We start from the raw sequence: 143,622 nt of genomic DNA on the forward strand, positions 1-143,622 counted from the left end.
TAAGGGGACAGTGTCCCTTTGCCACAGGTTGCAGTGTCCATGGTGCTTCCAAGTGTAAGTTTCTTGCAAGTCTAACACCTCCAGATCCCAGTCTGGAAGGGACAGTTCTCCCATTGCCTGTGTGACCTAAGGCAATGACAGGAGATTTTGACCCTGCTGCCTTTGCTGTGAGCAGGATCGCCAAGTTCATAGGACTTACTGAAGGCAAAGGAATCACAGCCGCATCACACCATGTAAAAGTCAACTCCAAATGGATCAAAGATTTGGATGTTTGGCCAGAAACTTTTATAGTAAATAATGAGAACAGACCAGGATGGGCAGAAAAGGTGATGTTTATCATACCGGTGGGCTGGAGCCAGAGAAAGTGTTCAGCCACAAACCTTGGGCTGAACTGCCTTTTATTGTCTATCCCGAGTCTATAAGCACAAGCAAGCAAGCAAGCCAGGAAGTACAAAAGCAAAATTTAAAGCAGTTAGCTCTTGCAGCTACAACTACAGGCTATTTTGCAACCCACCACCATAATTAACAACGCTATTACCTGCAGGGGGGGTTGCTTCCCAGGCGGTGAAGCAGGTCTGCAGGTGTCTGTCTTTCTCTTCCCATCTCTGTCTTCCCCTCCTCTCTGCATTTCTCTCTGTCCTACCCAACAACGACGACATCAATAACAACAACAATAATAATCACAACAATGATAAAAATACAAGGAAAACAAAATATTAAAAAAAACACGATGTCTTCAATTAGCAGGTACCTTGTTCAGGGGATGGAATATTCCAGATGACAGAGTAGTCTGACCTAGTTCTGACATAACTTGTTTTTATACATTCTGATTCTCTTTGTTCCTACTTCTTACCTACTTTCTAATCTATTTTTGGTTACAGCTCTACCGCAAAACTATCAAGCACTTACAGGAAATCATTGGTGAAACCTTTCTCAGGGCCCAGGTGGTGGCATACCTAGTTTAGTGCATATATCACAGTGTGTAAAGACCCAGGTTCAAGCCCCTGGCCCCCATCTGCAGAGGGGAAGCTTCACCAGTGGTGAAGCAAGGCTGCAGGAGTCTCTCTTTTCTCCCCATCCTTCTGAATTTCTCTGTCTCTATCCAGTAATAAATAAATTCAATAAATAAATAAACCTTTCTCCATGTTCGTTTTTAAAATATTTTTTAAATTTATTATTTATTTATTTATTTATTATTATTATTTTTTTCCTCCAGGGTTACTGCTGGGCTCGGTGCCTGCACCATGAATCCACCGCTCCTGGAGGCCATTTTTCCCCCTTTTTGTTGCCCTAGTTGTTGCAGCCTCGTTGCGGTTATTATTGCCATTGTTGACGTTGCTTTGTTGTTGGATAGGACAGAGAGAAATGGAGAGAGGAGGGGAAGACAGAGAGGGGGAGAGAAAGACAGACACCTGCAGACCTGCTTCACCGCCTGTGAAGCGACTCCCCTGCAGGTGGGGAGCCGGGGGCTCGAACCGGGATCCTTACGCCGGTCCCTGCGCTTTGCGCCACGTGCGCTTAACCCACTGCGCCACCGCCCGACCCCCTATATTTTGTTTTTTTATCTTTATTTTTTTTGATAGAAACAGCCAGAAATCAAGAAGGGAAGATAGAGAGGGAGAGAGACAGAGAGACACCTGCAGTCCTGCTTCACCACTCATGAAACTTTCCCCCTGCAGGTGGGGACAGGGGGCTCAAACCTGGGTCCTTGTGCACTGTAACATGTGTGCTCAACCAGGTGCGTAAAACATTTTTTAAACTTTTAAAAATCATTTATATATTTATTATTCCTTTTGTTGCCCTTATTGTTCTTTATTGTTGTAGTTATTATTGTTGTTGTTATTGATGTCGTTGTTGGATAGGACAGAGAGAAATGGAGAGAGGAGGGGAAGACAGAAGGGGAGAGAAAGACAGACACCTGCAGACCTGCTTCACTGCCTGGGAAGCGACTCCCCTGCAGGTGGGGAGCCGGGGGGCTCAAACTGGGATCCTTATGCCGGTCCCTGCGCTTTGCACCACTTGCGCTTAACCTGCTGTGCTACCGCCCAACTCCCACTCCCACGTGAAACATTTTTAATGGCTCAAGTTCACCTACAAGGAAAACAAATGCACAAAGAAGCCAGTGGGAGTACAGCATACTGAAAAGCTTCTGCACAGCAAAGGGGACTATCATCAAGACAGAGAGACTCCCTCCAGAAGGGGAAAAGGTCTACATGCAATATATCAGACAAAGGACTAGTAGCCAAAATGTATTAACTCACCAAACTAAGCAACAAAAAAGACAAGCCCATTAAAAAATAGGGAGAGGTGAGTCAATAAATGAAGCAAGTAGAAAGACCTAAAAAGACACCAAAAAGTTCCTAATGAAATAGTGTCTACTTAGACCTAGATACCCTCCTCACCTACCTCCTATCTCATGTCCCTCAGTCACTCCAAAGCTCACCTTATCAAAGCAAGGACTGCAAAAGCTGAATAAGGTCAACAGACTGACAGACTTTAATGACGACTCTGTATCACTATCAGGCCACCCCATCAAGCTGGGGCCCTAGTCGGGGAGTCCGGAGATTCCCACACAGACGTGATGGGACTAGACCTCGAATAAACCCCTCTCTCCATTGTCACCAGTCATCTCTATCAAGAACAACACAATAGACCCCTTTGTGGGCCCCCATAGGACCTTGCCCTCAACATGGATCAACCACTGTAGAGACTGTTCCATCCTCCAAAGGGATGGGGTGGACAACATACTAGGTGGGAGTTCTGGCTTCTGTAGCTGCTTCTCCGCTGAGCACAGGCGTTGACAGGTGCATCCACACCCCCAGCCTGTCCCCATCTCTCCCTAGTGGACCAGAGCTCTGGACACGCGAGGGTCCAGGACACACGGGTGAGGTCATCTGCCCAGAGAAGTCGGGGTGGAGTCATGGCAGCATCTGTAGCTTGGTGTCTGGAAGGCGGCATGCCCTAAGTTGAGACAAGATGGTTAATGAACAGGAACCAGAAAGTAGGATCAGGGCAGATGAGATTAGGGACTTGAGGGTAGAAGAAAGCTAGGAGAACCATTTCAGGCTTGTTCCTGGGGGCAGAGAACTATAGCAGTTTTTGCCAGGCTAGCATGGGAGAGAGGATCCAGGAACCTAGGTGGTGGCAGCAGCAACACAAATCTTTATTGATGTGGGAGCCCCAGAGTCAGGTGCGAGCACAGCAGGTTAAGCCCCGTGGTGCCAAACCGCAGTGGCCACCTCCAGCTCTGCACGCCAGCCCTTCTCTGGGTCCGCACTCAGGAGAGAAAAGAGAGGAGGAGGAGGAGAGAGCGAAACCGGGAACAGAAGTGGGCTTTAGAGGGTAAAGCCAGAAGTGGAGCGCGCGAGTCAGCCTGAGATGGCTGGGAAAGGGGGTGGATAAAAGAAAGAAAGAGCGGAAGGTGGAAAGCTGCCAGAGCAACGGCTGCTAGGGGTTTCACTGGCGGGATTAATGTGCCCCGCAGGCAGGGCGGGTCTCCAGGTAGAAAGAAGACAGCTCGGGAAACAATGATTCTGCAAATAGCCATAGTGTCAGCAATGGAGGACGGAGGCGGGGTTGGTAGCCAGCCTGAGGCTGGACGGGAACTGTGAGAGAATGGTGTGAGAGTGGAGAACTGGGCTAGAAAGCTGGATTAGGGCGGGGAGTGGCACGCATCTTACGGAGTTAGCTGTGTCCCTCCACCTGCTCCAGGCCCAGTGTAAATGCACGTTTATCGCCCTGGGTCCCTCTTGGTCCGGCTCACAGGCTGCTGGCGCGGAGGGAGGCGGAGCAGGACCCCGCCGCCGTGTCGCCCGCAGAGACTGGCGCTGCTCTCCGGCGGGCCGCGGCCCTGGGAGGCTGGCTGCCACAGCGACAGTGTCCCGGCGTCCGCGTCGCAGGCCGCTCGCGCGCCTGCTCCGGCCCTGCCCTCCGGGTCGCGGCGGCCCAGCCCCGCAGCTCGGCACCGCCGCCTCTGCCCGCAGCGCGCGCTCCCGCCTGACCGCGCGCGCACCCCGCCCCAGCACGTGGGCACCCTGACGTCCCCGCAGCGCGCGCACGCTCCCTCCTGAAGCCCCGCCCTCTCACCGCGCACGCGCGCCCTCCTGAAGCCCCGCCCACGGCGCGCCCCCTGCACCGCGCACGCGCTCCGCTCAGGCCCCGCCCACCGCCCCGCGCACGTGCGCCCTCCGAGCCCCGCCCCCTGGCGCCCGCCCTTTCCCGCCCGGAGCCCGCCCCGCCTTCCTCCCGCCTTCCTCCCGCCCCGCCCCTTTCCCGCCGCGCGGCTTCCCGCACCAGAGCCCGAGCCGGGCCGGGCCGCTGCAAAATGGCTGCTTTTGCGGCGGAGGTCTTCGGCCTCCCTGAGGACGAGGTGAGGGGGCGCGCGAATCCGAGGCGCGGCGGGCGGGGCGCGGGGCGGCGCGGGGGTCCTCGTGCGCCTGCGGCCTGCACCCGCCCACCCGGCACCCCGGCACCCGCCCACCCTGCACCCCGGCACCCGCCCGGCCCTGCACCCCGGCACCCACCCGGCCCTGCACCCCGGCACCCGCCCGGCCCGGCACCCCGGTAACCACTCGACCCGGCACCCACCCGACCCAGCACCCCGGCACCCACCCGACCCAGCACCCCGGTAACCACTCGACCCGGCACCCACCCGACCCTGCACCCCGGCACCCACCCGACCCTGCACCCCGGCACCCAACAGACCTGGCATCCCGGCACCCACCCGGCCCTGCACCCCGGCACCCACCGGACCCGGCACCCCGGCACCCACCCGACCCAGCACCCACCCGGCCCTGCACCCTGGCACCCACCTGGCCCTGCACCCCGGCACCCACCGGACCCGGCACCCCGGCACCCACCCGGCCCGGCACCCCGGCACCCACCCAGCACCCACACGACCCAGCACCCCGGCACCCACCAGGCCCTGCACCCCAGCACCCACCCGACCCTGCACCCCAGCACCCACCCGACCCTGTACCCCGGCACCCACCCAGCCCTGCACCCCAGCACCCACCCGACCCGGCACCCACCCGGCACCCACCCGACCCGGCACCCTGGCACCCACCCGACCCGGCACCCTGGCACCCACCCGGCGCTATACCCCGGCACCCACCTGGCACCCACCCGACCCGGCACCCCGGCACCCACCCAGCCTTGCACCCCGGCACCCACCCGGCCCTGCACCCCGGCACCCACCCAGCCTTGCACCCCGGCACCCACCCGACCCGGCACCCACCCAGCCTTGCAACCCGGCACCCACCCGACCCGGCACCCACCCGGCCCTGCACCCCGGCACCCACCCGACCCGGCACCCACCCAGCCTTGCACCCCGGCACCCACCCGACCCGGCACCCACCCGACCCGGCACCCACCCGGCCTTGCAACCCGGCACCCACCCGGCCCTGCACCCCGGCACCCACCCGGCCCTGCACCCCGGCACCCACCCGACCCGGCACCCACCCGACCCGGCACCCACCAGCACCTACCCGGCCCTGCACCCCGCCACCCGCCAACCCTGCACTCCGGCACCCACCCGGCCCTGCACCCCAGAACCCATCCAACCCGGCACCCACCCGACCCGGCACCCCGGCACCCACCCGGCCCTGCACCCCGACACCCGCCCGGCCCTGCACCCCGGCACCCGCCCGGCCCTGCACCCCGGCACCCACCCGGCCCTGCAGCCCGGCACCCACCCGACCCAGCACCCTTCCCCTGATTCTGCTTTGCGTTGGGGCTGGGCAAGCCGCACTCCCACCTCGGCCGGTGTGGCTGCCCATCCCCGTGGTGCCCTCCCAGCCCACTGGCAGGAATGGCCAAACGCCTCCCCTGAGCTGGTCTCCGTGCAGCCGATCCCGCCACCATCCTGCCACCATCCCGCCACCCGGAGGGAGCAGAGCCGCTCTGACTGGCGTGGGTGGGTGTCCCTGCCCCGTGCTGACCACACTGGCTGTGCCCCTCAGCAAGGCTGGACCCAGGAGCTTGCCAGCCTGATGGGGACGAGCTTGCGACTGTGCGAATAGTGCTGTGTCCCGGAATAGTGCTGTGTACCGGATAGTGCTGTGTCCCGGAATAGTGCTGTGTACGGGAATAGTGCTGTGTCCCGGAATAGTGCTGTGTACGGAAATAGTGCTGTGCACTGGAATAGTGCTGTGCACCGGAATAGTGCTGTGTCCCGGAATAGTGCTATGTCCCGGAATAGTGCTGTGTCCCGGAATAGTGCTGTGTACGGGAATAGTGCTGTGTCCCGGAATAGTGCTGTGTACCGGAATAGTGCTGTGTACCGGAATGTCGTTAAAATTCGGAGGCTCCAGCTGGCCGGGATAGCTTCACAGGCGGGTAACAGAGACTCGAGGACACACGGCTGGGCAGGGAAGCTGTATTTCTTTATTCAGAAACAACGATTCATAAACTAACCCAAACTAATCACCAAACAGAACTCTCTTGCATCTTTCTCACATGGCGTCGCCAAGAACTCTGGAACTCTGGAACTCTCTCTGGGTTCCTTGGGGCGGGGACATGCGGGCCTGTGAAACTAGCAGGACTGAACCAATTTTCTTGGCAGGGGGAGAGCTAGAACAACCCAATGTAAAGCATACAACAATTCCCCCTTTTCTTTTTAACTAAATGACCACAGTATCAGGGGTGTGGGGTGAACAGAAACCTATATCGTACAGGCATTTTTAAAAAAGAAACTGGAACAAACATGGAGAAACATGCAAGCAAGTAACAAGAACCAGTGTGCTGCCAAGGGAAGGCCTGAGGGGGCCATTTTTTTTGCCTCTGTGGGCAAAACTTTATCAGCTTAAAAAAAACATTTCTTGCCTCTGGGGGGCGTACTTGCCTGGACAGGCATTTGCATGGGGGTGGGGAACGGCCTAGAGTCCCAAAGGCAGCTGGCTGCAATTTACTTACTATGAAACAAAACTTGTCGTTAGCATAATCATAGCGCAGTCTAACGTTTCTAATAGAGAAGGAATTTGAGACTTTTACATATCAACAACGTCTTTTTAACCTTTTGTTACACCCATTTAAGATGGAGACACACCCTAGGTGTGCGCAGGAAAGAAAACCTCAGGCATGAGAATAATTAGCATAGCCATTGTGCGATCTACCATTTCTAATAGAGAAGGTAATCGAGAGTTTTACATATCAACAAGTCTATTTAACCTTTTGTTACACCCACTTAAGATGGAGACACACCTTAGGTGTGCGCAGGTTTTGTTTAGACCAACTTAGTTAAAATATATTGATTGTTAACTAATTTTTACCTCAGACTTTAAATGTAAGTTAATTTTATCTTTATGAGAATTACGTTGAAAACCTTTTTCATTTAACTTTGTCTAGTAAGAATTTAGCCTTAAAGTTACTGTTTACCAAACTTTAAACACACATATAAACATGGTCATTAATACACAAGGAGAGAAACCTTTGTTATGATGACATGTCATTTTAAACACTAATTTAGATATGTACTGTCTTAGTTGTTGGGGGGGATCACCATCCGGAGGTGGCCTCCCGCGCAGCTCCACTTCAAGGAATTGCATGTTGCGATCTCTGCACGAATCTCTGCGTACTCCAGCTTGTCTGTCTTCAGACTGGAGCTGAGGATCTCGGCCAGGGTGCCCAGTTTCGGCAGGGAGCCCGGGAGGTTCGGGATCTGTCCAGAATTCATAGCACGAGGGCGGGCGGGCCAGCCTTGCAGAAGGCGCGGGCCGAGGTGCCCAGGGGTGGTGGCCATGATAGGCCGCCGCGGCCCTGCCCCATGGCCCTGCCATGTCTGCTGTCCTGCTCGCAGTGACCGAGCAGCATGGAGCGATCACGCGTCCAGTGCCCTGCGCCACACGGTGGAGAGCCACTCCTGTGGGCTGGCCTTGGGCTCTTGCGTGTTGGCATCAGGCTCCTGCATGTTAGCATCGGACTCTAGCGTGTTGGCATCGGGCCCAACGTTGGGCGCCAGATGTTGTTGAACCAGATGTTGTGGTGCGCGGGCTGCGGAGAAGAGAGAGGGGGTCCGGAGCGAAGAGGAAACACAAATCTTTATTTGCGCTGGCACCTCAGAGTTGGGTGCTAGAGAAGCAGGTTGGGCCACGTGGAGGTAGAGAAAATGGCCGCCTCACGCAGTAACCTTTCCTGCGTCTGAACACCGGAGTGAAGCGATGGCAAGAGAGCGAGGTGCAGAATAAGAAAGGCTTTTATAGGAGCAGCTTTCGCGAGAATGGGAAGGGGGAGGAGTAACCATAGCACTCCAGGATAGGATGATAACTCTGTGAGAGTGGGAGGGGGGAGGAGTAACCAAAGCACTCTGGATATCGCGGGGATATAGACAATGCCCTGAGAGCACAACATGGCTGAACAGGCACTCCGAGAATGTCCCAACTCTCGCGGGAACTAGCAGTAGCCTGAGGAGACAACATGGCAGATGTGACTGCATTGGCATAATTTCCCAGCATCGTTGGGCGCCATTTGTTGTTAAAATTCGGAGGCTCTAGCTGGCCGGGATAGCTTCACGGGCGGGTAACAGAGACTCGAGGACACACGGCTGGGCAGGGAAGCTGTATTTCTTTATTCAGAAACAACGATTCATAAACTAACCCAAACTAATCACCAAACAGAACTCTCTTGCATCTTTCTCACATGGCGGCGCCAAGAACTCTCGAACTCTGGAACTCTGGAACTCTGGAACTCTCTCAGGGTTCCTTGGGGCGGGGACAAGCGGGCCCATGAAACTAGCAGGACTGAACCAATTTTCTTGGCAGGGGGAGAGCTAGAACAACCCAATGTAAAGCATACAACACCGGAATAGTGCTGTGTACCGGAATAGTACTGTGTACGGGAATAGTGCTGTGTACGGGAATAGTGCTGTGTACGGGAATAGTGCTGTGTACGGGAATAGTGCTGTGTACGGGAATAGTGCTGTGTACCGGAATAGTGCTGTGTCCCGGAATAGTGCTGTGTCCCAGAATAGTGCTGTGTACGGGAATAGTACTGTGTACCGGAATAGTGCTGTGTACGGGAATAGTGCTGTGTACAGGAATAGTGCTGTGTCCCGGAATAGTACTGTGTACCGGAATAGTGCTGTGTACGGGAATAGTGCTGTGTACCGGAATAGTGCTGTGCACCGGAATAGTGCTGTGTTCTGGAATAGTGCTGTGTCCCGGAATAGTACTGTGTACCGGAATAGTGCTGTGTACGGGAATAGTGCTGTGTACCGGAATAGTGCTGTGCACCGGAATAGTGCTGTGTACAGGAATAGTGCTGTGTCCCGGAATAGTACTGTGTACCGGAATAGTGCTGTGTACAGGAATAGTGCTGTGTACGGGAATAGTGCTGTGTCCCGGAATAGTGCTGTGTTCTGGAATAGTGCTGTGTCCCGGAATAGTGCTCTGTACCGGAATAGTACTGTGTCCCAGAATAGTGCTGTGTACGGGAATAGTACTATGTATGGGAATAGTGCTGTGTCCCGGAATAGTGCTGTGTCCCGGAATAGTGCTGTGTACGGGAATAGTGCTGTGTACGGGAATAGTGCTGTGTACGGTAATAGTACTGTGTACCGGAATAGTGCTGTGTACGGGAATAGTGCTGTGTACGGGAATAGTGCTGTGTACGGGAATAGTGCTGTGTACCGGAATAGTACTGTGTACCGGAATAGTGCTGTGTACGGGAATAGTGCTGTGTACCGGAATAGTGCTGTGCACCGGAATAGTGCTGTGCACCGGAATAGTGCTGTGTCCCAGAATAGTGCTGTGTACCGGAATAGTACTGTGTACCGGAATAGTGATGTTTACCGGAATAGTACTGTGTACAGGAATAGTGCTGTGTACGGGAATAGTGCTGTGTACCGGAATAATGCTGTGTACTGGAATAGTGCTGTGTACCGGATAGTGCTGTGTCCCGGAATAGTGCTGTGTTCTGGAATAGTGCTGTGTCCCGGAATAGTGCTCTGTACCGGAATAGTACTGTGTCCCAGAATAGTGCTGTGTACGGGAATAGTACTATGTATGGGAATAGTGCTGTGTCCCGGAATAGTGCTGTGTACTGAATAGTGCTGTGTCCCGGAATAGTGCTGTGTTCTGGAATAGTCCTGTGTACCTGAATAGTGCTGTGTACCGTGGACTTTGCCGTCACCAGGCTGGCACTGCTCCAGAGTGACTTTTTCCAGAGGGAGGTAGAGAGAAAGTGCTCACAGCAGTGATGCTCCTTTCAGTGCCATGGGTGCCGGGCTCAGCCTGAGTCTGCCTGTGGTGCCGGCCCAGCGCGCTAGCCTAGTGAGCTATTTTGTAGGCCTGTCTAGTGTCTTCTGACAGTGCTGTGTCAGTTGTGCCTCCTCTTCAGACTTGCTCTGTTTTCAGAGCTCTTTGATACGCCTTTTGAAGCTACTTTGTTTCTTTTTCTTTTCTTCCTTTCTTCTTTTTTTAGACTTACTTATTAGCCCAAGAGAGGAGAGATGCAGGGGATAGGGAGCGAGAACCACAGCTGAAGCCTCCGCAATACCTCCCAGGCCACTGAAGGGGCTCTGTTTATAAACTGGGGGCAACTAGTTGGTGTAGCCAAGTTATAAAAGTATTTTTTTCAGAATGTTTTAATGTTTTTATTAGTGATTTAAAGTTATTTTACAAAACTTAAAAAATTTTATTAGTGACTTAATATTGATTCACAAAATTTATGAGAGTAAGAATGGTAATGTATGTGATTGGAATTGAAATTCTTTTTTTTTAGCCTTCCTTTATGGAGGGGGGGGGTTTGAAATTCTTAACAACGGCTGCCAGAAAAGAGGTGATAGGGTGGGAGAGACAGCATAATTGTTCTACTTTTTATGTTTTTTTTAAAAAGTATTTATTTATTCCCTTCTGTTGCCTTTGTTGTTTTATTGTTGTAGTTATTACTGTTGTTATTGATGGTGTCATTGTAGGATAGGACAGAGAGAAATGGAGAGAGGAGGGGAAGACAGAGAGGGGGAGAGAAAGACAGACACCTGCAGACCTGCTTCACCGCCTGGGAAGCGACTCCCCTGCAGGTGGGGAGCCGGGGCCTCGAACCGGGATCCTTACGCCGGTCCTTGTGCTTTGTGCCACCTGCGCTTAACCCGCTGCGCCACTGCGTGACTTTTGTTCTACAAAAGACTTTCAATGAGCCTGAAGCTCCGAGATCCCAGGTTCAGTCCCGAGCACCACCATAAGCCAGAGCTGAGCAGTACTATGGTATTTCTCTGTGTCTTTCTCTCTGTCTTTCTCCTTCACTAAAATACAATAAATTAACTACTAATAATAATTAAAGAGTAAGAGGTGGTTGAGACCTGCTGCCAGCTTGGTGACCCCTCAGAAAGAGATGATAGTGTGTGAGGTGGATGCAAAGATTGCGGCTCGTGCCGCGTCAGCATTCCAGAGAAAGAGCGCTGATACTTTCCTCTTGTCACTCGTCTCCCGGCCTGTGGTTTGAACATGGCATCAGCATGGCGTCATGCACATCACTCCCCTCGGCCTGGCTGTCCTGCTGACCCTGCTCCTCAGAGTTAGACCCACTTAGCCGGCTTTCTCCTCTCATCTTGCGGAAGGACTGGCGAATTCGTGTGTCTGCTGGAAGTGAGCTTTTCGCTGAACTTGCTAAAGAATTTGTACTTCTGGGCAGTTCCGGGGCAGGGGTCCACTCTTGGCTTGTTGGGAGTCTGGTTTTCAGTCCCACGACAAGGCGTTCTCACCAGCTCCCTTTGTCCACTTTGTCTCTATGGAGTGCGGTGAGCTCGTAAGTTAAGAGGCTTGAAAGATGAGAGACTTGATGTTGATTTCTGTCTTCTCCACTGCAGTGTGAGCTATTCGTTCAACAGACACGTATTAGCTGCTTGGCTCAGTGCAGTACTTGAGGTGTAGAGAAAGGTGGAGACACGGGGGTCGGGTGGTAGCGCAGTGGCTTAAGCGCACGTGGCTAAGCGCAAGGACCGGTGCGAGGATCCCGGTTTGAGCCCCCGGCTCCCCACCTGCAGGGGGGTCGCTTCACGGGCGGTGAAGCAGGTCTGCAGGTGTCTGTCTTTCTCTCCCCCTCTCTGTCTTCCCCTCCTCTCTCCATTTCTCTCTGTCCTATCCAACAACGGCGACATCAATAACTACAACAATAATAACTACAACGAAACAAGGGCAACAAAAGGAAATAAATAAATAGAAAATGTAAAAAAAAAATTTCCAGGGACATGCACAGACCTCACAGGTCCAGTTTGGTGAACAATAGTCTTCACCATCATGTATAACCCACAGCCCGATTAGGTCCATGCTACCTCCATCACTCCAGAATGTCCCCTCCCCGTAGGCAGCCTCTTCTCACCATGGATTCACCTGTCTGTTCTAGAAGTCCACATGATGAAACCTTTTCTGTGTCCTATTTGTGTATGGCTTCTTTTGATGAACAGAATGTCTTTCAAGATGCCGTTGAGATTGAATTTGTAGTCCATTTCCTTCCTTCCTCCCTTCCTTCCTCCCTCCCTTCCTTTCTCTTTCTCTTTCTCTTTCTCTTTCTTTTTTTTTTTGCCTCCGGGGCTATTGTTGGGACTCGGTGCCTGCACTATGAATCCACTGCTCCTGGAGGCTATTTTCCCCCTTTTGTTGCCCTTGTTGTTTATTGTTGTTGTTGTCATCGTCGCTGTTGGAAAGGACAGAGAGAAATGGAGAGAGGAGGGAATGACAGGGGGGAAAGAAAGACAGACACCTGCAGGCCTGCTTCACTTTCGGGTGTCTCTCTCTCTCTCCAGCAGGGTGGTCTCCAGGGGAAAGGTAACGGCTGGTTCTTTCTCGCTCACGACAGGGGTGACACGAAGTAAAAGACACCAGGGGATTCTTAGCGTGCCTAGAATCTGAGTCCTAGAATCCCAGAATCCTAGAGTCCGTTTATTAGCAAAGTGGACATGAGTTAAATAGAAAGGCAATGGAGGTAATTATTGTTGAAATATGTCAGAAATTACAGTTCTCTTAACGGTCAGCATGCCCCTATGGTAGGGGGCTGGTATGACAGGAATTGATGAGATACAAGACAGTTATTCTCCATGACGCAAGCAACTTAATTATCCAAAGGTATTTGAGAGAAGCATAGGGGTTAAACCCGTAGGGTGAGACAGAGAGAAGATGGATATCAAAAGGCCATATAGTTTGGAATTTCTCTTGTCTGGGGTCTGAGGTGTGTGATGGAGTGTGTGATGAGGTGTGTTCTTCTGTGATCAGAAGGTGACTTTGAATAAGTGAATCTGCGGCCATGTGGCCTGCAGTTAATGGAGGGAAGTACTGGGGTATCTGTGGGCCTGAGAGTCAAGAAGGAAAGAACCAAGTCTGAGTTTCCCCCCTTATGCTCACCTCGGTTGAGAGAGACTCACCAAGAGGTTATCTTCTCAGACCTCCATCCAGGGACGGGGGTGGTTCTCCCTAAGCTCTACCAGGCTCACACATGTTCCCAACACTTCACTACCTGTGAAGCGACTCCCCTGCTGGTGGGGAGCTGGGGGCTCGAACCCAGATCCTTACCCCAGTCCTTGTGCTTTGCGCCACGTGCGCTTAACCCGCTGCGCCACCGCCTGACTGCTTGTAGTTCATTTTCTATTGCTAGTAGTAGTCCACTCTGAATATACCAAATGTTTGGATGGGCACTCTGGTTGTTTCCATCTTTGACTATTATGATTAAACGACCTGGGAATGTTCCCCTCCAAGTCTTTGATAAGTACAGATTATTAAATTTGATACGTATCCTTCCAGAAGTATTAGTTATGTAAGTATCGTATAGTCACATTTCTTTAAAAATTAAAAAAAACTATTTATTTACTTATTCCCTTCTGTTGCCCTTGTTGTTTTATTGCTGTAGTTATTGTTGTTGTTACTGATGTCGTTGTTGTTACATAGGACAGAGATAAATGGAGAGAGGAGGGGAAGACAGAGAGGGGGAGAGAAAGACAGACACCTGCAGACCTGCTTCACCGCCTGGGAAGTGACCCTTGTGCAGGTGGGAAGCCGGGGGCTCGAACCAGGATCCTTAACGCTGGTCCTTGCGCTTTGCGCCACATGCGCTTAACCTGCTGCGCTACCGCCCAACTCCCCTGGACCTACTTTTATTTAGAGCAACATAGACAGAGAAGGAGAGAGAGGGAGAGGTAGATGGAGAGAGAGAGAGGGAGAGCGAGCGAGCGAGCGAGAGAGGTGTCAAGATACCCAAAATACTGGAGCTTCCTCTGGCAGTGTGGCACTCCCACGTGGTTCCAGGACTCCAGCCTGGGCCTTATTCACGACAAGGCAAAAAGCCTCTACCCCCCACATTAAACAAACAAGCAGACGATCTGTTTTCATAGTGCAAAGTACAGGATTTGCTCATCTCTGAACTATTATGACGTGCTTTTCAATCGTCATTGCGCGTTGCTGTTTGCTCTGGTCTTCTGGACACCGACGGCGACAGGTTAAGCTACACAGCCACCACCTGCACATGCCTCTGTGCATTGTGAGAAGTGACTGGGCGTCTTTTTGTGCTTGTCGTCACTGTTGCCTTCATCTCTTTCCGCGCCCATCCCTCATTTGTTATTTATCCCCTATGGGGTGCCACAAGTCCTGACTGGAGCATTCCCAGCAGGCTTGTCTAAACCTAATTCCCTGCGGAGCTCTTGCACACCAGTACGAGGCTATTTGTTCCTTCCTCCAACACACACACGCACACACGCACACGCACACCCCTTGCTTCCCTAACACACACACACACTCACACAAACACACACACACACAAACCCACACACACACACTCACATACACACACTCACACACACACACACTCACACACACCACACACACTCACACACACACACTTAAATACACTCACACACACACATACCACACACACACACTCACACACACCACACACACACTCACACCACAAACACACACACACACTCACACACACCACAAACACACACACCACACCCACACATACACCACAAACACACACACTCACACACACACCACACACACACTCACACACACACACACCACACACACAAACACACACACACACTCACATACACCACAAACACACACACCACACCCACACATACACCACAAACACACACACCACACCCACACATACACCACAAACACACACACTCACACACACACACACCACACACACAAACACACACACACTCACACTCTCACACACACTCACACACACCACAAACACACACACAACACCCACACCACAAACACACACACACACACACACTCATACACACACACACACACTCACACACACACACACACACACACACACACACACACACACACACACACACACACACCCCTCCTTTGTTTCCTTAGCCGTAGCAATTAGTCTTTCAGCCTATCTGGGGGTGTAGGTCTGATGGCTACTGGTGGGCCCAAGTAGGGAAGCCAACAGAAATCTCACTACTTATGCAAGATGTTTGTTTTTTTGCTTTGGTTTTTGGTTTGTTCCTTTTCTGGCTTGTTTTTCTGTTCATGTTTTGGGTGGAGCCTAGAGCTCTTAGCCATGTGAACCTTGAGTTAAGCCCCACCTTTTCTTGCCTTTAATGGGGTGTCTTATGATTTCAGCTATCTCAGAAAAGCTTTGTTGATAATAAAGAATTTATCTAGCCCTGCTGTGCCATGTGCTCTGGATTCTGTAGAAAATGTGAGGTAACAGGGAGATAGGTTTCTTGGGGTCACAATCTTAGAATTCTAATAGTTGAGAAAGACCTCAGGTACAAGATAGTAGGAGTTACACTTCTAAACAGTGAGAAGGGAAGAGTCACAAATCATAAAGGCTTTCACAAAACATGACATTGGAACTTTGAGAGAAGGATAGAATTCTAAGGGAAAAAAGCATAATGTGAAATTTATAAAATCTTAAAGAAATAAAGCAAATACCTTTATCTTATTTTAATTGCTGTTTTCATATTTCCTTCTACTCTTTCTTAGCCTACATACATATGTCTGTAGCTAGCATAGAATAGATGCTCTGCAGTTTGGTTTTCCCTCTTGAGCTTTTAGTTAATTTCTGTCATTAAATAATAGTAATAATGCCACTAATAGGATATGTTATTGCCTTCAAAGGAATATACAGGATGATCTAGGACTTTAAAATGAAGAGGTAGGGTTGGTGAAGGCTATCCCAGATAGCAGGAACTGGCAGCAGTGACAAACTCATAGGACACTAATTAAATTTGGCTGTTGATTTTCTTGGAAGCAGCAATAACAATTTGATACTTTAGGCCTTTCTTTTTATCTAAACAAGTCATCTATAAATAACCATACAGTTTTCACTTTCATAAAAGCTTTTTAATCAACTTTATCCTTAAAAAATAAAATTCTTCCAATTCTATCTAGTGCCATGACTGTTAGGTGTACGTATGCAAATCTATGTGTCTCAGGTACAAAGTATATGGAAGTAAAATACACCTTTTTCCATTTTAGGAGAATTCCCGAGTTGTAAGAGTAAGAATTATAGCTGGAATCGGTCTTGCCAAAAAGGATATCTTGGGATCTAGGTAAGTGTAACATATTGAGTTGTAATTTGAAAACTTTGTACTACCAATTTATTTTCTAAACTTTGAGTAGATTAAAAATCAGATATTGGGGGTCGGGCGGTAGCGCAGTGGGTTAAGCGCATGTGTCGCAAAGCGCAAGGACCATCATAAGGATCCCGGTTCGAGCCCCCGGCTCCCCACCTGCAGGGGAGTCGCTTCCCAGGCGGTGAAGCAGGTCTGCAGGTGTCTGTCTTTCTCTCCCCCTCTCTGTCTTCCCCTCCTCTCTCCATTTCTCTCTGTCCTAGCCAACAACGATGACATCAGTAACAACAACAATAATGACTACAACAATAAAAAACAAGGGTAACCAAAAAAAGGGAAAATAAATAAGTAAAATAAATATTTTTAAAAAATCTGATATTATTGCATGTACAAACTATTGTATTTACTGTCAACTGTAAGAACATCAATCCCCCAATAAAGAAATTTTAAAAAGGAACTTCAGAAAATTGGATATTATTATTTATAAATTGGTGTGTGAGGTAGAATAATCTTTCCAACTGGCAGCTTACTGAAGTCCTTACCTCAAATCCGAAATTTGGGAATTCGACAAAGGTCCAAGTCAGAATAGTAGTTATCAGATACTTCACTGGGTTCTGTGTGTGGGACTTGGTGATATTCTAACGCACGAATCCTTTAGCAGCTAGCAACCATGAACTCCGTGTACCTAGGAAAGAAGAGGTGTGAAAGCAGGGGAGGGAGCCTCGCAGGACCTTCTGATAGAGGCTGCTCATGTGCGGAGGCGGGCGTACTGATTAATTTCTGCTTTTATGAAATAGTTTGAAGCTAGGTGGAATCTGAAAAAAAAATTCTAGTCTTCATGTCTTTGGAAACTTAGTGGCTGGATATGAAGGGACATGGCAGAAGTGGTGAGTCTAGAAAGGGAAGGAGTAGAGAAGAGAATGCCCAGTTCTGTTTACTGACACCTCTTCCTGATCCTGAATTACACATGGACACAGCAGATGTAGAACACCTCAGCCAAAGCAAAAGGTCTCATGAGTGATTAGAGTTAACTGCCCGAGAACCAGGATGTACAGTACGTGCACAACCAAGAAAATTAGTTGCATAATCCTGCAGAATACTTCCCAAGGAAAATTGCACTCTCCGCAACTTAATGTTTATAATGTTAAGACTATAATCCAAAGTTGCAGGATCTATAAAGAACTAGGAAAGTAGAACCCATTCTCAGTAGAGAAAAACTATCCTCACAATGTTACAGAAAAAGATTGGAACGCTCAGAAATAAAACAAAAGCAAGCACATGTCAAAATTCCAGGACTGAAAAAAATACAATAGTTAAAGTTTAAATTGCTGGATGCAATTAACAGCATTGTGAACACAAGAAGGAAACGAGCTAAGCAGATAGAGCAGTAGAAATTATGCCCCACTTGGAAGATGAGAGAGAAAAATATCTGAAAAATGAGCCAAGTCTTGAGGACTTGCTAGATAATGCAAAGCTGCCTCCCGTAACGTTTCTAGAGTCACAGAAATAGAGAGAGAGGGAGTTGGGCTGTAGCGCAGCGGGTTAAGTGCAGGTGGCGCAAAGCACAAGGACCAGGCTAAGGATCCTGGTTCGAGCCCCCGGCTCCCCACCTGCAGGGGAGTCGCTTCCCAGGCGGTGAAGCAGGTCTGCAGGTGTCTGTCTTTCTCTCCCCCTCTCTGTCTTTCCCTCCTCTCTCCATTTCTCTCTGTCCCATCCAACAACATCAATAACAACAGCAATAATAACTACAACAATAACACAAGGGCAACAAAAGGGAATAAATTAAAGAAATAAATATTAGAAAAAAAGAAATAGAATAAAGCACAACACTAATTTAAAAAAATATTTATTTTCCCTTTTGTTGCCCTTGTTGTTTTTCATTGGTGTTGTAGTTATTGATGTCGTCATTGTTGTTGGATAGGACAGAGAGAAATGGAGAGAGGAGGGGAAGACAGAGGGGGAGAGAAAGACAGACACCTGCAGACCTGCTTCACCGCCTGTGAAGCGACTCCCCTGCAGGTGGGGAGCCGGGGGCTCGAACCGGGATCCTTATGCTGGTCCCTGCGCTTTGCGCCACATGCGCTTAACCCGCTGCGCTACAGCCCGACTCCCACAACACTATTTTTTTTTTTAAGTTTTTTTTAATATTTATTTATTCATTTTCCCTTTGTTTTTGCCCTTGTTGTTTTATTGTTGTAGTTATTGTTGTTGTTATTGATGTCGTCGTTGTTGGATAGGACAGAGAGAAATGGAAAGAGGAGGGGAAGACAGAGGGGGAGAGAAAGACAGACACCTGCAGACCTGCTTCACCGCCTGGGAAGCGACTCCCCTGCAGGTGGGGAGCTGGGGGCTCGAACAGGGATCCTCTCAACGGTCATTGTGCTTTGCGCCACCTGCGCTTAACCCGCTGCGCTACCGCCCGACTCCCAACACTAATTTTTTAAAGGGCTAAAATATAGATCCAACATTTAATGTCCTCTCTCTCTCTCTCTCTCTTTTTTTTTTTGTCTCCCGGGTTATTGCTAGGACTCGGTGCCAGCACTGCGAATCCACTGCTCCTGGAGGCTATTCCCCCCCCCCATTTTTGTTGCCCTTGTTGTTATTATTATTGCTGTTGTTGTTGGATAGGACAGAGAGAAATGGAGAGAGGAGGGGAAGACAGAGGGGGAGAGAAAGACAGACACCTGCAGGCCTGCTTCACCGCCTGTGAAGCGACTCCCCTGCAGGTGGGGGGCCGGGGCCTCGAACTGGTATCCTTATGCCGGTCCTTGCGCTTTGCACACGTGTGCTTAACCTGCTACGCTACCTCCTGACTCCCCATTTAATGACTTCTGGGTTTTTTTCCTTGTTTTTTAAATTTTTTAAAAATTTATTCCCTTTTGTTGCCCTTGTTATTTCTTATTGTTCTAGTTATTGTTGTTGTTAGTTGTTGTTGTTGGATAGGACAGAGAGAAATGGAGAGAGGAGGGGAAGACAGAGAGGTGATACCCACCTCACCAGCCAATCAGCTGAATCAACCCTGGTGATCAGTGGGGTGATAGATGTCACAGTCAGATCACCCCTCACATCCTATCCTTAATGTTTGGGGCTCGTTCAAGCCCCAGTCCTCACCTGCGAGGGTGCGGGAAAGCTTCACAAGTGGTGAAACTGTGCTTAAGATACCTCTCTGTCTCTCTCCCCTTCTTCCCTCTTGATTTCTGGCTGTCTCTACCCAACAAATAAATCATTTTAAAAAAAGGGAGCTGGGAGGTAGCGCAGCGGGTTAAGTGCACATGGTTTAAAGCGCAAGGACCAGCGTAAGGATCCTGGTTCGAGCCCCCAGCTCCCCACCTGCAGGGGAGTCGCTTCCCAGGTGGTGAAGCAGGTCTGCAGGTGTCTGTCTTTCTCTCCCCCTCTGTCTTCCCCTCCTCTCTCCATTTCTCTCTGTCCTATCCAACAATGACGACATCAATAACAACAATAATAACTACAACAAGGGCAACAAAAGGGAAAATAAAAAAAGTTTTAAAAAGTTCAGAACTGGACAGCTTTACTGGGAAAGCCAAACAATTTTTCAGAGATTTAATACCTACCTACCTTTTTTTTTTTTTTAGCTCTTCCAAATATTGAAAGTGTGAGAAAGCTTACCCATATATTTTATAGAGCCAACATTACCTTCATACCCAAACCAGACTAATAGAATCACATGGCAATTTTGAACTAAAAGCACTTTTGCGATTATTTTGTAAAATATGTTTATTTCCTTGAGATAACTTGGAGTGATCTGAGGTCTTAAAAAACAAATCTTTAGGATCATTGGACTATCCATCTTAACTTGAAAGAGGAAAAATGGTACTATGCCTCAAACAAAATTCCAGATGTATAAAAAGACTGGAAGTCAATTGTGATGAAAAGGTCAGCTTTCTCGTTCTTCGCCTGATTCACTAATATATCTTTAGCTTTTTAACAAGATGCAGAAAGTATTCTAATTACATGTTCCTTCCAAAGAAATCATTACTTTTAACTTTTATAAAATTTGCTAACAAGACATATTCTATAACTTTTATAATTTGGATAATCTGAGTTTGTGATAAGCAGCAGTTAACATTTTTAAACATTTTGACAGTGACCCTTATGTGAGAGTGACGTTGTACGACCCAGTGAAGGGAATTTTCACCAGCGTGCACACGAAAACCATTAAAAAGGTTAGACTTAACTCTATTAATATAATTTTAAATACTTTTAATTTTAACTTTTAATTTTAAATTTTACTGCCATGTGACAAATAAAACAAAATGAGTTATACTATGTTTATTGTCTTTTAGACTTTGAACCCAAAATGGAATGAAGAAATTCTGTTTCGCGTAAGTATGCATTTTATTACATTAAAACAGTTAAAAAAAATTGTATAGGTTATTGATGATACATTCTCACTTTTGATAACTTAAAGTGTATCTTATAGGAATTTGCCTAAATTAAAAAATCTATTTAAAGTGGGGGGATGTTGTTTTCGACGGGTTATGTTGTTTTCGCCGGGCTGGCTTCACGGGCGGGTAACAGACGACCAGGGACTCATGGTTGAGCTGTAGGCAGTATCTCTTTATTCATGCAGGACGCAGCACAATCTAAGATGAGCTAAGCTAAACTCAAGGTAAAGTAAAATTCACAATGCTGTCTTTATATATACTTGCTAAGTAGGGTGGAAACAGGATGTGACATAGAGAGGGTGGAGAGAAAAGTGACTGGTGAAAATCAGAGTGTGACAAGGAGAGGATCAGGGTGTGACAAGGAGGGGGCGGAGCAGGCGAGAATCCTATCACTGAACCACCAATGCCCTGGAGGGAGGGTGGTACTTGTTAACAGTGGTTATGTAAATAGAATGAAGTGGTTATGTAAATAGAATAGTGTTAAGCAGGGGGGATTTAAACCAAATGAAACAGAAGGGGTCTCATGCATACCAACAGGGGGAGACAGCATAATGGTTATGTAAATAGACTCTCATGCCTGAGGCTCCTAAGTCCCAGGTTCAGTCCCCCCCCCCCCCATCATAAGCCAGAGCTGAGCAGTGTTCTGGGGTGTGTGTGTGTGTTCATCTCTCTCAAAAATAAAATTAATAAAAATTTTTTAAAAAATCTATTTAAAGTGTTAAGGTATTTCCAAATGGCATTATCCGGGGGTCATTTATCTTATTCTGGAAAACATAGAAGTAAGATAGTGAAGAGATGCAAGATAGGTGTCTTAATTGGAATTATTCCATTCTTAGAAGCAAAACTGTTTTAAAGTCTGTTACATGTAGCCTTAGGTTAGCCTAGCCGGCACGTGCCGCAAAATGCAAGGACCGGCAGAAGGATCCCTGTTCAAGCCCCCAGCTCCCCACCTGCAGGGGAGTCGCTTCACAGGCGGTGAAGCAGGTCTGCAGGTGTCTGTCTTTCTCGCCCCCTCTCTGTCTCCCCCTCCTCTCTCCATTCCTCTCTGTCCTATCCAACAACGAACAACATCAATAATAACTACAATAATAATAATAACAACAACAACAACAAAAATGGGAAAAATGGCCTCCAGGAGCAGAGACGACCCAAACTGCCCCTGCGGCTCCAGACAGACTATGACCCACATAGCCAACGACTGCCACCTCTCCAGATTCAAAGGAGGTCTCGAAACTTGACATCAGGCTCAACCTGACGCTGTTGTCTGGCTACGGAAGAAGGGCAAACGCTAGAAGAAGAAGAAGAAGAAGAAGAAGAAGAAGAAGAAGAAGAAGAAGAAGAAGAAGAAGAAGAAGAAGAGGTGCAGGCTGAGCCCCAGTGGTAACCCTTGAGGCAAAAACAAACAAACAAACAAACAAAATAAATACTTATCAGGGGGCTACATGGTAGTACCAGGTGAAACACAAACTTTACAGTGTGCAAGGACCCAGGTTCCAGCCCTTGGCCCCCACCTGCAGGAGAAAGCTTCACAAGTGGTAAAGCAGGCCCGCAGGTGTCTCTCTGTCTCCCTTCCTACCTCTCTCCCTCCCTTTGCAGTTTCTCTCTCTATCCAATAGTAAATAAAAATATTAAAATAAATTTCAGGAAAGATTCTTTTTCAAAGACAGTGGTAAAAAGTTTCAGTGCTGTGGGAGGCGGTTGAATGGCTGGGGGTAGGCGCTCAAGGATGCCGTTCTGAGCTCAGCCCCTGGCGTGGCATTTGCCAGATTCAAGTTGTGCTTCTAGCTCTTTGCCATAAATACACACGTAAGTATTAAGTTTTATTTTGCAGAACCATTACGCTGTCTCCTCAGCCCTTAAGTTTTATTATTTATTTATTTATTCCCTTTGGCTGCCCTTGTTGTTTTATTGTTGTAGTTCTTCTTGTTGTTGTTGTTATTGATGTCATCATTGTTGGCTAGGACAGAGAGAAATGGAGAGAGGAGGGGAAGACAGAGAGGGGGAGAGAAAGACAGACACCTGCAGACCTGCTTCACCGCCTGGGAAGCGACTTCCCTGCAGGTGGGGAGCCGGGGGCTCGAACCAGGATCCTGACTCTGGTCCTTGCGCTTTGTGCCACATGTGCTTAACCCGCTGCGCTTCCGCCTGACTCTCTTAAGTTTTATTTTTATGAAAGGGGAGGAGGGAGGAAAGAGAGATATGGGGGGCGGGGGGAGACGGGGAAGGAGGAGTCTGGATTATGGTGCTTTGAGAAGCTGAACTTGGTAAGCTAGTTCCCTATTCCCAAAAGAACTTTTCAAATTTAAATTAAAATAATTCAGTTTAATTTTGGAAAATTTAAATTCTTCAACAGATGACACTAGACTGACTAGAAAATCACACGGGAAGGAGTGAAGTTCAGTTTCTGGCTTAATTCTACTAAAATAAATTCCAGATTTGAACCTCTCTGGTTTTGATAGTTGCTTTGCCAAAAGTATTGCCTAATAGGGAATTTTAAAATCTCCAAAGTGATTTAGGTTTTTGCTAGTTTTTAAAATGATTTTATTGTTTTTACTTAACTGCTTTTTCTTCAGAAATAATGTAAAAAAATTTTAATAAACTTTTAATTTTATTTTTAAAATTTTATTTATTTATTATTGGATAGAGACAGAGAAATTGAGAGAGGTGGGGAAGACAGAAAGAGAGAGACAGAAACACCTGCAGCCCTGCTTCAGTACTCGTGAAGCTTTCCCCCTGCAGGTGGGGACCAGGAGCTTGAACCTGGGTCCTTGTGCACTGTAGTGTGTGCTCAACCAGGTGTGACACCTGGTCCTCAGAAATAATTATTTTCCCCAGTGTATCATAGTTTTTTTCTTTTTTCAGTGTTTTCTCTTCTTCTTCTAGCGTTTGCCAGTGTTTTCTCTAAATTTAGTCATTGACTTGTGGGTGTCTATCTTGTTCCCAATTTTGTTGGATATATATCTATCCTTTCTGCATTAAGCATACTTTTATTTTAAGATTTTATTTATTTATTTTTGTCTCCTGGGTTATCTCTGGGGCTCTGTGCTTGCACTATGAATCCACTGCTCCTGGAGGCTATTTTTTTCCTTTTGTTGCCCTTGTTTATTATTGCTGTTATTGTTGTTGGATAGGACAGAGAGAAATGGAGAGAGGAGGGGAAGACAGAGAGGGGGAGAGAAAGACAGACACCTGCAGACCTGCTTCACTGCCTGTGAAGTGACTCCCCTGCAGGTGGGGAGCCAGGGGCTCGAACCGGGGTCCTTATGCTGGTCCTTGTGCTTTTTTTTTAAATTTAATTTTTTATTTATAAAAAGGAAACATTGACTAAACCATAGGATAAGAGAAGCATGCAGGAAAGTGAGCCCCATCCTAGAGGTTCCAGGACTGGGGGAAATACAGGCTCTATAGTGGAAATGTGAGGTTCCTGCTGTCTTAGGGTTTAAGAAGACAATAGATAGTTATTGCTATAATCACATTATTTGGCAATTGGGTTAACTTTGAAATATCCCTTTGTTAGGATTTGCTGTATCATACACAACATCACCATAATTTATGTCCTTTGACATTATTTGTGTATAGCTGTGCCACCAGTTGCTTCTGTTCTCCCTGGTCTAAGCTTTTAAGAGAGTCAACATATCAAAGACTCAGCCTATGTATGAAAAAAGACTCAGTCTGTGCTTTAAAAAGTTTGAGACATTCAATCAATTTTTCCCCTCTCATATTAATTAAATAGTGATTTATATATCTACAAATTGATAGGAGTGTACATAATCACCATTCCTACCACCAAAAGACTGTGCCCCCCCCCCCCCTTTTAATCCTCTGGGAGCATGGACCCAAGGTCATTGTGGGATGCAGAAGGTGGAAGGTCTGGCTTCTGTCATTGCTTCCCCGCTGACCATGGGTGTTGACAGGTGGATCCATACTCCCAGCCTCTCTCTCTCTCCCTAGTGGGGCAGGGCTCTGGGGAAGCGGGGCTCCAGGACACATTGGTGGGGTCATCTGTCCAGGGAAGTCTGGTTGGCATCATGGTAGCATCTGGAAGTTGGTGGTTGACAAGAGAGTTAACATATAAAGCCAAACAAATTGTTGACCAATCATGGACGTAAAGGCTGGAATAGTGCAGAGGAAGAGTTGGGGGGGTGAGTTAAACAGTGATTTATATGACTACAAATAAATAGGAGTGTGCATACATAAACACTATTCCCACCACCAAAAGACTGTGTCACACCCCCCCACCCCCGCCTGTGAAGCTGAACATCCACCCTCACCCTCTCCCTCACCCTCTCCCTCACCCTCACCCTCTCCTTCCCTCTCCCTCACCCTCCCCCTCCCTCCCCCTCCCCCACCCTCACCCTCTCCCTCACCCTCCCTCACCCTCTCCCTCCCCCACCCCCTCCCTCTCCCTCACCCTCACCCTCTCCCTCTCCCTCACCCTCACCCTCACCCTCACCCCGGGGATTTTCCTTTTGTGCCCCACTCCAGGTCCTTGTGCTTTGTGCCATGTGTGCTTCACCCGCTGCACTACTGTACTGCCCGGTCCCCTTTTACATTTTTTTTTTCCCAGTTGAAATTTTTTTTTTTTTAACTGGAGCACTGCTCAGCTCTGGTTTGTGGTGGTGCAGAGGGTTGAACCTGAGACTTCAAAGCCTCAGGCATGAGAGTCTCTTTGCATAACCATTATGCTATCTTCCCTGCAGGTTTTATTTATTTATTAATGAAAAAGAACCAGACATCACTCTGGTTCATCTGCTGCTGGGGATTGAACTTGGGAACCTCATGCTTGAGAATCCAACTATTAAGTATAATTTTATAAAATAATGACATTAGAGAGTTTTTTTTAACTATAGTTATTTTTCTTAATAGTTAAAAAGAAAAGATAGTCCTAATTTTAGCCATGATACAGAACTTAACTTGGCACAATAAACAACTAGAAAATTGAAGCAAAAATGTTAAAGATTATAGCAGGGCTAAAACTCTCACAACTAATATTGAAAATGTATCTACAGTTATTTTAAATATGGTAAACTAAAAACCGCAAAATATTTTTACTTGAATATACTCACATAAAATATCTATTGAGATAATATATTGCAGTAAAAACTTGGTGATTTGGCAGTCAGCCAATTAGAAATTATGGTCAGAAGTTGAAGGGAACCTTTATATCTTTGAAAAACATTTTTAAAAAAACTTGAAAGAAAGTTTTTGTGTATAATTTTTACTGGCAGATAACATTAACAAACTAGAGACATTTTGACTTGAAGTTAGGGCCTAGTAGCAAATGAGAGTGACATTTCCACTTATTACTCAGATAAGACCAAGGGAGGCACATTACAGGAGGGAACAAAGTCTTGCTTATTACCTGAGCACCAGACAGAGACAGCCCCTTTGGGGTCCTGTTACGTGGTAGTGGAAAAGGACCTTGTTTGGTAGTGAGAGTGTTTTACAGACGCCTGTCATGGGGGGAAGAGAAACTGTGTCCATGTGTCTACAACTGTGCTGTAAACCATTCACCCTCCAGTACAATTATGTGTGTGTGAGTATGTGTGTGTATACGTGTGTGTATGTGTGTGTATATGTGTGTGAATGTGTGTATATGTGTGTATATGTGTGTGTGTATATGTGTGTATGTGTGTATGTGTATATGTGTGTGTGTATATATGTGTGTGTGTGTGTGTATTCAATATACTGTAAACTGTTAACTTTCCAAAATTACATATACATACATATTTTTCTTTTTAAAATTTTATTTATTTTCCCTTTTGTTGTCCTTGTATTTTTATTGTTGTAGTTATTGTTGTTGTTTTTATTTTAATTTTTTAAATTCTTTTATATTATTTATTTATTTATTTTCCCTTTTGTTACCCTTGTTTTTCATTGGTGGTGTAGTTATTGTAGTTATTATTGTTGTTGTTGGATAGGACAGAGAGAAATGGAGAGAGGAGGGGAAGACAGAGAGGGGGAGAGAAAGACAGACACCTGCAGACCTGCTTCACTGCTTGTAGAGCGACTCCCCTGCAGGTGGGGAGCCGGGGGCTTGAACTGGGATCCTTATGCAGGTTCTTGTGCTTTGTGCCACGTGTGCTTAACCCGCTGCACTACCGCCTGGGTCCCTATTTTAATTTTTTATTTATAAAAAGGAAACACTGGCAAAACCATAGTGTAAGAGGGGTACATTTCCCACCATCAGAACTCCATATCCCCTCCCCTCCCCTGATAGCTTTCCTATTCTTTTTAAAAAAATTTATTTATATAAAGGAAACACTGATAAAAACCATAGGATAGGAGGGGTACAACTCCACACAATCCCCACCACCAGAACTCCCATCCCCTCCCCTGATAGCTTTCCTATTCTTTAACCCTCTGGGAGCATGGACCCAAGGGTCACTGTGGGATGCAGAAGGTGGAAGGTCTGGCTTCTGTAACTGCTTCCCCGCTGAACATGGGCATTGACAGGTCAAGCCATACTCCCAGTCTCTCTCTTTCCCTAATGGGGCAGGGCTCTGGGGAAGCAGAGCTCCAGGACACATGGGTGGGGTTGTCTGTCCAGGGAAGTCTGGTCGGCATCCTGCTAGCATCTGGAACCCGGTGGCTGCAAAGAGAGTTAACATAGAAAGCCAAACCAACTGTTGGACAATTATGGACCTAAAGGCTGGAATAGTGCAGATGAAGAGTTGGGGGGAGGTCACTTAAATAGTGATTTACATGACTACAAATAAATAGGAGTGCACATACACAACATTCCCACCACCAAAAGACTGTCCCAGAGAGGCTGTGGGGTCAAAGGAACCCTCCTGCCCTGCTGGTAGGAATGTCAATTGGTCCAACCTCTGTGGAGAACAGTCTGGAGAACTCTCAGAAGGCTAGAAATGGACCTACCCTATGACCCTGCAATTCCTCTCCTGGGGATAGATCCTAAGGAACCCAACACACCCATCCATTGTGTATATATACCACAGCTTTCTCAGTCGCTCATCTTTTGTTGGGCACCTGGGTTGTTTCCAGGTTTTAGCTGTTACGGATTGTGCTGCTATGAACATAGGTGTACTATTGTTGTTAATTGATGTCGTCGTCGTTGGATAGCACAGAGAGAAATGGAGAGAGGTGGGGAAGACAGAGAGGGGGAGAGAAAGACAGACACCTGCTGACCTGCTTCACCACCTGTGAAGCGACTCCCCTGCAGGTGGGGAGCCAGGGGCTCAAACCAGGATCCTTATGCCGGTTCTTGTGCTTTGCATTACGTGAGCTTAACCCGCTGTGCCGCCGCCCGACCCCCAGTTTTTTTCTATAAAAAGATAGCCCCACTCCTTCTGCTGCCCTTCGAGCTCATTTGTATGTCCAGTATCCCTAGCCAGCATATTATAAATACATAATGCATAAATATATATTTGCATTATATCTATAAGCAGTATAACTTATGCATCCTAATTTTATAAAGAGAATAAAAGTAAGCCCTATTTTTTATTAGTGATTTAATAATGATATATAAGATTATAAAATTAGGGGCCCAGGTGGTGGCACATCTGGTTAAGCGTGACATTACAGTGTACAAGGTACCCAGTTCAAGCCCCTGGTCCCCACCTGCAGGGGGAAAGCTTCACGAGTGGTGAGGCAGGGCTGCAGGTGTCTCTCTGTTTCTCTTCCTCTCTATCTCCCCCTTCCCTTTTAATTTCTGTCTGTCTCTATTCAATAAGAAATTCAAAAAACCTCACTGGTATAATTCCACATTAAAGCCACCACCAAAGTTCTGTCCATCCCCTCCCACCCCCAAAATCCACTACCATAGTCCTCACAGAATCTTAAAGACAGTCTGGCTAATTTATTTTCCTATTCATTCTTTTATCTGACAAGTTAATGTTGTCCAGTTTTCTGTATTCTGTATAGGAGTGAACCCATTGAGTTGTTGAGAGTTGGCCATATTTAATCTCCACAAAACCACCGTCAATTATGTACTCTGATGTTTCTGGCATTTGTGCTTATAGATATTTATCCATATTTAAACCTTACCACCTGCATTCAAACAAGGGGTTGTGTGATATTTGTCTGCACTGTCCCCAGGCACTCTGCCAGTGCTTGTGAATGAGTGGCCTCCATGCTAGCTCTCAGCAAAGCTCACAGTGGACTGTGCACTGCTATAAACAGATAGTTGACCTGGAAAACACTGGATGCTACAGAGTGATGATGAAGAGGACCTGAGAGGAACCAGAAAATTCTTTGAATCTAAGGATTAGGGAAGTGTATTACCTGAGACGCTTTCTGCTTTATGGAATCATCTGGGAGTGACCTGTGACATTTCACAGTGTATCATCTGAGACGCTTTCTGCTTTATGGATCATCTGGGAGTGACCTGTGACATTGCACGAACACTGAGCATGCTGTTGTCTCCATGACAAGTAGCACAGGGGAGGCTGGTTCCTGCTGGAGCCATCTGCCGGCCCTCTGCCATCCTTTTGGCTCTCTGTCCACAAGTCACAGGATGCTAGCAGCACTTCCAAAGGGCAGAGCCTCACAGTGATATCTAGAGACAGAAAGGGAGCGTTTTGATCTAATGGTCTCTTAAAAAGTGAGAAGCTCCCTGTCAAGAGATTTCCCCAGAGGACTTGGCTTCACATTCTGAGCAGTCACTGGTAAGGAAGATGGGACTACAGTGAGTCTTCTAGGAAACAGAATACAGCCCCTTGTGGGTGGGGTGCCATCTGTCCCTGACAGCCCACTGTTACCCACAATGAGAAAAAAAAGAAAAGTCCTTAGCTGGGGAGAGAGAATTCCCCCCATTACTCAATCACTATAAAGCACAATTACGCACCCTACACAGTCATACAGTGACATGATCAATAGTTTGAAAGGAGACAGAGATGTAACTGTCTCTCAGACTCTGAGAACTGTGGTGATTGTTGTTGGGCGGAGCACAGGTCTTATGTAGTGGATGTAGTGTGGAGCTGTACCCTGTAATCTTATATTGTAAATCACAATTCACTCACTTATCAAAGTTAAAAACACATGTTTATGTACTGATAGAACATTCATTTCAAAATATAGTGAGTGGGGGCCAGACGTGGGCTCCCCCAGTAAAGTGTGCACTCCATCATTCACAAGGACCCGGACTCAAGCCTCAGACCCCAACTTCAGTGTGTGTGTGTGTGTGGGGGGGGGGCTTCCCGTCTGGTGGGAAAGTGCTGAGGAAGGAAAAGAGGGGAGGGAGCTAAGAAAATAACCACTGGGATTTGTGGTGGTGCTCAGGCGCCAAACCCAGAGGTAGCCCTAGTGGTAGTATGTATGAGAGAGAGAGGGAGAGAGAGAGAGGGGGAGAGAGGGAGAGAGAAAAGGGGGGAGGGGAGAGAGGGAGAGAAGAAAGGGGAGAGGAGAGAGGGAGGGAGGAAAGGGGGGAGGGGAGCGGGGAGAGGAGAGAGAGAGAGAGAGAAAACCACCAGGGTTATGACTGAAGCTTGGTACCAGCACAGTGAAGTCATCACTCCTCTCTTCTCTCTCTCTCTCTCCCTTCCTTCCTTCCTTCCTTCCTTTTTTATTAGATAGGAAAGAGAGAAATTGAGAGGGAGAAAGACAAGACACCTGCAGACCTGCTTCACTGCTGGTGAAGTGTCCTCTCCCCTGCAGGTGTTAACATGCTCACGCCTGGGTCTCTGCGCCTGGCAGTTTGCGCCCTCATCCCGGTGTGCCGCCATCTGAGCCCCCTCCAATTCACTCCCTCTTGTGTTTACTCCAGATGTCCATGGATGTATCTCCAAATATATCTTTGATGTGGAGATCCTGCAATGTTTGACCAGTGTTTTCTTTTTTTAAAAAATATTTATTTCTTTATTCCCTTTTTGTTGTCCTTATTGTTTTATTATTGTAGTTATCGTTGTTATTAATGTCGTCATTGTTGGACAGGACAGAGAGAAATGGAGAGAGGAGGGGAAGACAGAGAGGGGGAGAGAAAGACAGACACCTGCAGACCTGCTTCACCGCCTGGGAAGCGACTCCCCTGCAGGTGGGGAGCCGGGGGCTCGAACCGGGATCCTTATGCCGGTCCTTGCGCTTTGCGCCGCCTGCGCTTAACCCGCCGCGCCACCGCCCACCTCCCCAATGTTTTCTTTTATGTATTTAATATTCAAGTCTACTATTCAGGTTTTTGATTCATGGTGAGCTGATTTGGGCACATGTTACGTGGTGACCAGGCTCCGTTTCTCTACCTGTAACTGTCCCACTGGCCCAGCACTGTTTGTCGGCGACCTTCTGTCCCCACTCATATTTTTGCCTTGCTGAGGGTGGAGGCATGTTTGGAAGAGGGAAAAAAATGGTATTTCTTTATTTTTTTATGTTTATTTTTTAGGTTTTTATGTTAGTTTATTTATTTATTTTTATTTTTAAAAAGGAAACACTGGCAAAACCATAGGATAAGAGGGGTGCAACTCCACACAATTCCCACCAACAGAACTCTGTATCCCATCCCCTCCCCTGATAGCTTTCCTATTCTCTATCCCTCTGGGAGCATGGACCCAGGGTCACTGTGGGATGCAGAAGGTGGAAGGTCTGGCTTCTGTAACTGCTTCCCCGCTGAACATGGATGTTGACTGGTCAGTCCATACTCCCAGCCTGCCTCTCTCTTTCCCTAGTGGGGCAGGGCTCTGGGGAATCGGAGCTCCAGGACACATTGGTGGGGTCGTCTGACCAGGGAAGTCTGGTCGGCATCCTGCTGGCATCTGGAACCTGGTGGATGAAAAGAGAGTTAACATACAAAGCCAAACAAACTGTTGGACAAATATGGACCTAAAGGCTGGAATAGTGCAGATGAAGTGTTGGGGTGGGAGGTCCTCCATTTTGTAGATAGCTAGTAGGCATATTTTAGTTATATTCCAAAGGGCCTGTAGCTATACTAGTGTTTTGTTGGGGTTTTTTTCCTGAGCCTGAAATCTGATATGCAGATGAATCCTAATTATTATCTGGGGAGATGATGGCTGGGAAAAGGACCAGAAAGCTGGATCAGGGAAGAGAGTAGCTCTCCCTAATATGGGAAAGGGGTATAAATATTGTTGACTATAAAGCCCATCAATTTGATGTGATCTGGGGCCCATATTCAGCTTAGGAGCCTGTGTGACCTCTGCATCCCTGTAGATGTGAGCTCACATTCTGTGGTCATCAGTAGGAACGTTACAAGCTGCCCCAATATCAGGACCCATCTTCCTCAGGTGGAGCACAGAATATGTTATCCAGCCTCCCTTCAGAACATTCTCTACCATTGTTGATCCAAGTTGAGGGCAAGGTCTTATGGGGACAAAATTGTATTTATTTATTATTTTATTTATTGCCACCAGGGTTATCATTGGTACAAATCCATCACTTGAAGTGAACTTTTTTTTTTTTTTTTTAACAGTACAGGGAAATTCAGGGAGAGTTAGATAGATAAGTAGATGGAAGGAAGGAAGGAAGGAAAAAGAAGAGCGAGAGAGAGAGAGAGAGAGAGAGAGAGAGAGAGATCTGCACCATGTTTTACCAGTTGTGAAGCATCCCCCCAGAGGTTGGCAGTGGGGTCTTGAACCTGGGCCTTTGAGCATTGTAATGTGTGCACTATGGGGTGTGCTACAGCCAGATCCCTATTTAACATTTATAATCTTAGAAACCAAACTTAACTCTCAACCAAATACAACTATCATAAATTTTTTAAAAATCCCTTAGAGCAAAGCGCAAAGACCGGAGTAAGGATCCCGGTTTGAGCCCCAGCTCCCCACCTGCGGTGGAATCGCTTCACAGGCGGTGAAGCAGGTTTGCAGGTGTCTGTCTTTCTCTCCCCCTCTCTGTCTTCCCCTCCTCTCTCCATTTCTCTCTGTCCTAACCAACAACAATGACGACATCAATAAAAACAACAATAACCACAACAATGTTAAACAACAAGGGCAATAAAAGGGAAAATAAATAAATAAATATAAAAAAAGGGAAAAAAACACAAGTTTGAGAATTTTTAAAGAGCATTTAACCTCTTGTAGAGAAATTATTTAAGATTTTTTGGTGTGTGTTTGATATCTAGTAGATGTTAGTTTGTGAAAGTATTTCATGAAAGATAAAGGCAACACTTTCAAAAATAAAACGCTGGTATTAATTTTCACAAAGGCTTTTTACCAGGTCAGTACTAAAAGAATTCAGAACACTCGTTTCTCTGTAATCATTGTCAGTGCTGGATAGTTCTAACCTGATAAAAACTCACTAAGTAAAACTGACAGCGAGAAGTTAAAGTCTAACCTATATATTTAAGTACTTAAGTAATTTTTTTGAAATTTAATTTTACTTTCATTCTATCTTAGTAAAACTGAAAAAAAAATCAGCCAGAATTAACAATAGCAATAGTTTGTCGTTCTGGTGAAACTGTTAGAAAATGCACACGTGAGAGGCCTGCTTGAGATGGAAGTGTCTCACGTAGTTTAGGAAACAGTGTGGGCAACACCGACGGGGACATTGCACTTTCCAGCACTTGTTTCTGGTGTCTGAGGGCTGGTACTGAGTTCATTCTAATGCAAGGTTGTGCGTTTCTTGTTTAGGTCCACCCTCAGCAGCACCGGCTTCTCTTTGAAGTGTTTGATGAAAATCGCTTGGTAAGTTCCATGCTGTCTGCTGAAGGATAGCGCAGCAGGGCCTTTCAGCAGAGCCGCGAGTTAGTGGCTGCCGTGTGAGAGGTGATTTGGGGCAGTTACTGCGACTGTGTCTATAGTGGGCTGCCGTGTGAGAGGTGATTTGGGGCAGTTACTGGGACTGTGTCTATAGTGGGCTGCCGTGTGAGAGGTGATTTGGGGCAGTTACCGCGACTGTGTCTATAGTGGTGGGCTGCCGTGTGAGAGGTGATTTGGGGCAGTTACTGCGACTGTGTCTATAGTGGTGGGCTGCCGTGTGAGAGGTGATTTGGGGCAGTTACTGCGACTGTGTCTATAGTGGTGGGCTGCCGTGTGAGAGGTGATTTGGGGCAGTTACTGCGACTGTGTCTATAGTGGGCTGCCGTGTGAGAGGTGATTTGGGGCAGTTACTGCGACTGTGTCTATAGTGGTGGGCTGCCGTGTGAGAGGTGATTTGGGGCAGTTACTGCGACTGTGTCTATAGTGGGCTGCCGTGTGAGAGGTGATTTGGGGCAGTTACTGCGACTGTGTCTATAGTGGGCTGCCGTGTGAGAGGTGATTTGGGGCAGTTACTGCGACTGTGGCTATAGTGGTGGGCTGCCGTGTGAGAGGTGATTTGGGGCAGTTACCGCGACTGTGTCTATAGTGGGCTGCCGTGTGAGAGGTGATTTGGGGCAGTTACTGCGACTGTGTCTATAGTGGTGGGCTGCCGTGTGAGAGGTGATTTGGGGCAGTTACTGCGACTGTGTCTATAGTGGTGGGCTGCCGTGTGAGAGGTGATTTGGGGCAGTTACTGCGACTGTGTCTATAGTGGGCTGCCGTGTGAGAGGTGATTTGGGGCAGTTACTGCGACTGTGTCTATAGTGGTGGGCTGCCGTGTGAGAGGTGATTTGGGGCAGTTACTGCGACTGTGTCTATAGTGGGCTGCCGTGTGAGAGGTGATTTGGGGCAGTTACTGCGACTGTGTCTATAGTGGGCTGCCGTGTGAGAGGTGATTTGGGGCAGTTACTGCGACTGTGTCTATAGTGGGCTGCCGTGTGAGAGGTGATTTGGGGCAGTTACTGCGACTGTGGCTATAGTGGTGGGCTGCCGTGTGAGAGGTGATTTGGGGCAGTTACTGCGACTGTGTCTATAGTGGGCTGCCGTGTGAGAGGTGATTTGGGGCAGTTACTGCGACTGTGTCTATAGTGGGCTGCCGTGTGAGAGGTGATTTGGGGCAGTTACCGCGACTGTGTCTATAGTGGGCTGCCGTGTGAGAGGTGATTTGGGGCAGTTACCGCGACTGTGTCTATAGTGGGCTGCCGTGTGAGAGGTGATTTGGGGCAGTTACTGCGACTGTGTCTATAGTGGGCTGCCGTGTGAGAGGTGATTTGGGGCAGTTACTGCGACTGTGTCTATAGTGGTGGGCTGCCGTGTGAGAGGTGATTTGGGGCAGTTACTGCGACTGTGTCTATAGTGGGCTGCCGTGTGAGAGGTGATTTGGGGCAGTTACTGCGACTGTGTCTATAGTGGGCTGCCGTGTGAGAGGTGATTTGGGGCAGTTACCGCGACTGTGTCTATAGTGGGCTGCCGTGTGAGAGGTGATTTGGGGCAGTTACTGCGACTGTGTCTATAGTGGGCTGCCGTGTGAGAGGTGATTTGGGGCAGTTACTGCGACTGTGGCTATAGTGGGCTGCCGTGTGAGAGGTGATTTGGGGCAGTTACTGCGACTGTGGCTATAGTGGTGGGCTGCCGTGTGAGAGGTGATTTGGGGCAGTTACCGCGACTGTGTCTATAGTGGGCTGCCGTGTGAGAGGTGATTTGGGGCAGTTACTGCGACTGTGTCTATAGTGGTGGGCTGCCGTGTGAGAGGTGATTTGGGGCAGTTACTGCGACTGTGTCTATAGTGGGCTGCCGTGTGAGAGGTGATTTGGGGCAGTTACTGCGACTGTGTCTATAGTGGGCTGCCGTGTGAGAGGTGATTTGGGGCAGTTACCGCGACTGTGTCTATAGTGGGCTGCCGTGTGAGAGGTGATTTGGGGCAGTTACTGCGACTGTGTCTATAGTGGGCTGCCGTGTGAGAGGTGATTTGGGGCAGTTACTGCGACTGTGTCTATAGTGGGCTGCCGTGTGAGAGGTGATTTGGGGCAGTTACTGCGACTGTGTCTATAGTGGTGGGCTGCCGTGTGAGAGGTGATTTGGGGCAGTTACTGCGACTGTGTCTATAGTGGGCTGCCGTGTGAGAGGTGATTTGGGGCAGTTACCGCGACTGTGTCTATAGTGGGCTGCCGTGTGAGAGGTGATTTGGGGCAGTTACTGCGACTGTGTCTATAGTGGTGGGCTGCCGTGTGAGAGGTGATTTGGGGCAGTTACTGCGACTGTGTCTATAGTGGGCTGCCGTGTGAGAGGTGATTTGGGGCAGTTACTGCGACTGTGTCTATAGTGGTGGGCTGCCGTGTGAGAGGTGATTTGGGGCAGTTACTGCGACTGTGTCTATAGTGGGCTGCCGTGTGAGAGGTGATTTGGGACAGTTACTGCGACTGTGTCTATAGTGGGCTGCCGTGTGAGAGGTGATTTGGGGCAGTTACCGCGACTGTGTCTATAGTGGGCTGCCGTGTGAGAGGTGATTTGGGGCAGTTACTGCGACTGTGGCTATAGTGGGCTGCCGTGTGAGAGGTGATTTGGGGCAGTTACCGCGACTGTGTCTATAGTGGGCTGCCGTGTGAGAGGTGATTTGGGGCAGTTACTGCGACTGTGGCTATAGTGGTGGGCTGCCGTGTGAGAGGTGATTTGGGGCAGTTACTGCGACTGTGGCTATAGTGGTGGGCTGCCGTGTGAGAGGTGATTTGGGGCAGTTACTGCGACTGTGGCTATAGTGGGCTGCCGTGTGAGAGGTGATTTGGGGCAGTTACTGCGACTGTGGCTATAGTGGTGGGCTGCCGTGTGAGAGGTGATTTGGGGCAGTTACCGCGACTGTGTCTATAGTGGGCTGCCGTGTGAGAGGTGATTTGGGGCAGTTACTGCGACTGTGTCTATAGTGGGCTGCCGTGTGAGAGGTGATTTGGGGCAGTTACTGCGACTGTGTCTATAGTGGGCTGCCGTGTGAGAGGTGATTTGGGACAGTTACTGCGACTGTGTCTATAGTGGGCTGCCGTGTGAGAGGTGATTTGGGGCAGTTACCGCGACTGTGTCTATAGTGGGCTGCCGTGTGAGAGGTGATTTGGGGCAGTTACTGCGACTGTGGCTATAGTGGTGGGCTGCCGTGTGAGAGGTGATTTGGGGCAGTTACTGCGACTGTGGCTATAGTGGGCTGCCGTGTGAGAGGTGATTTGGGGCAGTTACCGCGACTGTGTCTATAGTGGGCTGCCGTGTGAGAGGTGATTTGGGGCAGTTACTGCGACTGTGGCTATAGTGGTGGGCTGCCGTGTGAGAGGTGATTTGGGGCAGTTACTGCGACTGTGGCTATAGTGGTGGGCTGCCGTGTGAGAGGTGATTTGGGGCAGTTACTGCGACTGTGGCTATAGTGGGCTGCCGTGTGAGAGGTGATTTGGGGCAGTTACTGCGACTGTGGCTATAGTGGTGGGCTGCCGTGTGAGAGGTGATTTGGGGCAGTTACCGCGACTGTGTCTATAGTGGGCTGCCGTGTGAGAGGTGATTTGGGGCAGTTACTGCGACTGTGTCTATAGTGGGCTGCCGTGTGAGAGGTGATTTGGGGCAGTTACTGCGACTGTGTCTATAGTGGGCTGCCGTGTGAGAGGTGATTTGGGGCAGTTACTGCGACTGTGTCTATAGTGGTGGGCTGCCGTGTGAGAGGTGATTTGGGGCAGTTACTGCGACTGTGTCTATAGTGGGCTGCCGTGTGAGAGGTGATTTGGGGCAGTTACCGCGACTGTGTCTATAGTGGGCTGCCGTGTGAGAGGTGATTTGGGGCAGTTACTGCGACTGTGTCTATAGTGGGCTGCCGTGTGAGAGGTGATTTGGGGCAGTTACTGCGACTGTGGCTATAGTGGTGGGCTGCCGTGTGAGAGGTGATTTGGGGCAGTTACCGCGACTGTGTCTATAGTGGGCTGCCGTGTGAGAGGTGATTTGGGGCAGTTACTGCGACTGTGTCTATAGTGGTGGGCTGCCGTGTGAGAGGTGATTTGGGGCAGTTACTGCGACTGTGTCTATAGTGGTGGGCTGCCGTGTGAGAGGTGATTTGGGGCAGTTACTGCGACTGTGTCTATAGTGGGCTGCCGTGTGAGAGGTGATTTGGGGCAGTTACTGCGACTGTGTCTATAGTGGTGGGCTGCCGTGTGAGAGGTGATTTGGGGCAGTTACTGCGACTGTGTCTATAGTGGGCTGCCGTGTGAGAGGTGATTTGGGGCAGTTACTGCGACTGTGTCTATAGTGGGCTGCCGTGTGAGAGGTGATTTGGGGCAGTTACTGCGACTGTGTCTATAGTGGGCTGCCGTGTGAGAGGTGATTTGGGGCAGTTACTGCGACTGTGGCTATAGTGGTGGGCTGCCGTGTGAGAGGTGATTTGGGGCAGTTACTGCGACTGTGTCTATAGTGGGCTGCCGTGTGAGAGGTGATTTGGGGCAGTTACTGCGACTGTGTCTATAGTGGGCTGCCGTGTGAGAGGTGATTTGGGGCAGTTACCGCGACTGTGTCTATAGTGGGCTGCCGTGTGAGAGGTGATTTGGGGCAGTTACCGCGACTGTGTCTATAGTGGGCTGCCGTGTGAGAGGTGATTTGGGGCAGTTACTGCGACTGTGTCTATAGTGGGCTGCCGTGTGAGAGGTGATTTGGGGCAGTTACTGCGACTGTGTCTATAGTGGTGGGCTGCCGTGTGAGAGGTGATTTGGGGCAGTTACTGCGACTGTGTCTATAGTGGGCTGCCGTGTGAGAGGTGATTTGGGGCAGTTACTGCGACTGTGTCTATAGTGGGCTGCCGTGTGAGAGGTGATTTGGGGCAGTTACCGCGACTGTGTCTATAGTGGGCTGCCGTGTGAGAGGTGATTTGGGGCAGTTACTGCGACTGTGTCTATAGTGGGCTGCCGTGTGAGAGGTGATTTGGGGCAGTTACTGCGACTGTGGCTATAGTGGGCTGCCGTGTGAGAGGTGATTTGGGGCAGTTACTGCGACTGTGGCTATAGTGGTGGGCTGCCGTGTGAGAGGTGATTTGGGGCAGTTACCGCGACTGTGTCTATAGTGGGCTGCCGTGTGAGAGGTGATTTGGGGCAGTTACTGCGACTGTGTCTATAGTGGTGGGCTGCCGTGTGAGAGGTGATTTGGGGCAGTTACTGCGACTGTGTCTATAGTGGGCTGCCGTGTGAGAGGTGATTTGGGGCAGTTACTGCGACTGTGTCTATAGTGGGCTGCCGTGTGAGAGGTGATTTGGGGCAGTTACCGCGACTGTGTCTATAGTGGGCTGCCGTGTGAGAGGTGATTTGGGGCAGTTACTGCGACTGTGTCTATAGTGGGCTGCCGTGTGAGAGGTGATTTGGGGCAGTTACTGCGACTGTGTCTATAGTGGGCTGCCGTGTGAGAGGTGATTTGGGGCAGTTACTGCGACTGTGTCTATAGTGGTGGGCTGCCGTGTGAGAGGTGATTTGGGGCAGTTACTGCGACTGTGTCTATAGTGGGCTGCCGTGTGAGAGGTGATTTGGGGCAGTTACCGCGACTGTGTCTATAGTGGGCTGCCGTGTGAGAGGTGATTTGGGGCAGTTACTGCGACTGTGGCTATAGTGGTGGGCTGCCGTGTGAGAGGTGATTTGGGGCAGTTACTGCGACTGTGTCTATAGTGGGCTGCCGTGTGAGAGGTGATTTGGGGCAGTTACTGCGACTGTGTCTATAGTGGTGGGCTGCCGTGTGAGAGGTGATTTGGGGCAGTTACTGCGACTGTGTCTATAGTGGGCTGCCGTGTGAGAGGTGATTTGGGACAGTTACTGCGACTGTGTCTATAGTGGGCTGCCGTGTGAGAGGTGATTTGGGGCAGTTACCGCGACTGTGTCTATAGTGGGCTGCCGTGTGAGAGGTGATTTGGGGCAGTTACTGCGACTGTGGCTATAGTGGTGGGCTGCCGTGTGAGAGGTGATTTGGGGCAGTTACTGCGACTGTGGCTATAGTGGGCTGCCGTGTGAGAGGTGATTTGGGGCAGTTACCGCGACTGTGTCTATAGTGGGCTGCCGTGTGAGAGGTGATTTGGGGCAGTTACTGCGACTGTGGCTATAGTGGTGGGCTGCCGTGTGAGAGGTGATTTGGGGCAGTTACTGCGACTGTGGCTATAGTGGTGGGCTGCCGTGTGAGAGGTGATTTGGGGCAGTTACTGCGACTGTGGCTATAGTGGGCTGCCGTGTGAGAGGTGATTTGGGGCAGTTACTGCGACTGTGGCTATAGTGGTGGGCTGCCGTGTGAGAGGTGATTTGGGGCAGTTACCGCGACTGTGTCTATAGTGGGCTGCCGTGTGAGAGGTGATTTGGGGCAGTTACTGCGACTGTGTCTATAGTGGGCTGCCGTGTGAGAGGTGATTTGGGGCAGTTACTGCGACTGTGTCTATAGTGGGCTGCCGTGTGAGAGGTGATTTGGGACAGTTACTGCGACTGTGTCTATAGTGGGCTGCCGTGTGAGAGGTGATTTGGGGCAGTTACCGCGACTGTGTCTATAGTGGGCTGCCGTGTGAGAGGTGATTTGGGGCAGTTACTGCGACTGTGGCTATAGTGGTGGGCTGCCGTGTGAGAGGTGATTTGGGGCAGTTACTGCGACTGTGGCTATAGTGGGCTGCCGTGTGAGAGGTGATTTGGGGCAGTTACCGCGACTGTGTCTATAGTGGGCTGCCGTGTGAGAGGTGATTTGGGGCAGTTACTGCGACTGTGGCTATAGTGGTGGGCTGCCGTGTGAGAGGTGATTTGGGGCAGTTACTGCGACTGTGGCTATAGTGGTGGGCTGCCGTGTGAGAGGTGATTTGGGGCAGTTACTGCGACTGTGGCTATAGTGGGCTGCCGTGTGAGAGGTGATTTGGGGCAGTTACTGCGACTGTGGCTATAGTGGTGGGCTGCCGTGTGAGAGGTGATTTGGGGCAGTTACTGCGCCTGTGGCTATAGTGGGCTGCCGTGTGAGAGGTGATTTGGGGCAGTTACTGCAACTGTGGCTATAGTGGTGGGCTGCCGTGTGAGAGGTGATTTGGGGCAGTTACCGCGACTGTGTCTATAGTGGGCTGCCGTGTGAGAGGTGATTTGGGGCAGTTACTGCGACTGTGTCTATAGTGGGCTGCCGTGTGAGAGGTGATTTGGGGCAGTTACTGCGACTGTGTCTATAGTGGGCTGCCGTGTGAGAGGTGATTTGGGGCAGTTACTGCGACTGTGTCTATAGTGGTGGGCTGCCGTGTGAGAGGTGATTTGGGGCAGTTACTGCGACTGTGTCTATAGTGGGCTGCCGTGTGAGAGGTGATTTGGGGCAGTTACCGCGACTGTGTCTATAGTGGGCTGCCGTGTGAGAGGTGATTTGGGGCAGTTACTGCGACTGTGGCTATAGTGGTGGGCTGCCGTGTGAGAGGTGATTTGGGGCAGTTACTGCGACTGTGTCTATAGTGGGCTGCCGTGTGAGAGGTGATTTGGGGCAGTTACTGCGACTGTGTCTATAGTGGGCTGCCGTGTGAGAGGTGATTTGGGGCAGTTACTGCAACTGTGGCTATAATGGGAAGCACATTTCCGCCTCTCCGTTTCACTACTCTCAGCTCTCCCCTTCTCCCAACCACCCTTTCTGACCGTCAGTCGTCACAGACATCCCACCATCCTCCAGGGCAGTGGCCAGGGAAGACGGCAGGCCGGCCATGCTTTCTCCAACTTTCTTTCCCTCGTGCTGACACTGGGGCGCTGGGGCCTGGGCCGAGAGCTTCCTCCCAGTATCATTCATTGATTGCGCCTCCTCACTCCAGGGGTTTTCTTCACTTACAACGTCTGTTCACTTTCTTAGCCTCACTTTTCTACGGAGGAAAACCATCTTCCACTAGGGACATTTTCCAGTGAGGTTCCTCCTCTGAGAGAGGTAAATAACAAGTTAAACCCAGTTTTATTTTTATAAAAGGCTAGTTGATGCCTGGTTCCCCGAGAAACCATTTTAAAGTTCTGCCTTTTCCCCAATGTTTGTCTCTCTCAAATGCTATTTCAAATCCGAGCTAACACTTGTTTACGTCATTGTGCATGTTTCAGACGTGCCTTTTCACAATCCTCATAAATAAATTGCCACTCTGCATAAATTGCGAAAGTGCTAAAGTCCTTCTACCACCTTTGCTCTTCTGATGCTTGTTAAACAGGAAATTTGAACGTGAAGGACAGTATCACATGTTCATAGCCTGTTACTTGTCAGACAGAAGCACCAGGGAAGACATTAGGCAGGTTTCATTTGATTTTTTTTGTTTTTTTTCAGCTAACAAAGAAACTGATTTCTTCTTAGAGGTGTCTGTTTTGATGAGTGGTTAAAGAAGTCTTCATATATAATGAAGTACCACTCAGCTGTAAGAAAGCATGAAACTTTTTCTCTTACGGCGACATGGAAAGAACATTAGGAAATCTTGCTGAGTGAGATAAGCCAGAAAGTACAGGCCAGATACTGGATGGCCTCACTCACAGGTGGGATGAAGGCAGGCAGGCAGGCAGGTAGGCAGACAGACAGGCAGGTAGGCAGGCAAGTAGACAGGCAGGCAGACAGACAGGCAGGCAGGCAGGCAGGCAGGCGGACAGGCAGGCAGGCAGACAGACAGGTAGGCAGGCAGACAGACAGGCAGGCAGACAGGCAGGCAGACAGGCAGACAGGCAGGTAGACAGGCAGACAGACAGGCAGGTAGACAGGCAGGCAGGCAGACAGGCAGGTAGACAGGCAGACAGACAGGCAGGTAGACAGGTAGGCAGGCAGGCAGGCAGACAGGTAGACAGGCAGGCAGACAGGCAGGCAGGCAGACAGGCAGGCAGACAGGCAGGTAGACAGGCAGGCAGGCAGACAGGCAGGCAGGCAGACAGGCAGGTAGACAGGCAGGCAGGCAGGCGGACAGGCAGACAGACAGGCAGGCAGGCAGACAGACAGGCAGGTAGACAGGCAGACAGGCAGGTAAGCAGGCACTGGGTGAAACTTCTACTCACTATGAGTCTGTGGCAGCAATCATAACATTTCCTAAGTTTCATGTGCTCATCATTGAAAATCAACATATGGGGGTAGGCGGTAGTACAGCAGGTTAAGCGCACGTGGTGCAAAGTGCAGGGACCGGCGCAAGGATCCGGGTTCGAGCCCCCAGATCCCCACCTGCAGGGGAGTCGCTTCCCCACCCTACCCCCCACGGTTACTCCCATATGGTGCCCTGAGGCTCAAACCCGGGTCCTGAGTATTGTAATGCGCATGCTTTTACCAAGTGAGCCACTTTTTAGGCCCTCTATAAGAGGTTTTTTAAATTTATATATTCCCTTTTGTTGCCCTTGTTTTGTTGTTGTAGTTACTATTGTTGTTATTGATGTCGTCGTTGTTGGATAAGACAGAGAGAAATGGAGAGAGGAGGGGAAGACAGAGAGGGGGAGAGAATGACAGACACCTGCAGACCTGCTTCACCGCCTGGGAAGCGACCCCCCTGCAGGTGGGGAGCCAGGGGCTCGAACCGGGATCCTTACGCCAGTCCTTGTGCCATGCACTTTACCCGCTGCACTACCGTCCGACTCCCAAGAGTTTTTTTGTTTTTTTGACTTTACAAATAAAAACAAAGTGTGAGCAGTGACAGAGTAAATAAAGTGTTGGACTCTAGAGCATGAGGTCCTAAGTTTGATCCCCAGAGTTAGATGTGCTGGAGGATGCTCTGGTGTTTACTCTCCCTCCGCCATTAATAAACAAACGGGACCCTTAAAGAAGAAAACCGTGCATTGGTCAGGATATTGTAGACCCTAAACTGAGGAGTTAGATCCTACATATATATATATTCCCCCGTCTACACACACAGAGTTTTCTACCACTTTTCTTGGAGTTCGGTACCTGCACAACTCCTCCTACCCCAGCAGCCATTTTTAGTAGAGGGTTATAGATAGGGAGAGACAGAGAGAGTGAGAGACACCTTAGCACTGCCCCACCTCTCATCAAGTTTCCCCAGGAACTTGAACCCGGCACGTGGTGGCTTCTGCACTCCACTACCAATATGTTTATGTCTGTGGTCTGATACTTGGACCTGTAACCCTGGCAAAATGATTCAGCCCTGAAAATATCTTCTCTGATTTAGAAATTGGGCACAGCGATATTTTCCCTCTCTGATAAGTAATAGCATGAGGATAAAATCATTAGTGGTCATCACAGAGTCATGCACAGTGTTCTTGAACATTCGTGAACTTAAACACTTAAGCATCCCTGATACCTTTTCTGGTGATAAACAAGGTAATGCTGCTGTTTAAATTGTCTTCTGTGTTTGAGACTGCCTTTGCATCAGGACGTAGCTTTTCTCAAGAAGTTCAGTCCGTGACTTGGGAGTTAGAGTCAGGACAGGGTGGTGAGCGTCATTCTCACCTGCTGATCTGCTCCTGGGAGCAGGTAGCCTCAGATGCCAACACAACTGTAGCCATAGGCGGACTCACAGAGTCAGTTGTATAGAAAGAAACATTGTCCTGACAGCTGGAAAGACAACAGGCTATATAAAACTCTCATGCTTGAGACTGCAAGGTCCCAGGTTCAGGCTGGAAAGACAGCATAGTGCTTATATAAAACTCTTATGCTTGAGACTGCACGGTCCCAGGTTCAGTCTCTGGCAGTACCATAAACCAGAGCTGAGCAGTGCTCTGGTAAAAAAAAAAAAAAAGTATATGTCTGCACATGTATATTCTGGGAAATGTCCTGTGCGCTATAAACATCGCTTTACCTTTATCCCCTTGCAACATTCACAACTAAGTTAGTTGTGAAGACTTTTCCTTGCAAAAATCTCTTTGGAAATACTGACTGAAGAACACAAGTGGAATTTTCTTTTCCCCTTCTTCCTGCCCCCTCCCTCTCCCCTCCCACTTCAACAGAGAGACCGAGAGAGACCACAGCACTGAAGCTTCCTTCAGTATAGTGGGGACCAGGCTCAAACCTGGCTCACACACGGAAAGATAGCACACTAGCTGGGTGAACTATTTCCTGGGTCCACAGGTAGAATTTTTAGCAGAAATAGTATCTGCTCACCTGGAAAATGTTTCTAATACAAGTGATACCTGCTTTCGGGAAAGGGGAGAGTGTTGTTTTCGACGGGCTGGCTTCACGGGCTGGTAACAGACGACCCGGGACTCATGGCTGGGTTGTACGCAGTATCTCTTTATTCATGCAGGACGCAGCGCAATCTATACCAAGCTAAGCTAAACTCTAAACTAAAACGAACAATGTTGTCTTTATATATACTTCCCAAGTAGGGTGTGAACAGGATGTGACATAGAGAGGGTGGAGAGAAAAGTGACTGGTGAAAATCAGGGTATGACAAGGAGAGGGGGCGGAGCAGGTGAGAATTCTACCACTGAACCACCAATGCCCTGGAGGGAGGGTGGTGCTTGTTAACAGAGGTTATGTAAATAGAATGCAGTGGTTATGTAAATAGAATGCAGGGGGGATTAAACCAAATGAAACAGAAGGGGTTTTAAAAGCATACCAACAGGAGAGTTCCTCCTTTTTAGTATCCGACTATAAGACCTGAAGTGATAGGGAGTCGGGCGGTAGCGCAGCGGGTTAAGTGCAGACACCACTTGACTCCTGTGAGAATGTCACACACCAGAAAAGGCAGCAGCAGCAAATGCTGAAGACGTTGTGGGGGGCAAAAGACCCTCCTGCACTGCTGGTGGGAATGTCAAATGGTCCAATCCCCATGGAGAGCAGTCTGGAGAACTCTCAGAAGGCTAGAAATGGACCTACCCTGTCTCTCCTGGGGATAAAGCCTAAGGAACTGAACACACCCATCTGAAAAGATCTGTGTACACATATCCACATATTCTTAGCAGCACAATCTGTAATAGCCCAAACCTGGAAGCAAACTAGGTGCCCAGCAATAGATGAGTGGCTGAGCAAGTTGTGGTCTGTATATGAAATAAAATACTACTCAGTGATTAGGAATGAAGAATTCGCCTTCTTCACCTTATCTTGGATGGATCTTGAAGGAATCATGTTAAGCGGGATAGAGAAAGGTGAATATGGCGTGATCTCACTCATGGACAGAAGCCGAGAAACAAGAACAGAAAGGGAGACACAGAGCAGAGCTTGGGCTGGGTTTGGTGTGTGGCACCAAATAAACGACTCTGGGGCGGGGGATGTGGCCTTCAGGTCCTGGTGCAGGTATGGTAGTGGAGGACCTGGCTGGGGTGAGAGCTCTGTGCAGAAAACCGAGAAATCTTATACACGTACCAAGAACTGTATCTACTGTAAACCCCATTAAAAAATTTAGAAAAAGAATAATCTCGAAGATGAAAATTTTCATCCAAACACTGTAACTTACTAGAGAACTTTATTCCTGCTAAAGATTTATCTGCTGAAAATCTGACTGAATTTCCAAGCAAGTTGAATTCAGATTCTTCTAATGTCTACTGTTAAAAGAAGGGCATTCAGAGCTCTTCCCCACTAGGGAAAGAGAGAGGCAGGCTGGGAGTATGGATCCACCTGTCAACGCCCATGTTCAGTGGGGAAGCAGTTACAGAAGCCAGACCTTCCACCTTCTGCGCCCCACAATGACCCTGGGTCCATACTCCCGGAGGGATAGAGAATAGGAAAGCTATCAGGGGAGGGGATGGGATATGAAGTTCTGGTGGTGGGAATTGTGCAGAGTTGTACCCCTCTCATCCTATGGTTTAGTCAGTGTTTCCTTTTTATAAATTAAAAAAAAATGTTTTTAAAGGGCCTTGATTAGGAAAGACTTAGGAGACTGCCCTATGAAAGGGGAAGCATAGTAGACCCTGGTGAGGTGAGGGCACCGAATCCCTAAGTGCTGATGTCTCCTCAGTGAAGATGGGCTCACCAGCCCTAGTGGGAGCAACATCTCCGTCCCAATCAGTCGCAGCCTCCAGTCCACATTCTGTCAGCCTGTGAAGGAATTAACCCTCCATCGACTTCTGGTCCGTGACAATAGAAAATAAAAAGGGCCTAAGCTGAGAATGCCCTGCAGACGCCTGTCCTTGCGTGAAACTGACTTGTACACATGGCCAACAGCTGTATGGCACACCATGAAGACCCCAGTCATCTGGAAACATCTGGAAACAGAAAAAGTGAATGAAAACCAGTCTGGAAGCAGTTGAGTTGTGTATGTGCGAGCCCTAGCACTGAAAAAGAAGAAAGCAAAGAGGGGATGAGAGAATGTTGACTGAAGTTGGTAAAGAGAGAATTTATGCAAAACCAGAGTAACAGTTTTATTGTTTACAAGTACCATACTCATTATAAAGCTGTATCATCTCTTTCTAGTCAGAAATATAATCTAATAAATTCCACATTTCTGTTTTGTGGTGTTTTATTTGATGAGAAATAACACCTAGAAAAATCTGACTGAGAACAGATCTATCTAAAAGACTTTTTTTTCTTTCTTTCTTTCTTTTTATTTATTTATTCCCTTTTGTTGCCCTTGTTGTTTTATTGTTGTAGTTATTATTGTTGTTGTCGTTGTTGGCTAGGACAGAGAGAAATGGAGAGAGGAGGGGAAGACAGAGAGGAGGAGAGAAAGACAGACACCTGCAGACCTGCTTCACCGCCTGTGAAGCGACTCCCCTGCAGGTGGGGAGCCGGGATTCGAACCGGGATCCTTATGCCGGTCCTTGTGCTTTGCGCCACCTGCGCTTAACCCGCTGCACTACAGCCCGACTCCCCTTTCTTTCTTTTTTTATTTAACAAAACCATAGAATAAGAGGGGTACAATTTAAAGAAAGTACAAGTATATGTTTTACATATTCACTTTTGGTTAGAAAAAACTTACTTAGAAAAATACAACCTGGGTGTAGAACCATGTAGTATAAACAACTGATCTATTTCCCTTTTTACTTTGCTATGAATGCGCTAGTATATATTTATTACTGCAGTTCCAGCTGTAAAATTCAGGTAAGGGGTTTAAATATACCCTAGAGTATCATTTTAAAATAAATTTGTTTCTTTGAACGAGAATACCAACCCTGGTCTATGACATTTGGGAGAGAAATTAAATTATTAAACTTTTATTACCCGGTAAACTGAAAATAAAGGTTAAGTAAACACAAAGCAGAAAATATATATATCCAGAATCACAAGCTCTGAATGGACAAACAGTGGACTGTTCTCCATGGTGGCGTTTTATCAGCTGTAGCATGTAATTCCAGCTCTAGGGCAGAGCTGGTACCCGAAAAATGTAAACAAGTATGTGCTTTGTTTATATAAAGAAATGTGCTGTGCGGCTTGTATTTCTTTATAGGAATGAAACAGCTAAATGTATTGTTCCATAGCGCCAGTAGGGGCCAGCAAAGAGCTCTTTGAGTTTTTCAGAACAGAATTGGCATTGAAATATGTTTATTTGATGTGTTAAATCCTTTCTAGACTTCTTACTTACCACAACACTCTCTTTAAGTGAATGAATTGCAGCGACAGTGGAATAAAATCTCTCATGTGTGCAAACCATATTGGGGTATAGTTTTTCTGTCTAATCTGCATATATTTTTAATGGAATGTTTACCTAGGCTATTTCTTGGCAGTGCTTTAATAGTCAAAGTATAAATGGCATCATTTAAAGACTGTACTACTTGGCTGGGAAAGGTCTTAAAAATCACCGGAGAAAATGCTCAGTGACAGCTTCTCTTAGACTTTTTTTTTTTCTTCTTCTTCTTTACATTCAGTATTTGCAGTAGTATTACTAAGCTAATTTTGTCTTTCTACCCTTAAGCTTTAACTTTTTCAAAACAGCATTTTGGAAGCTAGATATTTACCTACTTGAGTTAATGTAAAAATTTTGGTCTACTCCCATAGTTCTCATCTTTTAATGCTAACATTTTAATTCATCCTCAAAGTTTTGGTATTTCCAAATTTAATCTAACTTACTTTTTCAAAATACTCATTTTATAAGAAATTAACAGTTTGTAGTCCTTTCTACATTAACCAGTATATCTAGATTCCTAGTTTGGCCAATATCTGGCAATTCAATCTTTGATTTGATACTTAATCACATGAGGTTTCATTCCTACCAACTTGCTGTAATCCTACCCCTATGGGTAAAAATATTAGTGGTCAAGCAGTGCTAAAGAAAGTGTAGGCACCCGTGTGGTCACATGGTTAAATGTTCATTTAGTTGGGACGGAGTGAAAAGTACCATTTTTTGCCTGGAAACGCTAGAAGATTGTTGTTCTTGTGTTACTCATTCATGCAAATTGGAGAAGGTATAATTGAAACAAGGTTGGCAGCCTTGGAGGCAGTGCTGCAGCCCAGCTCAGCTTAAAGGTCGCTGGAAATCAAGTACTTGGTAAGTGAAGGCATTTTGACTACCAGCAACTGAAGGCATTTTTGGAAACGGCAGCCCCAGGCACGGCTGGATTCTTTGCTTTCTCTGATCGCTGCGACCTCCGGCCTTCCTCAGGATGAAGACTCCTGCTTCTGCGCTTTTTAAAAGGCTCCACACATGACTTTTCCTGGGGCTGCAGTCCAGCTGCTCCTCGCCTTCCTCCCGGCCGGGACCTCCGTCAGGACGCTCAGCCCCGAACATGCTCGGCCATGAGCGCAGATGGCACCGGGCTCACGAGTGCACATCGCCTACCCTTCGTGGGAAGCCGCTCCCGGGAGCAGGGGATCCGCGCGGACCCCGGGGGCCAGCAGGGCCCAGCTGAACCTGACGCCCCGCCAGGCTGCACGAGCCCGGTCCACGCAGGGCCAGACTCAGTTTCCCGAACGGGCCCCGGGAATAAAAAGAGCAGCCAGCTGCAGATCTCCCTGCAGCCCGCAGGGCACGGCGGCCACCTTCACCCCGCCTGTGTCTGCCCCACCAGCACCCGCACGGCCGACGAGGAGCCGGGTGCCCTGAAAGATGCCCACGCTGGAAGCGCGGCTGCCGCCTGCGGGCCGAGGCTCGGGCTGGGCCACTGTCCTGCCAGCGAGAGCGGCTCCGACTGCAGCTGCAGCAGCAGCAGCAGCAGCGACTGCGGGTCCTGCACGAGCGGCACAAGCCGGGGTTCCTGCAGCACCAGCAGTGGCTGCACCTGCACCTGCACCTGCACCTGCCCGCCCAGCCAGGCCATCCTCTCCCGTGCTGGAGACGTGGCCTCTGCCAGCACTGCCCACACCAGTGTGCCAAACAGGGCATCCGCTACCTGGGATGCCTTCCCAAGAGGGGCAAGGACGAGCCCGCTTGTTCAGGATGCGCTGGAGCACGGAGCAGAGCGTGTGAAATGGCCACAGAGCAGCAACTGCAAGGTGCCTCTGAAACGTTGCTCCTCCTTGGGCATTTTCCCCAGGAGCCCCTCCAGCACCCCACCCCCCTCTCCAACCAGGACCGAAGCCCTGCCGAGCAAAGGATCCTACCAGACCTCTCACCAGCTCGTGATTTCTCCTGGAGAAAGCCTCCCCGGTGAAGAAGGCGCTAGTGCCAAGGGGTCTTTCTCTACGGCGGTCAGTGGGCTTCGGCTGTCTAAAGCAGCCCACACGCCTGGAGAGGCGAGAGGCATAAGGCCACTGCACAGGACAGACACTCTGCACAAGAAAAGAATTGCTGGCAGCCGCAGACCACCACTTCAGGCTGCCCGTGAAAAGCCCCCTGAAGGGTTTCCTTGTGTTTCAGTACATTTCACCCACCAAAAAGCCCCTCTGGTGGAGTGTGAGGCAGCCAGTGCCTGCGGTCAGTCGGCCAGATCAGAGATCAAGCTGGACCCGAACGCACAGCGCGTGAACCTGCTGCAGAGGAGGTCGGTGTCCGCGCATTCTCCAGTCTCCGCCAAGGTCGATTACCAGATAAACATCAACAGACAGTTGGAAAGACCAGATTCACAGATGAGCAAAAGCTATGCTCTTTTGCAAAGGAGTATTTCATTGGGAGGAACTTACCCAAATGCTTCCTGTTTATCTAGCCTCAGGCATGATTGTTCTAAGGGGGGACCATCTCAGCTACGCATAAAGTTTGCACCTGGAAGGGAAGGTAAAGCTGATAGTTTGTTGAGAGGCACCAGTCGAGGTTTCCCAAGTGAACTGGCTCATTCTCTGGAACGCTCTTATAAGGTAAGTTTCCTTTGGTCTTTGTCAATGTGAATTTGTGCTAGGATAGCTGAATGACATCTTTGGCTAAAATATTATAATATGGCTGTTTTAGATTCTTGTATATTTATGAATCTGAAGAATCCAGTAGTTACTCATTCTATTTGCCATTTTACCAATATAGAAAAAAATGCATTTAAAAAGTTTGAGAGTGATGTAAATCCTGAAACATTTCTGTAATATGAAAGCAAGCCTGGAGTCATCTCTAGCATTTGACCTTGGAATAGTCTCTCTCAAGGGCAGTGTTTTGACATCTAACTTCCTGTTTTATTCTTACTTTTTTAAAAAAATGTTCTTTTAGTAGTCTTCCCCTCCTTAATCAGGATGAGATAAAGTAATGGTTATTTAAAATGTTAAACAGTAAATATCATGTTATAGGGCAGGTTTTTTTCTGACCATCTATATGTATTAGATCACTGATGAAAAACCGTTATGCTTTATGTTTAAAGCAGAGAAAAATAAGCGGCATTTACATTTGTGTATATATTTAACCACAGGAATTTTGCTTCTACCCCATTTTTCTTTAGCTACCACTTAAAATATAACTTCTAAAATATAACTCTTTCAACAAAATTGAATTCTAAACTTTATATTTTTGAGTTTAATTCCAAGAGCTAGACATTTGCCTTAATTCTCAGATTAGCTTCTTAATTTATTTTGGTAATGTTGCTTTATGTTAGCAGTTTAACTCAAACAATCTTATCCAAAGCAATTCTTTATGTGATTTGCATTTCCCAAGGTATTTTAAGAGTTCGGGACTTGAATAAAATTTTAAAGTTTGTATATTTAAAAGATATTTTACAGATTCCAGGAAATAAAAAAAAATGAGAAAACATGACAATGAAAATGAAATGAAAAAACATGACAGTAGTTTAGGGAAAAGCGTATCTGTTTATCTGTGTTTATATAACACTCAATATCTGCATTAAAGGTTTTGAAACAAGTCTTCACAAGATAACTTTAGGTAAACAAAGTATTTAGTCATTCTTAGTTTGTTTTCTCTTTTGTAATCTGGTAAATATAATCCATGATAAGTAATACCCAGATTTTAATAGAAGCGACTTTACTAGTGATGGAAATGGTCAGATTTCAAACTCTGCTCTGTGTTTTAGAGTCATTTATGCTGCTTACAGATCCAGCTTTTAAGAGATGTTCATTCATTCAATTGTTGTGCTCACAGAGAGCAAACAGTGAAATGACACTTTGAACAAACATACTCATAGTTTACTAATCGAATTACATGCACCTTGTAGATGAATTTCACATTGAATAAAGTCATATGAAAGGAATAAATAACCTAGAAATATTTATAGAAAAATCCATAAAATAGTTGATTCTGTAGTACTATTATAATTTGTTGTTGATGTTTTTAAGAAGACTATTTTTAATGAAGTTTGATTAAATGCCTTTTGCCTGACAGAAACCCCTAGTTATTTGTTTTAAGTTTAGGTAAATTGACTTAATTTTCTGACAACAACAAGATACCTATCTTTATAGATTCTAACTTTTTGTAGATTACTGGGTAGTGAGAAAACTCGAGTGTGGTTTACAGGGAGGCCGTTACACTATCCTTCCTTTTAATGTTTATCGGACAATTTCTTTTCTGAAAGTACTGTGACATAGTAAAGTGTTAAAGTCAACACTAGGGCTAGTTGGGTTTGCCTAGTAGGAAAAAAACAAACTGAAACAAGGCCTTTCTTTCAGAGGAAAATACTAATGCTGCTTTAAAAACAAAAGACCAAACCTAGCAGTAGCAGCAATAGAAGGTTGTTCGAAATAATCCCGTGTTTATCAATAATTATATATTAATCTAATTATAGTGCTATATTGTAACTCCTTTATAAATAAACAGCTCCCAAAATATTTCTCATGACTCCAGCTAGTCTGGGTTAGTGTTCTGATCTGCTGAGTGTGGATTCACATCTAACAAGCTGATATTGGAGAAGCACTGAGTCACGTCAGCTGTCTGGACTAGGACCCTAGGCCCTAAAGCACCAAGAGGTCTGCAGAATCTGCTCCGATGTGTTTAGTCACGGCGTTCCAGCAGCAGGATACCAAGTTTCTAGCTCTCAGTAACCAGATGAGTGCCTGTTTATTGTTTAACCTAGTGAATAGTTAACGTGTATCTGTGATAGCTGCTCCAGTCTTTGTGTACGAATTAGAGTAAAGATGAGACTTCATAGACTGTGTGGTGATACTTATTTCAGACTTAGCAAAAAGCTTAACTACTAGCATAGTAGTTATATACTATAGTAGTAATAGATACTTATATAGTATATAGCATAGCAGATATATATATATAATTTGTTTTTGAATATCATCTTGTTTTGTAAAGGTGATTTTTGATCTGAAAGCAGGAGTGCATGTTTCAGCATTGTGTGTGAAAACACAGTGTTAGTGGGGCCAGGCGGTGGTGCACCTGGCTAAGCACACACTATAGGACCCAGGTTCAAGCCCCTGGCCCCCACCTTCAGGGGAAAGCTTTACAAGTGGTCAAGAAGGGCTGCAGGTGTCTCTCTGTCTCTCCCCTCCCCCCTAATATCTCTCTGTCTCTATTCAGTAGTAAACAAATGAATAAAAAAACAGTGTTAGCTTGATCACAATGTAGGTTCAACAACATCTACACCATGCCTCGGCCTCGCATGAACTTAATGTGCAGCTTGACGATACGAGAATCCAGCATGAAGCCCAGCCAGTCTATCTTGGCGTTACTCTCGATCGCACCCTGTCATTTCACGAACATCTCATAAAATCTGCAGCAAAGGTGGGCGCGAGGAATCACATCATTGCAAGACTGGCCAGCTCCTCATGGGGCGCGAGCGCTTCCACACTACGCTCATCCTCTCTGGCATTATGCTATTCCACTGCAGAATACTGTGCCCCAGGATGGTTCCGTAGCCCCCATGTCCACTTGGTCGATTCCAAATTATATTCCTCCATGAGGATCATTTCTGGAACCATCCATTCCACCCCGGTTCCATGGCTGCCAGTTCTTAGCAACTTCGCCCCGCCAGATATTCGTCGGGATGCGGCATCATCTAAGTTCATTTCCCACGTCTACGCTCGACCGGACCTGCCAATATACGCGGATATCTTCGCCCACCCTGTCCAACGCTTGACGTCTCGTCACCCAATCTGGTCCCCTACGCCTACACTGAACTTGTCTGTTCCAGTCTCTTGGAAACAGAGCTGGCAGTCAGCTGAGGTCAAGAACAAACACCTCATCACAGACCCCTGCGAGCGTCAACCCGGCTTTGACCTAGCACGTTATGATCGGGCCCTCCTCAATCGCTATCGAACAGGCCATGGCCGGTGCGCCGCTATGTTCCATCGCTGGGGAGCCAGAGACGACCCGAACTGCCCCTGCGGCTCCAGACAGACTATGACCCACATAGTCAACAACTGCCACCTCTCCAGATTCAAAGGAGGTCTCGAAACTTGACATCAGGCTCAACCTGATGCTGTTGTCTGGCTACGGAAGAAGGGCAAACGCTAGAAGAAGAAGACTTTCCAAGCGGTTATAATAATCACTATTCAGATTTCTTTTTTTCTCCCTGTTCAGATTTCTAGAAACTGTATAATAGTTTTTCTTTTACTGTTCTGTTTCTCTGTACTCTTTTCTAGATTTCCTGTGTTACTGTGTCCAGGTACTTAGATTTCATTACTGTAGTGTCTGAAATGCCTTTGTATTTTGCCAACGCTTGTACATGTCCTTCATTCTTCACGTTTTTAGTAGAATTTTTTTTTATTTTATATAGATTTGATTCTGTTATATATGCATTCTAGTTTTTTTATATGCTACTTAGCTCTGGGTAGATAGATTGCTTAAGCCTAATATACTAGGACTTTCAGAATCGCGTCTCATTTACTTCAAAGGCCTTTAGCACTACTTTCTTTTTTTTTAATATTTTTATATTTATTTATTTCCTTTTGTTGCCCTTGTTGTTTTAGTGTTGTAGTTATTATTGTTGTTATTGATGTCATTGTTGTCGTTGTTGGATAGGACAGAGAGAAATGGAGAGAGGAAGGGGAAGACAGAGGGGGGGAGAGAAAGACAGACACCTGCAGACCTGCTTCACCGCCTGTGAAGCAACTCCCCTGCAGGTGGGGAGCCAGGGACTTGAACCGGGCTCCTTACACTGGTCCTTGTGCTTTGCGTCACCTGCGCTTAGCTCGCTGCTATACCGCCCGACTCCCAGCACTACTTTTAAGATTATACATTCCAATACCTTTCTGTGGTCATTCATTATAAAATAAACATTTAATTGTATGCTTACTTTTCTGTCAGTTTTTCAATGTTAATTTTAGTGATATAGTTAGACATATTTGGTTAAGTTTATTTTGAACATTTAGTATTTTTTATTTTATTAGTGATTTAATAATGATCGACAAGATTGTAGGATAAGAGGGGTACAATTCCATACACTTCCCACCACCAGAGTTCCGTATCCCATCCTCTCCAGTGGAAGTTTCCCTATTTATCCCGCTGGGAGTATGAACCAAAGATCTTTATGGGGTGCAGGAGGTGGGAGGTCTGACTTCTGTAATTACTTCTCCACTGGACATGGACACTGACAGGTTGATCTATACTCCCAGCTTATTTCCCTAGTGGGGTTGGACTCTGGAGAGGCAGGATTCCAAGACACATTGGTGAGGTTATCTGTCCAGGGAAGTCAGGTTGGTGTCATGGTAGCATTAAGATATAAAGCAGAACAAATTGTTTAATAATCAGGAACCTAAAGGTAAGAGTTTAGCAGATAAAATTTGGGGTCTTCGTGTGGGAAGAAACTAGGAAGTCTATTTTAGGTACAGTCCAACGGACACAAGACTACTGATTTTTGCCTGAGCCTGACAGCTAACAGCCAGGTGGGCTAAGAGTCTTGTCTGGGAAGTTGGGAATAGCACGAGGAAGCTGGATCAGGGCCGAGAGAAGCTCCCAGATGTGGGAAAGGTATATAAATACCACTGTTAAGCTCCATTGATCTGGCCCATGTCTGGCCCTGTGTGACCCCTGTCAGCCTGGCAGTTTGCTGGGTAGCTGTCCTCTGCCTTGTGGGGTGTTTAGCAGCACCTCTGGTCTCCACCCGCACCCCCACCCCACCTCCACCCCTCTCCCCCGGCTTTGACAGTTGGCAGGCTGTCTGTCTCCAAGTATTGGATCGACCTTCTCGTGGTGCATCCCGTGAGTCCCCATGCATTGGGGAAACTGGCGATCCTTCCTAGCCAACTGAATCCACATGGATCCCAGTCACTTTCAAAGCCAGCAACAAGCAGCTCCTGACAGCTTTCAACCTGACCTGTTGACTGGCTACGGAAGAAGGGCAAACGCTAGAAGAAGAAGACAGACACACCTTAGGAACCGAATAGACCCTCACTGGTTTACCCAGAGCAGCAGCACCTGCATGGCGGCTCTGTGGAAGGACCAAGCTGCTGTGAACAGCTCCATGAAGCTCAGTACAGGGAGGGAGCCCCGTGGCTGTGGGAGGATGCACTGCCTGGCAGTGGCTTTGAGTCTCACTGGGGGTGGGGGTGGGGTGGGCCCTCTTGCTGAAGAGGAAGCAGCATGTCTCTTGCAGCCAGACAATAGTCAGGCAGTAGAAGCCTTCATTTGCTTATTATTTAATTTAAAAATCTTTTTTCTCTTTGCCTCCAGGGTTATTGCTGGGGCTCGGTGCCTGCACCATGAATCCACTGCTCCTGGGGGTGATTTTTTTTTTCCCTTTTGTTGCACTGGTTGCTTTATCGTTGTAGTTATTATTACTGTTTTATTGCTGTTGTTGCTGTTGGATAGGACAGAGAGAAATGGAGAGAGGAGGGGGAGAGAAAGACACCTGCAGACCTGCTTCACCGCCTGGGAAGCGATTCTCCTGCAGGTGGGGAGCCGGGGGCTCAAACCGGGATCCTTAATACTGATCCTTGCACTTTGCTCCACCTGCACTTAACCCACTGTGCTACCACCCGACTCCTGAAGACAGAATTTTTAGGAGGGACAGAGAGGCCAGGGACTCAAGGAAGAGGTGGCAAGTTTCAGAAGTACAACAACCAAAGCCACAGAGTATGTGTACTGAGTGTGGCAGCTAGGAGCGACTCGGTGCCTTGACTTTCAGAGAGAATAGCTGGGCCAGAAGCAAAATGAAAGAGATGAGAAAGCAAAGACAGTGAGCAGAGGTTCCTTAGCAGACACCAGAGAGTCAGCAAGAGGTAAAGCAGGTGTATGTAGCTCACAGCTGCTGCCCAGGACTATGGCACCAGGTGAGTGTAGCACAGGAGACACGTTTTTTAAGTTTTTACTCATAAAATGGAAACACCGACAAGACCATAGGATAAGAGGGGTACAGTTCCACACAATTCCCCCCACCAGAACTCCGTATCCCATCCCCTCCCCTGACAGCTTTCCTATTCTTTATCCCTCTGGGAGCATGGACCCAGGGTCATTGTGGGATGCAGAAGGAGGAAGGTCTGGCTTCTGTAATTGCTTCCCCGCTGAACATGGGCGTTGGCAGGTGGATCCATACTCCCGGCCTGCCTCTCTCTTTCCCTAGTGGGGCAGGGCTCTGGGGAAGCGGGGCTCCAGGACACATGGGTGGGGTTGTCTATCCAGGGAAGTCTGGTTGGCATCATGGTAGCATCTGGGACCTGGTGGCTGGAAAGAGTTCAGATAGAAAGCAGAGCAAGTTGTTGAGCAATCATGGACCTAAAGGCTGGAATGTTGCACATGAAGATTTGGGGTCTCTGTTTTGGAAAAAGCTAGTAGGTCTATTTTAGGTATATTTAAAGGATCCATGACCCAACTAGTTTTTGCCTGCTCCTGACATCTAATACGCAGGTGACCTAAGCTATTGTTGGGGGCGGGGGTGGTGGTGGTGTCACAGTTGGAAAAAGGGCCAGAAAGCTGGGTCAGGGAAGAGAGTAGCTCCCAAATATGGGGAAAGTATATACGTATGGTTAACTGTAAACCCCATCTGTTTGATCTGGGGTCCATAAAGACACATTCTTAGCCAGAATGTTGCTGCTACCCCCCCCCCCCCGGGGCAGGCTCCAGGATGCTGCCCTCTCAGTCCATCACCTTAGAACTATAACTAAGTGAAGAAAGACACTGAAAACTGTAGTGTTGGTTCGGCATTGTGAAAGGAAGGATGCAGAAAGATAGGTGTGGAGCCTGGCGTCTGCCTATTCATAGGCACGACTATTCTTGGGCAGTGTACAGCCGCCTCCCCGCTGCCCACCGTGAGACAGAACGCAGCTCCCACGCAGAAACAAGTCAGGACTTCAGGTCTGGTCTGCACGGTGACTTATGAATAAGAAATGCTTCTTTCCTCACGGATCTCTTCAGAATGTGGAGCCTACACACTAGACCTGTCTAGACACCCTCCAACAAAATGGAGCAGGAAAAGCTCAAGGAGGAAAGGAGGGCACGGCAGGAACCTTCAGTGTTGCCCAGCCTCTGTGTTGAGGCTGGGGAGGTGGAGGTGGGGCCAGTGCCCACACCCCCAACCATTTCTGTCTTTCCCCAGTGGGGCAGGGCTCTGGAGAGGGGGGGTTCCAGGACACACTGGTGAGGTCGGCTGCTGAGGGAAGTCAGGATGGTGTCATGATAGCATCTGCAACTTGGTGGCCCATTGAGAACATAGTAAAAACACATTTTTAAAAAAGGTACTTTTTGAGAGACCCCAGAGCACCACTCCGGCATATTTGGCCCCAGCCGTCTAACCAGAGACTCACAAATCTTACACTCCACCCACAGAACTGTCTCCTCACCTTCACAGAAACTTAACAGTTTTATTTTTTTAGCCAAACAGCGCTCAGCTCTGACTTATGGTGGTTCTGAATATTGAACTGAGGAGCTTAGAGCTTCAAGCGTGGACCTCTGCTGCAATAACCATTGCGCTATTTCCCTAACTCTCTTAGTCTTTATCTTTTGTCTCCCTTACAAAAGCTGAGGTGTAGAATCTTACGATAACAGAAAAAAATGGCATTATCCAAGATGAATTCCTTTTTCTCTTGTCTTTATTTTTTGTTAATTCTCTTTTTTAAATTTTTTTATTATTATCTTTATTTATTGGATAGAGACAGCCAGAAATCGAGAGGGTAGGGGAGATAGAGAGGGAGAGAGACACCTGTAGCCCTGCTTTACCTCTTGTGAAGCTTTCCCCCTGCAGCTGGGAGCTGGGGGCTCGAACCTGGGTCCTTGAGCGCTGTAACATGTGCGCTCAACAAGGTGCGCCACCACCCGGCCCCTTCTCTTTCTAATGCCATTTGAGTTGGCAGGCACTGCCTTCACTAGCTGTGTGGGCTGCTCTGGGAGCTCTAGATTTTAGGTTTTCAAGTGTGTGATCTTCAGTGGTCTTGTTAGATGCAGAGTTTTGCTCAGCTCTACACAGTGGTCATGGCCAAAACCGTAGTCGAAGATGTTTGTCGAAGGCACAATTTTGTTAACTGAAATTTTGTTCCCTAGATTCTGGTTCAGCAGGTCTAGAGTGGAGCCTGAGATTTCTATATATTTTTTCCCAAGCCCCCAGGTCATGCCAATACTGCTCGTTCCTCCTGCACACTTGGGGGAGTAAAACTTAAGACTTATTTAATGAGGACAGTTATGCAGTGCCTAGTTAAAGTATCCAGCTTGTCTATGAAAGAGAGCTGTGAGAGTGATGTGATCAGATTCTCAGAGTGTAAGGTCCACTTAAACATTAGATGTGTTCTTGATGAAACTGTGCAAAATGGAAGACTGGATAGTGTCTGGCCCTAGGAAGATTCAAAAGCAAGTTTGCGTAACTGCTTCCGAAAAGAATTTCAGCCTGACTACTTCCCAGAATTGCATTTCAGTCTTATTGAGGAACTTGCAAATACTTGTCTGCAGAGCATGCAGTTCCACTTCAAGAAATCTCTTAAATTGGTTAGGGCTATGACCCTAATTTTTGTTGGTTTTTAAATTGTTGCCTACATTTTTTTCCTTTCCGCATGAGACTCGAAAAACCCAGTTGAAATGTCATACGTTCCTTAACTATCTGGCTTCTTCAAGCAGTTTGCCCTGTCTTCTCATGTGACTACACTCAACTTTCACAATTTATTTCCCTGTAGCAGTGTGCTTTAGGATACTGTGAAGAATGTTTAGGGCTGGGGTGGTGGTGTAGCTAGATGACGGCACATGTTACAGTGAGCGAGGACTCGGGTTCGAGCCCTGGTCCCCACCTGCAGGGGGAAAGCTTTGCATGTGGTGAAGTAGGGCTGCAGGTATCTCTCTGTCTCTCTCCCTCTCTATCTTCCCCATCCCTCTCAATTTCTGGCTGTCTCTATCCAGTAAATAAAAAGAAAATTATAAAGAAGAATGTTTAAACTGGACACTGAAGTCTGCAGTGAATTGAAATGTCGTATATGCTCAATGCTTAGTTCTGAGAGATTGTGTTGATGGTTCTAGGAGAAAATTTAGAAATCCTGGACAGGTGCAAGGGAGATGGTTCGCTAGGTAGAGCTTGGCACTGCATCGGGCTCTGGGTTTGACCCTTGGCACTGCCTGTGAACACCACAGTGGACTCTGGATGGCAGAGCGGGACTTTGGTGCGTCCCTCTGCTCCATGCTTACAGGAGATAAGGAGGGCTTTAAAAATAGAATATAACAAGGGCCAGGAGTCTCTGTCTCCCCCTCTTCTCAATTTCTATCTGACCTAGCCAATAAAATCGTGAAAGTGGCCTCCAGGAGCAGTAGATTCGTAATGCAGGCACCTGGAGGCAAAAATTAAATAAAGAAGTGTCTTTTACATGCCTTTTGTAACGGTGCTGAAAATTATACTTTGCTTGTTAAGTGTAAGTCAGTGTAAGAAATCGAGGGCTGTTTTATACTAAAACAACTGAAGCACTCGTAACTGGCTTCTCATAGTATCTGCATTCATGGCTTTGCCTAATTTGGGGAAGCCTCATAAGGTGTCAAATACTCACAAGGTAAGAAATGAAAACAAAAAGAGCATAGCAAGAAAGAAGTTAAAGGGAGGAAGACAGAAATAGGTAGGCAGTCAAGGAGGCAGGCCAATGCCACGTTTGTAGAATCTATCAGAGAAGACGCCTAGAGGAGACATTAGACAGGAGAGGGATCTTCTCTGGAGTCCCAAATCAGGGACTTTTAGTTTGGAGCTGACTGTGGAATCCCAGTGGTTATGGGTGACCAAGACAGCCTTGCCCAGATAGCCAGAGTAGGATATTTACGTGATGAGTGGTGCCCGTCCTCTGCATGAAAGAGTGGCACTCTTCAGATGAATACCTTGTTCCCCAGGGCGGGTGCCAGAGGGATATTATGATCGTGACTCAAGCGCTCGTTTCCACAGCGGAGTCTGATTCATAGCCTCCGTGTCCCACTAACTGGTGCCATAGAACTGTGTGTCTGGAGACAAATTCACATCAAGTTTCCTAAAACAAGGATTGAATCGGGGCGGGCGGGGGACAGCGGACAATAATAAGGAGATGTAAGCAAAGATCTCTGATTAGCTCTTTCTCTGCTCAGTAGAATGACACTTCATCCCGGGCTTGCTCTAAAGGCTGGATTCTCAGAGTGGCTTCTGGTGTTCCAAGCCAGTGTTTTAGCTCAGCTTTGCCTTTTGTATCAAGGCTGAAAGGCTGAACCCACTTAGGGAGCCACTAGGCTTAATGGAAACTCAAGTCGTCTTCAAAGCAAATGAGTTTAACAAGTATTTATCAGAAATAGAATGTGTTTGTCATAGTGGCAAGCGTTATACTTGGCTTCGAAGTTTATAGTTTAGATGACAAGGAAGCATAATCCATTCAAAAGTGAGAACCAGATATAATACAGAAGAATATTTAATCATGTCCATGTACAAGGCAAACAGCTAAGCCCAGGGACTTGATCATCTATGTACTTTTCAATTAATTTGTGGGGACGGCAAGTGGTACTTGTGCCGTTTTAAAACTCAGACTCTTGATTTCTTTAAAGATTCCCTTGACACTTTTTTTTCCCCTGTGTCCTAGCTTCTTGAATTCCTCTTAGTAAAGTTTGTATCTCTTGGATCAATCTTCTAATTTATTTTTCCATATGCCCGCCCTCCCTCCCTTCCTCCCTTCCTCCCTTCCTTCCTCCCTCCCTCCCTTCCTCCCTTCCTTCCTTCCTTCCTTCTTTACTTTTCTTCTCCTCCTCTTCCTCCTCCTCCTTCTTCTTCTCTCTCTCTCTCTTTCTTTATTTCTCTTTTCTGTCTTCTTATTTAACTTTCTGGTAGTTTTCCCAACTCTCCTCTACTCTATAATTTAATCTTTTATTTCTCAAGTTGTGTCTTGTCTGAGAACCCTCTGCCCCCACTCTTTGTTTTACAACTAGAATCTCTTCTTTCTCTTAGACTGTCGTCCTTTAGGTTTTGTCTTTCAGTTTTGCCTGGGCTCTGTGTCATGTCTGTGACACTTGTTCGTCACTGTGCTGTTGTTGTCACTTGCATGTCCGGTCAGCTCTGGCTGTCCGCATTGGTCTGGGAAGCCAGCTGAGCCTCTAGGGCTTCTTGGTGGATGAGCTTCTTTGTTGAATGAAATCTCTGCATCTGGCTCGTTGCTGTCCAAGCTCAGTCCGTTTCCTCCTTGTTGTTGTTGTTGTTGTGGCTGCTGCTGTTGTTGGATAGGACAGAGAAATTGAGAGAGGGGAAGACAGAAAGATAGACACCTGCAGACCTGCTTCATCCCTTGTGAAGTGTCCCCCCCAACCCCCCGTAGGTGGGGAGACCAGGACTCAAAGTGAGATACTTTGCACCTTGTGTGTTTAAGCCGCTGCACTACTACTCAGACCGCCACCCCTCCCTTTTTTAAGTAGAACACTGCTCAGCTCTGGATGGTGGGGTTGGGGTTGGGGGTGTTGAACCTGGGACTTTGAAGGCATGAGAGTCTTTTTGTATAACCATTATACTACCACTCCCAAGAGGAGAAACTTCTTTTTTTAAATTTTTTTTAAAAATTTTTATTATTTATTTTCCCTTTTGTTGCCCTTGTTGTTTTTGTTGTTATAGTTATTATTGTTGTTGATGTCGTCGTTGTTGGATAGGACAGAGAGAAATGGAGAGAGGAGGAGAAGACAGAGAGGGGGAGAGAAAGACAGATACCTGCAGACCTGCTTCACCACCTGTGAAGCAACTCCCCTGCAGGTGGGGAGCCGGGGGCTCGAACTGGGATCTTCACGCCAGTCCCTGCACTTTGCGCCACGTGTGTTTAACCCGCTGCACTACCGCCGGGCACCCCAAGGAGAAACTTCTAATAACCTTCCAGTTATATTTTATAGATGTGATCAGTGATAAACAGGGAGTGGTAGTGATTTCTTGCTTGTTTGTTTTTTTAATTTTTATCTATAAAATGGAAATATTGACAAGATAAGAAGGATACATTTCCACACAATGCCCACCCCCAGAGCTCCACATCCAAGCTCCTCCCCTGACAGCTTTCCTATTCTTTATCCCTCTGGGAACATGACCCAGGGTCACTGTGGGATGCAGAAGGTGGAAGGTCTGGCTTCTGTAACTGCTTCTCCACTGAACATGGGTGTTGGCAGGTCGATCCATACTCCCAGCCTGTCTCTCTCTTTCCCTAGTGGGCAGGGCTCTGAGGAGGTGGGGCTCCAGGACACATGGTGGGGTCGTCTGCCCAGGGAAGTCAGGTTGGCCTCATGGTATCATCTGGAACCTGGTGGCTAAAAAAGAGTTCAGGTAGAAAGCAGAGCAAATGGTTGACTGATCATGAACCTGAAGTCTGGAATGTTGCAGATGAAGATTTGGGGTCTCCGTTTTGGAAAAAGCTAGTAGGTCTATTTTAGGTCTATTCCAAGGGGCCCATGACTTTACTAGTTTTTGCCTGAGCCTGACAGCTACTATGCAGGTGGGCCCAGGTTATTGTCTGAGGAGATGGTGTCATAGTTGGAAAAAGGACCAGAAAGCTGCATCAGGGAAGAGAGTAGCTCCCAAATGTGGGCAAAGTGTATAAATATTGTTGACTGTAAACACCACCTGTTTGATCTGGGGCCTGTATTCGGCACAGGAGCCTGTGTGACCTCTGCATCCCTGTAGGTCTGAGCTCACATTCTGTGGTCACTGCTAGGAACGTTCCAGGCTGTGCCAATTTTAGGACCCATCATCCACTGGTGATGGGCAGAGTCTGCTATCCAACCTCCCTTTGGAGAATGGAACAGTTCCTACCACTGTTGATTCACAGTGAGGGCCAGGTCCTATAGGGGCCCACAGAGGGGTCCATGATGTTGCTCCTGATGGAGATGACCAGTGACCGTGGTGAGAGGGATCTGTTAGAGGCCTAGGCCCATCATGTCTGTGTGGGAATCCCAGGACTCCCTGACTAGGGCCCCAGCTGATGGGGTGACCTTGTAGTGACTAGAGAGTCATCATTAAAGTGTGCCAGTCTCTTGCCCTTAGTCAGCTTTTGCAGTCCTTGCTTTGTCTGACACGGTGAGCTTTGGAGTGATTGGGGGAAGTGTACTAGGAGGTAGGTGAGGAGGGTGTCTAGGTCTAAGTAGAAACTGTTTCATTAGGTACTTTAAGGCGTCTTAGTAGGCCTTTCTGCTTGCTTGCTTTTTTTTCATGCCTGCCGCTTGTTTACCATGTATAGTTATTTTTGTACATTGTTGGATTGGATTCGATATTTGTCTTGAAGCCATTTACATTTGAGTTTGTGAGAGACATTAAGCTATCATTTTCTTTAGTTGTAACCTTTTCTAGTTGTGTTTTTTTTTTTTCATAGTTGTAGTTTTAGTATGATATTTTAATAAAATGAGTTATAGAGGATTCCCTTTGTGTCTGTCTTCTGAAAGATACTCTAGATTTGGGGTGATTTTTTCTTCTTAATGTTTTGGTAGAATTCACCTGTGAGGCTGGGAGTATGGATCAACCTGTCAATACCCATGTTCAGCAGGGAAGCAATTACAGAAGCCAGACCTTCCACCTTCTGCTCCTTGGGTATCTTGGGTCCACACTTCCAGAGGGATAAAGAATAGGAAAGCTATCAGGGGAGGGGAGGGGATGGGATACGGAGTTCTGGTGGTGGGAACTGTGTGGAGTAACCCTCTTATCCTATGGTTTAGTCAGTGTTTCCTTTTTATAAGTAAATAATTTTAAAAAACAAGGGCAACAAAAGGGAAATTAAATAAATAAACATAAGAAAGTACTTGACTCAATAAAGAAAACCCGTGAAGTGACTCCCCTGCAGGTGGGGAGCCGGGGGCTCGAACCGCATCTTTACACCGGTCCTTGCGCTTTGCGCCATGTGCGCTTAACCCGCTGAGCTACGGCCGAACTACGCCCCCCCTTTTTTTTTTTGAAAGAGGTTAAGAGACGGAGAGGGATGTAGGTCAAGAGAAGACAGAAGGAGAGACATCTGTGGCACTACTCCATCACTTGTGAAGCTTCCCTCTTACAGGTGGGGGCTAGGGGTTTGAACCTGGGTCTTTGAATATAACAACATGCACTCTACCAAGTGAGCCACCACTTGGCCACCTTAACTTTTTAAAGATCAGATTTATGAAATATAAGGCATAGTGATGTTAAAGAAATGAATAAGAAAGCATATTATAGCACAGCCTAAAATATCTAATTAAATGTTACCTTGTTCACTTAAAAGCGTATCAACTCAGGTTTTTTTGTTGGTTGTCTTTTTTTATTAGTGATTTAATACTGATTTACAAAATTATAAGATCAGCCAGTGGCTCATTAGTCTAGAGGTGTAATTCTCACTTTGGGTGCAAAATTACAAGATAACAGGTACCACTGCACACAGTTCCCACTACCAGAGTTCTGAATCCCTGTAATCCCTGTGTGGTGGCCAGGGGCCCAGTCTAGGGCCTCATGTAGGTGAAGCATGTGCGGTGGTACTGGTGAGCCATCTTCTGGACCACAACACGATTGTTTTTAAGATTTTCACTGCTGAGAATCTTCACACATTCACTCATGTTGACCTTGCTTCCCTTCAGCATCCCATACTTGTTTAAGTAACTATGTTCATTTCCCTCTCTGCCAGTTGCAAGACAGAATTGATTTCGTGGTCTTTTCTATTAATTATACTTCCTGGAAATCACATTTCACATGCCTTTGCAATATGTTTTACTAGAGCTAAGTTCAGCTCTCCTTTCTGGTAGTACTGGGGCTTGAACCTGGCACTTTTGATGCCATAGACATGAAGGCCTTTCTGTATTACCATTATACTGCCTCACCAGTCTTGCCTTTACATGTTTAGTCATTTTTATTATATATCAGAAATATGTATGATGCTACAGGGAATCTATGAGTCTCTGTCTTTCTCTGAGGATGTTGACTTTTGTTCTAGTAAGGTTGACTCAGCTGAACTCTAAACACACTCTCTCTCTTATTTCATTTCATTATTGGATATAGAGAAACTGAGAGAAGGAGAGACACTTGCAGCCATACTTGATGACTGCAGGTGGAGACCAGGGTCCTTGTGCACTGTAATGTGTGCACTTAAGCAGGCGTGCCACTGCCTGGGCCCCAAACGCTGTCTCTCTTTAGGCGACTATTAAAAGGTCTTTGCTGGGTGATGGAGACAGCATAATGGTTCTCCAAACTGACTCATGCCTGAGGCTTCTGATCACCAGCAGTGCTCTGGTATTTCTCTGTGTGTGTCTCTCTCTGCATCTCGCTCAAAAATAAAATAAATAAAAATTTAAAATCAATCAATAAATAAAAGGTCTTTGCTTTAAAAAAGAGTCTTTGCTCCATCCGTTCAGCCTTGCAGCCTTTTCTTATATATATACATAGTTCAGCCACCCACTAGGAGTTTACAAAAGGATATGGAGGGACTCCCACAGCATCTTCCTGTCGGACATTGTTCCCCTTACCTAAACTGTTCATTTCAGAGGATGTCTTCTGACTCCTCAAATGGGTAAGATTTCAGACTTCTGCCTCTATTCTAATCACTCTACTCTAGAAACTAAGAAGGATTGCTGGGTAAAAACTACACAGATATGCTTTCTGCCAGCCTGATTCTTTCAAGGATTGCTTCCTCTTGGCTTCTGCTTTCTTCTGATCACTCTAGGGTGCATCCAAACATCTGTCTTTGTTTCTGTTTTTTATCTTTATTTATTGGATAGAAACAGCCAAAAATCGGGGGATGGGTGTTAGTACAGCAGGTTAAACACACATGGCACCAAGCGCAAGGACCGGCATGAGGATCCTGGTTCGAGCCCCTGGCTCCCCACCTGCAGGGGAGTCGCTTCACAGGCAGTGAAGCAGGTCTGCAGGTGTCTGTCTTTCTCTCCCCCTCTCTGTCTTCCCCTCCTCTCTCCATTTCTCTCTGTCCTGTCCAACAATGAACGGCATCAACAACAATAATAACCATAACAAGGCTGCAACAACAAGGGCAACAAAAGGGGAAGAAAAAAAAAATGGCCTCCAGGAGCAGTGGATTCATGGTGCAGGCACCGAGCCCCAGCAGTAACCCTGGAGGCAAAATAAAAAAAACAGCCAAAAATCAAGAAGGAAGTGGGTGATAGGAAGAGAAACAGAGAGACACCTACAACGTTGCTTCACCACTCACAAAGCTTTCCCCCTACAGGTGAGGACCGGGGTCTTGAACCCCAATCTTTACACATTATAACATGTGCTAAACCACCACCCACCCCCTTTTATGTTTTTTTCAGGGTATATAGTTGTTATATGAGAAAGGATTGACCACTACTGGAAACTATACACTGTCGCCTTTTATGTTTACACTGATATTGCTTAGGATTAAATAAGCAAAAATAGTGGTTCAGGAGGAAGCGCAGTGGATAAAGCATTGGACTCTCAAGCATGAGGTCCTGAGTTTGATCCCTGGCAACACATGCACCTGAAAGATGTCTGGTTCCTTCTCTCCTCCTGTCTTTCTCATTAATGAATAACTAAAATCTTAAAAAAAAAAAAAAAAAAAAAAAAGGCAGTGATGGGAATAGCTTATCAGTATCTTCTGAAATGACTGGGCATATAATACTAATCTTACTGTTTTGTTTTTTTTTTTTCCTATCTCTTTTTCTTGTAGACTAGAGATGATTTCCTAGGTCAAGTGGACGTTCCTCTTTATCCATTACCGGTAGGTGTAGATGCCGAAAACTTTGCTTTTTGTGTGTACTCGAGTTCCACAGATGCTTAAAGATATGACTAACATAAATATTGACTAGTAAGTATATCTGATATTTTTCCTTGAACATGCTATTTTCTGAAGAAGAAAAAAATCACCTTTAATTTTACTCTCAAGATTCTCTTACATGAACCCTACCTAGTAAGCAGATAAAGCCACTGAGGTTTGCTGACATAATGAAAGCTTTGTTTGAAGGAGATTGCTTTGCAAATATTTTCTTAAAAAAAAACCACTACAGGGAGTGCCTAGCTCACAGAAGGAAAACAAGACAGTTGGTAACAATGTAGGCACAAAACTGAGTCTGGGCCAGACATTTTCCAGTGGAGGAAAACAAACAGGTTCAGGAAATATTTCATAATAACAACACAAGTGGACCTAGTTTCTGATGTAGAGACTGATAAAAAATAAACAGAAAGTTTATTTATTTTTGAATTGGGAGATAAGGTTGGTTTCTCAATTAGAAAGTTAGAAGGAAAATTTTGTTGGGGGGGGGCTTAATGTTTTACAGTCAACAGTAAAATACATGTGTAACATTTCTCAGTTTTCACATAACAATTCAACCCCCTCTAGGTCCTCCTCTGCGTTCATGTTCCAGGACCTGAACCCTTCCCATCACTCCAGAGTCTTTGACTTTGGTCAATACACCAGACCGTGTCCGAGTTCTGCTTTTTTTTTTTTTCTTTTTTCTCCATTTTTACTTTTTTATTCTTCTTATTAGTGACTTAATACTGGTAGACAAGATTGTGGGATAAGAGAGGCACAGTTCATAACAGCTCCCACCACCAGCGTGCCGTATCCCATCCCCTCCACTGGAAGTGTGTGTCCCCATTCTTTATCCCTCTCGGAATATGGATGAAAGATCTCTGTGGGGCGCAGAAGGTCGGAGATCTGGCTTCTGTAACTGCTTTTCCTCTGGACTTGGGCATTGACAGGTCAGTCCATACCCCCAGCCTGTCTCTGCCTTTCCTTAATCTGGCAGGGCTCTGGGAAGGTGGACTTCCAGGACAAGGCAGGTCGGCATCATGGCAGCATTTTTCAGCTCCTGTCTATGAGACCATCTCATATTTGTCCTTCTTTTTCTGACTTATCTCACTTAGCATAATTCCTTTAAGGTCCATCCAAGATGAGGTGAAGAAGGTGAATTTACCATTTTCAGTAGCTGAGTAGTATTTCATTGTGTGTATATACTACAACGTTCTCAGCCACTCATCTGTTATTGGACACCTGGGTTGCTTCCAGGTTTACAAATCGTGCTGCTATGAACATAGGTGTACAGAGATCTTTCTCAATGTGTGTGTTTGCTTCCTTAGGAGATACTCCCAGGGGAGGAATTGCAGAGTCATAGGGGGGTCAACTTACAGATTTAATGTAATCCCCATCGAGATCTCACTCAATTTTTTATTTATTTAATTTGTTTACCCACTCAATTTTTTTAAGCACTACAATTTATTTGGAGCACATTGAATTTCAGGGAAAATGAAAGCTTAATGTGAGCATCTGTCAAAAATAGGAGTATTCGTTATGGTGGCCTAGGAGGTGATGCCGTGTATAAAGTGTTAGACTCTGAAGCATGAGGTCCAGAGTTCAAACCATAGCATCTCATGTACCAGAGTGATGCCCTGGTTCTCTCCCCTACCCTCTTTCATAAATAATGAAGTGTAAAAAATGAATTATGTATGGGGAAAAGTGCTGGAAAACTTAAGGCAACAGCAGAATCCTGACAATGGTGGACCGTCTAGTTAAGAGAGTTTAGAGTACTGAAGACCAAACACTGAATCTTAGTTGATATGGGTCTGTCAGAGAGGAAGCCGGCAGATAAGGAGAAGCAGGAAAAGAACCAAGTAAATAACATCGGAAGAACTTAAGGAAAAATTTCAAGACGGAGTCATCAGCACAACACGCAACAGAAAAGATAATAAAGACAAAGAGTCGCCAAACTCAGTGAGAAAACGAGTACTTCCCTCGCCTCTCAGCAGTCTGAGGTCTCTATTGAGCGTCTGGCGCTGCGCATGCTCCGTATTCCTCGAGGGAGCCAGCGTGCTAAGCACTCTGCTGGCTTCTCTCTCATGCCCGTCTTCTGGCTCCACAGCCCAGCTTCCCAGCTAGTTTTAGACTGGCTTGTGATGCCAGCTGCAATTCCCAAGACTCAGAAGGACAACCCACAGTCTTCTCACTGGCTGTTACCATCTGATTAGCTGCAGCTGATACTTTGCTCACACCTATTTTCCGCTGTGTCTCAGCTCAAAGTTGATGAATATTCTTGCAAAGTACACGTTCCTGGTGTTGTAGCTGTATTCTAAAAACCCACTGTTTTATTTCTAGACAGAAAATCCAAGAATGGAGAGACCATATACATTTAAGGATTTTGTCCTTCATCCAAGAAGGTTAGTAAATATAAAAATAACAGGTGTCATACTAGGCTTTTAAAAATGTCTTTATATCTTTTTTTTTTTTTAAAGACAGACAGAAATTGAGAGGGAATGAGGTGATAGAAAGAGAGACACTTGTAGCTTGTGAAGCTTCCCCTCTGCAGGTGGTGACTGGGGACTAGAACCTGGGTCCTGGCACATGGTGACATGTGCATGCTACTGGGTCCACGCGACACCCTAATGACTTTATATCTTACAGTAAGTAGCCTCTTTGGGAATTCAAGGTTTAAACTTTTGTAAGTAAGCTACTTTGAAATGTCATATCATTTTTAAAGCTTTATTTTTTTTTAAAGATAGTTTATTTATTAATGAGAATGATAGGAGGAGAGAGAGAAAGAACCAGACATCACTCAGTGCATGTGCTGCCGGGGGCTGGACGCGGGACCTCATGCCTGAGAGTTCAGTGCCTTATCCACTGCACCACCTCCTGGATCACTAAAGCTTTATTTTTATTCCCGATTTAAAAGTAATATATGCAATGGCACCAAAATTTCTGAAAGTATAAACAATTATCAAAAAATCTCTGAAAAAGTTATTATACCCTGTTGGAAAAGATTTATATCCTAGTATTTATCAGACTAGAAGGAAAATTTGTATGATTTCAAATCTTAAATGTCGTTTTGTCATATCGTGTTTTAAAGACAAAAATCTTTATATACTCAAAGCAAAGGTCAGGAAACTTGGTATAGACAACACCAAGTCCCCCTCTTAGAAAATTTAAAAATGTTTATTTTTTGTTTATAAATGTTAATATTTTCTGGTTGTGTTATATCTACTATCTATTAAGTGAAGTCACATAATTAATACCTGTAGAAACTTTAGAGTATATATGTTTAATTCTTTCATTTTTAGAGCAACTGTAACATTTATATACCGAGAATAACTAATTAAATACTCTTTTATTATTGATTGCTCCTGTGACCTGCTTTCCAGCTATCAAATGCTTTCTAGTATATTGATCGTTCTCCCTGGCCGTTCAGGGAAGGGCCGCCTCCTGATTCATGACAACCATAGAAGAACAGTTAAAACAGTCACAGTGACTAAAGGAGGCGCAGGGCAGGAGGAGTGTATCCTAAGGGAAGGACAGGATGAAAGAATCTGGACTCTTGTCTAGCAAAGCAAAGAGCAACAAACACATGCTGGAGGAATGTAAATTAGTCCAGCCTCTGTGGAGAACAGTCTGGAGAACCTCTTCCTCTTCTTCCTCTTCCTCTTCCTCTTCCTCTTCCTCTTCCTCTTCTTCTTCTTCTTCTTCTTCTTCTTCTTCTTCTTCCCCGTCCCCTTCTCCTCCTTCTCCTCCTTCTCCTCCTCCTCCTTCTTCCCCTTCCCATTCCCCTTCCCCTTCCCTCTCCCCTCCCCCTTCCCTGTTCTCCTTCTTTTTAATTACAGTACAGCCATTGACACATGGGTACAATTTTTACCTCCCTGTGAAAGTTCCCTGCAGAACACACTCACCTATAACCTCGGTCCTTTTACATCGTTATGCAGTAAGACTCCAGGATTCTCCTCACTCGTTCCCTAATCCTCCTTCCCCAGAGTCCTTTTCTTTGATGCGATATGCCATGACTAGTCCAAGTTTCATGTTGTGTTCTCCCTCCTATAATTGAGATCACTTGGTATTTGTTCTTCTCTTTTTGGCTTATCTCACTTAACAGGATGTCTTCAAATTCCATCCAAAATGATGCAGAGGAAATCACATCATTATTAAGAGCTGAGTACTATTGCATTGTGTATATAAACCACAATTTTTAGCCACTCTTCTGTTGTTGAACATCTAGTTTGCTTCCAATTTTTGCCTACTAAAAATCATGCTGCTGTGAACATTGGTGTACGTCGTTCTAGCCTGACTCCAGTGCCGACTCCTTCAGAGTCTCTCTGTTGCAGATTCTTTATACTTCTTTGACTCTCTTAGTATCTTCGTGAACTCATAGCAATGCTGTGTTTATGTATGTTCCTTCCTCTTCACCATCTATTCCTTTTCCTAGATGTCTTCTGCACTGGAACTTATCTTTAAGTCTGCCCTGGTAACTACTAGGTGTTCAATAAACGATTATTAAATTAATGTTCTTCTTAGTGTGAAAGTTTTATGAATAATAATTTTCTCTTTTGCAGCCACAAGTCAAGAGTTAAAGGTTATCTGAGATTAAAAATGACTTACTTACCTAAGACCAGTGGCTCAGAAGACGACAGTGCAGAGCAGGCTGAGGAGTTAGAGGTGAGATTTCATAAATATCTGGGTAAGCTATGAAGAACCTATCTTAAAATCTCATTTTACTACTCTCTGAAGAAAAAAATGACTTTGCTCAGTGAAGTTAATGTATACATTAAAAATTATTTATCTGAACGTATTCATACAGACATTCATTAACTCAGTTTTTTTTTTTTTCCTACAGACACGTCTGTAAAATGAATGGCTATTGTGGATGGTATTCGTAAATGTTCAGAAACAGAGATACAGTGTTTCTAATTGAAAGAATTAATGATGTTATTTTTTTAACTTAATTTAATTTAATTTTTTATTTGTAAAAAGGAAACATTGACTAAACCATAGGATAAGAGGGGTACAACTCCACACAATTCCCACCACCAGAACTCCGTATCCCATCCCCTCCCCTGGTAGCTTTCCTATTCTTTATCCCTCTGGGAGTATGGACCCAGGGTCACTGTGGGATGCAGAAGGTGGAAGGTCTGGCTTCTGTAACTGCTTCCATGCTGAACATGGGCGTTGACAGATCGATTCATATTCCCAGCCTGCCTCTCTCTTTCCCTAGCGGGGAAGGGCTCTGGGGAGTTGGAGCTCCAGGACACATTGGTGGGGTTGTCTGTCCAGGGAAGTCTGGTCAGCATCATGCTGGCATCTGGAACCTGGTGGCTGAAAAGAGAGTTAACATACAAAGCCAAACAAATTGTTGACCAATCATGGACCTAAAGGCTGGAATAGTGCAGATGAAGTGTTGGGGGTGTCCTCCATTTTGTGGAGAGCTAGTAGGCATATTTTAGTTATATTCCAAAGGGCCTGTGGCTATACTAGTTTTTTTTTTTTTCCTGAGTTTGAAATCTGAGATGCAGTTGGATCCTAATTAATGACTGGGGAGGTGGTGTCATGGCTGGCAGAAGGACCAGAAAGCTGGATCAGGGACGAGAATAGCTCCCAAATATGGGAAAGGTGTATGTTGGGCCCTAGATCGGATCAAATCAATGGGGTTTACAGTCAACAAGAACTAAGTTGTTAACTATTACTAGTTATTCACAGTTTTTTGTTTTATTATATTTGCTCCAGGACTTTGCTGGTCTATACCTGTATACATGACTAATCTCAACATATTATTTATTTATTTATTCATTCATTCATTTTAATTTTTAAGATAGCAAGTAAAAGACAGCATGAGACAGAGGAGAGACACCACTGCACTGCTTGACCTCTTATGAGCTTCCTCTTTGTGTGCTATTCTCATGTGGTAACCAGGGGCTTGCACCCAGGTCCTTGTGCATTCTGCTAGTTATCTCCTAGACCTCTCAATTCTACTTATTTGTTTACCAGAGCACTGCTCAGCTCTGGCTTATGATGGTGCTGGGGATTGAACCCGATATTTCAGAGCCTCAGGCATGAAAGTCCATTATGCTATTTCCCTCAGCCCCTCAAATTCTTTTTAAAACCAAGTCATACTGCCTGTCATCAAAGTAAAACACAACTTATTGTCTGTGAGTTAAATATAGAGGACTTTTGAAAGAGATTCTACTAATTAGGAACACTTTTGCAATGGTAGTTTTATTATCAGGGTTGGAGAATGTGAGGCTCATGGGACAAGAGGGAAATGAAGGGGCAGGGAAAATTTCAAGTGTTTTCAGAAAGAAAGAAAAGCATTTAGGGGATAAACAAAATTGGATAGTTTTCATAGGAAGCTGAAATCAAGTATCAGTACCTGCTCACTATTTCCTCACTCTACATATGTTTACACCCTTTACAACAGTAGTGAGGATCCTACTATTAAATGTTATTTATCTGCAGAAAAATACTGATGACCATACTCACAAAATAGACCTTAAGTTAGTCCTTTTTTTATTTTAAGAGACTAGTCTCGGATCTATGCTTTGTACCATTTTTGGGGTCTATTTCAAATGTTCTTCCTTATTATAATACATATTTAAACCTTTATGAAAAAAAACAAGTGTTGAACAAAGTTTAATAGTTGTTATCATTATTATCACTATTATTTTTATTTTTAATAGTGACAGACAGAGAGAGAGTGAGAGAGTTCACAGCACCAAAGCTGTGACTTGAATTCCTTCAGTGACCCGGGCTCAAACCTAGGTCACACACATGGCAAAGTTGTTCACTGTCCAAGGGAGCTATTGACAAACCATCTTCACTGCCACCAGATATTCTCCGTACAGTCTCGGCAGCTGAGATGCTGGTGTGGGCCTGGCGGTGCTGAATCGCTCCTGTCCTCCGTGAGGCTGAAGCACTGGGCAGAGACTGACTGCTCGCCGTTCTGTTTTGCAGCCTGACTGGGTTGTTTTGGACCAACCAGATGCTGCTTGCCATTTACAGCAGCAACAAGAACCGTCTCCTCTGCCTGCAGGATGGGAAGAGAGGCAGGATATCCTGGGGAGGACCTACTATGTGAACCACGAATCTAGAAGGACACAGTGGAAAAGACCAACCCCGCAGTATGTGCTGACAGTCTCCATGGGCATCACCTCTGACCTCCATTCTGTAACGTGACTCAGATGGGTCTGTAATAGCAAAGGGATCCAGAAACTGCAAATACCAGGATTTTTTATTTGCCTCCAGGGTTATTGCTGGGGCTCAGTGCCTGCACAACAAATCCACTGCTCCTGGAGGTCATTTTTCCCATTCTGTTGCCCTTGTTGTTGTTATTATTATTGTTGCCACTTCTGTTGTTGTTGGATAGGACAGAGAGAAATCAGAAGAGGGGAAGGGAAAGATAACACCAGCACACCTGCTTTACCTGTGAAGCGACCCCCTTGCAGGTGGGGAGCTGAGGGCTTGAACCAAGATCCTTGAGCCAGTCCTTGAGCTTAGGGCAATGTGCACTTTACTCCAGTGCCCCCACCAGAATTTTTAAAATATTTATTTATTCCCTTTTTGTCGCCCTTCTTGTTTTTATTGTTGTAGGTATTGTTGTTGTTATTGATGTCATCGTTGTTGGATAGGACAGAGAGAAATGGAGAGAGGAGGGGAAGACAGAGGGGGAGAGAAAGACAGACACCTGCAGACCTGCTTCACTGCCTGTGAAGCGACTCCCCTGCAGGTGGGGAGCCGGGGGCTTGAACTGGGATCCTCACACCGGTCCCTGCACTTTGTGCCACTTGTGCTTAACCCGCTGTGCTACTGCCCGACCCCCTCGTCAGCTGCTTTTTTCTTTTTTTAATATTTATTTTATTTATTTTTTTCCCTTCTGTTGCCCTTGTTGTTTTATTCTTGTAGTTATTGTTGTTGTTGTTGTTGTTGTTGGACAGGACAGAGAGAAATGGAGAGAGGAGGGGAAGACAGAGAGGAGGAGAGAAAGACAGACACCTGCAGACCTGCTTCACCGCCTGTGAAGCGACTCCCCTGCAGGTGGGGAGCCGGGGTTTGAACTGGGATCCTTATGCAGGTCTTTGTGCTTTGCGCAACCTGCGCTTAGCCCGCTGCACTACAGCCCGACTCCCCGTCAGCTGCTTTTTAAAGATGATTTCATAATATTCAAAATTATTTCAATCACAAATACTACCCTTCTTTATTTTAATAAGTTACCAATTATTTATGGGGGCTTTTTGTTTTGTTTTTTGACACCAGGAATCTCAGTAGGACTCAAGCCTGATTCTTCCGCTCCTAGCAGATTCCCTGTATTTTTTGTAACTTAGAGGGTGAGAGAGAGAGAGAGAAAGAGAGAGAGAAGACAGACCGACAGACAGAAGGGAAGAGGAAGAGAGATACAACAACACTGCTCCAGCGACCCCAGGCTCAACCCCAGTCGTACCTGGTGCAGTGTCTCCTCTCAGGGCCAGGTGGTTGGTGGCACACCCGGCTGAGCACACACGTTACCATGTGCAAGGACCCGGATTCGAGCCCTTTGTCCCCACCAACTGGGGAGCTTCATGGGCGGTGAAGCAGGGCTGCAGGTGTCTCTCTCCCCCTTCCCTTTCAATTTCTCCCTGTCTTTATCCAATAAATAAATAAAATGAAAAAAAATTAAAAGCACCCGCTCTCCTGGGTAAACCACTTCCCGGCCCCTAGGTATAATGTAACAAAGGAAACATTTAATACTGGTTTAGAAAATTAGACACTTTCTGTAGTTATTAAAATATAGTGAAATGGGGGTTGAGGGTAGTGCATCAGGTTAAGCACACATGGCGCAAAGCACAATGACCAGAGTAAGGATCCTGGTTCGAGCTCCCAGCTCCCCGCCTGCAGGGGAGTCATTTCACAGGCAGTGAAGCAGGTCTGCAGGTGTCTGTCTTTCTCTCCCCCTCTCTGTCTTCCCCTCCTCTCTCCATTTCTCTCTGTCCTATCCAACAACAGCAACAACAACAACAATAATAACTACAACAACAATAAAAAACAAGAGCAACAAAAGGGAAAATAAATATTAAAAATAATTATAATAATTATATATAGTGAAATGTCATTTTCAGTACGTTATTTTTAAAATACAAAAGATTCAGTAACATGGTTCTTATATTAAATATGAAATTGCAGGTCATATGTATATATTCATATCAAATGGAACAGATCAGGGACATAATGATGTTTGAAGGATAATGTTTTACCTCCTTAGTGGCATTGTTCTTATATTATATTTAGATTATAGAGACATTTACATATTCCTTCCCATTGTTCATATCACATCTATTTCCACTTGTCCTTCACAAAGCCTGGTTCCTTAGTCTTTAGCTGTTTGATACAGACTTAAATTTTTATTTGTTCATTAACCTCATTTTTGGCTTTGGTATTTGGTATCTTATATAGTTCTTTCATAGATAATTTCTCAAGTTCTGTCAAAGCAAGTCACTGAGCCCAGTCATTTTATCACTGCAATGTTGACCTCTCAGCTTGACCTACAAATTGTACAACTGAGGGCAATCTATAGGTCTCCCAAAACTGCCCCTGTTGTGTGCACAAGTACTAGTGCAAGCCTAACTGAAGCAGAATCAGGTTCTTTGTTTTGGGTAGTAGCTATTTTTGGTATCCAAAGTCAGTGTTTCCCACCCCCCAAATAATGGGAAGGAGATGGTGGCGGTGACGGGAGGTTCCGAGGCACGCCCTTAGAGTCACGTCAGAATTGTTTACCTCCAGCTGCACACAGCAGTACACTGATGCTTGGCTCTAAATAAATTAACAAGAATTTTGGTGCTAAGCGTTTATACAAAATTCTTTGTGGGCTCGCTCCCGGTCCCCTACCTCCCAATGCTGGCAGGTCAGAGTGGCCCCCTGGGAGTCCCGAGGTGGCTCCACGTGGTGGGGGCAAAGTGCACAGAGAGCAGTCAGCTCTGGGAGAGCCACAGTGGGACAGCTCGTCTGTTCGGGGAAAGGCAGCAGGTGTACCCATTGCGGGGGGGGGGGGGGTTTAGGTAATTACTAACCCAAGCCCAGAGCAGCACAGTGCATAGTCACATTTTCACCTACAGACTGTCTTGAGTACAAGTACAATGTCTGATCACAAGCTTCACAATGTACATGTTTCCAGAGGTGGATGGCAGGCACTTTAGGGTAGGGGAGGGAGGCAGCTGAGCAGTCAGGGTGTTTGCTGGCGGTTTTCAGGTTAGCCAACAGTGATTTCTGGTCTTAGTTTAAAAAGGAAGGAAAGGTGGCCTGTGTAGAGAGGCGCCCATGTCCGGGGGTCCAAGTCATAAATTCCAGAGGTCAGGAGGGACCTGCCATATCTCCGCCCGCAGGGGGAGTTTCAGGGGTCAACCCACTCAGACTCTCATGGAAACAATGGCCTGGATATCCCGGGCAGTGGGCCCAGCCCACCAACAATTCGTTATCTTATGATATGCTTTTCATAAGTGCAGATAGCTAGAGGGATATTAACACAGAATAAAAATGATGAGATAAATGCCCCTCGCTTCTCATGTACACTCAGACACGTCTCTAGTATACTGACGGGATAAGTGCCCCACGCTTCTCATGTACACTCAGACACGTCTCTAGTATAATGACGGGATAAGTGCCCCACGCTTCTCATGTACAAATCAGACACGTCTCTAGTATAATGACGGGATAAGTGCCCACGCTTCTCATGTACACTCAGACACGTCTCTAGTATAATGACGGGATAAGTGCCCCACGCTTCTCATGTACAAATCAGACACGTCTCTAGTATAATGACGGGATAAGTGGCCCACGCTTCTCATGTACACTCAGACACGTCTCTAGTATAATGACGGGATAAGTGCCCCTCGCTACTCATGTACACTCAGACACGTCTCTAGTATAATGACGGGATAAGTGCCCAGGCTTCTCATGTACACTCAACACGTCTCTAGTATACTGACGGGATAAGTACCCCACGCTTCTCATGTACACTCAGACACGTCTCTAGTATAATGACGGGATAAGTGCCCCTCGCTACTCATGTACACTCAGACACGTCTCTAGTATACTGACGGGATAAGTGCCCAGGCTTCTCATGTACACTAGACACGTCTCTAGAATAAATGATGGGATAAGTGCCCCACACTTCTCATGTACACTCAACACGTCTCTAGTATCCTGACGGAATAAGTGCCCCACGCTTCTCATGTACACTCAGACACGTCTCTAGTATAATGACGGGATAAGTGCCCCTCGCTACTCATGTACACTCAGACACGTCTCTAGTATAATGACGGGATAAGTGCCCATGCTTCTCATGTACACTCAGACACGTCTCTAGTATACTGACGGGATAAGTGCCCAGGCTTCTCATGTACACTAGACACGTCTCTAGAATAAATGATGGGATAAGTGCCCCACACTTCTCATGTACACTCAGCACGTCTCTAGTATCCTGACGGAATAAGTGCCCCACGCTTCTCATGTACACTCAGACACGTCTCTAGTATAATGACGGGATAAGTGCCCCACACTTCTCATGGACACTCAGACACGCCTCTAGTATAATGATGGGATAAGTACCCCACAATTCTCATGTACACTCAGACACATCTCTAGTATACTGACGGGATAAGTGCCCACGCTTCTCATGTACACTCAGACACGTCTCTAGTATAATGACGGGATAAGTGGCCCTCGCTTCTCATGTACACTCAGACACGTCTCTAGTATTATGACGGGATAAGTGGCCCTCGCTTCTCATGTACACTCAGACACGTCTCTAGTATAATGATGGGATAAGTGCCCATGCTTCTCATGTACACTCAACACGTCTCTAGTATAATGACGGGATAAGTGCCCACGCTTCTCATGGACACTCAGACACGTCTCTAGTATAATGACGGGATAAGTGTCCACGCTTCTCATGGACACTCAGACACGTCTCTAGTATAATGACGGGATAAGTGCCCACGCTTCTCATGTACACTCAGACACGTCTCTAGTATAATGACGGGATAAGTGGCCCTCGCTTCTCATGTACACTCAGACACGTCTCTAGTATAATGACGGGATAAGTGCCCACGCTTCTCATGGACACTCAGATACATCTCTAGTATAATGACGGGATAAGTGCCCACGCTTCTCATGTACACTCAGGCATGTCTTCCATATTATTACGCTTTTTCAGAACTCAGACCAAGGGCATTACTATAAGTAATTTTTAAAAACCTAGATAACCACTTATTAAACTTTTAATTAAAGTGTTCTTGGAATGTATTTCTCTGTGTCCTATGAATTCATGCCTGGGGAATCCTACTCTTGGCATAATATTAATACAAGGACCGACTAGATAACTCACTTGGATAGTGCACCCCTCTCTGCCTTCTATCTAAAACAAACAGCAAATAAACAGAATTCTAGAAAGTGCTACTGTGTGATTCATGAAGATATATATGTAACTCAGAATGCTTCTTTTATGATTTTCTAGAGCTATTTTAGATTTTATCCCTACTGTAAGACAGAAAAATAATAATGGACTGACTTATGAAACTCTCAGATACTCATTAATTCAGTGCATCGTTTTGAGTGAGTGTTTGTCCGAAATCTTCTGAGACATGGTAATGAACCAGGAACATCAAAGTCAGATACTTGGCAGACTTCCACACAAACTTTGATTCCATAAGCTTGGCCTACATGGGCTGAAACCCAAGCAGTCCTGTTCCAATAGAGATACTTTCCAAACAGCCACAGAATCTTTGGGTGGCATCATAACTGTCCTCAGGACTTGATGACAGCTGCCTCCTTTTTGTCACAGGGACACCCTGACAGACGCTGAAAACAGCCACGTCCAGCTGCAGGCACAGCTAGCATTTACCACCAGGCGACAGATATCTGAAGAGATAGAAAATGCTGACAACCAGGAGTCTGCTGAGGTAGGCACACCTGGCTTTGTTTTTCGTCTTTATTTTAGTTTTTTCTATTTTTACTTGATAAGACAAATTGAGAGTGGAGGTGAGACAGAGATGGGGTGAGAAAGATAAACCCCTGCAGACCTGCTTCACCGCTCATGAAGCATTCGCCTGCAGGTGGGGAGCCGGGGCTCACACCTCACATGGTGATAGTGTGCTGAGCCAGGTGCACCACTGCCCTGCCCCTTCCTTGATCTTACTGATAAGCACGTCTTATCACAGGAGATGAATGTGTGTGGCTTACGTGTACCCTATTCACTTTAGAGCTGGGAAATCATAAGAGAAGACGAAGCCACCGCGTACAGCACTCAGACCGCCCCAGCCCCTCTGCCTCCCAGTCACCTTGGTATTCCGAGTCACCTTGCAGAAGAATTAAATGCCAGGCTCACTGTTCGTGGAAATTCAGCCACCAACCAGCCAGTATCCTGCTCAGTAAGATTCTCTTCAATTTTGTTGTGGATCGTGATTCCTATTATAATATGTAATTTGTGTTATTCCATTCAGTAACTACGTTTTCCATCCAGTTTTTTCTCGGAGGACACGCAATATAATGGATGCCAGGCTTTGGGACTTTATATTATGATTGATTATTTATATCCAGACCCATGGCGCATTTTTTGTTAACTTTGATGCATGGTATTAAGTTCTGGTCTAGTTTCCCTCTGCTCCTTGTGTGTGCAGTTTTCCCAGCGCCATTTGTTGAAGAGGCCTTTTTATTTAGATAATCCAGTGGTTGCTAATGTCACAATATTCACTATAGAAATGAAAACCTCCAGCCACAGAATGCCAGAGACATACCTGTCACTGAGCAAGTTGAGTCTGTTACTCATTTCATCAAGGAAGAGCAGATACAGAAGTGGCTTGGGCAAGGACTGGCTTAAGGATCCTGGTTCGAGCCTCTGGCTCCCCACCTGCAGGGGAGTCGCTTCACAAGTGGTGAAGCAGGTCTGCAGGTGTCTGTCTTTCTGTCCCTCTCTCTGTCTTCCCCTCCTCTCTCCATTTCTCTCTGTCCTATCCAACAACGATGACATCAGTAACAACAACAATAATAACTACAACAATAAAACAACAAGGGCAACAAAAGGGAATAAATATTTTTAAAAATTTTGAAAAGAAGTAGCTTGAGGGAGTTGGGCAGTAGCACAGCGGGTTAAGCGCACGTGGCTCAAAGCTCAAGGACTGGCGTCAGAACCCCATTTTAAGACCCCGGCCCCCCACCTGCAGGGGAGTCGCTCCACAAGCAGTGAAGCAGGTCTGCAGGTGTCTGTCATTCTCTCCCCCTCTCTCTGCCATCCCCTCCTCTCTCCATTTCTCTGTCCTGTCCAACAACAATAGCAGTGACAACAACAATAACAACAGCAACAACAATATAGATAAACAACAAGGGCAACAAAAGGGAAAAAATGGCCTCCAAGAGCAGTGGATTCATTGTGCAGGCACCGAGCGCCAGTGATAATCCTGGAGGCAAAAAAAAAAAAACATGACTGTCAGGAGCAGTGGAGTCATGCAGAGAGAGCCCTGAGAGGGAGGGAGGGGAGAAGGAGTATCTGGAGAAGGTTTAAAACCTGGGAAAAAGCATATGGGATGGCAGTCAAAGTGTCGAAGGAGGACCCGAATGGTCTCCCCTCACAGTCCTGGCAAAGGAAGCGGTGGGCAGGCAGTTTGCAGCAGCCTCCACACCCTCTCTCTCTCTGTGGGCGTGACCCAGCTGGCTTTCCTTCTGCTCCCCATCAGTTTGACCCATGGCCTTCTCTTCTCAGTGATGAATCAAAGGCCTAAAGCTATTGATCTTCTCTTTCTTCTGCTTTAAACCAGAATCATTCCAGCAGAAGAGGCAGCTTACAAGCCTATATATTTGAGGAACAGCCTGTACTTCCTGTGGTGAGTTTACCTTCTCCCCTTCAGCATCAGTAGAAATAGTAGACTTGGGGGGCTGGGTGGTGGTGTTAAGTTAAGCACACTTGGTGGGAAGCGCAAGGAGCAAAGACTGGCGTAAGGATCCTGGGTCGAACCCCCGGCTCCCCACCTGCAGGGGAGTAGCTTCATAGGCGGTGAAGCAGGTCTGCAGGTGTCTGTCTTTCTCTCCCCCTCTGTCTTCCCCTCCTCTCTCCACTTCTCTCCGTCCTATCCGACAATAAAGACAGCAATAACAACAACAATAATAACTACATCAATAAACAACAAGGGCAACAAAAAGGAAAAAATAGCCTCCAGGAGCAGTGGATTCGTAGTGCGAGACCCTGCCCTAACCCTGTAGGCAAAAAACAAACAAACCAAAAAATTGGCAGCTGTCTGGGGAGCAGGGGCATCGGATACGAATGTGCAGCCAGAAGACCAGACGGAGCCAGAAGCCAGGCTCTGGAAGATGCATTTCTGGGGAGGGTGACAGGTTGCAAGTCGGCCCTGCAGAGGAGAGGCAGCACGGGTCAGAGAGACAGGCTGTGGGTCCTGGCTTTTCTGGCGGCAGGTCAGTGGGCGCTGCTCTGCAGCAGGCGGTCTACAGCTCAGGGTCACGCTGCCCACACACCTCTGTTCAGGGACCCAGCATCCTCACTTGCCCAGTGCCAGAGCGACGGTCATGCTTGGTCTCTCACTCAGGCTGTCTGTCCGCCCACACCCTCTCTCAGTGTCATCCCCACCAGGCCACCCAGACCTCTGCTTCCCGCCTCAGCCTCATCCTTTTCATGGGAGCTTAGACCTTCACTTCCTGTCCGCCCTGTCAGCTCTCTGGTCTACCAGACTCCCTGCCCTTCCTGACTCAACTCTCCTTTCCTGGAGTTTCTCTCCCCCTGTCTCGTAAACTGTCCGGTACTGAGAATCCGAGGTCTGAGTCCTGTTAGGGAGCCAGGCTAAGCCTCAGAGTGTCTGACCTGACTTCAAGGAGGGGCTGGCTCTGGGTTCAAACCCTGGCATCCTATGAGAGCTCTATACACAGCAGTAAGGAGGCTCTAGGGCGGCGGAGTGATGCATTGTGTCCCTCCTCTCACTTCCTCTACCTCTCTCCTCTCTCACTCTCATTCTCTCCCTTTCTCTCTGGGATGGAAGAATGAGAGTGTTGACCTGGGGAAGGTCACATGGCAGTGGTATTATGCATGAACCACCAAATTAAAAAAAAATTAACAAAAAAAAGAGCAAAGGGAAGCCAAGGGTTGTGAAGACAGCACAGTGGTCATTCCAAGACTTTCATGCCTGAGGCTCTGAGGTCCCAGGTTTAATTCCCAGGATCAACATAAGCCAGGGCTGAGTAATGCTTGGTTTTAGAAATTAATTAATCTTAAAAAGGAAAGCCTGGGGGTCGGGTGGTAGCCTGGGGGTCGGGTGGTAGCACATGTGGCGCAGAGTGCAAGGACCCGCATAAGGATCCCGGTTCGAGCCCCGGCTCCCCACCTGCAGGGGGGTCGCTTCACAGGCGGTGAAGCAGGTCTGCAGGTGTCTGTCTTTCTCTCCCCCTCTGTCTTCCCCTCCTCTCTCCATTTCTCTCTGTCCTACCCAATAACGGATGACCTCAACAACAACAATAATAACCACAACAAGGGTGGGGAAATGGCCTCCAGGAGCAGTGGATTCATGGTGCAAGTACTGAGCCCCAGCAATAACCCTGGAGGCAAAAAACAAAGGACAGCCGAGCTACCTGAAGTTAACACAGACGTAAACACAGCGGTTCATGTGTGCATCAAGAAGCCGCTGTCAACAGCACCTCCCCAACTTTCCTCAGAGAAGGAAAGGGTCGCTATTTTACTCACTTATGGGGCGATGGTTTTTGTAGGGAGTTTTAGCTCCCTGCTAGCCATGTGGCTTCTGGAATATTCAGTTTTCTCAGCTTCAGTTTCCTCTACTGTGAAATGGACCAATCATAGCAGCAATCGCATTAGGATTTGTGTGAAGGTCACATGACCTGGTCTCATTAGGATTTGTGTGACGGTCACATGATCAGGTCTGTGATACGGTATGAAGTATGTGGAGGTTGTCGCTGCCAAGTTCTAGTCATGTGCTCACTCTCACTGTTATTGGCTGTACTGTCTGGTGCCTTTTTCTTTTCTTTTTTTTTTTTTTTTGTAATTTTATTTATTTATCTTCCCTTTTGTTGCCCTTGTTGTCTTTTTTTTTTTTTTATTGTTGTAGTTGATGTCGTCATTGTTGGATAGGACAGAGAGAAATGGAGAGAGGAGGGGAAGACAGAGAGGGGGAGAGAAAGACAGACACCTGCAGACCTGCTTCACCGCCTGTAAAGCGACTCCACTGCAGGTGGGGAGCCGGGGCTCGAACTGGGATCCTCATGTGTTGTTTTCACCGGGCTGGCTTCACGGGCGGGTAACAGACGACCAGGGACTCATGGTTGAGCTGTACGCAGTACCTCTTTATTCATGCAGGACGCAGCACAATCTATACCAAGCTAAGCTAAACTAAACTAACTAACAATGCTGTCTTTATATATACTTGCCAAGTAGGGTGTAAACAGGATGTGATGTAGAGAGGGTGGAGAGAAAAGTGACTGGTGAATATCAGGGTGTGACAAGGAAAGGATCAGGGTGTGACAAGGAGGGGGCGGAGCAGGCAAGAATTCTACCGCTAAACCACCAATGCCCTGGAGGGAGTGTGGTGCTTGTTAATAGTGGTTATGTAAATAGAATGAAGTGGTTATGTAAATAGAATAGTGTTAAGCAGGGGGGGATTTAAACCAAATGAAACAGAAGGGGTTTTTAAAAGCATACCAACACTCATGCCGGTCCTTGCGCTTAGCGCCACCTGCGCTTAACCCGCTGCGCTACCACCCGGCTCCCTGTCTGGTGCCTTTTAAGTGGATTGCCGTACATCTTATTTCATATATTTTAAAATATATAAACTATATGTTTAAGGAGATAAATGTAGGACAAATATGTAAAATATGTATATATGAAAATATGTATTTAAGGAGAGATACCAATGAAGAAGGGATATCGTCCTCTTTAAAAAAGCCTCTCTTCAGGGGTTCGGGTGGTAGCGCAGCGGGTTAAGCTTACATGGCGCAGAGCGCAAGGACCCGCATAAGGATCCTGGTTCGAGCCCCTGGCTCCCCACCTGCAGGGGAGTCGCTTCACAGGTGGTGAAGCAGGTCTGCAGCTGTCTGTCTTTCTCTCCCCCTCTCTGTCTTCCCCTCCTCTCTCCATTTCTCTCTGTCCTATCCAACAATGACGACATCAATAACAACAACAATAATAACTACAACAATAAAACACCAAGGGCAACAAAAGGGAATAAATAAATAAATATTAAAATTTTTTTTTTTAAAAAAAGCCTCTCTTCGGAGGCTGATGCCTCCCGGTTGAGCACACATACATTACTGTGTTCCAGGACCTGCATTCAGCCCCCTGGTCACACCTGCTGCTGGGGAGGTCTCATGAGCAGTGAACAGTGCTGCAGGTGTCTTTTTCTTCCTCTCTCTTGACTTCTCTCTGCCTATATCTAATAAAAATAAATAAAATATTCTCTTTAAAAAGCCTCTCTTCTATCCCACCTGTAGGGGGAAAGCTTCACAAGTGGTGAGACAGGTCTACAGGTGTCTCTCTTTCCTCTAGCTCTCCCCCTCAATTTCTCTCTGTCTCTGTCCAATAATAAAGAAATAAAATATTTTTTTAAAAAAGCCTCTCTTCTAAACATCCAGTTTTTTTTTTTTTTTTTTTTTTTTTTACTTTCCACTTTAGATCTTGCCTGCATCACCTGGACTGCCTCCGGGTTGGGAAGAGAAGCAAGATGAAAGAGGAAGATTCTATTATGTAGATCACAATTCCAGAAGAACCACCTGGACTAAGCCTCCTCTGCAGGTACTCACAACCTAGCCATCAACGTGTCTTCTTTTCTTTTCTTTTCTTTTCTTTCCTTTTTTATTATTATAGAGACAGAGAGAAATTGAGCAGAGAGGGGGAGATAGAGAGGGAGAGAGACACCTGTAGCCCTGCTTCACCACTCATGAAGCTTTCCCCCTGCAGGTGGGGACCAGAGGGTTGAACGTGGGTCCTTAAGCACTGAAACGTGAGTGCTTAGCCAGGTGCTTAACCGCCCGGTCCCTCAGCTTGTTTCTTCCAGGATTTAACATCACATTTACCATCACTTTCCACGGGAGCTGTCACATCACTTTATAGTGCCCACTAAGTGCTTCCAGCAACTTCAGGTTATTTACTGTTGATGACTGATTGATTGATTATTGCCACTTGTGTTACTGCTGGGGCTTGCTTGGTACCTGCACGGCAAATCCACTATTCCTGGTGGTTTTTGTTTGTTTTGGGGTTTTTTAAAACTTTTTTTAGAGAGACAGAAACTGAAGGGAAGTGGGGAGAAAGACCCCTGCAGCACTCATAAGACTTCCCTCCTGCATGGCAACTTGTGTGCTCTGCTAGGGGCACCACAGCCTGGTTCCCATTATTTACTCTCTGACAGTTCATTTCCCGCTTCCTGTGAATATTTAATCCCTGTGTATTAGCCCTCATTATTATGTAAAACAGTTCCAAATGGGAATGAGGACAAAGTAAATGTTCACTGGGTGATTTCAAATTTGAACGAGTATGATCATCATTACTGTTATTTTTGCATCTGTGAGGGGAAGCACACTTGAGTGATTTCACCACTCTGAGCCAGCGTTTTTAGATGGACAGAGCAAGAATGCAGCACTGAAGGGAGGGTATGGAGATGGAGCTCTGGGGGTGGACATCATGTGGAAATATGCCCCTCTTATCCTGTAGTCTTGTCAATATTTCCATTTAATAGATAAAAATAAAACGAGAATGCAGCCCCACAGTACTTGAACCAGGCCCACAGTACTTCTCTGAGTGGCCAGGCAGGGGCGCGACACTGTGAGCTCCTTGCCACTGTTTTGCTGAAAGACAAACTCAGTAATTAATATCTGGTAGAGAACTCCCAGAGCCTGGGAGACAGCTCACCCTACTGAAGAATGGGCTGCATGCCTGAGTCTCCAGAGGCCTCAGGTTCAGTCCCTCGCACCCTCTTATACCAGAGCTGAGCACTGCTCCAGCCTCTCCTCAGTTGAGGTCATTTATAACATTTCCTTGTAAATGTTTATTTTATCACCATATGTCACTGAGAAAATTTTAACACTGAAAATGCAGAGAACAAGAAAGCCAAACCCCCTTTCTTTTAACTCCTTAGATATTTACCATAGTTGCAAAATTAAGGTGTTCTTTTGGTTTTTTTAATTGCCACCAGGGTCACTGTGAATCCACTGCTCCCACTGGCCATTTTTCTTTTTCCCCTCTAATTTTTTTTAATTAGGTAGGACAGAGAGAAATTGAGAGAGGATGGGGAGATAGAGAGAAGAGAAAGACAGACACCCCATCTATGTTGGTATATATGTATTCATTCAGTGGATTTCATTTATTTATTTTTGTCATCACTGGGGTTTCACTACTCTGGGCCAACTTTTTCAGACAGACAGAGAGAGAGAGTGAGAGAGACAGAGATGTAGAGAGAGAAAGAGACCAGAACGCTAAAGCCTCCTCCACTACAGTGCGGGGCTGAAGCTTAGGTCGTGTGCATGGAAGAACAGCCATGCTATCCAGGTGAATTATTTTCTGCCTGCCGTATTCAGCTGCCGCTCAATATTTCATTCAATGAGTAAATTAGGTGTCAGCGATTGAGTTCTATAGTAGATATTTCCCGCTTGTTTTGTCTGTTTAGACTTTTCACCTGCTTGTGTGAATGGGGAATACCCCATCTGATGAATCTTTGGGGATACAAGGATAACTTTGCCCAGCTTTTGCTGTATCTCCCTTGGCAATGAGGTGCCAGGCTGGTTAGCCCACTTCTGCAGTCAGGTGGTCAGGTGTAGCAGGCCAACTGCCAGCTGGCGTCTTACCACTCCAAGACCAGCTGAGAAATTATGAATTATTGAAGAACAGAGCTGAAGTTGGGGGAAGGAAGAAGCAAAGTGTAACTCAACATTGTAATAGACAGATGCACCCCTAGCATTCAGGTCTGTAAGTGTGAACTCTGGTAGGCCACATGACCTTTTTATCTAGGACCAGTTGTGAGTTCTTGCTGGCACTCACATGGAGTGGCTCCAATGGGGGGGGGGGTAAGCCTCCGACCCTCTCTCACCAGCTCTGGTGGCTGCGTGAATTAGAAAGAGGCATCGTGGAAGTTGGGCTGTAGTACAGCGGGCTAAGCGCAGGTAGCGCAAAGCACAAAGACCGGCATAAGGATCCCGGTTCAAACCCCGGATCCCCACCTGCAGGGGAGTCGCTTCACAGGCGGTGAAGCGGGTCTGCAGGTGTCTGTCTTTCTCTCCCCCTCTCTGTCTTCCCCTCCTCTCTCCATTTCTCACAACAACAACAACAATAATAACTTCAACAATAAAACAACAAGGGAAAAAATAAATAAAATAAATATTTTTTAAAAAGTACTTAAGAAAAAAAAAAGAAAGAAAGAGGCATCGGGAGACATTCTGGTACAAACATCTGTTTATTTGGAGAAGGGTACAGGCTCTTATACTGAGTTCAACAAAGAACATTTTTCACATGTGTCAGAAATTACAGGTTTCTTAAAGGTCAGCTTACCCCCATGGTAGGGGTGGTATGATAAGAATTGATGAGATACATAAAGGTCAAGACAATTAGTTTCCATGATGCAGGCGAGTTAATTATCCAAAGGCATTTGAGAGAAGCATAGGGGTTAAACCAGTAAGGTGAGGTAGAGAAGAAGAAAAACAAAGCTTGATGTAAATCACAGATATCAAAGGACACAAGGAAATAGGAGTTGGGGTCTCACTGCCTGGTACTGGCAGGGGTGTATGATAAAGTGTGTTCTCCTATATGATTAAAAGGTGAAGTTATAGTGGATGTGTGAACTTTGAATGACTATTGTGAACTCTGAGTGAACCCTCAATCAGGCAGCCATGTGGCCTGCTGCTAGCAGGGAAACTAAGTGTGAGAGGCCTGTAGGCTTCCTGTGAGCTTGAGAGACTAACAAGGAGAAACTGAGTCTGGGAGATTCTCCCTCTTGGCTCATCTCTATAAGGAGAGAGGCTAACAAGTGGGGTGTCTTTCCAGACCTCCATCCAAGGATGGGAGAGCTCCCCTAAGCTCTACCAAGCTTTCACATAAGCTCTACCAAGCTTTTCACATCTTTAGAGAGAACTTGTGGAAGTTCTCTCTAAAACATCACAGCATGATTTCACTAATGCCTTAGGTCACAGTGGAGACCAGCCAGAGTGCTTCTACCTGCCACCAACCACAGGTTCCCCCAAGTGACACAGTTCATCTCTCCACCCAGCAGTCTGAGGTTGAACCAGGGTTCCTTCCTAAAGGCTGGGAAGTCCGGCACACTCCAAATGGGAGGCCTTTCTTCATTGACCACAACACCAAAACTACCACGTGGGTAAGTCTGGGACATTACAGTCTGCCTGTGTACAGGCAGGTCCCAACTGCAGTGCCTGCCTACCTGCAACTCGCTGTTGCCTTTAAGTGTGAATCACTGCATCTGTGTTTCCTAATGCTCACTGAAAGGCGTGGGGTGAGTGGAGAGATATGTCATTTCTAGTCCAGATTCATATATGCCTTTTTTCATTTTACAATACAGAATTTTACAGGCTCTTATTTCAGCTCGAATTACCTTCTTTTTAAATCATTTTATTGAGGGATCAGTTGTTTAAATATAGTTGTGGGGGGCCAGATGGTGGCGCACCTGATTGCGCACACATGTTATAATGAACAAGGACCCCAGTTTGAGCCCCCTGGTCTCCACCTGCAGGGGGAAAGCTTTGCGGGTGGTGAAGCAAGGCTGCAGGTGTCTCTCTGTCTCTCCCTTCCTATCTCCCCCTTCCTCTTCTGACTGTCTCTAGCCAATAAATAAAGGTAATTAAAAAACCTTTTAAATATATATGTGTGTGTTTATATTTGTATTTGTTGGCATATGAGTACAGTTTCTAATCTCCCCATGATAAATTTCTTTAGGACATACCTGTTTTTTACTGTTTTAGGTGGACTGTCGTGGAGATGCATTTGCTTCCTCTATCCACATTTTTTGGGGGCTTTTATTGTGTTTTTTTTTTTTTTAGTAGCTGGGGCCTCACATATGTGTGATTTCCCAGGTCCTGACCAATTTCTTCATTCTGGTAAAAGAGATGGGGGCACAACTCATCACAGCACTGGAGCTTTCTCCAGTGTTGTGCCACGTCTGTGAAGTACTGGGGCTAAACTCGGGCCAGACACACTAGCTGAAGGCATGCACCCTATGCCATAAGCTATCTCTTGCCCTCCCTCCATTTCCAGCTTTTAGATGACTAAACTTAAGTGCTTAGGAAGCAGTTTAGTCATGACCCTCTACTCTTCTTTTTTTTTAATGTTTATTTATTCCCTTTTGTTGCCCTTGTTTTATTGTTGTAGTTATTATTGATGTCGTTGTTGTTGGATAGGACAGAGAGAAATGGAGAGAGGAGGGGAAGACAGAGAGGGGGAGGGAAAGACACCTGCAGACCTGCTTCACCACCTGTGAAGCGACTCCCCTGCAGGTGGGGAGCCGGGGGCTCGAACTAGTATCCTTATGCTGGTCCTTGTGCTTTGCGCCACCTGTGCTTAACCCACTGCACTACCGCCCAACTCCTGACCTTCTACTCTTCTATGAGGCTCTATAGTTCCAGAGCATTTCTGAATCTGTGTTTGTTTGTTTTGCCAGATCACTGATTGGCTGTAGCTTATGCTGGTGCAGGGGATTGAACCTGGGACTTTGGAGCCTCAGGCTTTATGCTATCTACCATTATGCTTTCTACCCCTAGCCTGAATCTGTCTTCTTTAATACACAAAAACCTCCTCAGACTAGGTCAAGTAGGCATTTTTATTTTAAAATAAGATTTACTGTTGTTGCACATTGGTTCTCCATTAGAATAAAAATTACTGAGATCGGGAGTTGGGCAGTATTGCAGCAGGTTAAGCGCATGTGGTGCAAAGCACAGGGACTGGTTAAGGATCCCAGTTCGAGCCCCCAGCTCCCCACCTGCAGGGGAGTCTCTTCACAGGCAGTGAAGCAGGTCTGCAGGTGTCTTTCTCTCCTCCTCTCTGTCTTCCCCTCCTCTCTCCATTTCTCTCTGTCCTATCCAACAACAACAACAGCTATGACAACTATAACAATAACAACTACAACAAGCGGAACAACATGGACAACAGAAGGGAAAAAATGGCCTCCAGAGCAGTGAATTTGTAGTGCAGGCACCAAGCCCCAGCGATAACCCTGGAGGCAAAAAAAAAAAAAAAAAGTCATATATTAACTAATCCAAATAAATTGAACTTTTTCTCTTTTTCAGCAATTTGAATTGATTCTAGTAACCTTTTTTTGAGCCTGTCTTTCTGTCTTTCAAAATGCTAATCAATTTAATGAGAGCTCAGCTGCTTCCTTTCTGTCAAAATGTTAGTAAATCATCATCTTAACAGATAAGTGCCGGAAGGTTCATGCTCAGGGACTCGGAAACAGCGTCAGTCCAGCTCACTAGACTTCCATTTCACCAGCTTATATCCAGAAAAGAGTCCTGAGCAGTGAGTGGCACGGGCTTGCTGGGAAGAGGAAAAAGCACTCTGAATGCTAACTACCAAAAGGACAATGAGTTAATCCTCATATCCTGGCTTTTGGAATATTGTGACTTGAGAGATTTGTTACGTAGTTCATGTTGCTTGTGTATTGTATGTCATTTTACAGCAAATTCATCATTTATTTATTGTTTGCTATTATTGAAGGAAGAGCAATTATTTCACAGATAAAACCAACGAAATAAAAGACTTTCAGGAAGAGTGTTTTTAAATATTTATTGGTCTCAGCAGAGTAGCATCCCAGGAGAAAATGCAGTGGATAAAGTGTTCAACTTCCAGCATGAGTTCTCGAGTTTACTCCCACATTGCAAGTGCTAGAGTGTTGCTCTGGTTCCCCCTCCCTCGCAACTAAGTAAATAAATATTTTTAAGTGAAGAAAACATACTAACAAGTTAACTCTCAGGATTTTAAAATATGTATGTTGTTCCCTTTATTTTCTCTATGATGAAAAAACAGGAAGATCCAAGACTGAGAAGCCCAGCTCCTCAGAGAGGCAAGCCATCCCTCAATCCTCCCAGTGACCTGGGGCCTTTACCTGTAAGTGCGCACAGCTCTGCCTTGCCTGGCTTGGCGAGTTCGGGTACTTTGTATTTTAGACGGTGGTAGTTCTCTGACAGCTGCCATCGTCATCATCATCATCATCATGCCTTTTACAAAGAATTGAATATGCAAATTAAGCTAAACGTGTGACCAATGCCTTTTTTCCCCCCATCTATACTTCTAAAGCCCTTTTCCTAAAATAATTGCAATGTACTCTTGATTGTAGCCAGGATGGGAAGAGAGAACTCACACAGATGGGAGGATCTTCTACATAAACCACAGTACGTCCCACCGCACTCTCATCACAGCAGCTTTTGCAATACTGACTGTTATACGTGAGAATGAGCATCATTTCTCTCTCTCTCTCCAGATATTAAAAGAACACAATGGGAAGATCCTCGCTTGCAGAATGTAGCAATAACTGGACCAGTAAGTCTCTCTGTATCATATTCCGGTGGAATTGTGAGCTCATCATAGGTGAACAGTCAGACAGTGATCTCCTCTCTGACTCAGTAATTTGAAAAGAGGCATAAAGTCGTTCTCCTTACCTTAGATGATCGTGCTGTGAGACGAATGCCTTCAGTCGAGTACTTTGTCTGAAGCCTGTAGAAAGCCTCCGTGTGGTCAGTCCTCCATGCTGGCAGTCCTCCAGATTGGATCTGAACTATGTATCCAATAAGAAAGTGGAAAGTTCTCTATAAATGACCAGGATCTCATCTTGATCTTTTTCATAGGAACTATTGTCAGTGCCTGGCATATAAAACACACCCAGACTTAAGTATAAACATTACCGTGTATGATTCTTGAGCCAGACTGTCAATAGGAAAATCATTGTCCTCTTTTTTACTTTTTTCCATTTTTAATTCTACCAGGTTTTAAACATTTTCAAATAATTAACTAATAATTCAAAAATAAGATTAAAGATATAATTTTAAGATTTTTCTTAGTCTTTAAATATAATGAATAAAAAGGCAACGGGTTAAGCGCACGTGGCGCAAAGCTTTCTTCATTTCTCTCTGTCCTGTCCAACGATAATGATGGCAATAACTATAATAATAGTAAGAACAACAAGGGCAACAAAAGAGAAAAAATGGCTTCCAGGAGCAGTGGATTTGTAGTGCAGGTGTCAAGCCCCAGCGATAACCCTGGGGGCAAAAAAAGGAAAGAAAGAAAGAGGAAGGAAGAATAAATGGAATTTTTCATTTTTAATATTTATTTATTGATTGATTGATTCCCTTTGTTGCCCTGGTTGTTTTATTGTTGTAGTTATTATTGTTGTTGATGTCATTGTTGTTGAGTAGGACAGAGAGAAATGGAGAGAGGAGGGGAAGACAGAGAGGGGGAGAGAAAGACAGACACCTGCAGACCTGCTTCACCGCCTGTGAAGCGACTCCCTTGCAGGTGGGGAGCCGGAGCCGGGGTTCGAACCAGGATCCTTATACAGGTCCTTGTGCTTTGCGCCACCTGCGCTTAACCTGCTGTGCTACCTCCCGACTCCCAGAATTTTTCATTTCTAATATTTCTCTACTTAGAAGAAATATTCTGTGTCTGGCATGGTGCATTTCAAGACTACTGTTATGATGAAAATTATAGCCATAGCATTAATTTTATCCTAAACAAGGAAATAAAAATTTCTGAAGTTTTATATTTGTCTTCAAATTAAAATTTTCTTTCCAAATATTCTTCTTTGATCCCTTAAACTTATGTTCATAAAACACCCGGAGGGGAATTTTTTTTTCTTTTTCAAATCATTTATTAAGAAATTATTGATTGTGGTCCGGGAGGAGGTGCAGTGATAAAGCTTTGGACTCCCAAGCATGAGGTCCTGAGTTTGATCCCCGGCAGCACATGTGCCAGAGTGATTGATGTCTGATTCTTTCTCTCTCCACCTATCTTTCTCATTAATAAATAAATAAATAAAATCTTTAAAAAAAAAGAAATTATTGATTTATAAGATTGCTGTTATCAAAGGGATAAGGAGAACTTTCTAATAATTACAGAGTAAAAAAAAAAAAAAAAGACCTGGGAGTCAGGCGGTAGCGCAGTGGCTTAAGCCCATGTGGCACAAAGCACAAGGACCGGCATGAGGATCCCGGTTCAAACCCCCAGCTCCCCACCTGCAGGGGAGTCACTTCACAGGCGGTGAAGCAGGTCTGCAGGTGTCTGTCTTTCTCTCCCCTCTCTGTCTTCCCCTCCTCTCTCCATTTCTCTCTGTCCTATCCAACAATGATATCAATAACAACAATAATAATAACTCCAGCAGTAAAACAACAAGGGCAACAAAAGGAAATAAATATATTTCTTTAAAAAAACCTAAATCTTCTTAATTTGTTTTTTCAAAAATTTCATCTCAAGGCAGTGCCCTACTCCAGGGATTACAAAAGAAAGTATGAGTTCTTCCGAAGAAAGTTGAAGAAACAAGTAAGTAATATTTTAAGTGCCTGGAAGGATTAAATCTTCTATAGACTGAAAGTAGTGGAAAATTCATCTTAAAAAGTAAGAATTCTGAGAGTTGGGCAGTAGCGCAGCGGGTTAAGTGCACATGGCGCAAAGCACAAGGACCGGCATAAGGATCCCGGTTCGAGCCCCTGGCTCCCCACCTGCAGGGGAGTCGCTTCACAGGCGGTGAAGCAGGTCTGCAGGTGTCTGTCTTTCCCTCCCCCTCTCTGTCTTCCCCTCCTCTCTCCATTTATCTCTGTCCTACCCAACAACAACGATGACATCAATAACAACAATAAAACAACAAAAGCAACAAAAGGGAATAAATATTTAAAAAGAAAAGAAAGAAATATGACTGAAGTAATAGTTTTGTCGATTCTCAGGTGTTTGCTACACTTGTGCTTCAAATTCACTATGTAGAATTAAATGCACAGTCTGCCCATCTCTTTAATTCCTGCGAGTGTGATCATTCACTCATACCCTTCAAATTGGCTCAGAGGGTCCCCTCTCCCTGGCGGTAAAGGGCGCACTTTCTGTGTCCTCAGAGCCAGGAGTCAGCTATGCAGCTCTGAACATAATGGGTCCAGTCCCACAGATGCCTTCACCCAGAATTTAACTGAAGTAAATAGTAGTGTTTACTGCGGGCCTTACTGCCTTAAAACTAGCTTGGAGAATAATAACTGTGTCAAAATTGTCGTGGAAACTACTTTTCTACTTTGGGGGAGGAGGGCTGGTGTCAGGGAACAGTGCCAGGGTCTTTCACTTGTGAAGTGAAGGTCCTGGCCACCTTTTTCATTCTTTCTGTGTGGGGTGATGAGGGGCGGGGAAGACCACTCCACAAGGCATGGCGAGGAGCTTCCCCTGGTGCCGCGGTGCTCCCGTGTGGTGCTGGCACGTGAAGCTAGGCAGGACTTGTTCATGGGAAGGCACACGCCCAGCCAAGTTAACTGTTGTCCGGTGCCTGCTTTCTGCTTCTCTGTTGGGTAAATACCTTTATTCTTATGCAAAAATATGCTGCTAGAGTAGAGTCTCTAGCGTCTCCATTTCCCACCATGAACATTTAAAACACTTTCCAGTAACTGACTGTTGATACTTTACAGACATCAGGAGCTACAGGACAAGACCTTGACAGAAACATGGCAGAAAGGGGCCAGACAGCAGTGCCCGGGCTAAGTGTACACAGCATGCGGTGCAAGGACTTAAGCAAGGATCCCGGTTCAAGCCCCCAGCTCCCCACCTGTCTTTCTCTCCCCCTCTGTCTTCCCCTCCTCTCTCCATTTCTCTCTGTCCTATCCAACAACAATGATATCAGTAACAGCAACAATAATAACAGCAACAACAGTGGGGGGGGAGTGGGCTCCAGGAGCAGTGGATTCATAGTGCAGGCACCTAGCCCCAGCAATAATCCTGGGGCAAAAAGGAAAGAAAGATTGCAGATAATAAAAACCAAAATGAAATACTGAGTTCTTACAGCATATTCTTCTTAACAAATTGTGAATGATATTCATGCAATCACCGCAGTAAAAGTAATAGGAAGCAACTGTTACTGTAACATTTCACAGATGAGGAAACAGGCACAGAGGGATTTAGCAAATAGAATCAGGTCCCACTGGTCGTAGTCACAGAACTGTCCATGAATTGTTTCCACAGTCACTACCACTCTCAGTAGCCTCTTCAGATATAAAAACCCAAAAACTGCATTTCAGTGGTTAGAGAGGAAAGACAGAGATCCTTTCAGACCCTGGAGGAAAGATAATCATCTCTCTCTCTCTCTTTCTCTCCCCTCTCTCTCTTAATTTATTTTTGCCTCCTGGGTTATTACTGGAGCTCAGTGACAGCACTGCGAATCCACAGCTCCTGGTGGCCATTACTTATTTATTCTAATTTTTATTACATAAGACATAGAGAAATAGGGATTGGGGAGACAGAGAGAGGGAGAGAAAGATAAACACCTGCAGACCTGCTTCACTGCTTTTGAAGCAGACCCCTTCAGGTGGAGAGTGGTGGCTTGAACCCCGGTCCTTGCACCGGATAATCCGTGTACTTACCCAGGTGTGTCACCACCCAGCCCCCAGCCATGCCTCCTCGGACACAGTTTATAACGTTTGCTTATATGGATGAATCTGCCATCGTGTTGAACTTGGCCTGAGTGGCTCCTCTGGTCTCTGGGCTTTCAGAATGACATTCCAAACAAGTTTGAAATGAGGCTCCGGCGGTCAGCCATCCTGGAGGACTCCTACCGGCGAGTCATGGGCGTGAAGAGGGCAGACTTCCTGAAGGCCCGCCTGTGGGTCGAGTTTGATGCTGAGAAGGGGTTGGACTATGGAGGCGTAGCCAGAGAATGGTTCTTCCTCATCTCAAAGGAGATGTTCAACCCTTACTATGGCTTGTTTGAGTATTCTGCTACGTAAGTGTCTTCAGAGAGGGGAAAATAAAAATGCTGATTTGAAAGTGTGATGCAAGGGAAATATATGTTACAGTGTATCAGAAAGATCAGGCCATAGCTATTACTGCATGAATAATATTTCAGAAAATAGTAGCTTTTTAAATCATGATATAATAGAGCAGCCATCACATTTGCCATCTTAAGTGTAGGGCTCTGGCATTCAGTACAGGCCAAACGATTGTGCAAGTTCACCACCATCCTTTTCCAGAAATTTATTTTGATCTCAAACTGAAACCCTTTACCAACTAAACCTTACCTGCCCCATTCCATAGTAACCACCGTTCTGATTTTTTTATTATTTTTTTTTAATTTATTTATTTTCCCTTTTGTTGCCTTTGTTTTTTGTTGTTGTTGTTGTTGTTGTTATTGTTGTTCTTGATGTCATTGTGTTAGATAGGACAGAGAGAAATGGAGAGAGGAGGGGAAGACAGAGAGAGACAGACACCTGCAGACCTGCTTCACCGCCTGGGAAGCGACGCTCCTGCAGGTGGGGAGCCGGGGGCTCGAACCGGGATCCTTATGCTGGTCCTTGTGCTTCGCACCACGTGCACTGCCACCCAACTCCCACCGTTCTGATTTCTATGTCAGTGAATTCTGCTCTGGCTATTTTGTGTAAGTAGAATTTTGTGGCATTTGTCCCTTTGTGACAGACTTGTTTAGCTTTGCATAGCGTTAACAAGTTGTGTCCACGTTATAGCAGCTGTCAGAAATTCTTGTCGAGGCGGGATTATAGCCCAGTATGCTTACATTGCACATTTTATTTACTCATTCATCTGTTGATAGGCATCTGAGTTGTTTGTACCTTTTTTGACAAAAATGACTATTTTAGGCTTTGGGGTGAGGATTGCATTGAGGATTCCACACAGAGAATGTGCTCTACTTCTGAGTTACATTTCTGGCCCCAGAAATGACAGTTTTTACAACTGCTAAGCCCAGTGTTAAAGCAGTGTGGCAGGCTGGTCTCCCTTGAATGTTGATAAGTAAGTAGATGTTTATGAAATGCCACTGACTTCCTGTCGGGGAGACAGCACATGGGCACGCAGAAGACTTTCATGCCTGGGGCTCTGAGGCCCCACTAGACCCAGAGCTGAGCAGTGCTCTGGTAAAGCAACACAAAACAGTAAACATTGAATGCAGGCTACTAACATGATTCTGAGAAAGCCTAATAACTCCAACACATACGATCATTTGTCAGATGTCTTGTGTGAAGCACCAAGATCACGTACATGTGATTGTCTTCGCAGGGATAACTACACCCTCCAGATAAATCCGAATTCTGGATTGTGCAATGAAGAGCACCTTTCCTACTTCAAGTTCATTGGCCGGGTGGCCGGCATGGCCGTTTATCATGGCAAACTATTAGACGGTTAGTGTCAGAGCGGGTGATTCTTTGAATGTAGTTATCTTACTCTTCTCACTTGATACCTTGAACATATCTGATTTTTTTTTTTGCCAGGCTTTTTCATCCGCCCGTTTTATAAGATGATGCTGCACAAACCAATAACACTTCAAGACATGGAGTCTGTGGTATGTCTTCTTCACTTACTGTATAATGCAAATATATTCAGTGGGCTACTGACCTTTTTCTTTTTCCAGTCATTTTATTATGGAGTTAATGGTTTGTTGTTTTCGCCGGGCTGGCTTCGCGGGCGGGGGGACAGAGATGACCAAGGACTCATGGCTGAGCTGAGAACGCAGTTGAATCTTTATTCACGAGCGGGGATGCAGTCCAGCAACAATCTAATCTCTAATCACAATTCTGTCCTGAATCTCTCTCCTCCGGTGGCAGCGTCAGGAACCAAGGGAGAATACATACGTAGGATAGGGGGCATGGAGAAGGGAAGAGCAGGGACCAGTGAGGACTAAACCAGAATCTTCCGGAGGCAGGGGGAGCGAGACCAAACCAATGTGACAGAATGACCATGTAAATAGACCACAACGTCAAGCAATGTAACAGAAGGGGTCCAGAAGCAGAACTAGAAGCAGACCAACAATGGTTGACAGAACGGTTATTGACACAAGCATTTTGAAGACCTAGCTTTTAGTGATACGTTCCAAAACATCAAGGGACAAATTTGTTGCAAAATGACATCTTTCTAAAAACTTAAGAAAGTTTTCAGCATACACTAAGTTGAGGGATCTCCCAGGGATATATAAAGAACACATCTGGCTTCCGCGGTTGTTTTTGTTTCTTTGTTTCTGTTTTTACTATGTATTTTATTACATACCTGTCTGCCTACTTGCCCTCCTATCCATGAGACCATCTTGTTTTCCAGTGAAATCGCAGATCTTGGTAAATGTTTCCCTAGAAGCAGCGCAGGCTTCAGATACATATCTTTCTCATCAGTTCTTTAAATTATGGCCATTAGTGGTGAGCGGCCTAAATTTTCAGAATGGCAGTTAAGAAACAAGGCCACAGAGACCCAGAGGTAAAACTCCAGACTTTGGCCTTGTAGCCTCTTCTTAATTAGTCCTATGCAATGTATGAACCCATCAGTTCCGAGTGATTTTTATATTCCTTTCTTGTCACGAGCTATCCATGTATGCAATATAATTCTTTATAGATCTTAAGATAGTCATTTGATTTGGTTAATTGAGGTGTTCACTTAATTGAAGATTCTCTTTAAGTTGAATTAGATATAAATTATATTTATAGAGAAACCTTACTGTTATTTAAACATTTCACACACAGCCTCGGCAACCTCATATCAGAGGAGGGTGTTGGGTGCTTCTGGATTCCACGGAAGTTAAGGTCCTTCTGATAGCTGCTATATTTGACCCTCTAGCTGGATAATAAAATCTATCTCTGCTGTTTCTGCACTAAGATTTATAGGCTCTTAAGCAAGCACCACTTTACTGGTTTATGCATGTTTATCCTCACATTTCGTCAGTGTCTTATCTTTCGTAGTGTGTGTGTGTGTGCACACATATAGACCTGTGGGAATGTGCAACTCCCCTCATCTTGTTTCCAGTGATTCAGACCCTCAGCAGATTTTCCTCACAGGCTCAGGCATCTTCTTTACATATTCAAATTTTAAGGATGTGTTCTCTCCTAGGATAGTGAATATTATAATTCACTAAGGTGGATTCTTGAAAACGACCCGACAGAATTGGACCTCAGGTTTGTCATAGATGAAGAACTTTTCGGACAGGTTTGTAAACCTTGATTGGTTAAGATAGTGCATGGACGGGGGCAGCCCACTCTGCAGAGCAGGCAGCCTATTCTGAGACCCAGGCGCCAGGCCCCTGTGCCACACGAGAACGCCACAGATGGGGGAGCAGTGCTGTAGCCTCGTTTTCTCTTCCTCTGTCTGAAACTGACAAGAAAAAGTGGCCTGTGGGGGGGGGGTAGCTGCCCATCTGTGAGGCATGGCATGCAACAATAGAATGAGAACAATAATGATATGGCACATATGAGACAAGTGTTGTGAAGTAAGTTTAGATATTAAAGCATGTCCTCAACACATTTCTGTGCTCCGTTGTTCCGTTTTTGTTTTTAATTTTTTAGTTATCTTTATTTATTGGATAGAGACAGCCAGAAATCAAGAGGGAAGGGGGTGACAGAGAGGGAGAGAGACAGACAGACACCTGCAGCCCTGCTTCACCACTCATGAAGCTTTCCCCCTGCAGGTGGGGACCGGGGGCTCAAACCCGGGTCCTTGCACACCGTAACACGTACGCTCCACCAGGTCCCCTGTGCTCTGTTTTAAAATGTATTTTCCAGCAACAAAAGTAGCCTTTCGGCAAAAGTCTGCTTTGCTCATACCGTGTTCACCTTAGTAGAACTAGTTATTTGAACTTTTTTAGCTTTTGAGTGGATTTAATTCAAAACATCAGCTTATGGGATAACTACAGTGTGTCTACCTTACTAAAATAACACATCCATGTATCCTGTTATTTTCAGACACATCAACATGAGTTGAAAAGTGGTGGGTCAGAAATTGTTGTCACCAATAAGAACAAAAAGGAGTATATTTAGTAAGTGCCTTGCTGTACTTAGTAAATAAATACTTTCCTGGAAACCTCCCTTTTTCTGAGAAGACTCTGCCTACTTTTTCTCTCATTCGCACTGCCAAAGCACTTAGTTTTTACCATGGGCTTACCAAGTTTTTATTTCTTATCTGTTTGCTTGTTGCTGATCAGAATAAATTATTCTAAGTTGTTTTTCTTGGGCCAAGAACCTAGCTCAGCACACAGAGCACGGCTCTTTGATGCCTGAGGCCTCAGGCTCAGTTCTGGCACTTCCACGTGTCGTGAGCTGGGCAGTGCTCTGGTGTCTTGATTTTTTTTTTTTTTAATATTTATTTATTTATTTATTTATTCCCTTTTGTTGCACTTGTTGTTTTATTGTTGTAGTTATTATTGTTTTCATAGTTGTTGGATAGGACAGAGAGAAATGGAGAGAGGAGGGGAAGACAGAGAGAGGGAGAGAAAGACAGACACCTGCAGACCTGCTTCACCACCTGTGAAGTGACTCCCCTGCAGGTGGGGAGCCGGGGGCTCGAACCGGGATCCTTATGCCGGTCCTTGCGCTTTGTGCTACGTGCGCTTAACCCGCTGCGCTACCGCCCGACTCCCCAATATCTCAATTTCTTCTCCTCCTCTCATAAAATGTGTGTGTGTTTGTGTGTGTGTGTGTCTGTCTCTCTCTCTCTCTCCTAGGTTCAATTCTGGCTGCTACTGCATTGAAGGAATCTCCAGTGTTGTGGTCTCTAACATTCAGCTTCTCATATATATATATTCCCTTTTGTTGCCCTTGTTTTTTTATTGTTGTTGTAGTTATTGTTGTTGCTACTGATGTTGTTGGGTAGGACAGAAAGAAATGAAGGAAGAGAGAAAGTTAGACACCTGCAGACCTGCTTCACCGCCTGTGAAGTTATTATTGTTGTTGTCATTATTATAACAATAATATTATTATTGTTATTGTTGTTACTGATGTCGTTGTTGTTGTGTAGGACAGAGAGAAATGGACAGAGGGGGAGAGAGAGACAGACACCTGCAGACCTGCTTCACCGCCTGTGAAGTTATTATTGTTGTTGTCATTATTATAACAATAATATTATTATTGTTATTGTTGTTACTGATGTCGTTGTTGTTGGGTAGGACAGAGAGAAATGGACAGAGGGGGAGAGAGAGACAGACACCTGCAGACCTGCTTCACCGCCTGTGAAGTTATTATTGTTGTTGTCATTATTATAACAATAATATTATTATTGTTATTGTTGTTACTGATGTCGTTGTTGTTGGGTAGGACAGAGAGAAATGGACAGAGGGGGAGAGAGAGACAGACACCTGCAGACCTGCTTCACCGCCTGTGAAGCGACTCCCCTGCAGGTGGGGAGCTGGGGGCTCGAACCGGGATCCTTACGCTGGTCCTTGTGCTTTGCACCATCTGTGCTTAATCCGCTGCGCCACCGCCCGACTCCCAGCCTCTCTTTCTGTATCTAAAACAAATCTTTTTCTTAGAATCTGGATTTTTATTCTGAAATCATTTATGGATTAGTGGTAAAGACGCGTGTTGTGTCTCTTTCAGCCTGGTGATACAGTGGCGATTTGTCGACCGGATTCAGAAGCAGATGGCTGCTTTTAAGGAGGTGCTTGTCCTTCCTGGTCAGATCCCAAAGGCCAGTCTGTGTGCCTCAGGTCTCTGGGTGCTTCGCATTTAAGGGACTCTAGCACATGTCTCCCTTTACTTTTTTCCTCCAGAGTTATTGTCGGGGCTCGGTGCCTCAACTGTTGAATCTGTTGATCCTGGTGGCCATTTTCCCATTTTGTTGGATAGAACAGAGAGAAATTGAGAGGGGAGGGAAGATAGAGGAGAGAGAAAGATAGCACCTGCAGACCTGCTTCACCGCCTGTGAGGCGACTCCCCTGCAGGTGGGGCTTGCATGGACCCTGCTCATAGAACTACGACGTGCTTAGCCAACGCACCACCGGGTAACCCGCTCCCCGGTTTCCTTTTCAAAACAGTGTTTAGGGCCAAGGAGACAGCTCAGCATTATAGCCCAGGAACAGCATGCCTGAGGCCTCAGAATCCCTAAATTCAGTCCCGAAACGGCCACATGCCAGACTGAGCAGTGCTTACGGAGGAGGGAGGGCAACACTGTTCTCCTACATGAACTAAAGGAATCTTGGCTCTGGGTGTGGCACGGCTAGTGGGGCACTCATCTTACCGTGACCTGGGTTCAAGCCTCCATCCCTCACCTGCAGGAGAAAGTTTCATGAGTGGGGGTAGTACTGCAGATGTCTCTCCTCCCTTGATGTCTCTGTCTCTCAGTATCAAATAAGAGAAAGAAAAAGGGGAAATGACCACCAGCAGTGATGGAGTCATACAAGCACCAGGCCCCAGTGATCACCCTCCTGGCCAAAAAAAAAAAAAAAATCTTTAAAGAGTTTTCTAGTTACATTTTTAAGTTAAGAAAATATTAAATGTGTGTTCACTGTCAAAATTCAATTATTCAGGGTCCAGGAAGATAACTCAGCAATAGCCCACTTGTATACCAGTGCCCCAGAAGTCCTGGGTTCAAGCCCTGACACCATATGTCAGAGCTGAGCAGTGCTATAACCCCCCCACCTCCCACCCGCCACATCATATAAAATTAGCCAAAGAAACTTTTAAAAGAATCAACTAGAATCCAGTCACTCACTCAGCCCACGCTGTGCATGCTGACAGGCCCCTCCATGCCTGGGGCTACCTATCCCATCACCCCGTCCAGCTCCCTCAGCCATGTGGAGACCCCATGAAGGAGCGCACGGCGGTGACAGTGGGTGACTCCGTTGTTGTCTCTTCTAAATGGATCACATGCCACAGGCTTTGTGGCATTTTCACCTCTATTTAGCATTCACTGGAGATCTTGACATGTTGACAGATGTGGCCACCACAGCCTGGAAGGCACTACAGTGGTTAGAGCATCGGACTTAGAGGCCTGAGGCCCCAGCATCACATGTACCGGAGTGATACTCTGCTCCTCTCTCTCTCGCGCTCTCTTGCTCTCTCTCTCCCTCTCTCTCTCTCTCCTTCTCTCTCCCTCTCTCTCTCTCCCTCTCTCTCTCTCTCCTTCTCTCTCCCTCTCTCTCTCTCCCTCTCTCTCTCTCTCCTTCTCTCTCCCTCTCTCTCTCCCTCTCTCTCTCTCTCCTTCTCTCTCCCTCTCTCTCTCTCCCTCTCTCTCTCTCTCCTTCTCTCTCCTCTCTCTCTCTCCCTCTCTCTCTCTCTCCTTCTCTCTCCCTCTCTCTCTCTCCCTCTCTCTCTCTCTCCTTCTCTCTCCCTCTCTCTCTCTCCCTCTCTCTCTCTCTCCTTCTCTCTCCCTCTCTCTCTCCCTCTCTCTCTCTCCTTCTCTCTCCCTCTCTCTCTCCCTCTCTCTCTCTTCCTCTTTCTCTCCCTCTCTCTCTCTCTCCTTCTCTCTCCCTCTCTCTCTCCCTCTCTCTCTTCCTCTTTCTCTCCCTCTCTCTCTTCCTCTTTCTCTCCCTCTCTCTCTCCCTCTCTCTCTCCCTCTCTCTCTCCCTCTCTCTCTCCCTCTCTCTCTCCCTCTCTCTCTTCCTCTTTCTCTCCCTCTCTCTCTCCCTCTCTCTCTCCCTCTCTCTCTCCCTCTCTCTCTCCCTCTCTCTCTCCCTCTCTCTCTCCCTCTCTCTCTTCCTCTTTCTCTCCCTCTCTCTCTCCCTCTCTCTCTCCCTCTCTCTCTCCCTCTCTCTCTCCCTCTCTCTCTCCCTCTCTCTCTTCCTCTTTCTCTCCCTCTCTCTCTCCCTCTCTCTCTCCCTCTCTCTCTCCCTCTCTCTCTCCCTCTCTCTCTCCCTCTCTCTCTCCCTCTCTCTCTCCCTCTCTCTCTTCCTCTTTCTCTCCCTCTCTCTCTCCCTCTCTCTCTCCCTCTCTCTCTCCCTCTCTCTCTCCCTCTCTCTCTCCCTCTCTCTCTCCCTCTCTCTCTCCCTCTCTCCCTCTTTCTCTCCCTCTCTCTCTCTCTCTCTCTCTGAGATATAAAGCTAACTTTGACACTGAAGCTGAAATCTGGGGTTGTCCACTGACACACTTCTCAATTCATTCTCTCTGTTAGGGGTTTTTTGAACTAATTCCCCAGGATCTCATCAAACTTTTCGATGAAAATGAGCTTGAGGTAAGGCTTGCGGCTTCTACAGGGAGTGGGACGTGGGTTCCTATCTCGCCTCGTTTACAGCTTGCCGTGTCCTCCTAGCTTCTCATGTGTGGGCTGGGAGATGTGGACGTGAACGACTGGCGTGAGCATACCAAGTACAAGAACGGCTACAGTGTCAGCCACCAAGTCATACAGTGGTTCTGGAAGGTAACGGGAGACTCTGCTTTGCACACATTGTTTCTCAAAAGCGTCGTTCCCGTCATGTCTGGCAGCCCTAGTGCACCATAGAGCGACAGCACGAAATAGTAGACAGTCCAGCAAAAAAAACGACATCTCATTCTGCACCCTTACCGTCCCCACCTTCACACACATCTATAGATCAGCCACTGCAGGGTTCAGAATGTGAGGGCCACTAGGCATGGAGCTAGGACCTTACTCTTTCCCAGGCCAGGGCCTCCGCAAGACAGCCGCAGTACTGGTCTCTGGGGTTCTGCCTGCCACCGTAAAAAAATGTGGTTTTCCACCTTATGCGGAAAGGTCGCCAAATTGTCTCTAACACTTTGTGAGAACTGTGGTGGTTATTGTTGGGGTGGTAGTGGGGATTCAGTCACAGAACTGTGGTGGTGAATATTCAGAATAAGGAATTATACCACTATTGTTTCATGGTTTTGTAAACCACTACTAAATAGCTTAAAAAAATTAAGTTACAATGAAATACAAAGGAAGTGTATAGGTCACTCAGTAGTCAATAACTGTAGCTTTCAATAATGTCAACAAATACAATCTTTTTAGAAATTTTCTTCCCATATCAGAAAAGAAGCCCCTGCCACTTTGTTAGGTTATCATCCCATTCCAAAGAGTTCCCGTGCAGCCTTAGAAATAAAGTTTTTAAGAGTTTTGTAAACCACCCAGAAAAGCACATTTAAATAAAAGGAATATAAATAGGCCTATAACAAGTCGCTGTATTCTAAGTTCTAAAAGCATGCTTCTCAGGATATCTCGTTATTTTTGCTCTAGGGCTATTCCCTAGCACTCCTGGTTTTGCTGTTGTTGTTTGTCTGTCTGTTTTCACCTTCTTCAGGCTGTTGTGATGATGGACTCAGAGAAGAGAATACGGCTCCTTCAGTTCGTCACCGGCACATCCCGGGTGCCCATGAACGGCTTTGGCGAGCTGTACGGTAAGGACTTCCCACAGGCCGTCATCACAGGGCAGCCAGGGCCGGTATCATTCTCAGCCCATTAGTCTGCAAGCTTCTGGTGATTATAGAAACGCTTAGTTTAATTTAAAATATATATATATTTTGTCAGATGGTAAAATTACAGGTGCCAGGTTATCTATCAAAAACAATGGTGAAAGTGCTGAAATTTCATCTGAGCTTAAGTGTGAGGGGCAGTGTGTGAACAAAGTTTCTGAGAAGGGAGAAGTTTCTGAGAAGGAGGTAGCGTGAAGTGCAAGGATCAGCGATTTGAGCCCCCGGCTACCCACCTGCAGGGGGGTTGTATCACGGGCGGTGAAGCAGGTCTGTAGGTGTCTGTCTCTCTCCCTCTCTGTCTCCCCTCCTCTCTCCATTTCTCTCTATCCTATCCAACAACAGCAATGACGACAATAATAATGACAACAACAAGGGCAACAACATGGGGAAAATGGCCTCCAGGAGCAGTGGATTCATAGTGCAGGCGCCGAGCCCCAGGAATAACCCTGGAGGCAAAAAAAAAAAAGTTTTTGAGAAAATAATCATGTCGGACTTCTGCGCTGCTGCACAATCATGCTCACACTCATCATGATTCTTTGACATGGAAAAGTCTGGAAGGTCCTACTTTGGGTTGTTAGTATTGACTACTGGTTGGTTGGAGAATGTTGAGAATTGGAAGAAGAGGAGCTAAGTGACAATGACAACCCCCCAAAAAAATCATTTCGAAAAATGTCCCTGTAAGTGTAGCTGGGACTAGAGTGTCACACCTGGCTGAGCACATGCATTACCATGCACACAGACCTGGGTTCAATCCCCTAGGCCCCGGCTTCGGGGCGGGGGGAACTTCTCAATCGATTGAGCAGTGATACAGGTGTCTCTCTATCTCCATAGTCTCTCTCCCTCTCTGTTTCTCACTCCTTTAAAAGAAATGGTGACTGTGGTCTAGGAGGTGGCGCAGTGAAGAAGCACTGGACTCTCAAGCATGAGGTCCCGAGTTCAGTCCCCAGCAGCACATGTGCCAGAGTGATGTCTGGTTCCCTCTCTCTCTCTCTCCCCCATCTTTCTCATAAATAAATTCTTAAAAAAAAAAGAAAGAAAGAAAGAAATGGTGACCAGAAGCAGTGTAACTACAGCCCAGGCACTGAACCCCAGAAATAACCCTGATGGCAAACAAGAGAGAACAAAAAGCAAATAAAACACGAGCACATATGTATAATTCCCTCTACATATATGCTCATGCAGAAAAAGTAATAATAGGATGTTTGTTTTTGCCGTCTCCCATTGCATTTCTCTCACTTGCTTTATTTTTTTTTTACAGGGAGATGATAGAAATCGGGGAGGGGGTGCGCAGAAGTATTTTCAGTAGGAGCCAAAGGAGAAAGAAGACACTGGTCTGTGTGCGCCAGAGGAGGTGGTGTCTGGAACAGCTGCTGAACGCAGGACTAGGAGAGAGCAGAATACCTTCAGACACCACGGCCGGGGGCACAGTGACACAGTGGTCACAAGGGCTGTTAGAAGGGGTCTTTTTTTTAAATTCCCTTTTGTTGCCCTTGTTGTTTTATTGTTATTGTTGTTGTTATTGATGTCGTCGTTGTTGGATAAGACAGAAATGGAGAGAGGAGGGGAAGACAGAGGGGGAGAGAAAGACAGACACCTGCAGACCTGCTTCACCGCCTGGGAAGCGACTCCCCTGCAGGTGGGGAGCCGGGGGCTCGAACCGGGATCCTTACGCCGGTCCCTGCGCTTTGCGCCACATGCACTTAACCCGCTGCGCTGCCGGCCGACTCTCTGGAAGGGGTCTTCTTGCAAGGCCAGGCAGTAAAGCCGTGGAGCACAGGACAGCATCAAGGAGTCCAGCCCCAGCCCTCCCTTGGAGAGCACCCACGCAGGCTCTGGGCATCCTGCAGTGAGAACACAGAGTTCCAGCCCGTCTCCTCCTTCACAGGTTCCAATGGGCCGCAGCCCTTCACAGTGGAGCAGTGGGGTACCCCAGAAAAGCTGCCCCGAGCCCACACCTGGTAAGCAGGCTGCTCGGGGGGGCCCGGAGAAGTGGGTCCTCTGGTGGGAAGTGTGGGCACACGTGGCCTAGCTCTTCCTCTGAGAGGACCGTGTGCGTGTGGAGGGAGACAGGGAGGTTCTGGGCTTGAGTGAGGTCCAGCTAGTGTAAACTCTTGAGTCTGTGTCGCACAACTAATGAGCAAGTCCAAGAGAAGTAAGGACAGTAGCCATGGTGGGCTGATGGCCCGGATGTGTGGCGGCCCAGATGAGCCCCACCAGGAGGGAGGGAGCACTGGACAGCCTGCCCCGTGGTGCCTGCCTGCTCCTGTTGTTGGGAGGCTGATGCTGCTTTGCCTGCATCTTTCTTGAGCACAACTGTAGCCATTCATGCAGCTGGCTCTCATCGTGCCTGGGGCTCAGAGGCCTGGTGTTCAACCCCTGACACCACCGCAAGCCAGAGTTAAGTAGTGCTGCAGTTAAAAATAATAATGTTGAGGGAGTCGGGCGGCGGCGCAGCGGGTTAAGCGCAGGTGACGCAAGGCTCAAGGACCGGCATGAGGATCCCGGTTTGAGCCCCCGGCTCCCCACCTGCAGGGGAGTCGCTTCGCAGGCGGTGAAGCAGGTCTGCAGGTGTCTGTCTTTCTCTCCCCCTCTCTGTCTTCCCCTCCTCTCTCCATTTCTCTCTGTCCTGTCCAACAACAACGACATCAATAACAACAATAACTACAACAAGGCTACAACCACAAGGGCAACAAAAGGAGGAAAAATGACCTCCAGGAGCAGTGGATTCATGGTGCAGGCACAGCGCCAGCAATGACCCTGGAGGCAAAATGATAATAATAATAATGTTGAAAAGGAGGAAGCCATGACCATCGACTCCCTTCTACTCTTTCAGCTTCAATCGTTTGGACTTGCCCCCCTACGAGTCATTTGAAGAACTGTGGGATAAGCTCCAGATGGCCATTGAGAACACTCAGGGCTTCGACGGGGTTGACTAGGCCACGGGCAACAGCCTGCAGCGCTGCTCTTCCGCGAGTCTGTACGTGCAGTCCACGACTTCCAGCTGCGCAGGAGTCAGCTAGAACCTGGCTTTCACAGATAGTGGAGAAAATCACATGAAAGTGCTACAAGCAAAGATGCGTTCATGGTTTTGCCGTTATTTTATTTACTCCTTGATGATGTGTTGCATTTATACACACAGTTGTTTCACACTTACCTTCTTTTTCTTTTTCTTCTTCTTCTTCTTCTTCTTCTTCTTCTTCTTCTTTTGTCACTGCTGGGTCTTCACTGCTCCAGGTCAACTTTTTAAGAGAGAAAGACACCACAGCACCAAAGTTTCCTCCAGTATAGCGGAAGCTGGACTCGAACCTGGGTCGTGCCCATGGTAATGCAAGTACACCGTCCAGATAAGCTCCCTTGCCAGCCCTCACTCAGTCTTTTGAGTTCACACTCTGAAATAAGTCCCATGTGCCTAAAATCATGAATGTTGCCTTACCAGTTCCCTCCTTTACAGTATTTGACGGGCAGTTATTTTCTGAAACTACTGAAATTATAACTGTGAAGTGTTTGTGATGTGTCTCACATGAGAAGGGTGATGCTTTTTCTTTTTTCTTTTTTTTTTTTTTTGAGAACCGTACTTCAGAAAACTCAAGTAGTGCAGAAATCACGTATTCTCTAGAGCTGCCTGCCACTGTTGACTACGTTGTAGACCTGCCTTGTGCACCTTACTGTCCTAAGCCTTGGAAAACGTGTTGCCTATATTTGGAGTCCACGGACTCACTTGAGGGGGGGGGGGGGGGGGGGAGTTTACTTTTTCCCATCAAAATTGTTCGACTCTGGTTCACCTAGAGCTTTGAAAGACAAGGTGGTTGACGGGGTGTGGGGGTAGGGGCAGTGGGAGCAAAGTCAGATCTGCAAAGGGTGAAGTCTCCACGCCTCCCTCTTGCCTGATCCCCTAAGCATGGTTTACCACTCCTTTCATATCTCACTTCTGTTGAGGGATTTCTTCTCTGGACACTGAGCGAAGGCTCCACAAGGCAGTACTTGTCAGTACCCCTTGAAGAACAAAGTGAAAATGGACAGTGCTCGCCTCCTACTCTCTCTTGATGCACATAGCAGTGTAGGAAATGTATGTTTACAGGGTTTATTATGTTTACAGAGCAAGCTGATTTCTGTAGTAGTATTTTTGTACTGTTAATATCTCACTTTGATGTCAGAAAGCCAAATGAATTTGTTATAAATAACCAAAGACTAGTTATGATGCCTAATTGTATTCACCATACTGCCGTATTTCTTTACACTTTTAAAAGTCACTTTACTATAAAGGTGATGTTTTACTTGTAAATCTGAAACTTTAGGCAAAATGCTACAGGTAGAATCCTGCTGTCACTGAATTTTAGTATGGGGAAACCTTGAGTGTGCATCCAACATACTCACTGAGTGCCTACGATGTGCCCAGCACTGTGCTTGACCCTGTGGGTGAGGGTGTCAGCTTCAGAGAGACCCAACTCAGGCCTCATTCTCAAGGAACTTAGAAATGCAGTGAGTTTGTGAGCAGTCCAAAGCAGGAGTGAGCAGAATAACAGACAGTGTCTTAGCGCCAGCAAAGATGAATCATCATTGTAGATGTATAGCATAAACTTTCTGAAACACAAACACAGACTCTGACAGTGGTCAGAGGTGCTTCTGGCCATTGGGGCCTGTCAGACGTGACGGTGGCAAGACCTCTTGCAGATAGACGCACTCACAGCTCAGCCAAGGGGAGATAGTTCACAGATCAGTTTGCCGTGTTCTGGGGTCACCTAGCTTCACCTGTGTTCAGATGAGCTGGCTGGATATGGTCCTAGTTTGATGACGGGCCAACTGTTTACACAGAAGCGACTTCAACGCCCTGAGCTTGTGCCCACACTTGACGTCAGGTCAGACGAGCACAAGCCCCAGGAAGAGGCTTTCTAAGCCTCAGACAATCCGAAGATGCTTCCGCTAAAATAAAGTGGCCACACGCACACACACATGCGCACAGAGGCATGGCGGTCTCAGATGTTGACCCCGTCTAGAGATGTGTGCACAGGTATTGATCTGGACCTCTGCTTCAGAATTCACGTCCTCCGCATCAGCAGAGTGATAGGGGCGCCACTGTTACACAGGATAGAATGTGGAAGTTTGCTACAAGATCTTGCCACGTGACTATTTTACATGCGTCTCCTGTGAAATACCAAAGCTTCAGACGACGAGAGCCTGCTTGTCATCTCTCATGATTTGGATAAGCCTGTAGCTCGGAAAAAACAAGGCACCAGGGAGACCACACTCATTCCCCCCGACTTGGCCCGACACCCTCACCTCTCAGAGGTGGGCTCACTGTCAGGACACAGCCCCCCAGGCCACAGAGAAGTAGCACAGAGGTGCTTACTGCTGGAGAATCAGTAGCGTCATTTTTCATAAAGCAAAAACATATTTTTCTAAAAGTTAGAAGCACAATTTCAGTCTACATTTTCTCTAACCAAACAACTGTACTGTTGACATAAAAATGTACTACAGAGGACTTCATTCTAGCTCACATCTAAGTGGCATTTGTCTTTTATTTATAATGCTGAAGCTATTTCTTATCGTTGAGAAAGACAATTTGTTTTGACAAGACATTTGACGTTTTTTAAAATATGAGACAATAAATATATATTATATATCAAGATGAATGTATGAAAATATATACGGTAAAGTATAACATCATTGTTTAAAATTCTTGATGCTAAAAATAAACTTCTAATTTTTAAATAAACAATTGTGCTTCACTTTTACATGGTGAGGTTTCCTGACCAGTATTTTTTTTATTTTTTCCTCCCCCAGGGTTATTGCTGGGCTCGGTGCCTGCACCATGAATCCACCGCTCCTGGAGGCCATTTTTTTCCCCCTTTTGTTGCCCTTGTTGTAGCTTCGTTGTGGTTATTATTATTATTGCCCTTGTTGACACAATTCGTTGTTGGATAGGGCAGAGAGAAATGGAGAGAGGAGGGGAAGGCAGAGAGGGGGAGAGAAAGACAGACACCTGCAGACCTGCTTCACCGCCTGTGAAGCGACTCCCCTGCAGGTGGGGAGCCGGGGCTCGAACCAGGATCCTTACGCCGGTCCCTGCGCTTTGCGCCACATGCGCTTAACCCACTGCGCCACCGCCCGACCCCCCCTGACCAGTATTTTAATTGATACCTTCGGGTCTAGTCCTTTGAAATCCTCAAAATAGTGTTTAAATGTCTGATGAGCCAGTTCAGTGGTCGTAATCTTAACCACTGGTATTGTCCACTTTACAAACAGGTCATCTTTCAAAAGCCTGATTGTTGGTGGACTACTGAGACAAAACACCAATAAAGTTACAAATGGACTGGATTTCAGGTACATTAGAGTTCTTTTTATTTATTTATTTAAGAAAGGAGACATTAACTAAAGCATAGGATGGGGGGGTACAACTCCACACAAGTCCTGCCACCCAATCTCCGTATCCCATCCCCTCCCCTGATAGCTTTCCCATTCTCTATCCCTCTGGGAGCATGGACCCAGGGTCACTGTGGGATGCAGAAGGTGGGGAGGAGGTCTGGCTTCTGTAACTGCTTCCCCGCTGAACATGGGCGTTGACTGGTCGGTCCATACTCCCAGTCTGCCTTTCTCTTTCCCTAGTAGGGTGGGTCTCTGGGGAAGCTGAGCTCCAGGACACATTGGTGGGGTCTTCAGTCCAGGGAAGCCTGGCCGGCATCCTGATGACATCTGGAACCTGGTGGCTGAAAAGAGAGTTAACATACAAAGCCAAACATTGTTGAAGAATCATGGACCCAAAGGTTGGAATAGTGGAGATGAAGTGTTGGGGTGTCCTCACTGCAAACTCTACTGTACTTCTGCTTTCAGGTATATATTCGCCCTGGTTTGTGGATACCTGTGAACATATGCTCTCTCTCCTGGAACCTGGTCTATATCTAGGTTGTGGGACTTTGTTAGGAAAGTGAACCACCTGAGGCCAGCCTTGTAACTCAACTATTAATAACAGTGTTTTCTGAGAAATGGCGTTCTCAGGTGCGGGCAGGTGGCATGCGCAGTTAAGTGCATGTTACCATATGCAAGGAGCCGGGTTCGAGCCCCCGCTCCCCACCTGCAGTGGGAACACTTCACAAGTGGTGAAGCAGGTCTGCAGGTGTCTGTCTTTCTCCCTTTATCTCCCCCCTCCCCCAATTTCTCTTCTTGAGTTAAATGGGGTGGGGAAATGGCCTTCTGAAGCAGTGGGTTTGTAGTGCTGGTGACCAAGCCCCAGCAATAACCCTGGAGGCAATTTAAAAAAAAAAAACAGTTTTCACACTCCTTTTGTTGGAAGGGAATTTATTTTCATTTCCCAAACCCCCACACCCACCCCCAACCAGGCTCCCCACACACTTAATCCTGCCCCTGGCCTGTTTGTGCTGCTATCTAGAATGCAGCTCTCTTGCCCACGGGCTCAGGTCTCTTTACTGGCACCCACCAGTGCTTAGTATTCCAGGCAATACCAGCCCATCCATGCTGTTGTCTCCACGTCCAGCACCGAGTAACGTACAATGATAAGCCTGAGAGAAGGAATGAGAGATGACTGAGGCAGGGAGGGCTGTGCCAAAGACACGGCAACTTTATTTCTGAGTCTCCAAGATTTATACAGAAAGCAAGCAGTTCTACACAATACGAGATTACACAAGAGAGTTCTACACAATACAAGATATCATGATTTGCTGGCAGTTAAAGATCAGGCGGTTACTGTAAGTTACTGGCGTTTGCTCTCCTCTAATGATTTGCTTGTAAAACTTGCTTTTCTGCAGCTGCTATGTTCCCATTACTCTTGTCCTATATGTAGTTAGTTCCAGGAATATGGTCAACCGAGCATAACAGTAAAACAGGGGAGTGGTTACTTGCCGCCAAGTCCACATCAGCCAGCCGAGGCACAAACAAGAGCAGGGAAGTTAGTGGAGCGCAGCCCAAGGTCATGGTGCATCCATGTCACCCCTCCTGGCTGACCCTCTTCTCGAGGGGCCTGCAAGGGCTACCATGCCACCCCTCCCAGCCATCCCTCTTAACGAGGGGCCTGTAAGAGGTTTACCTTGAATGCTGCTCCCAACAATACCAGCCCATCCATGCCTCACCATGCCGGAAGTTCCTGTCTCACCTATCAGGGCAGGTATTTTCCTTTTGTAAAGACTGAAAAGAAATGCGCAAGGATCCAGGTTCAAGCCCCTGCTCCCCACCTGCAGGAGGGAAGCTTTACAGCAGTGAAGCAGGTCTCTGGGTGTCTATCTCTCTCCCTCTTATCTCTCCCTTCTCTAGTTTCTCTCTGGCCTATCCAATAAAAAAATGGCCACCAGGTGCATTGGATTCATAGTGCAGGCACTGAGCCCCAGAAATAACTCACATGGAAATAAAGGTTTTTAGAAAAGAGAGATGTACAAAGCTCAGGAACCACACCTGTGTTCACAACAGCGCCCTCTGTAAGAGCCAACGTGTGGGGCCAGCCCACATGTCCAGCAACAGGTGAGTGGGTGAAGAAGTTGTCAGACACACAGTGGAATACTACTAACCTGTAAGAAATGATGGACTGGTCTGCTTTGCTGCCTCGTGGATGGACCTTGGAGGAATCAGGTTGAGCGAGATAAGCCCGGAGAAGGAAGAGCACCAGATGATCTCACTCATAGGTGGGACTTAAACCATGACAGGAGGGGCCTAGGCGGCGGCACGGCTGATAAAACGAACATGTTCCAGTGCACAAGGACCCTGGTTTGAGCCCCTGGTCCCCACCTGCAGGGAGAAAAGCTTCATGAGTAGTGAAGCAGGCTGCAGGTGTCTCTCTACCTCCCCTTTCTCTAACAACTTCTCTTTGTCTCTATCCAATAAATAAATAAACACGTGACAGGAAAATCATATAAGGTGAAGTTGAAGCGTCATTGTGGCCTAGAGCAGCAGATGCAAGGACTACACGGTGGAGGAGGGAGGGAGCGGAGGAGGTAGGACTGAGCTCCCAGTGCACAGACAGTGGAGGAAGGTGTCAGGTGGTGGGGGGAGTGGGGTGCAGGCACCTATGATTGGGGCACAGTTATGCACATAAAGAACCATCTTGTAAATCATTCCCCCAGTAGAGATTTAAAAATAAATAAATAAATAATGTGAGCTGTCCTTTGGAGTCTGCTGCAGATGCGGGCAGGGGAGCCAGTGCTGCAAAGCTGCAAGGCACACGCATCGGCTGTGCCCCGCAGTGAGGCTGAAGGTGTCGTGGTGGATGTTGGTCGCGGAAGCTGGAACCGCTGGGAAGCAGCATGGAGACTGAGGTTCTTGAAAGGTCAGAGAGGAGGCAGCACCGTGGGTAGAGCACGGGGTTCTCAGGCAAGGGGTCCTGGGTCCCATTCTGGCATCACGTGTACCAGAGTGTTGCTCAGCTCTTCTTTCTCATTAATAAATCATTTGGGGGGGGGCGGTAGCGCAGGGGGTTAAGCGCATGTGGCACAAAGCGCAGGGACCTGCGTGAGGATCCGAGTTCGAGCCCCCGGCTCCCCACCTGCAGGGGAGTCGCTTCCCAGGCGGTGAAGCAGGTCTGCAGGTGTCTGTCTTTCTCTCCCCTTCTCTGTCTTCCCCTCCTCTCTCCATTTCTCTCTGTCCTATCCAACAACGACGACATCAACAACAACAATAATAACTACAACAATAAAACAAGGGCAACAAAAGGGAATAAATATTTTAAAAATCAGGGGGGAAAATCATATTAAAAACAACAGGTATTAGAGGTGTTGGGTATGGGTAGGAATAGAATGGGTTGACAGAAAGAAATAGCCAAAAGCAGACCAAGAATCAGATCAAGGCTATAAGGCGGTGGGAGTCTGTGTGGGAGAGCCCTCTGCTTGCTTTCCTGGAGGGAATAATAAGATGTGCCCGGCTAACAGGCTGCAGACGGGCGGCTGCTGGCCGAGCTGTGAACTGGACGCGCCCTCAGTCCCGCAGCAGTGCGTGTGGCCGGGAGGGCGGGGAGCCCGGACCCCGGGTCTGAGCGAGGGACAAGCGGGTCTGCAGGGTCCCCCTCGCCGCCGCCTCCTGCCACGCCCGGGCCTCCAGCCCACCGTACCCCAGCCGAGGTCCCGCCCGCCCGGAGTTAGAAGGCGGCCTGACCCGGGAGAGGGGTCCCGTCCCGCCCTGCGAGGACCTGAGCCCGGGGGGCCCACGCCCCAAGCAGCGGCGCGACACGCGAGACACACGCGGCGCTTGGGGCGAAGCCCTCGGAGCCACGTGGTTGTTGGGCCATCCCGGGTGGGGGAGGTCTCCCGGGACACGCCTCCGGTCACGCCCACTCGGGCTCCCGGGACACGCCCACTCGGGCCTCCAGGGACACGCCTCCGGACACGCCCACTCGGAGGTCTCCCGGGACACGCCTCCGGACACGCCCACTCGGGCTCCCGGGACACGCCTCCGGCCACGCCCACTCGAGCCACGCCTCCTGGACACGCCTCCAGACGTGCCCCCGGGTGGGGGAGGCCGCCGCAGACCCGCCCCTGGGCCCCCTCCCGCCGCGGTGCTCCACCCGCATCTGGGCGCGTCCACGCTGGGTGCTGACCGCGAGGGGGCGCCCACCGCATGCCCCAGCCAGGGGCCTGTAGTCCCCCTCACTGCACATCTACCCCAGAAACGGGGAGGGGAGGAGGAGGGGAGGGGCGGGGGAGGGATGAGGGAGTGGGAGGGAAGGAAGTGGAGGAGTAGGGGCAGAGGAGGATGGAGGAGGAGGGGCAGAAGGGAGGAGGATGGAGGAGGAGGGACAGGAGGGGGAGGAGGAGGGGGAGAAGGAGAGGTGGAGGGGAGAGAAGGGAGAGAAGCGGGGGAGGAGGGCAGGAGGGGGAAGAGGTAGAGGGGAAGAAGGGGGAGGTAGAGAAATCTCAAACAGGAGATGCTAGAGATCACTGTGGGTTACCCCTGGCAGCTGAAACACAGTGATGCCAGCAGATAGAAGGAGCCGGCGTTTCTTCCTTAAAATGTCTTATCTGGGTGAGCAAAATGGTTCACCTGGGTAGTGGGCCTGCTTCGCATTTGTGCGCCCCAGGTTCCACTCCAGCCCCCACTGCATCTGCCTGTCTCTTGTCTCTATCAAAACAAACAAGCAAACAACAACAACACAAAACAAAAAACACGCGCGTTGCCAGGGATCAAACTTGGGACCTCATGATTAAGAACCCAGCACTTGACCCACTGCAACACCTCCTGGACTACTGTCTGTCCATTCTGTCTGAATGTCAGCAGCAAAGTATCCGTGACTACGATGATACTCTTCCAGTCTGGATGGAAACTGGGGGAGAGACAACACCCTAAGTTGGGGATCCCTGGAAACGGAGTGTGAAATCCTGAGAGACCCTCCCTCCCACCCTCACCGCTTCCTCCCACACAGGATCCAGAGAGGGTAAAGCTCCAACTCAGAGCCCCTTTTCTGCATGGCAGCTTCGCTGTAGTGGCAATTGCTGCCACTTAATCGCTGCTGGCTGGATTTTATTTTCATGAAATGCCACTTAAGACATTCCTGTCAAAGCATTTCCCAAACCTCCAGGCCACAAAATGCCTCCACATGTTAAGTTACTCAGGAGACACTTCCTGTCCAGGGGCCTGAACTCAGAGGACAAACATGTCTCCACCAGGAGGGGCAGACCAGACAGGCCTACATGCCTGCCGCCTACATGCCTGCCGTGTAGGACTTTCTCTGCGGACGCTGGGGCCTCTTTAAACTCAGCAGATGCGACTTCTTGGAGTCTCCAACTGGCGGCGGGAGGCAGGTTCCCAGCCCTTTTAAAATGGCCTGGTGCACATAACAGCGTGGTTAGTACACTGACTCAGCCACTGCATGTGTGGGTACGTTTTCCATCTGTAACAAATGTGTTTGAAAGCTAATGATCTTCTCTTTCCCCGATTAAGACTTTATTTTTAAATAGTGTACTTAATGAGAGAGATTGAGACAGACCAGAGCACTGCTCTGCCTGGCTTATGATGTTGCTGGGAATTGAACCTGGGAGCTCAAAGCCTGAGATGTGAAAGGTTTTTACAAAACTATTATGTAATCGCCCCAGCCTTTTCTCTTCTCCCCCCCCCCCACCAGGGTAGGGTTATTGCCAGTGACCCACACCTACAAGTGACCCACCACTTCCAGTGGCCATTTATTATTATTATTATGATGATGATGATGCTCTTTATTACCACCAGGGTTATTGCTGGGGCTTAGTGCTGCACTATTAATCCATTGCTCCTGAAATCCATTTTTTCCTTTTTTTTTTTTGATAGGACAGAGAAATTGAGAGGGGAGAGGGGAGTAGAGAGGAAGAGAAAAAACCAGACCTGCTTCACTTGTAGTGAAGTCCCCTGAGAGGTGAAGAGCAGAGGCTCGAGCCCAGAAGCTTGGCATGGCGATGTGTGTGTTCAAGTAGGTGCCCTGGGCAGTCATAATCGTCATCGTCATTAGCTAGAGGGTGAGAGACAGTGAGAAAAAGACGAAGAGAGGAGAAATACCACAGCAGCGGGTGAAGCGCACGTGGCGCAGAGCGCAGGGACCGGCGTCAGGATCCCGGCTCGAGCCCCCGGCTCCCCACCTGCAGGGGAGTCGCTTCCCAGGCGGTGAAGCAGGTCTGCAGGTGTCTGTCTTTCTCTCCCCCTCTCTGTCTTCCCCTCCTCTCTCCATGTCTCTCTGTCCTATTCAACAATGACAATAATAATAACTACAACAATAACACAAGGGCAACAAAAAAGGGAATAAATAAGTATTAAAGAAAGAAATACCACAGCATCACTGCTTATAAAACATCCCCCTGCAGGTGCTCCATATGGTGGTTTGGGGCTTGAACCCAGGTCCTTGCACATGGTGCCATGTTGCTCTGCCAGTGTCACTCCCCTGGTATTTTATTGGCTGCTTTTGTACACGCTCTGCATTTTCTGCGCATGATTCTATGTCTCTTCACTGAGCATGTCCAGCCCTGCCCACACACACAGGCATGCTTTCCCTAGAAAACTTCTAACACCTCTAGACCATCGATCTACCTAACGGTGTTTGGTGTAAAACCAGAACCAACTTTCACGGCTTTGAAATGTGCTTTGCTGCCTCTGCTGTCTTGGGCAGAGTTTGCAGCTAGAACTGTCTTCCAAGTCAGTTTGGCAAAGGACAGCCCCTCAACATTAAGTTGGAGGACTCGAAGAGCAGGACCAACAGCTTGAAAGCTGTCAGGAGCTGCTTGTGGCTGGCTTTGAAAGTGACTGGGATCCATGTGGATTCAGTCGGCTAGGAAGGATCGTCAGTTTCCCCAATGAATGGGTCCTCACGGGATGCACCACGGGAAGGTCGATCCAAAAACACTTTTCTCTACAGCTGTCCCTGTGAATTCTTTATATCTTCCAAATCACTTAAGGGGGAAACAAATGATTTCCAAAACAGTCCTCACACAAATACACTTTCTTATGTCCTCATGACAGGAGTGCACAGGCTCCTGTGACCCACAGAAGTGCTTCTCCAGCCTCATGGACAGGGCGCCCTTGTGGGGCCCAGGGAGAGAAGATGGAGTGAGCTCTGGGGAAGGGACTCATGGAACATGGCCTGTTCTGGAACTGGATAGACGGACGCTTGATGGTGCTTACGAATGAACTTAGTGGCCATTTACAATTGAAATAACTTTATTTGAAAACTTATAAGAAAACAAACAAGAAAACAATAATGAGATATATAGCAATGGAAAGAAACCAAACATAAAAAACATCCAGAATGGGAACATCAGATGGTCTTGCTTCACTTCGAACCAGTGTCTCCTCCTGGGGGGACCCCGAGGGTGTCCCCAGTCCTAGGCCTCCCTGTGGGGCCTCAAGCAGAGGTACAGCCATGGGGGACTCCGGCTCCAGAAGGGGAGGAGCTGGTGAGCGGGGCAGACCTGGAGCCCCAGCTGGAGGGGGGTGTCCTGCCTGAGGTTGGCCTTTGGTGGCCAGCTGCCTCAGGCATTTGCATGGGGGCTTCTGGGGCCACTGCCTTGGGGACAGCACCACTGGGACTCCCAGCCCCTCCTGAGGTCCCTCAGGGGCTGCTTTCATGGCCACAGTCTCCCCAGATGGCTGGGGGGCCTCCCTGCTGGGGGGCCTGTCTTCCTCTGCAGGCTGGGAGGGAGCGGCGCCCATGTCTGCCCTCTGCTGCTGCCCTTCCTGTGTGCACACCTGCAGGGACAGGAAGCACAATGGTCAGAACCTCCTGACCTTCCAGCTGCCGTGAGAGTGGGGACAAGAATGGACGGCCTGCCCTGGGCTGCCCTGTTACCTTGTTATTCTTCCAACAAAATATTTTGGGGAACTGAGTGGTCTGCTGTCTCACCCAGTAGAAGCATCCTGTCATCTCTAGCTCCCTGGGTCCCCTTTCTCTGGCCTTGGCCTTGTCTCCTGGGAACACAGCACAGCATCCTGTCCAGGACTCTGCAGGCCAGTGAGCCGGGACACTGCTGTGTGGACAGTGGGGTTTCCTGGTGACCAGGGTTCCGAGTCCGTTGGGTTCCACAGGGGGAGTGAGGTCACTTCCTGGGCCCCTTGACTTGGGCTTCCTGCTCATAACTGGCTCCCCCATGGCCCTGGGGTCTGATGGCTGTCACCCTCCAGTCCTGTGTCACTTACACATGGAGTGACACCATCACACACGCCCACAGGGAGCCTCCAGACCCAGCTGTGAGGACACAGTGTGGGGAGACCGGACCCTCCTTCTCTGCGAGGACAGAGCTGCCACAGGCTCCCATCTCCCTCCCTCCATGTGCTCAGGGGTCATTCAGTGTCTCTTCCTGGGGTGTCATCAGGTGTCAGCCCAGAGCCCCTGTGTCCCTGTAGGGGAGCACTGGTCCCACATGGACACACACACACACACACACTCCAAGGAGGCTCTGTCCTGCGGTGGACAGCACACCGTCAACCAGGCCAGCACCGGTCCCTACCAGAGACAGCCAGAGACAGCCAGAGACAGCTAGAGACAGCCAGAGACAGCTACAGACAGCTAGAGACAGCCAGAGACAGCCAGAGACAGCTAGAGACAGCCAGAGACAGCCATAGATAGCTAGAGACAGCCAGAGACAGCCAGAGACAGCTAGAGACAGCTAGAGACAGCCAGAGACAGCTACAGACAGCTAGAGACAGCCAGAGACAGCCAGAGACAGCTAGAGACAGCCAGAGACAGCCAGAGACAGCCATAGATAGCTAGAGACAGCCAGAGACAGCCAGAGACAGCCAGAGACAGCTAGAGACAGCCAGAGACAGCCAGAGACAGCCAGAGACAGCTAGAGACAGCCAGAGACAGCTAGAGACAGCCAGAGACAGCCAGAGACAGCCAGAGACAGCCAGAGACAGCTAGAGACAGCCAGAGACAGCCAGAGACAGCCTCTTCCCCGGCATGTCTTGCTTGTCAGCCTGGGAGGTGGAGACAACCTGAGCTCAGACCTCTGCCACCACCTCAGAATCAGGGTCACAGCCTGAGCTCAGCCTGCGGGGTGGTCCCAGCTCCTGCTCACACAGCCTTATGCATTCCCCCCAGGACCTGCCATAAGTCAGGCTCTGAAGGGAGAATGGGAAGGGGGGAGGCCTGGATTCTAGGAGGGGAGGAAGGAAGACGCTCTGAACTAACTCTCTAGCCTTCTCTCCTTCTCTCCTATGTCCTCTCCTGTGTCTCTCGGCCTCTCCATACCCCCTCAGTCTCCATGTCGTGGCCTCTTCTCTCTTATATATATATACAAATTTATTTTTGCAGTCTGGACCATGAGCAGGCAAGTTTTCATTGCTACTGACTGTCTGCCAATAGCAGATAGATAGAACCAGGAGCTTTCTATTCAGCCAGACGCTAAGAAGGATGACACAATAAAGAACAATTTCGGGGGCAGGCGGCAGCGCAGCGGGTTAAGCGCAGGTGGCACAAAGCACAAGGACCAGCAGAAGGATCCCGGTTCGAGCCCCCGGCTCCCCACCTGCAGGGGAGTCGCTTCCCAGGCGGTGAAGCAGGTCTGCAGGTGTCTGTCTTTCTCTCCCCCTCTCTGTCTTCCCCTCCTCTCTCCATTTCTCTCTGTCCTGTCCAACAACAGCGATGACAGCAATAACAACAACAACGTTGGTGATTACGCCAGGTCTGCTGCATGGCTGGATGCTGCGGTCTATTTCCATCATCACTGTTTGCCTGACACCCGCCCTGCCTGCAGGGCACTGGTTCAATCCCCACGGGTTAGACGGAATTGGCACTCTTTTCCTTCTCTCCACCACTCTCCTGCCCACTTCCTTTTCTGGCCAGCCACTTCTGCCTGAAAGATATAAAGGCAGATTCTTTTCTGATGAATAAATACATTGCATTGCGTTCCTGCTCAGCCATGAGTTCCTGGTCGTCTCTTTCCTGCCCGCGAAACTAGCCCGGCACAACAGCCATAAACAACAAGGGCAACAAAAGGGAAGAAACAGCCTCCAGGAGCGGTAGATTCATAGTGTAGGCACCGAGCCCGGCAATAATCCTGGAGGCAGAAAGAAGAAGAAGAAGGAAGAGGAGGAAGAGGAGGAGGAGGAGAAGGAGGAGGAGGAGGAAGAGGAGGAGGAGGAGGAGGAGGAGGAAGAAGAGGAGGAGGAGGAGGAAGAGGAGGAGGAGGAGGAGGAGGAAGAAGAGGAGGAGGAGGAGGAAGAGGAGGAGGAGGAAGAGGAGGAAGAAGAGGGGGAGGAGGAGGAAGAGGAGGAGGAGGAGGAGGAGAAGGAGGAGGAGGAGAAGGAGGAGGAGGAGGAGGAGGAGGAGGAAGAGGAGGAGGAGGAGGAGGAGGAGGAAGAAGAGGAGGAGGAGGAGGAAGAGGAGGAGGAGGAAGAAGAGGAGGAGGAGGAGGAGGAAGGAGGAGGGAGGAGGAGGAGGAGGAAGAGGAGGAGGAGGAGGAAGAGGAGGAGGAGGAGGAGGAAGAAGAGGAGGAAGAGGAGGAAGAGGAGGAGGAGGAGGAGGAAGGAGGAGGAGGAGGAAGAGGAGGAGGAGGAGGAAGAGGAGGAGGAGGAGGAGGAGGAGAAGGAGGAGGAGGAGGAAGAGGAGGAGGAGGAGGAGGAAGAGGAGGAGGAGGAGGAGGAGGGGGAGGAGGAAGAGGAGGAGGAGGAGGAAGAGGAGGAGGAGGAGGAGGAAGAGGAGGGGAAGGAGACTTTTACTATGTCCCTCTCACAGAGGGCCACTGGGAGATCTCCTGCTCTGGTAACTGGAGGTGCTTCTGGTTATTTGCTGAGAGTTTGTCACCTGCTCTGAAGCAGACTCCATCTCACTTTTCTCTGTCATGTTTTCAGTGAGTTGGGAGAAGCCTGACGTAGAAGTCAGTGAAGCAGAAACCCAGCCCACCACCCCTGTCACTAATCCCATGGGGAGGTCTCGTTTGAGGACAGCTGCCAGCCACTCATCAGCAGACAGAGGAGGTGAACCTGTCCCCGAGCTCAGACAGCACCTGCCCCACCTGTATGCCACCCGCCGCCTTCACCAGGTGGGTGACACCTTGGTGTGCTCCTTGCCTATGGATCCAAGTCATGAGCCTTGTTTTGAAAATTATTATTAATTTTTAAAATATTTATTTATTTATTTATTCCCTTCTGTTACCCGTGTTGTTTTATTGTTGTTGGTTATTGATGTCGTTGTTGTTGGATATTAATTTTTAGTATGTATTTTAATATTTATTTATTTATTCCTTTTTTGTTGCCCTTGTTGTTTTATTGTTGTTGTTACTGATGTCGTCGTTGTTGGATAGGACAGAGAGAAATGGAGAGAGGAAGGGAAGACAGAGAGGGGAGTGAAAGACAGACACCTGCAGACCTGCTTCACCGCCTGTGAAGCGACCCCCCTGCAGGTGGGAAGCCGGGGGCTCGAACTGGGATCCTTCTACTGGTCCTTGCGCTTTGCACCACCTGCGCTTAACCCGCTGCGCTACTGCCCGACTCCCTTAATTTATTTTTAAGCAATGTTATTTTTTCAAGAAAGTGAAAATTTTTCTTTCCTTTTAAAAAAATGTTTATATATGTGGTCCGGGAGGTGGTGCAGTGGCTAAGGCACTAGACTCTCAAGCATGAGGTCCCAAGTTCAATCCCCGCGGCAGCACATGTACCAGAGTGATGGCTGGTTCTTTCTCTCTCTCCTCCTGTCTTTCTCATAAATAAATAAATTCTTTAAAAATATTTATTTATTCATTCCATTTTGTTGCCATTGTTGTTTTATTGTAGTTATTATTGTTGTTGATGTCGTCCTTGTTGGATAGGACAGAGAGAAATGGAGACAGGAGGGGAAGACAAAGGGGGAGAAAAAGACAGACAGACACCGGCAGACCTGCTTCACCGCCTGGGAAGCGACTCCCCTGCAGGTGGGGAGCCGGGGGGCTCGAACTGGGATCCTTATGCACCGCGGTCCTTGTGCTTTGTGCCACCTGCGCTTAACCCACTGCGTTACCGCCCGACTCAATCCTTTTTTTTTTTAATAGGGTCCTTACATATATGATGCGATTTCACTGTTCCTGGGTTGATCACTGGGCTAGAGAGACGGACTCGGAGAGAAGAGACTGCAGCACTAGAGTGTCCATCAGTGCCGCGGCGCCTTCTAGGCGGTGCTGGGGCTCACTGTGCCGTGTGCAAACCTGGGCACACAGCCTACCTGCTGAGCCCTCTCTCCTGCCCTGATTTATCGCCAGTGAATGAGTGCATGAATGAGTGAATGAATGAATGAATGCACGAATGAATGCATGCATGAATGAATACCAGCTGTGCATGCCTGGCAGTCAGCACTGTCTCCCTTTGTCCCGGCTGACGCCCTTCCCCTTCCTGCTGTCTTGCTGCAGACACTGAGTTTCTGCTCTCTCTGTCACAGACTCTCTAAGCTACTCTCCAGGCCCTGGTTTCCTCTCTGCCACGTGAGGGTGAGTGGGACTAATACCCGCCCTCAGCTTCTTCCCGCTCAGACTCTGGTGCACAAGTAACGAGGCCACCATGTCTTCCCAACCAGTGGCTGAAGGTGGCGCCACTGAGTCACGTTTCCAGAGGAGCTTTGTGCTTTGCAGAGGCTGAATTCAGCCTGCGGCTGCTGTTGAGGCAGGTGCCTGAGTTTTTCCAGCATTTCTTTTTGCCTTTCTTTCTTTTCTTCCTTCCTTCCTTCCTTCCTTCCTTCCTTCCTTCCTTCCTTCCTCCCTCCCTCCCTCCCTCCCTCTCTTTTTAAATTTTTTAAATGATTTTTCCCTTTTGTTGCCTTTGCTGTTTTTGTTGTTATTATTATTGTTGTTGTTTATGTTCATTGTTGGACAGGACAGAGAGACATGGAGAGAGGAGGGGAAGACAGAGGGGGAGAGAAAGACAGACACCTGCAGACCTGCTTCACCGCCTGGGAAGCGACTCCCCTGCAGGTGGGGAGCCGGGGCTCGAACTGGGATCCTTATGCCGGTCCCTGCGCTTTGCACCACGTGCGTGCGCTTAACCCGCTGCGCTACCGCCGGATCCTCCTTTCTTTCTTTCCTTCCTTTCTTTCTTTCTTTCTTTCTTTCTTTCTTTCTTTCTTTCTTTCTTCCTTCCTTCCTTCCTTCCTTCCTTCCTTTCTTTTTCTTTCTTTCTTTCTTTCTCTCTCTCTCTCTCTTTCATTCTTTCTCTTTTTATTTGTTCCTACCATATCAAAGTCGTCTCCCCTTGGTCAGGCCTCAGTAGTTATGAAGAAGTATCTGGAAGGGCCCTCTTCCCCACAGTGATCTTTTTCTGGGCCCCCGAAACAACTGCTAATGCCAAGAAGTATGTTTTGTGGATACACCCATCAGCTCTTTGCATCTGCGCAGAGCACACAGATGGCCACTTGCCCTGAGTCTAGCGGATTCAAAGCTCTGGAAGCAGCGCGGCTGGTCTTCTGACTTCCAGGGATCCTGTGAGCACAGTGCTACAGAGAATGAACAGGGTAGATAGACTTGAGGGCCTGGGAGGCAGCATAGTGTTTATGCAAAAGACTTTCATACTTGAGGCTCCAAAGTCCCAGGTTTGATCCTCAGGACCACAAGAGCTGAGCTGTTCTGGTCTCATTAAAATCACTTTTTCTTCCCCTTTGTATCAGAGCACTGACCACTTGGCTTACCGTAACGCAGGGGATTGAAGCTGCGGCTTTGACATGGGTCTCTTTGCATAGCCATTCCACTCTCTACCCCCACCCACTATTTTTTTTTTTAATTACTGAATTGATAATGGATTTCAAGTCTTAAATTCTTTTTCTTAATTTTATTAAGCCAGCCCTGAATCTGTAAACTGAACTTACGATGAAGATTCCTGACTCTGTTCCATGTATGGACTTTCCTCAAACCTTAAAGAAACAGAAGAGCGTGAGGCTCAGGAGGTGGCATGTGGGCAGAGCACTGGCTCTCGAGCATAAGGTCGTGAGTTCGAGCTCCAGCATCCCATAATAAGCAAACACATTATGGAAGAATGGAAGGAAGAAGGGAGAAAGGGTAGAGACAAAATGTGGATTGCTTTCTGAAGTGGTTAATGCTCAAATCCTGTCTTTTCCTGTTTACGTGAATTTTAAGCTTCAAAAAATGAATGATGTAAACATAATTTAGTCTTTGCTTCTAACTCAGTCTAGCTCCTGTACAGGCATCAGTAGAAAGCATTTATTTATTGGAAAGCTGGGAAATCAATGGGCTTGATTAAATTACCTTGTGGACGGATGTGGACCTTCTGAACAGTTCAAAAGTTTATCTCTTGTCCCAGTTTCAGCAGATCATTTAAGATGTGTCCATTCTGAGAGAAATGTTGTTCAGACCCTATGTGAGATTTTTTAAAATATTTTATTTTATTTATTTATTCCCTTTTGTTGCCCTTGTTGTTTTATTGTTGTAGTTATTATTGTTGTCATCGTTGTTGGATAGGACAGAGAGAAATGGAGAGAGGAGGGGAAGACAGAGAGGGGGAGAGAAAGATAGACACCTGCAGACCTGCTTCACCGCCTGGGAAGCGACTCCCCTGCAGGTGGGGAGCCGGGGGCTCGAACCGGGATCCTTATGCCGGTCCTTGTGCTTTGCGCCACCTGCGCTTAACCCACTGCATTACTGCCCGACTACCCCATGTGAGATTTTTTAATTATCCAAAAAGACACAGTGATGCTTTATTGACGGTGACAGTATTCAGGCAGGCAGGTCTTCCCCTGTCTCTTCCACTATAACTAAAGTGATTATGATTACAGTTTTTGTTTGTTTTTGTCTCCAGGGTTACTGCCTGCACTACAAATCCACTGCTCCTGGTGGCTATTTTTTCTTTTTATTGGCTAGAACAGAAAGAAATTGAGAGAGGAGGGGGAGAGAGGGAGAGAGAGAAAGACACCTCCTTACCTGCAGGGGAGTCGCTTCCCAGGCGGTGAAGCAGGTCTGCAGATGTCTGTCTTTCTCTCTTCCTCTCTGTCTTCCCCTCCTCTCTCAATTTCTCTCTGTCCTATGAAACAGCAATAACAACAAGGGCAACCAAAAAATGGGGGAAAACATAGCTTCCAGGAGCAGTGGCTTCATAGTGCAGGCACCAAACCCCAGAGATAAACCTGGAGGGAAAAAAAAAAAACAACCTAGGCACCTGCAGACCTGCTTCACCACTTGTGAAACTGCAGCACTGCCAGTGGGGAAGCAGAGGCTCCAGCTGGGATCCTTGTGTGGGTCCACCGCCACTACCGCCAGGCCGCCTACAGCTCTTTTTATTATTATTATTATTGATGGGGATAATGGTTTACAGTGCAATCACTGACACATACATACAATCTCATTGCTTTTTGCAGTTCTTACAGATCAAGGCAGAGGCAATGAAAGCCAGCACTGAAGCATCCTCCAATGGGATGCGGATGGAGCTCAAATCTGGGTTATGTACAAGGCAGAGCGCACTATCCAAGTGAGCTGTTTTGAAGTACACAGTTGAGATGACAACGGAAATCTTGTGACACGCCGTGGGAGGCATTTCGTGGTGTTGGTCTCCTTAAGTAAAACCACTTGTCTTCATGATTAACTAGCAAGTGCTTTGCATGTGGCTTTGAAATCAACATGTGAAGTCCCACGTCTTTCCGGCAGTCCTTCGGGGGTCCTGAGGGGGTGGAGGGAAGACCTCCTAGGAGGCTGAAGTGCTCATGCCATTGGGAAGGCAGGGCTGCTCCCTTCTAGAACATTTCCTTCTGCTCTTGACACCCCCACCACCCCTGTGCCATCTGCAGACTGAAAGCAGCTGGCGGTGAGAGTGGGGTCATGGTTTGGTCTGTTGGAGATGCGTGCTTGCTACTGAGCCAGTGAGAGTCCTGCTCTGAAATCAGCCACATGGCTCACGCTGACACCGACAGTTTAACTTTGGGGTGACTGGGGGCTGGGGCTGGTCTAGAGTTTTCCAGAATTTCCTCGTGTGTGTATTAGCATGAGAGTCTGAGAGAACCGGAGCATCCATCAGTCTGGCTCGAACCTGTGACCGCATGGCTGGGAGTTCAACACTATTCACTGTACCACCTCCTGGGCCCTTCTTGAGTAGCTTTTTAAAAACGCCCTCAGCACCAGGCCTGCTTTTCGGAAAAGGCACTGCTCTTTCCTGTTTGCTTTGACGTCACCGTTCTTTTCCTTTCTCTTTCAAAAATCATTTTTATTTATTTATTTGATGCAGAGAAATAGAGAGGGGAGGGAGGTAGAGAAGGGCAGAGACAGAGAAACACCTGCAGCCCTGCTTCACCACTCGTGAAGCTTTCCCCTGCAGGTGGGGACCGGGGTCTTGAACCCAGGACCTTGCACACTGTAATGTGTGTGCTTAACCAGGCCCCCTAATATCACCTTTCTAAGGTGTAAATACTTCTGTACAAGTACCATGCACTAACCGAGTGTGCCACTGGAGCTCCGTGTGAATACTTCTTATGACAGCATCTAAAGGATAGAGCTTCCTGTTCTGGGGAGCCGACTGGCAGTGACACCCAGTCGGTCACTCATGTTACAAGGACCCTGCCTTAAGCCCCCAGTCCCCACCTGCAGGGGAAAGCAGGGCTGTAGGTGTCTCTCTTCCTCTCCCTCCCCTTTCCTCTCTCTTTTATTTTTAAAATTTTTTTTATCTTTATTTATTTATAGGATAGAGACAGCCAGAAATTGAGAGGGAAGGGGGCGATAGGAAAGGAGACAGAGAGACACACCTGCAGTCATGCTTCACCACTTGCAAAGCTTTCCCCTTGCAGGTGGGGACTGGAGCTCAAACCCAGCTCCTTGAGCACTGTAACCTGTACTCTCAACCAGGTGCGCCACCACCCAGCCCCCCGTTTCCTCTCAATTTCTGGCTGTCTCTATCCAATAAATAAAGATAATAAAAAATTTTAAAAAAAAAAGAAAAAGAAAAGTATATGTTAAAATAATAATAATAATAATAATAATAATAATAATAATAATAATAATAATAACAAGAACCAAACTCAGTTGAATTTCTGAAAACCTGGAAAATGCTTCAGGTCCCCTTTCTTCCTTTCAGATTCTCCCATAGAGTGGAACAAGGCTGAGGAGACCAACCCTTACAGGCTCTGGCGAGGGGCTGTGTCAAAGTGCCTGTGGAGAGAGGTAGTGAAACCAGCAGTTACTGGAGTGTGTCGTGGAGACCCTTAGTGCCTGATGTTATCAGTTATTTTATTTTGGCCCCTACAAGAGCATGGGAACTAGATTTTGTTAGCCCCTTTCCCTTGTCTCTCTCTCTCTCCCTCTACCTACCTACCTACCTACCTATCTATCTACCTATCTATCTATCTATCTATCATCTACCTATCTATCTATCTATCTATCATCTATCTATCTATCTACCTATCTATCTATCTATCATCTACCTATCTATCTATCTACCTATCTATCTATCTATCTATCATCTATCTATCTATCTATCTACCTATCTATCTATCTATCTATCTATCTACCTATCTATCTATCTATCATCTATCTATCTATCTATCTACCTATCTATCTATCTATCTATCTACCTATCTATCTATCTATCATCTATCTATCTATCTATCTACCTATCTATCTATCTATCTATCTATCATCTATCTATCTATCTACCTATCTATCTATCATCTTTCTATCTATCATCTATCTACCTATCTATCTATCAATCATCTATCTATCTATCATCTATCTATCTATCATCTATCTATCTATCATCTATCTATCTATCATCTATCTATCTATCTATCATCTATCATCTATCTATCTATCTATCATCTATCTATCATCTATCTATCTATCATCTATCTATCTATCTATCATCTATCTATCATCTATCTATCTATCTATCATCTATCTATCTATCTATCATCTATCTATCTATCTATCATCTATCTATCATCTATCTATCATCTATCTATCTATCTATCTATCTATCTATCTATCATCTATCTATCTATCATCTATCTATCTATCATCTATCTATCTATCATCTATCTATCTATCATCTATCTATCTATCATCTATCTGTCTGTCTGTCTGTCTGTCTGTCTATCTATCTATCTTCCTTGCCTTCTTTCTTCTTCCCAGCAGTGCCAGCATGACCCATGGCTCGTGATCATCATTTTTTTCCCCTTTCCTCTAGATAGAGGGTGAGAGATGGACTAGGGGTGGTGGTGGAGGGTAGCTTCTTTCCTATGTAAGAAAAAAACATTCCAGAGAAAAACTGTCACTTGTTCTGAGTCACGCTTGTTTCTAGACACCAGGAGACAAGGAAAGTCAGGTTTTCCTTGCTCAAGTCTATCCTCTTTCCATACATAGTTCACTACAGGTGGGTTGCCTTGGCAGAGCCACATTTCTGTGTGTCTTGGGTGTTGGTGTAAGTTGGGGGTGTATGGCAGGAGAAAGAGCAGAGGGTGCCCGGGAGAAGTCCTCTGGAAAATAGGGTGCTGGGAGTGTGATGCCTCCAGTTCTGTTCTTTCTTCTCAAGATCTGGCAATTCTAGGTCATTTCTGGTTCCAGCTAAACATTTGTAGCTTTTATTCTGTTCCAAAAAAAAATTTGGGTGGGATCTTGATGGGATAGCATTAAATTTGTATATAGCTCTGGGTAGTATATTCATTTTGATGATGTTAATTCTTCCAACCAAAGAATAGGGAATACCTTTCCACTTCTTAGTGTCTTTTTCTATTTCCTTGAATTGTGACTCAAAATTCTCAGTGTAGAAGTTTTTCACTTCTTTTGTTAAGTTTATCCTAGATATTTTACTGTTTTTGTTGCTATAGTGAAGGGAATTTATTTCTGGATTCCTTCTTCTGCTACCTTAGTGTTTGCATAGAGGAATGCCACTGACTTGAATTTTGTAGCCCGACACCTTACTGTATTGCCTGATGATTTCCAAAGGCTTCTTGCTGGATTCTTTAGGTTTTTCTATGTATACTATTATGTCATCTGCAAGTAGGGAGAGTTTGACTTCTTCTCTTCCAATCTGTATCCCTTTAATTCCTTGCTCCTGCCTGATTGCTATGGCAAGAACTTCCAACACTATGTTGAATAGTAATGGTGATAGTGGGCAGCCCTGTCTAGTACCTGATCTGAGGGGAAATGCTTCCAGTTTTTCACCGTTGAGTCTGATGTTGGCTGTAGGTTTGCTATATAGAGACTCCACTATCTTGAGGAATTTTCCATCTATTCCCATTTTCTGTAGCGTTTTGATCATAAAGGGGTGTCGGATTTTATCAAAGGCTTTCTCTATAGCTATTGAGATAATCATGTGGTTTTTGGTCTTGCTTTTATTGATGTGGTAGATCACGTTGATTAACTTATGTATATTAAACCATCCCTGGGATAAACCCTACTTGGTCATGATGAACAATATTTTTAATATACTGTTTTATCAGTTGGCTAGAATTTTGTTCAGTATTTTAGCATCTAGTTTATCAGAGTTATTGGTCTGTAGTTTTCTTTTTTTTTGTTGTGTCCCTGTCTGCTTTTGGTATCAGGGTGATGTTGGCTTCATAGAAGCTGGCAGGGAGTATTCCAGTGTCTTCAGTCTTCTGGAAGACTTTCAAAAGTAGAGGTATGGGAGTTGGGCGGTAGCACAGTGGGTTAAGCCAGGTGGTGCAAAGCACAAGGATAAGGATCCTGGTTCGAGCCCCCGGCTTCCCACCTGCAGGGGAGTTGCTTGACAGGCGGTGAAGCAGGTCTGCAGGTGTCTGTCTTTTTCTCCTCCTCTCTGTCTCCATTTCTCTCTGTCCTATCCAATAACAACAATAATAACTACAACAATAAAACAACAAGGGCAACAAAAGAGAATAAATAAATAAATAAACAAATATGAAATAATAATAAAAAAGAACCTCAAATGCTTGTCTTTAGGTACAACTGTAATATCAGAGAGCCACTGTGTTGAATATATATTTTTTATTCCCACCAAGTTTATTGCTGGGGCTTGGTGCCTGCATGACAAACCCACTGCTTCCAGTGACTTTTTTTTTTTTTTGAGAAAAATTGAGAGAGAAAGGAGGGGGAGAGAGAGAGAGAAAGAGAGATAGACCTATAGCATTGCTTCACTGATTATGAAACTTCCTCCCTGTAGTTGGGGACCAGGGGCTTGAACTTGGATCCTTGTACATGGTGTGTTCTACCCGGCGTGCCACCACCTGGCACCTAGATTATTCCTTTTGAATATTCATTCATTTAGAGAGAGAGAGAAGCAGAACGTCACTCTAGAATGCACAGTGCCGGAGTTGACACTCAGGGCCTTATGCCTGCAGGTACAGAGCTTTATCCACTACTGGGCAGTGCATTGGTTCCCTCCTCTCCCCTGGCCTCCCCTGGCCTGAACCAGGTGCTTCGGCCTGGCCCCTCTCCCCACACCGCCCAAAACCTCAGTCCCGCTCATTCGTTCCCAAGAAATATCAAGAGGGCAGGAGCACGTGGATGCAGAGGGAGAACTTGGACAGTGGGGTGGCCAGAAGGGTCCTTGCTGGCAGGGCTGGGAAGTCGCTCTGCAGACACAAAGTCTGTTTCTCTTCACACTGGGAGCGGCCATCGCTCTTCCTGACAGCTCCTGGCATTCTGCATTCCAGCCGCAGAGCTGTGCGCAGCTCCTCCAGATTGGGGAAGGAAGCCCCCTGGGAGCCATCTGCACACAGACATTCACGCATACCACACACACACACACACACACACACTCACACACACTCACACACACTCACACACACTCACACACACTCACACACACACTCACACACACACTCACACACTCTCTCACACTCACACACACTCACACACTCACACACTCACACACACACACTCACACACACTCACACACTCACACACACACACACACACTCACACACACTCACACTCACACACACACTCACACACACACTCACACACTCTCTCACACTCACACACACTCACACACACACTCACACACTCACACACTCACACTCACTCACACACACTCACACACTCACACACACTCACACACACACACACTCACACACACTCACACACACACTCACACTCTCTCACACTCACACACACTCACACACACACTCACACACACACTCACACTCACACACACTCACACACTCTCTCACACTCACACACACACACACTCACACACACACACTCACACACACACTCACATACACACACACTCACACACACACACTCAAACACACACACACACACACTCATACTCACACACACTCACACACACACTCACATTCACTCACACACACTCACACACACACACTCACACACACTCAAACACACACTCACACACACTCACACACACACACACACTCACACACACACTCACACTCACATTCACTCACACACACACACACACACACACTCACACACACTCACACACACACACTCACACACACTCACACTCACATTCACTCACACTCACATTCACTCACACACACACTCACTCACACACACACACTCACACACACACTCACACACACTCACACACACACACACTCACACACACACTCACACTCACACTCACATTCACTCACACACACACTCACACACTCACACACACACTCACACATACCACACACACTCACACACACACACTCACACACGCACACTCACACACACTCGCTCACGCACACAGGTTTTCAGAAGCCGCTTGGATGGAAGACTGGTATCTGTGAAGAAGACACTTGAAAGAAAAGCCCAGTGGGCAGGGAGTGTGTTTGTATTGGGCTGGGCTCCGCCCGCCAGCCTGGCTGCAGCAGCCCAGCCCTCAGCCGCCCTGCCCCCCCCCCCCCCCCCCCCCCCCCCGCCTGTCTGTCTACTGGGTGACAGAGAGCTGGGAGGAAAGTTAAAATACAGGGGACACTTGGGTGAGTCCCCAGCACCTAAGCCAGCAACTGCTGTGCAGGCTAAGGAGGGAGCTGGGCTTTGCTCCTCGGAGTGCCGTGATCTGGCACCTATAAAGCAGAAGCCTGGGGCAACGTTCTTTTTTACATCTTAATTATTTTATTGTTTTTTTAAAAAACTGACATAAGGATCCCGGTTCAAGCCCCCGGCTCCCCACCTGCAGGGGAGTCGCTTCACAGGTGGTGAAGCAGGTCTGCAGTTGTCTGTCTTTCTCTCCCCCTCTTTCTCTTCCCCTCCTCTCTCCATTTCTCTCTGTCCTATCCAACAACAACGACATCATCAACAACAACAACAATAATGACTACAACAGTAAAACAACAAGGGCCACAAAAGGGAATAAATAAACATATTTAAAAAAATAAGAAAGAGGCAGGAGTCGGGTGGTAGTGCAGGGGGGTTAAGCGCACGTGGCGCAAAGCACAAGGACCAGTGTGAGGGTCCCGGTTCGAGCCCCCGGCTCCCCACCTGCAGGGGAGGCGCTTCACAGGCAGTGAAGCAGGTCTGCAGGTGTCTGTCTTTCTCTCCCCCTCTCTGTCTTCCCCTCCTCTCTCCATTTCTCTCTGTCCTATCCAACAACGAACAACATCAACAATGGCAATAATAACCACAACGAGGCTGCAACAACAAGGGCAACAAAAGGGGGGAAAAATGGCCTCCGGGAGCGGTGGGTTCATGGTGCAGGCACCGAGCCCAGCAATAACCCTGGAGGGGAAAAAAAACTGAGAGGGGAAGGGAGAGATAGTGAGGGAAAGAGGAGAGACACCTACAGCCCTGCTCCACCCTTTATGAAGCTTCCCCTACAGGTGGGGGCCGGGCGTTTGAACTCAGGGCCTCGTGCATGGCACTCTGTCCCTCAGTCAGATGCACCAATGTCTGGCCTTTTCTTTTAGTTTTTTCAAATAGAAACAGAGAGAAAGGGAAAGGGAAAGGGGTGGGAGAGAAGGTGGGGAAGGGGCAGGGGAGGGGAGGGAGAATGATAACATAGTATGGGAGCCTTCCTGTTGCTGTGGGGGCCGGGCTCGAACCAGGGTACACATGTAGTAAAGCGGCACACTACCCCAGTGAGCTATGTCACCAGCCCTCTTGTTCTTATCTTTGCCTTTAAGGCCTCTGAAAGAAAGGCCATGTGAACACAGTGGATAGAGAGCGTGTGTGCGTGTGTGTGTGTGTGTGTGTGTGTGTGCCTGTGTACATGTGTGAGTGTGTGTGTGTGTGCGTGTGCATGTGTGCATGTGTGAGTGTGTGCGTGAGTGCATGCGTGTGTGTGTGTGTGCGTGTGTGTATGTGTGAGTGTGTGTGTGTGTGCGTGTGCGTGCATGTGTGTGCATGCATGTGTAAGTGTATGTGTGTGTGCGTGTGTGTATGTGTGTGCATGTGTGCGTGAGTGCATGCGTGTGTGTGTGTGTGTGTGTGTGTGTGTGTGTGTGTTGGGGTGTCGACTTCTTTTAATCAGATCAAAGAGCACAGTTTGGTGTCCTTCCTTCTCTCATCTCCGGCTCCTCCCCTCCCCCAGATGTTTGCAAAGCACTCAGATCTCCTTTCGCAGGGCTGATAACAGAGGAGAGCATGGGGGAGGTGCCCCTGGGCCTCTGACCTAAAGGAGCCCCAGCTGCAAAAAAAATCAACAAATGCCTGGCTTTGATTTGTGTGGCTGGGCCGCCTCTGCCCTGCCCAGGATGCCTCCCTGGATGCCAGGCACTGAGCAACTCTGTTCCAGGCTCCAGGCTCCAGGCTCCAGGCTCCAGGCTCCAGGCTCCAGGCTCCAGGCTCCAGGCTCCAGGCTCCAGGCTCCAGGCTCCAGGCTCCAGGCTGGATGTGCCCTGCTCCTGCATGGATCAGCTCCTTCAACCCTACTGACCTCCGCTGACTCAGAGAGAGAGAGAGAGAGACTTCCTAGCTAGGACCCCGGAGCTGGAGGAGCCATTTCACCCCTGGCCTGGCTTCCCACAGAGAGTGGCAAGCTCCCCAGTGGTGCCACAGGTGTGAACCCAAAACGAGGCCTGCTCACACAGGTGTCTGTATGAGTGGATGGACTAAGTGAGCCGACTCAGAAGCTTCTGAGCGAGCAGACCCCCACTCCCTCCGGTGACAGACACACAGTTTTCCCTGACTTGTGCACATCTGGAAGCAGAAGTTGGCCTTAGAGCCAGATGGATGTCCTCCAGACGCTCCACCTCTCTTGGAAAAACACCTTTGCTGGGTCCTGCTGTACCCTCCAGCTATGGTCCTGCTCTCTCTGCCCTCTCTCCACTGGTCTGCTAAACGGAAAACGGGGCCAACATCACCCAGCTCCTCAGTACCTCCCAGCTGCAGCTTCCTTCCCTGCTCTTCTGGAAGCTAGCTCTCAGAGGTCTCCAGTGAGTGCTCTGCTAACTCCACAGCCCACGGGGCAGCTCCTCGCTTGGCTCTGCTCAGACTTAGAAGCACAGTCTTGGGGCTGGGCAGTTGTGCACCCAGTTGAGTCCACATGTTTCCATGCACAAGGACCCATGTTCAAGTCCCTGGTCCCTACCTGCAGGGGGAAAGCTTCCAGAGTGGCGAAACAGTGCTGCAGGTGTCTCTCCCTATCTCCCTTCCCCTCTCAGCTTAATTAATTAGTCAATCAATCAATTTAAAAGAAATGTAGTCTTGAAGGACAAGGTTTTTGTGGTACAAGCCAGGGATGGGGGGATATGGTCAATGGCATAGGTCTGTGAAAAACATTCATAGCAAGAAGGGTGTGAGCAGGACGAAGAGGACACTGGCCGTACAGTGACCAGAGAGGGACAGTGGGCAGAAAGCAGAGGACGGCCAGCTGCCAAGAGGCAGAGACACAGCACTCACATAGGAAGCCTGGTAGCCGGATGCCTGGAGTCTTTATCTGCTTTCATCCTTGGGTTACTTTGCAAGTCCTCTGTCCCAGGATCTAGGGTTCACCTCCGTGGAAATGAGGATGCTTGCCCTTGGTGCTTCGCTTGGCTAGACAAGTATTGTTAAAATAGGACATGAGAATGATGGACAGGAAAACAGGGCAGAGAGGCCCAAGGAGGTTCTGCTTCCAGTGGCAGTATAGCTTTTAAAAGAAAATTTTTACTTTATTTTATTTTATTTTATTTTGCCTCTGGGGTTATTGCTAGGACTCGGTGCCGGCACTGTGAATCCACTGCTCCTGGAGGCTATCCCCTCCCCCATTTTTGTTGCCCTCATTGCTCTTGTTGTTAATATTATTGTTATTGTTGTTATTAATGCCATTGTTGTTGGATAGGACAGAGAGAAATGGAGAGAGGAGGGGAAGACAGAGAGGGGGAGAGAAAAACAGACACCTGCAGACCTGCTTCACTGCCTGGGAAGCGACTCCCCTGCAGGTGAGGAGCCGGGGGCTCCAACCAGGATCCTTATGCTGGTCCTTGCACTTTGCACCACCTGCACTTTACCCGCTGCGCTACTGCCCAACTCCCAGAAGATTTTTATTATTTTAAAAAATAGTTATTTACTTTTTGTTGCCTTTTTAAAAAATTATTGTTGTAGTTATTGTTGTTACTGATTTCATCGTTGTTGGATAGGACAGAGAAAAATGGAGAGAGGAGGGGAAGACAGAGAGGGGGAGAGAAAGACAGACACCTGCAGACCTGCTTCACCGCCTGGGAAGCGACTCCCCTGCAGGTGGGGAGCCGGGGGCTCGAACCGGGATCCTTGCTCCAGTTCTTGGTCCTTGTGCTTTGCGTCACGTGCGCTTAACGAGTTGTGCTACCGCCTGACTCTCAGAATATTTTGATTTTTAAGAAAAAGACCTATGTTTAATTTTTTTTATTTGCTGGGGCTTCACCACTCCGACTTTGCTCAGAGAGACAGAGGTAGACAGGAAGAGAGACTGAAGCTTCCTCCATGCGGCAGGGGCTCAGCACACGGCAGAGAGCGCGCTACCCGGGTGAGCTGTCTTGCCAGCCCAACATGCCGGACAAGTTTGATGCCTGGGGAGAGGCCGGCAGGTGCTCCAAGGCCTAAAGTGTAGAGGCAGAGAGAGAAGGTGACGATGAGCAGAGAGCTTGCACGGTGAGCCCAGCGTTCATTCTGCAAGGTTCTCAGAAGTGGATTGCAATTGTGAAGTTATCACCACTAGGATTTTCTTGTTCAACAATTGGGGTTTCACTACTGTGAACCATTTTCTTTTTCAGATAGAGAGAGATAAAGGGAGGAAGCGAGAGGAAAAGACACTACAGCACTAATTAAACCTCCTCCAATGCGGGTGTGTGTGTGTGTGTGTGTGTGTGTGTGTGTGTGTGTGTGTGTGTGCTGGTCCAAACCTGGGTGGTGTGTATGGCAAAGCAGTAAGTACACTGTTGGAACATGCATGTGTGTGTGTGTGAGAGAGAAGCAGAGCTCCACTCTGGCACACGCCACGCCAGAGACCAAACTCAGCACCTCACACTGGAGAGTCCAGCCCTTTACATCTCCTCCATGTGGGCTGTTCCCACATGGGAGCTCCACCCCCCCTTTTCCAACCGTACCCCACAGTGTGTTAAAATTGCCACAATATCCCCAAGACATTCTCATCCAAAGTGTTTTGTGCTATGCACATACTGTTTTCTTATCAAGAATAATTTTTAGGGGGTTGGGTGGTAGCAGAGTGGGTTAAGCACGCATAGCGCAAAGCACATGGATCCCAGTTCGAGCCCCCGACTTCCCACCTGCAGGGGAGTCGCTTCCCAGGAGGTGAAGCAGGTCTGCAGGTGTCTGTCTTTCTCTCCCCCATCTGACTTCCCCTCCTCTCTCCATTTCTCTCATCCCTGAGGCTCCAAAGTCCCAGGTTCAATCCCCCGTACCACCATAAGCCAGAGTTGAGCAGTGCTCTGGGAAAAAAAAAAAAAAAAAAGGCTGCCAGGGCCAGTGGATTCTTTTATTTATTTTTAATTCTATTTTTTCCTTTATTTTTAAATTTTTATTTTATTTATTTATTTTTATTTTTTAAAAATATTTTATTTATTTTTATTTTGATTCAGAGAGAGAGACACACACAGAGAGAGAGAAACACCAGAGCACTGCTCAGCTCTGGCTTATGGTGGTGCAAGGGATTGAACCTGGGACTTAAGAGTCTCAGGCACGAGAGTCTGTTTGCATAACCATTATGCTATCTCCCCCACCCCCAAGGTCCTGAGTTCTATCCTCAGCATTACATATGTCAAAGTGATGCTTTTAAAAAATATTTATTTATTTATTTTCCCTTTTGTGGCCCTTTTTTTAAAAAAAATTGTTGTCATCATTGTTAGATAAGGCAGAGAGAAACGGAGAGAGGAGGGAAAGACAGAGAGGGGGAGAGAAAGACAGACACCTGCAGACCTGCTTCACTGCCTGGGAAGCGACTTCCCTGCAGGTGGGGAGCCGGGGGCTCGAACCGGGATCCTTAACCTGGTCCTGCGGGTCCTGCTGGTGCTTGCACTTCACACCATGTGCGCTTAACCCGCTATGCCAGCGCCCAGCTCCCCGCATCTGATTCTTATCTTAACTTCTTTGGCTCAGTTTCGCCCTGTTGGGTATTCTCCTTGCCCACCCTGGGCTGAGCAGTCAGCTGCAGGTATTGTTGACAACAGCTATTCTCAGTGGTCACTTTGGGCTGCAGATGCGAGTGGGCTGGAAGTCCTTGGAGCTGGGAGGTACGGCCTTTCTCAGGGCCACTAATGTTAACCTCCAGCATTATTAACAACCCTGTTACTAGCCTTTTGGCAATCACATCGTGAGCTTATTAATCATATTATAATTAAACAATATAAGCACAAATCTGGAGATTATTTCTCAACTCCAGTGTCTGTCCTCCTCCCAGTGGCCTCCCGATGGGGAGAAACCAGATAAGAGAGTAGGAAAGACAGACAGTTGAAGGCTCACCACAAAGGCAGAGTCCTCTTCCACCAACCACAACCCCTGCCAGCCCTCTGACGTTGTCACCAAAGGTCCATGTAGTGCTTCACAAAGCCTCCCAGAAACTCTGTCACTCACACAGCAATCGTGTCTTCACGGGTCGCCTTTGTGTCCGACTCTGGCACAGTCTTGCCTGTCTACCCACACACCACCCTTCAGCGTTTCCTTGGTCTCTGTTCAGAAGCCGAGGTTAGGGGTCTGGGCAGTGGCACATAAGTTACCATGCTGAAGGCCCCAGGTTCAAAGCCTCAGTCCCCACCTGCAGGCAGGGAAGCTTCATGAGCGGTAAAGAAGTTTCTGCAGGTGTCTCTCTCTATCTCCCCCTCCCCTCTCAATTTCTCTCCATTTCTTTTTTAAATTTTTTTAAATATTTGTTTATTTTCCCTGTTGTTGCCCTTGTTTTTTTTTTATCATTGTTGTTATTGATGTCGTCATTGTTGGACAGGACAGAGAGAAATGGAGAGAGGAGGGGAAGACAGAGAGGAGGAGAGAAAGACAGACACCTGCAGACCTGCTTCACCGCCTGGGAAGCGACTCCCCTGCAGGTGGGGAGCCGGGGTTCGAACCGGGATCCTTATGTCGGTCCTTGTGCTTTGCGCCAGGTGCGCTTAACCCGCTGCGCTACTGCCCGACCCCCAGTTTCTCTCTATTTCTATCAAATAAAAGAAATAAAGGGGAACTGTCATAGTTACAAAAAATAAACAAGGAGGGGGAAGGGAAGGAGGAGGAGAAGAGCAGTCTGGTGGTCCGGGAGGCGGCGCAGTGGATAAAGCTGTGGACTCTCAAGCATGAGGTCTTGAGTTCAATTCCAGGCATTAAATGTACCAGAGAGATGTCTGGTTCTTTCTCTCTCTCCTTCTATATTTTCATTAATGAATAAATAAAATATTTCAATTAAAAAATGAAAAAGAAATCAAAACCCACTTCCACCGCTTCAGGATGCTTCAGTGGCTTTTCACTGGTCGACAGTTTTCGAGACGGTCAGCCAAATGACTCCCTGGGATAGTACAAAGCTTGGCACGTGCTAGACCCAAGTCTGAGAGCCTGGCTCCCGCAGCACTGAAGGACACTTTGGTGCTGTGGTGTCTTTCACTCTTTGCCAGAAAAGAAAGCGTCAAACTCATCACTTTTTGCCCAGAGTTCATATGTCATCTCTAAAAAAATGCTACAAAAGAAAGTTGTTTTAGTGGCTGGGGAGGTGGCTCTCTGCCAGAGAGCAGGACTTGCATGTATCAATCCCTGCGTGCTACAAGCCAGTATTTGTTGCTTCTCAGCCCATGGTAAAAAGTAAATATAAGGGTGGCCCGGAAGATGCTGCAGTGGATCAAGGCTTGGGCTCTGAAGCAGGAGGTCCTGAGTTCTGCTCTGGCATCACATGTGTCAAAGTGATGCTCTGGTTCTCTCTCTCTCTCTGTACCCCTCTCTTCCAAATAAATAAATAAATTGAGGGAGGGCAGCTCCTAACATATCAAAAATATCTGAACTTGAAGAATATCAGTTCTCTGAAAAATGCTAGCCAGAACAATAATAGGCAGTAATATTGCATAGTTATTCATGTCCCTATGCCTTTTCCTTCTAACTCCAATAGCCAAGTAATCTTAAAGATAACAACATGGTCGGGGCTGGGTGGTGGCGCACCTGGTTGAGCGCACATGTTACAATGTGCAAGGACACAGGTTCAAGCCCCCGGTCCCCATCTGCAGGGGGAAAGCTTTGCGAGTGGAGAAGCAGTGCTGTAGGTGTCTCTCTGTCTCTCTCCCTATCAACCCCTTCCCTCTTGATTTCTGGCTGTCCTTATCCAATAAATAAAGATTAAAAAAAAGATAATACAGTAAAGTCATTTTGTGGTGATCCAAAAACAACTGTGGAGGTCTTAAAAGTTTTTAACTTGGAGGGGCCGGGTGGTGGCGCACCTGGTTGAGCGCACATGTTACAGTGCCCAAGGACCCTGGTTTGAGCCCCCGGTCCCCACCTGCAGGGGGAAAGCTTCACGAGTAGTAAAGCAGGACTGCAGGTGTCGCTCTGTCTCTCTCTCCCCTCTCCATTTCTGACTATCTCTATCCAATAAATAAATAAATAAAGATAATAAATTTTTTTTAAGTTTTTGACTTGGAATCTACAATTGCAATAATAATAATAATTATTATTTTTGTTGCCAAGGTTATTGCTGGGACTTGTTGCCTGCACTGCTTCACTATTCCCAGGGGCCATTGCTTTCATTAAAAAAATTTTTTTTTAAATTATTTATTTTCCCTTTTGTTGCCCTTGTTTTTATTGTTGTTATAGTTATTATTGTTGCTGTTATTGATGTCATTGTTGGATAGGACAGA

The 143,622-nt window shown here is 47.1% G+C and overlaps 1 protein-coding gene and 2 long non-coding RNA genes across 4 annotated transcripts; 2 read left to right on the plus strand and 1 right to left on the minus strand.

The window, feature by feature from the left end:
- The first annotated feature begins 4,266 nt into the window (after positions 1 to 4,266).
- On the plus strand, positions 4,267 to 110,832 carry NEDD4 (NEDD4 E3 ubiquitin protein ligase). 2 transcript variants are annotated; one of them, XM_060178203.1, is made up of 29 exons: positions 4,267 to 4,369; positions 16,440 to 16,513; positions 20,640 to 20,718; positions 20,839 to 20,877; positions 33,474 to 33,527; positions 67,734 to 67,784; positions 70,155 to 70,216; positions 72,374 to 72,476; positions 74,766 to 74,932; positions 80,623 to 80,740; positions 81,041 to 81,208; positions 82,592 to 82,657; positions 86,458 to 86,577; positions 89,954 to 90,142; positions 92,800 to 92,880; positions 93,110 to 93,164; positions 93,254 to 93,312; positions 95,239 to 95,304; positions 97,500 to 97,729; positions 99,013 to 99,134; positions 99,225 to 99,295; positions 100,825 to 100,920; positions 101,673 to 101,746; positions 103,302 to 103,362; positions 105,814 to 105,873; positions 105,952 to 106,059; positions 106,934 to 107,030; positions 108,991 to 109,063; positions 109,939 to 110,832. In XM_060178203.1, the coding sequence occupies exons 1-29, from the start codon at positions 4,325 to 4,327 to the stop codon at positions 110,039 to 110,041; spliced, it is 2,691 nt and encodes an 896-aa protein (XP_060034186.1). In that variant the 5' UTR covers positions 4,267 to 4,324; the 3' UTR covers positions 110,042 to 110,832. The 2 variants fall into 2 exon arrangements, with proteins under 2 accessions (XP_060034186.1, XP_060034188.1); XM_060178205.1 differs by lacking the exons at positions 4,267 to 4,369; positions 16,440 to 16,513 and adding an exon at positions 52,606 to 52,798 and having other exon boundaries at positions 20,698 to 20,718.
- Positions 60,745 to 64,492, plus strand: LOC132534289 (uncharacterized). The gene is made up of 2 exons (XR_009546013.1): positions 60,745 to 61,373; positions 63,822 to 64,492. It is a non-coding gene; the product is annotated as an uncharacterized LOC132534289 (long non-coding RNA).
- Positions 110,833 to 114,852: 4,020 nt separating the features above from the next.
- Positions 114,853 to 118,358, minus strand: LOC132534360 (uncharacterized). Its single transcript, XR_009546084.1, has 3 exons — positions 118,260 to 118,358; positions 115,619 to 115,835; positions 114,853 to 115,241 (listed from the first exon to the last, which is right to left on the minus strand). It is a non-coding gene; the product is annotated as an uncharacterized LOC132534360 (long non-coding RNA).
- Positions 118,359 to 143,622: the final 25,264 nt, after the last annotated feature.

The sequence above is a fragment of the Erinaceus europaeus genome, chromosome 18, assembly GCF_950295315.1.
Source record: "Erinaceus europaeus chromosome 18, mEriEur2.1, whole genome shotgun sequence".
Lineage (NCBI taxonomy): Eukaryota > Metazoa > Chordata > Mammalia > Eulipotyphla > Erinaceidae > Erinaceus > Erinaceus europaeus.

Bases quoted from the DNA above. Each gene is read 5' to 3' on its own strand.
- NEDD4 (XM_060178203.1), top strand. From the start codon at position 4,325: ATGGCTGCTTTTGCGGCGGAGGTCTTCGGCCTCCCTGAGGACGAG. The intron at 67,785-70,154 runs GTAGGTGTAGAT...TTTTATTTCTAG, and splicing joins TTCCTCTTTATCCATTACCG to ACAGAAAATCCAAGAATGGA. The intron at 92,881-93,109 runs GTAAGTGCGCAC...TCTTGATTGTAG, and splicing joins GTGACCTGGGGCCTTTACCT to CCAGGATGGGAAGAGAGAAC.